Raw genomic sequence first — 142958 nt, 5'->3', positions numbered from 1 at the left:
ATTTCCCACTGGATTTCAGGTCCTCGTTCCCTCAAAGCATAAAAGAAACTTAACCAAATTAGCGTCTCATTCGGTGCACAATCGTTTAGCTAAGAAGTCAGATCTACACACAAGCACAATACAACTTTATGTACAAGCACAATACAACTCTACACACACTTGGCAACCTCCAACAATAGCACAACTATTTTCTCTTTCACTCAAGCCATCTCGTGGCATTGAGACCAAAAATAACACTCGAGCAAATACATGTTGAACCCAGTCAGTCTATGCTCAAGTTTTGACACCAATGATGTTTTATTATAAATATGTTTAACTTATTACTATAAAGTGTTTTATGAATAAAGGTTCTGCATGGTAGGTTTTTCTCCGAAAAAAATGTTTTATAAGCCATAAATACTTTTTAAGTGTTTGCGCTAAATATAGTCAAAAGCATTTTTTACTATTAAAAACGCTTCTAAACTTATCTTTGTCGGTTCGTTACACGGTCAATTTTAGCAACATATTCTGTCAACAAGAAATTTTTAGAAACATATAATTAATGGAGTGATATAATCATGTAAAATATGTTCGACCAAATAGAATCATGCAAAAGATGTTTGTCTGTCACTATAACTTATAACTTTCCAACAAAAAATTGATTTTTTATGTTAAACATATGGAGTAAAAAAAAAATGGTACTCACTTACACCTCACCTTGTAAGGATCGGAGATCCTCATCAAAATGTTCTCTAGATCTTATGATCAGTAAATAAAAATAAAAAAATGACCAGCAAATCACGATAAGTTATTTAAAAAACGTACCGACAGCATCAAGCTTGATGCGATTAGCAAATATTATATAATGAGTGTCTGTGAAAGCCCAATCGTGGATCATCAAGTGATCAGGGATGTTGAACTCTTGCTTTCCCAGCACCTTGAAATCTGAATCAAATTCTGCAGAACCAAAAAAAAAAAAAAAAATGCAAGAAAAGTAAAACTATAAATTCTTTGAAAATCCCCATCTCTAATTAAAATTCTGCAGATCGTGCATGCCTTCAATTACCATAAAATGTAAAATTACTGCAAGGTAATAGCATGTCCTCTGCATTGCATGACACCATAAGAAGCCTGTTGTTGCGAGCATCGAGCTTATAATGAGACAATAGTCGCTTCGGAGGCATCTTAAACACTCCTGTAAACATAATGTATAGAATCAGAATAAGTATTAAGTAATAACTAAAAACTAAGGAATATATAATAACTAAGGAGTCCTCCAAAAATCGCTTCTCTTTTCGACGGGACACCATAATGATATTATGACTAAGTAATGCTAGTAATTCTCTCATTTGAACTTTTTTGTTCTACCTTTTTAGTTTTTTCTCATAATACAGTGCCGTTTGATAATCAGAAACGTTTACTATCTTAGTCACCCTTTAGATATCATCTATCCACAAAATTAACTAGATTCGAATTCATGTTTTCATCTAATTCAAATGAGAATGTTGCTAACATTCTCCTAACAACTTTCCTCGTTTCCTTGGGTACGTAACAAGTTCTATTCGAAAACGACTTTCCATTTCCATTTTACCAATTCCAATCTATTCTTGTAGATCATGCTCACCATTAGTTTTCACAATACATTAATTATTCTAGTTAAAAAGGGGCAGAGTCATATCCTATTATTATTGATTAACCAAAGCTATTGTATTAGGCAGTCTGCAGTTGGTTCGAAGTTGCACCCTCCTTATACTGCATCTTCAGGATATAAGCAGTATACAATTCAGGCTATGCAATCCACATATTTATACAGGACTCTGGAATCTTACTATTTAATTATTTTTATTTTTTCAAGGATTTAACTTCGTTGCTGCTTACACCCAAGTCCAGTTCTTTTTTTTAATACATATCATGCTTTAGTTTATTCGCCAGAAGCCGATCTGAAACTGATTGAAAGCTTTCTTTCTCTTAAAAAAAAAAAAAAAATCAGTACAATATATACATATAGGGAACGGATCCTCTCCGGAGCAAATCACACAGGCTATTGGATTTTGATTCAACGGCTACAAACAGGGAGCCCATCTAAAAGTTATAATAATTGTAGTCGTTGGATTAAAATCCAACGGCCCGTGTGATTTGCTCAAGAGGCTCAACCTCCTAAGCTCAGGAGGGGATTCGATCCCCATCTACACACACACACACACAATTATGTAATCCATAACACAAAGCAATTTACTTCGTTTTGTTCACCATTAATCTTTAAAAAAATGCATAAAAAATTACCATTTCACCTCTTAGGTTTTTTACAGTAATTTAAGTGTGATATATATATATATATATATATATATATATATATATATATATAAATTATACAATTTAAATTTGATATCTATAACAATACCGACACATTAATATGAGTTAAATATATTGATATTACATTTACGAATTTAATATATTGAACTCATGGTATCACACTCAAATTTTCAGCTCACAACAAAAGAATGATTCCTATATGAGTCAATCTATATTAGTATCAAACTCACTGTTTTCCGGCTTACTGTGAAAGTTCATGGAACACGTACCGTACAGAATCGGTTTGAGCAACCTCGCAGCCACATCCCACATTCCACCACCACCACCGTCTCCACTCTCTGTCCCCGAATCACAGCCTTCCATCAAACTTACCTTCCCTACCGTATCCAACGTCTCAGATTCAATCTCATATGGGTTGCCACCTTCCCACAAGCACAACAGCTTCCGGCCCCACCTCAAGACACTAGTATTTGCCACATTCTTCATAACCTTAGTATTCCCAACTTTCTGTCCACCTTTCAACACCGAAAACGGCCCCCTATGCGTGAATCGCCACCTGTCAGTCGTAGGGTCGTGCTCTTCAACTTGAGCCTCAGTTTTCACGTACTTAGCCATGAACTTGACTTCTCCGCCAAAGCCATCAAACTGAAAAGCCCTAAGGTATCCGTGACCGTCTAATGGGTGCACCGTCGAGCCATGGTCGTCGCTGAAGAGCCCCGGCCCTGTCAAGTAGTATGTGCCAGAGGGAAAGTCCGGTGGAACCGAACCCTCCACGACTCTGAGCGTGATGGGTTCAGTTTGTTCGGAGCGTTGGGACACAAAGAGAAATTGGTAGTCCCAAAATGCAGCCACTGAGTCATCAACAACATCTACGGTTGATGAAATAATAGGAGCATGATCGGTTTCACCGGGCGTGGAGATGGATATCGCACGCGGTGGCTTGGTGGGTGGTGGTGACAGAGATCGGTGAACCGGAGGCAGCTTTATCAGTGAGGGGAATATTAGTTTGGGAATAACTTGGAAGGGGTTGGCTTGCATTTTTGGTAGTTTTAGGAGGTGGCAATGAAAGGAAATGGTAGTAGCTAGCATGATACTTATATATAACATAAGATTTAAAACTATAGGCAATGCTAGGTACACTAAATTTTTAAACCAATTTTCAAATCGAATGATGTGTTGTCAACATGAAATAAATACGTTAATCAAGACTTAAGTAATAATCAAAACATCAACAACGACCATATTATTTAGTTTACAAAATTTAGATTAAAAATTTGATCTTTTGAGCATTATTTTAAAATTGAATAGAATGTTTGTATACATGGAACTTACCATTGAGTTTTGGTTTAATTACAGATTTGCAATCCCTTCTGGCTCTGTAGCTTGGATTTGTTCTTTGTGCCCTTTCAAAGTGCATGGTGGGTCATATTTATATGATATGGAAGACATGAAGCTAGAAATAAGCAAATTAAATGGCAGACAGAATGCTTTGGTTTACTCTTCTTTATTGTTTTTTAACCTTGTGTTATGGGAAGAGTGTTTTGATTTTCAATTAAAAAATCCTTCGTTCAAGAGATATTTACCATTTTATATTACGTTTGTTTTAGTTTTCATGGTTTAATTTATTTTTATGATGTTAACGATCAATGGTTAACAATTTTTCATTTAAACCAGTGGTATTTCTTTAATTTATATTATGTATGTTTTAGTTTGTCTTGGTTTAATTTATTTATATGACATTAAGGATCAATGGTTAAAATTACCCAGTTAAGCCACTAAAAACTACGATTTAGTGATAATCATCTTCAATCATTTTTGTTTGTTTCGAGAAATATATCTATCAATTTAGATTATTTTTCGACAAGAAAAAATTCTAATTCTTTCTTTTCTATTGATTTTTTTCCAATCGTGATGTATAATGGATCCATGGGTGTATGTGTCTATATAAATCTTGTTCATGGATTAACAAAAATGTCCAAAAGCTCTATTTGCCTAAGCCTTTTCCTTTTTGCGAATGGCATCTCTAATACTGTTGGCAGCATTCACTATTTCAGAACTTAATTTGAAAATCATATTTCGACCTGGAAGTGTTCAAGATACCCGTAATAACCAACGAATGGCAAGTGTTTTTCCTTGTGTGGTTCTAATTTCAGTGGGAACTTGATGAGTCGGTCCACCTTCTCTTTATCATAAACAAATTTGTTTTCATGACCCTGCTTCACCTAAATTGTTATTTGAACAAGTAAAAATTATGTCTTGGTTCGAGTGGGGATATCATTTCTCTTCTACATGTCCCTAGTTTTGAAAAATTTAAACATATCAGAGATAGAGGGGTAGGATGACGCCATGGCTTCGCATTTGACGCTTTCATTATTTGAAGTGAGATGTCTCAAGTTTGAAATCAATTTATTCTCTTCACTCCTTAGTATAAATATACCTTTATATAAAAGAAATCCTTCAATCAAGACCTATCATGAGAAAAGGCGCAATTGAAGGACCAATGATTGTTCTTTAGGTTAAGTGTTCCCCATCCGAGACCAAATTGATCTAATATTAAGTTATTAACCAAAGTTAGATAGTATTTAGAAGAGATCGAGATGGCAATTTGGTGAATCACAAAGAAATCGATGGGGGCTTGACAGGCGGGAGTAATATTGTTTAATTTGATCCACTAATAAGATAATGATTAGAGTTTGATACCAAATTTGGGTGTTGGTATGATACTGCCAGAATAAGGACAAGAATGAGCCACATACCGATTTCCCTGCTGCCTGCTTGGGCCGTCTATAGAGGAATGATCTCATGTTCCCACTCAACCATTTTAATATTCCTTCTCCAACCAAAATATTCACTAATGCATGGATTATTAAATTAGCAATCTAATTTTTCAAGGTGAAGTGATGATCTATGCACTCTTTTGGGGTAAGGACAATACTTGGATCTCTCCGTCGGGACAATGCACATATTCTTTCTTATTTAAACCGATTCGATTATAAAAAAATGTTATATAATAAAAATACGATATTTGTAAAAAGTAGAATGTATATTTCCCATTATGTGATAGTGTTGGAATTTATTAGGTTTATTTAAGAAATTAAATAGAGATTTGATTTGATTTTGAATTAGAGTTTTTTTTTTTGTATTTACACATTAGGGTTTCTTAGGTTTATACTGCTATAAATATATAGCTTGTAATTTAGTTTTAAAATAACTTAGTCAAGATGTAGCATCTTCATTCATGTAGTCTTCTTGGCAATTCGTTTAATAAAATTTCATATTCAGTTAATTCGTTTGTTCGTGCATACTCTGATATTTAATTTATTTTACTACACTTAACTACACTTCAATATCTTTTATACTATTTTATATTTGATGGGAGTTCACCTTTGTTAAAAAAAAAAAAAAAAAAAAAAGAATATGAGTGAATTTTTAAGAAATTTGGCACGTCACATCGAAAATTTGATTACAAATTGCATCGCAAACTTTTGTCACGTACTGCGATGATGTATATGAGGGGTATGGTTTTGTCCAGTTTGCATGTGATGCGATGAGGTGTTTGATAAAATTCCAGACGCGCGTGCGTTTGTTTGTTTTTGTTCCCCCATTATTCTATGCGTAATACATGCATCTTGGTCTTAATTAGGTACCTAAGTATTGTTACTGTATATAATACTAGAGTAGTTCAATACAACCAGCCGATTCAAAAACGAAGCACGAAGTTGTCAATTACGGTGACCTTGAACATGCATATTTAACTCGTGTTAATAAACATGCAAATTATGGCATATTAATGAATCAGCTGCAACCGTGTACGCAGACGCGGTCCTTCTCTCATCTCCCTCAAATTGAACTCCGGCCAATGTCTTCGATGGCCACCATGTGGAGAAAGAATTAATAGACTTTGAGACTTGTTTTAGCAACCGGATTTGATTTTTAGAAACCGATCATTATTATTAAGTGCCATGTGTTACTATCTTGTATGTTGGATGCAATGGACAGATGATATCATTTGATGTATTGAGTTGTTAGCTTTGTTAGAAGTTTGTTAAGTTGTTAATTGTGTGTCACTTAATACTACGGTCGAGTGATATTTATCTTCACTTGTAAGTGAGAGGTCTTAGGTCTATTCTCGCCAAATGCGAAGTTGAATCACATTATTATAGCAAATCCATTATAATGCTTAACCCACTCAGCCATCCCCATAGTGTAGATACTAAGTGTGTTGGAGTTATGTATATATAGTTAGCAAAAACTATTGCCTCAGATAATATCAATCAATTCAAGAGCTTTCACCTGCCTCTTCAATATCTCTCTCTTGTTTTTCTTTCTATCATCGTCTTTTGTACCAATTTGTCATCTTTTGTAATGTAGTTAATAATATAACTGTAGACATCGAAATTTCGGTAAATAAATGTTGACCGATAAATCAAAGTTTCAACGCTCATGTATTACATAAATTTTACACGTAGCATGCAACTCAACGAAAATTGAAATGAGTTGGAAAAGTCGTCAAATAGGACACGTGTCAACACCTGGCAGAAACAACTTATTTCATCTGGAATATTATATTCAAAACTAGGCCTTGGAAAATTCTATAAATACAAGCCCATTTCATTCATTTGAGGGGGAATTCATATTACACCTTGAAGCTCTGAAGCTCTGAAACTCCGAAGCTCTCAAGCATCCAAGTTCCCGAAGAATCAAGAAAGCCTTCTTCGTTCTTCGTTCATCGTTCTTCCAAGATCAAGCCCCGACGGCCCTTGAAGAAAGTGTTATTCGTTCATCGTTCTTCCAAGATCAAGCCCCAACGGCCCTTTGGATCAACAATCATCCACCAATTCAAGATCAAGCCCCGACGGCCCTTGAAGAAAGTGTTCTTCATTCCTTGTTCATCGTTCTTCCAAGATCAAGCCCCGACGGCCCTTGGATCAACCATCCACCAATTCAAGATCAAGCCCCAAAGGCCCTTGAAAAACTTCCATCAATTCAAGATCAAGCCCTGACGGCCCTTGAAGAAAGCACCATCGTTCATCATCCGTTCATCCAAGATCAAGCCCCAACGGCCCTTTGGATCAACAACGTCGACAAATCCACACATCCAACCGTTCTTCAAGATTAAGCCCAAAAACCCTTGAAGATCCGTTCATTACCGTTATTCAAGATCAAGCCTTAACGGCCCTTGAAGAAACACTCATCCTTAACATCAAGCCCCAACGGCTCCTTGAAGATCCACTCAAATCCACCTTCAAAGATCAAGCCCGCGGCCCCTTGAAGAAACTTCCAACAGTTCATCCAAGAGCAAGCCTCAACGACCATTGGATCAACGAAACATCCACAAATCAACACCTTACGGAGATCGAATCAGAGGATCAAAATAGAGAGAGATTGTAACCCAAAATCATCAAATACAAATATTTGTTTGTGCGCGTTGTTCTTGTCTCTTTCGTTTCAGGAATTTTCCGTGTTCACAAATTGGCACGCCCAGTGGGACAATCTCTACCTCTCATCTCTTTCTCCGTTCCAAGCACACCTCAAAGTCAATGGCATCAAGCAAGGGACAAGCCGTTCTTGCAACCACTGAGGGAAGGATCCTAAGCACTTCTGCCGCAAACGGACAATCCATTGGCGCCACGACCGCTCCTCAACATGCCACTTCAAAATTGGTGCCGCTAAAAGAGCAAGGGGAGCATCCAAGGTGTGAGTCTGTCATCAACCTGACCTCGCTGGAGGCACCGAATCATGATGCTGAGGCACATAAGATGACATCCCAAAGCAGCCAACGACATTCTTCATCAGCATCCTGGATGTCTAAAGGAAAGTCACGTCTATTGGTCGCACAAGTCATGACTATCGGCGTTACCTCCGTTGAAGAACAACTGGCTCAGATGAATGAAGCAATCGCAAGGCTAACCCGAACTGTGGAAGAAAAAGACTTGCAAATCGCTGCACTCGTCAGCCGACTGGAGCCACAGGACGACGAGAACCCTAACCCAGAAGATGAGCCTCAGGTGGAGAAAAACGATGCGAAGCCGGAGCCAGACCAAGCAGCGGCACTCATGGGATCTCTTTCTATCCAGCAGCTGCAAGAGATGATCACCAACACCATCAAGGCACAGTACGAAGGGAGCTCAAATACCTCCGGGTTGTACTCAAAGCCGTATTCAAAGAAGATCGACGCCTTAAGGATGCCGAGGGGTTATCAACCACCAAAGTTCATGCAATTTGATGGAAAGGGAAACCCGAAACAGCACGTTGCCCACTTCGTTGAAACTTGCAACAACGCGGGGACGGAGGGAGACTACCTCGCCAAGCAGTTTGTGCGCTCTCTGAAAGGAAATGCCTTTGAGTGGTACACGGACCTAGAGCCCGAGTCCATCAACAGCTGGGAGCAATTAGAGCGGGAATTCCTCAACCGCTTCTATAGCACCCGCCGCACTGTGAGCATGCTAGAGCTGACGAGCACGAAGCAATGGAAGGAAGAACCAGTCATGGACTACATCAACCGATGGCGTAATCTAAGCCTCGACTGTAAGGACAGACTCTCCGAGATTTCTTCAATCGAGATGTGTATTCAAGGCATGCAATGGGGTTTGCAATACATCCTTCAAGGCATTAAACCGCGGACCTTCGAGGAATTGGCTACTCGCGCCCATGACATGGAGTTGAGCATCGCCCATCATGGGAAGAAAGAACCGATCGCCGACTACAAGAACGACAAAGTTCTTGGGACAAAGGGGGAAAAGGCTGCATGGAAACCCACCAAGGAAGCGATGGCGGTCAACACAGCTCCCGTCAAAATATCCACACGAGGCAAGGCGATTCAAACCGAAGCTTTTCGTGATCAAGAGATGCGTAGACGCACTTTGAAGGAGCTTGAGGAGAAGACTTATCCATTCCCCGACTCTGATGTGGTTGCCATGCTAGATGACCTGTTGGACAAGAAGGTGATCAGTTTGCCTGAGTGCAGACGGCCGGAAGAGATGAATCGTACCGACAGTCCAAGATACTGTAAATTCCACCGCTTCATCAGTCATCCGACAGAAAAATGTTTCGTGCTGAAAGATCTCATCATGAAGCTGGCTCAGAAAGGAATCATCGAGCTAGATCTTGACGAAGTGGCGAAGTCAAACTATACCACCTTCACTTCTGGCTCTTCCGACTCAAAGTTTTCACCTCAACCGTTGGGGGCATCCTCCAAGACAAGCAAAATTGAAGGATGGACTCAAGTCACTCCTAAGAAATTGCACAAGAAGCATACGTCTCCTCCACAAGTCCGCCAATCGGAAAGGGGGCAAAGCAGCTCTTGTCAACCTTCAAAGCAACGTGAACGTGTTGAAGATGATGAAATTGCGACACAAAAATCGTCTGTTGCCATCACGATGCGCGACTTCTTGCCCGAAGACTTCTTCAATAACGCGGTCAAAGCTCCTTGCTATGAAAATTGTGAGGAACGCCTCTCCCGGATTGCTTGACAAAATTCACAAATTCTCCTCGCCCGCACGAGTCTAAACTGCATGGCACAAAGCTCCTGGTCTGCACGAGCATAAAAGGCAACACCAACGCTCCTGGTCTGCACGAGCATAAAAGGCAACACCAACGCTCGTGGTCTGCACGAGCATAAAAGGCGACACCAACGCTCCTTGCCTGCACGAGCTAAAACTGCAACACGGCACCAACGCTCCTTGCCTGCACGAGTTAAAACTGCAAACGGCACAAAAATGAAAATACCAAGAAAAAATGTATTTGAACTACGTTACGACTTGATCTCTTCTTTGGAGGGGTACGTAGGCAGCTCGAATATTCAAAATTTGAGTTCAGTCACACCAAAATAAGGAATAAAGATTTTATTAAAAGTTTTAATGCTATTACAATATTTGTTTGTCCAAAAAAAAAAAAAAAAGGAGATGTATGTTTTATGTATTTACAAAAAAAAAAGAAAAAAAGAAAAAAGAAAAAATAACATAAAAAAAAAAAAAAAAATTGGGCCGCCCCAACCTTGTCCCCATCAAAGGGAATCACAGCCCAGGCCTCCCTTCATTTCACAGGCCCATATTGACAACAAGCCCGTAAAAGGAACATCAGAAATGGAGCTGTGAGAAAGCATCATCAACCAAAACAACTTCATGTTGGGGCTGACAAAGCAACTGCATCAAAACGAAGGTAAACAATCAAAGCCGCGTGTACCCGCCGCTGTCCATCCACGTGGTGCTGAGCTTGATCGCGCCCGAGTCAAAAGGTCCGACCCAGGACCAGCTGCTCTCGCTCTATCTGTAGCTCCGGAGTACCACCCCACCTGGGCTGAGTTCCAAGATCCGATTGCCTACATTTTCAAGATCGAGAAGGAGGCTTCCCAGTTTGGAATCTGCAAAATCGTGCCGCCGGTGCCGCCTTCCGCGAAGAAGACCGCAATTGGGAACTTCAACCGGTCTCTGGCTGCTCGGGCGGGGGTTTCGGGTTCTTTGTGCCCGACATCTGAGCCCACATTCACTACCCGGCAGCAGCAGATCGGGTTCTGCCCTCGGAGGCCACTGCCGGAGCCCTCAGCCACGCGTTATACGACGCCGTTTGGGGACATCAATGTACGGTCTCCGTCGTTGACTCCACTATCTTCACCGGAGAGAGCTGCTGACGAATACCCATCTGCATCGGACCAAAATGGAGGGTCTCCGTCGATGTCCTCGTTATCTTCGTCGCCGGAGAAAGGATTAGAGAAGAACCCACATGCATCATCGAAAGTTTCGGTGGTTTCGGGTCAGAGTTCTCCTATTTCTTCACCGGAATTAAAATTCGGAAACAACACAGATGGGTTAACAAAAGTTACGGCCTTTCCGGATCGAAATGATCAGTCCCCTTCCCCATTATCACATTGTTCATCGTCACCGGAGAGAGAATCAGACGGTTCTGATTCAAAAGCCAAGTCGTTTTCACCTTCTATGTCACCACTGAGAGGTTTGGAGAACTCAGCTACCTCGCCAAGAATTTCAAATGCTTCGGATCGAGCATCTATTCATTTGGATCCCAAAATGCAGTCTCTTTCATCATCTTCATCGTCTTCGTTGTCAAACTCGCCGGAGAGAGAGTTTAGTGTTGATTTAAAGCAGCCTCTTTCGGTTCCGCCGCCACCGCCTTCACCGCATTCCCCACCAACCAAACAGAGAGAAAGCGGTGCAGGAGAGACCAGACCAGATCGGATGGCGGACGGAACTGCGCACTCGCGGTATGTGAAGCTGACAAAGGATCAAGCGCCGGCCGAGGACATTAAGCCCGGCGAGCTCAATCAGCTCATCGAAGTTCCCCAGTTGAATGTTCACAGGTGTCATGAATGCGGACAGCCTTTACCCGAGAGCTATCAGCCCCCTGGAGATGAGCCTTGGACAACCGGAATTTTTGGCTGTGCTGAAGATAGAGAAAGTTGCTTGATAGGGTTATTTTGTCCATGTGTTCTGTTTGGGCGCAATGTTGAGAGCCTAAGAGACGATACCCCTTGGAACAGACCATGCATTTGTCATGCCGTTTGTATTGAAGGTGGTATGGCTCTGGCAGCATTAACTACAATCTTCCATGACATTGACCCAAGGACTTCATTTCTTATTTGCGAGGGTCTGTTATTTTCTTGGTGGATGTGTGGGGTATATACAGGTCTTGTCCGGCAATCCTTGCAGAAGAAGTATCATCTACAGAACTCGCCGTGTGACCCATGCTTGACACACTGCTGCTTGCACTGGTGCGCCTTGTGCCAAGAGCACAGGGAGATGAAGGGACGCCTCTCGGACAATGTTGTGATGCCAATGACCGTCGTCAACCCACCCCAAGTTCAACAGATGAAGTCTGCTGACGACAACCAGGACTCCGCTTCACCACCGACAAACACCATCCAAGCTTACCTACCGCTCTTCCGCCCTACGACACGTCGCTCAAGCGACTCGAGCACCTCGAAATCGCACCATAGCTGTCTCCCTGCGACTCCAAGCTGCTCCTTTCCTTCTATCCACCAGCACAACGGCAGCAGCAATTTGAGAGCAGCCCGGACGAGAAGCCGCAGATTCTGAACCCGCAGCTTTTCATGAGCAACCAGACTCAGCAATCCTTGTTCTCCGCCGTCATCTTCACCGGTCTTTGTGCCGCTCTCTGCTGCCTCACTCCACCAAACCTGGCCTGCTGCACATGGTGTGCACACCCAGAGCAAGTGGACCTTCACGTCAGCCCTTATCCTCCGCTCCTCCTCTGTGCAAACCTGCGTCTCCAAACTTACGACCTCGTCGTCGTTCTGAACCATGGTAGAGCAGCAGCATCAGAGATAGAACATCTTCAACGTGGCACTCATCTGCTCTCTCGTCGCCGGCATTGGAGGACAGGCTCTGTCTCCGCCACCTCTGACTCTCTCTACTTGCAACAATGACTTGGCGACTAGATCTCTAGGTGGGTCTTCTGATGGCTGCAGGTTCTCATGTTCTCCTTCCATAGATTTGCAGTCTTGTGGAGTCTGCTCAAAGCTTTTAACAGAGAGATCTTCATGGTGCAAGCGGTGGTGATGCAGTACATCATCTACATCATCTAGGCACCCTCTCCGTTGCGCAACACCTAAGCCCAGCAAAGAACCCAGCTCCAAAGCATTGGCACCGTCTGTCCACACCTACCTCCTCCGTGCACCTCCATCTCCTCCGCCTCTTGCCTCGCAGCTGCCACCAACTTCAAAGACCGCTGTCAAACGACTAGCCGGCCGAGAAGCTCTTCCTCAAACTCCAGCTCTCCGTCCGTCTTCGTCCGCTCCCTGCAAATTCCTCTACCCACCACCCAAATTTATACAAAAAAAAAAAAAAAAAAAAAAAAAAAAAAAAAAAAGGATGGTGGTGCATCTGGCACCACGTGGAAAAAGGGAATGGTGCATGGGCACCAACTAAAGAAGCAGAAAATAATACAAAAAAAAAAAAAAAAAAAAAAGGGGTATGGTGCATCAGGCACCAGAAAAAGAAAAAAAATATATATATAAAACATAAAGGAAAATTTGGGGATAGTGGACGGCAAAGAGGTGTGGTGACATGTGTACATAATATATATATAGCAAAAAAAATTTGCATTGAGAGAAATAAAGTCCATTTTTTATTTATTTTTCTGGAAATTTTGCATAAATTTGCATTATACATACCTTAAAAAAAAAAAAAAAAAAAAAAAAAATCAAATCAAATTTACAAGAGGGGATCTTCAAGGACGATCAGGTGCCGCCTCACCACTCGGCAGAGCTCCAGAAATGAGAGGCGCTGGAGGTTGACTGTTTGAAGCCTCACCACTCGGCGGAACTCCAGGAAGTAGAGGAGCCAAAGGTTGATCATTCGGAGCTTCACTACGCGGTACAACCCCAGAAGACGAAGGTAAATGTTGTTGGAACAAACCCACAAACCTCCGATGATCAAGTAAAATCTGACCATCAGATTCCTGCATCTGGTCAATTTTCCTCTTCATGTTTGTGGCATAGTTGTGTGCGAGCTTGTGCAACTGTTTATTCTCATGCTTGAGCCCCCTAATATCCTGTTTGAGACTCATCACTTCAGCCGCCAACGATTCAACTTGACGGGTTCGAGCAAACAGGCGTTGGGCCATGTTGGACACAGAACCCGCACACTGCACACTAAGAGCAAAAGACTCCTTAACAGCCAACTCATCAGACCGCCTGGAAAGTAGTCTGTTATCTTTGGGAGTGACAAGGTTCCGGGCCACCACCGCAGCAGTCATATCATTCTTCATCACCGAATCCCCAACAGTAAGAGGACCAGTAGGGGATATGAAGGATGGGCGCCATATGTTATCTGGAGAAGACGGGACTACCTCTTCATCAAGGTTCAAATCAAAACGACGGTCAGAGGGTCCAGACATTTTCAAAGGTGTTGAAGAAAGAAGAGGTCGGACAAATCAAGATCTTAGAAGTGCAAGAAGGGAGTTTTCACAAGCGAAAATTCAAGTGTGCTTTGAAACGAACAGCGTGCCTCTATAAAAAAAATCAGCACTCGATGGGATTTCAGAGATCGAAGAGGCGAGCTCAGAATTCGAAGAGGCCATTCAAAAATCGAAGAGGCAAGCTCAGAAATCGGAGAAGCATCTTGCTTTTCCAGACGCGTCGGCACCCGTCACACGCAAACTCAGCTTTGCGAAAATCACGGGCAATTTGTCGAAGCACCGATCCCAGATATCGAAGAGGCGCCAGTCTTTTTCAACCACGTCATCACCCATCACACGCAAACTCAGCTTTGCGGAAATCACGGGTAATTTGTCGAAGCGCCGATCCCAGTTATCGAAGAGGCGCAATCCTTTTTCAGCCGCGTCAACACCTGTCACATGCACACTCAGCTTGGCAAAAATCACGGGCAATTTGTCGAAGATTTTCGGTGAAGGAGAAAGCACGTGAAGTATACTGTTCAATCATCCAACGGTTGTCGACACGAGTGAAAGAATAGTACATCTACAGGTGTTAAAGAACTTCCTATAACTGTCCATCTTCACCCTCCATAGCAAGGCAGACATACAGAACCTTTCTTCATCTCTGAGAATGCCTTCCCAACGAAGCCTCTTGAGTTACCCAGTGTTCCTTATTCCTTGGGGTACCTCTGCAAGCCAATAACTCCAAAGCAAAAGTATCTCATATCACCAGGGTAGAAAGCAAGAGTATCTCATATCATGCGTTCTCCCTGTCCTTTCCTTTGTCCTTGTTCTTACCTACGAAGACAAGGATAAAGAAAACAATATGCCGGAACTTCCACTCAAACTCGGGTAAGGAACCGACTGCTTGGAACCCTTCCCTGATTGCCTACCTAGCACTGCTCTCGAGTACTCGCCTTCCACTGCTGCTGTACTTTCAAAGAAGCTGCCACATCTGCCTGAAGAACAGATAAGGCAAGTGAAAATGATACCTTGCAGCATGTGGAGACAAGGTGCAGAAGGAACAAGCAGAGAAGAATGCGGTCTCCACGGTCAACTCAGCAGAAGGAGTCCGAACTGAGGAACTCGAGAAGCTGCCATATCTGCCTGAAGAAACAAGCAGAGAAGAATGCAGCATGCACAGTCAACTCAGCAGAAAGAGTCTGAGATGAAGAACTCGAGAAGATGTCGCATCTGCCTGAGGACAGTGAACTTGTTTTGACCCTCAAATTCTTGGGTCGACTTACTAGGCATTGTGGGCTGCACGTGCCGATTCACCACCCTTAAATCAAATCCTTAAAGATCAAGTCACCAACTGGAAGAAGAACCCATCAATCTTGAAGATCATACCGTTGACCAAACTATTCAGGTGTGAATTAGAAAGATTGAACAAAGCAACAAGTCGTCACCTTCACCGCGTGCCTGCTTGCCATATGTTCGAGTCAACCTTCAAGAATCAAGCCTCAACGGCCCTTGAAGAAGCTTCCAGCCAAATTCAAAATCAAGCCTCGACGGCCCTGGAAGAAATCACAAGTCCGATTCAAGATCAAGTGTCTACCACCCTTGAATCAAAACCTAGTTCAAGAATAAGCTGTGGAAAATCAACAATTGGAGGAATTCAGAAAATCCTCCAACCCAGTTCAAGATCAAAGCTGTGGAAAGTCAACAAGCGCAACAAAATACGTGCCGATTCATCCACTACCAAAGCCAAAGATCATCTACCACATGAAGCTCCTTGTGGCCCAATTTCAACCTTCAAGATCAAGTCTCGACGGCCCTTGAAGAAATTTCAAACAAAAGTTCAAGATCAAGCCTCGACGGCCCTTGAAGAAATTTCAAACAAAGTTCAAGATCAAGCCTCAAACGGCCCTTGAAGAAATCTCCAGCCCAATTCAAGATCAAGCCTCGACGGCCCTTGGATCGACATCTACAGTAAGGGACTTCAAAACGCATCTCTTACACGTGACAAGCACATGTATACGACGCGCCTTGAAGTGGGGGCATTTGTAGACATCGAAATTTCGGTAAATAAATGTTGACCGATAAATCAAAGTTTCAACGCTCATGTATTACATAAATTTTACACGTAGCATGCAACTCAACGAAAATTGAAATGAGTTGGAAAAGTCGTCAAATAGGACACGTGTCAACACCTGGCAGAAACAACTTATTTCATCTGGAATATTATATTCAAAACTAGGCCTTGGAAAATTCTATAAATACAAGCCCATTTCATTCATTTGAGGGGGAATTCATATTACACCTTGAAGCTCTGAAGCTCTGAAACTCCGAAGCTCTCAAGCATCCAGGTTCCCGAAGAATCAAGAAAGCCTTCTTCGTTCTTCGTTCATCGTTCTTCCAAGATCAAGCCCCGACGGCCCTTGAAGAAAGTGTTATTCGTTCATCGTTCTTCCAAGATCAAGCCCCAACGGCCCTTTGGATCAACAATCATCCACCAATTCAAGATCAAGCCCCGACGGCCCTTGAAGAAAGTGTTCTTCGTTCCTCGTTCATCGTTCTTCCAAGATCAAGCCCCGACGGCCCTTGGATCAACCATCCACCAATTCAAGATCAAGCCCCAAAGGCCCTTGAAAAACTTCCATCAATTCAAGATCAAGCCCTGACGGCCCTTGAAGAAAGCACCATCGTTCATCATCCGTTCATCCAAGATCAAGCCCCAACGGCCCTTTGGATCAACAACGTCGACAAATCCACACATCCAACCGTTCTTCAAGATTAAGCCCAAAAACCCTTGAAGATCCGTTCATTACCGTTATTCAAGATCAAGCCTTAACGGCCCTTGAAGAAACACTCATCCTTAACATCAAGCCCCAACGGCTCCTTGAAGATCCACTCAAATCCACCTTCAAAGATCAAGCCCGCGGCCCCTTGAAGAAACTTCCAACAGTTCATCCAAGAGCAAGCCTCAACGACCATTGGATCAACGAAACATCCACAAATCAACACCTTACGGAGATCGAATCAGAGGATCAAAATAGAGAGAGATTGTAACCCAAAATCATCAAATACAAATATTTGTTTGTGCGCGTTGTTCTTGTCTCTTTCGTTTCAGGAATTTTCCGTGTTCACAATAACCCTTAAAGATTTGAAAATGATGTAATTATATTAGTTCAACAAACAATGTCAACCAATTGTTAATTAACTTCAGCTTTATTTGGAAGAACATACTTAACTTTTCTCTTTTGCGTACTCCGTTTTAAGTTGGTTCTAAGTATACATGTCAAAGGAGGGATTTGATAAGAACTGATTCAGAATTAATGAAAGTGAATAATGTTAGTTGTACACCCTAAAAGTGTTTGCGCAATTGGGCTGATGCATGGTTGGTCTCAAGCTACTCATGTGAGGACATTGAACTTAGTGTATAAGGACTCAATAAAAAATGAGATCATTGAACGCGATCAATCAAGAGTTTATGTATGAAGTTCAATATACATGTCAAGCAAAAAAGTCTACAGCTACAATAATGTAAGTAATCCTTAGACTTAAAAAGTATACAATTGTCCTATGAATACATCATTGACCATTTGATGATGCAACTTGATCATGCTTCTCTACCTATAGGCTTGCTCTACAATATTATTCTGGAATCTTCCACAGAATTAGTAAGACTGAGAAAGAAATATCGATTAAGCAAGACATAGTAGTGGCAGGACATGAACTATCGATACCTTATATAACATTATTAAGAATATTGAACTTGAGAATGTCTGTATTTTATTGCAATTCCAACTCAATAGGTTTTTTAACGCATTCTATATTGGCTCGGGTGACCATGTCATACAATTAGTTGCTATTCATGATTTGTGGGACCATCAAAGGCTAATCAAAATTGTCCTCAATAGAAGGGAGAATTAAATTAGAGCTCACTAAAATTATTATAGTAGTTTTATCACTCATTACCTAGCCAATTAGAACCTAATGAGTTGCATACCCGTATTATATTGAGATGAATACAGATCCAATAAAAATAATTAATTAAATTAATTAAACAAAGAGTTTAAATTAATTGAGTAATTTAATCAATTATTGACGATTAGGCATTCAATAGGGGCTTAGAAATAGTTTTGGGTTCCATGGGCCATTGTGTCCGAACACATTGGACTTGCATTAAGCCACCAAGATGACTTAAAATACAAAAGAGGCTACCTAAAAAACACAATACAAAAGAACCCAAAGGACCTAGTAATCACCCTAGGGCTGATTGGAGTGTTTTGTGTAATTCACACAAACTCCTACATATTCATTTATCCTCTCTAAACACCAACAGAAACGACCACTGGAGGAAGATTGTCCTAGTCGTCAATCTTCTTCTAGTTCCATCACTCATTTCACTATAGAACGTGTGGTGAAATAGAGATCATCTTCTTTAGTGACTAAAGAGAACAAAAAAGGTGGATGCAATAAGGAGGAGGAAGTTCCAGGAGGATGATTTGGTGGGACACTTGGTTAGGTTTACAAATTCTTTCCTTCGGTGAAAACTAAATTAATTAGGAATTCGATTATCGGTTACCCAAACACATTACCTACAATGGAAGTACACATGTTAGTAACAAAATATTCTTAAAAAAAGATCTAAGGGGTAAGCTACATAAGCAATAAATTGATTTTTTTCTCCGGCAACATGCTCGATGTGGTAGCATCGACCTTTGTAACGACCAAGACGGGTAAGACCGTCAATCCATACACAAGCAAAAACGAGCTTATAACTTCAGTAATAAAGCATTGATTTACTCTCTTGCGTTCAACTCTCGCACTAAAGCACGCTAAATAATCCGTAATGTGGATTGCAGGGGTTGTGTACCATTTTGCCAAAACCATGTACAGTTCCAATCAATCCCAATCTGTTAAGTCTGTTCATAAGCTTACATCCCTTGTAACAATTTCTTCTTAAAGAAGTTTATGTTGACCAATAAAAAAATATGTGATAGGTAATACAACTTTATTGCGTTTTGATTCTCTTACCAAACGAAAACGAAATATCATGGTTTATATTATAGTACATCTATATAAAATCTCATTACATGCATGATGACCAGAACAAAAAGGAGAAAAATAACACAGAAAAGTGCATAACAAAGCTGAAAAGGATCATAATTCTTTTATGCAGTCAATAACTTATGTGAAAAATATTAATGATTGGTCACTATATCATCACTTAATGATAGTTGCTACTAATTTTAGTTATCATTATTAGTCTTCTTTTCACTTCTTGAAGCCAATGATAATTCTTCTTTTAACTTAATGATAATTCCTAACAATAAGTTGTCATGATTGTTTTTTTGTTTTTTTTGTTTTTGGAAAGCCAATGTATGGGCCATAAATAAAAATAATGTCTATTATTGGGCTTATATATTTTTATTTACGCAAAAGTCATACGACTCTGGTTCACCAATTTCAAAGTCCACAATCGGGGCTGGGACGATCATCTCATTTAATTCTAACATGTCTGAGGGCTCGACAAGATTGTCTCCAAAGTGCGCCCTTAAATGCTTGCGCATGCATCATCCGACATTCTAATGTCACTACTGCGATCATGCTAACCGCCTTAAGACACAATTGAAGGCCACCTAACAGAAACTATAGTCACTATCAGCACCTAAATAGAGCCAAAGGCCTTCAAGCTCATGACCTTCGTCAAAATCGATCTTTACGATTAAACAAACCTTGAATGATTCTTTAATCAACCCAACTACTTTTCAGCACAAACCCAATTGCTCTTCAACAAAATTCTTTTTGCTTTTCAGCTACAATCTCAAAGTCTTCCTTCCAAGTAAACACTGCCTACGATTCCTAAGATCTAAAACTTTCACAGCTCTTACACCCAATGGTATGATTTGATTGATGTGCAATTCTAACCACCATGATTTCCTTTATGAGGCACATATTTTGTACTAAGTTCAATCTTATACCAATGATCTCAGTGGACTCCTCTAGCATTATCTTACTCTTCATGGCTTGAATCTTTCTAAAGTTTTACTGCTTTCTTTACATTTCAAGTTATGTAGCTCAACCCGTCAATCTAGATTTTACTTTTGTAAACGTTTGTAATCTTGACTCCATGAAATGATTACATTTTCTCATTTTAGCTTCTATTTCTCTTTCATTTACTTTTTAGGCTAGCATACACGAAGTTATATTATTGAACATAATCTTGACTCCGTCCGAATTTTGACACCAACAACCACTTAGTAAACTTTTCTTCTAAACAAAAGGTAAAGTTCTTCATGATTTAGTGTGAAAATTAGTGGGAGGATCATAGTTGTAGCTATGTTAGTATGCTACACCATATTACTAGCTATTTTAGTATGCTACATCATATTACTAGCTTAGTCGATCCACTTTTCACGAGTGGACTCATCCTTTCACGATAAGTAACATATTTTCTCAATAGCATGCATCAGCTATTGACAAGCTATATATAAACCTTAATAATAACTTGTATCTTTATTGTACGTTTGGTTTTCTGTATCATATTCCAACAAAATATCACAAGGAGTGGTTTAGGTTAGGCCGATTATCCTTTATTGATGACAAACAAACACACAGTTCAGAGTTGCATTTAGTCCAAATTAAATAAGGAAGGAAGAAACTAACAAATGTGAAGCTTCTTATCAAATAAACAATTGCAACATGACATGGCTGATATAATTAATTTGGACGAACAAATATTGTGCTAAAATGCCCTAGTTTCATTATAATTAAGAGGTTTCATTATAACCATGAAACCCACATACAATCAACAATCTCAAATAAAATTTCATAAAAGTCATCTTAATATAAGTTTGGATAAAGTATAGTAAAACTACTTCATATAGATATTAAATAATTTAGCTGACCTTCAAAATGATCAATCTCATAAAATACTTGACAATCTCATAAAATACTTGACAGAACTAACTAATCATACACTAACATGCAACTAAATCATTACAAACAATAGTACGTGTATACTAAGTTTGTTCTGTAGTTCGTGATGAGCTACGTACATATATATAAAAACTCCTCAGTACCATAGAATTTTTTATATATAAATTGGCTAGAAAGAGCTAAAGCATTCATGTTCAGAGGAGGTAGAGTCATCACAAGGGGAGTGGTTGTGTCTACCTTCGTAGGTTGTTATCACCATTCTACAGTCTTCTGACAGACGTTCAACCCTCTTCTTCACCCGACAGTTATTGTGAGTACACCTGTAGTAGCTTCTACATGCATATGTTCCATTCAGTATCAGTACAAGAATAAAAAATTATAATACTAGATAGTGCTGAATATTTCAGAAGCTGCATACAATTTCATGAATATTTCAGGCGTAAAAAAAACTTACGTTAGATGCTTAAGTCAAGCTCTTATAAAAGATTAATTTTTCCACATTGGATGGAGGCTAGTTTTATTACTGATTTCTTATCTCATCTAGTTCGTTCTAAACTCTGTTTATATTTGGTTTAATTTTGTTCCTCCTAGTGTAAAGAACGTCTTACACTTTAACTTTCTTTATATTAGGTTCTTACACTTTAACTTTCTTTATATTGGTTGCCCTAAGGGCTTTATTGTTTAAGTTTTTTTTAATCGAACTTAAAACCTCTTATTTACAAGTGAAGATGAATATTATTAGACCGTAGTACTAAATGGCTTATTGTTTAAGTTTTAATCTCCCAAAAAATTTTCATTAAGGAGATTAGTACTAATTAATTGCATGTACTCTAGAAGTATCTTACGATTAAAATTTGATCTAAAACTGATATTACGCTCAATGATAGCTTAGGTTCCAATCTTATTAATAACGAGTTTGCTACTAATTATTCTCCAACATCTTCAGTGTAAATATACGTTGTATCAAGAAAGAAAAAAAAACACTTACTCTAACTTGTAGATTATTAGGATGTAATTATCTCATCCACATCCATGGCTTATATCGAGCTACGCAATTCCAAATATAAGCAGATATATTTTAAATGCTATATATTATGTATATTTGTTTAATCTTTATAAGTAGCATGATAATTTATATATTCTATCCCATTGCACATCTACACGACTTTTTGATTGAGAAGGTATGTGCTCCTTTCTAGGTTCCATTTGAATTTTCTTGGCTTGCCTAGTTTTCGATTTCAAATTAACACCAAGCTTACATGTTTGTCTAACCTTATTCATTTTCTTAAACAACATTTTTTTAAATATTATGAAAAAATAAAGCAAATAAGACATTGTTAATTTTATCTTCTATATATGTATCAAAGAAATCGATAGTTTTAGTAACACTCTAGATCATCAGAATGAACATTCTATTTATTAGACACATATGAATGACTAATCAAACTCAAACTCAATTAATTTAATTTGTAGAGATTATCTTACATGGTGAAAAGATTTGATTATGTATACACTACAAATTCATTAACTACAACTAGGTGGACAAGGTGCATCCTAGTGCTACTTAACTAAATATCAGCAAAGCCTTTTAGATTTCTCTTTTGTTTACTCATCTAACTACATATCCCACTATATGAGCTATACTTAGCGTGCACTTCCTTGTCCACCCAGCTTGAATAATATAATTTTACCATAAACATTATATCATAATCAGAATTATTTATTTTTATAATTAACATTTAAATATCATCATCGCTAAAAAAAATACTTAAATTGGAGTGCCTTTAGTCATTCATATATTTTAAGTAAATGATTGGTTCGTCATAAAGATCTTTATTTTTACCAAAACTGGCAATTTATTTTATGGGTGTGCTATCCACACACCCTATTTTACTTCTCACACATCTCTTGATAAATTATGTCATTTAATATTCTTCAATTCATCAATCCGAGGGCCGAAAATTAAAAAGGTGTGTGAGAAGTAAAATGGGGTGTGTGGATATCACACCATGTTGACTACCGAACAATTTTCAATTTGATTGATTTTCTTTTTGAACAAATTAATGGTTTATGAATTGTGATTTAGAAGACGAATAGTTCCGCTTATAACATTTGTACAATAATCATTCGTCAATCATAATTAGAGTGGATGAGAGGTACCCTAGAGTGCACTTAACTACGTACTTAAGTACGTAGCTATTGTTCTTATTCTTTGTGGCAGATAATTAACCTGCCCATGAGGCACCTTGTCTACAAACGAGGGACGACCAGATTGGCTATAGGAGTATACATACGTTCTAGCTGCTTGCAGCATACCGGTGCCAATAACTCCAAATATTTTTCTTGCCCTAAGCTTGCCCTATTTGATGAAATTGAGGTTCCACCATAAAACCAATTGGCAATATGGAGAGTAGCCCAAGACCATATAAGCACATAGCAAACCTTGTCCCTCACCGATGTGGGACAACTCTCAACACGCCCCCCGCATGTGTGGTGGATTTTCAAGCCTACCCGTGGACAACAACTGGGTGACATGAAGCACGTGTGGCCATTTGGCTTCACACAAGGACAATCCGCTCTGATACTATGATGAAATTGAGGTTCCACCATAAATCCAATTGGCAATATGGGGAGTAGCTCAAGACCATATAAGCACATAGCAAACCTTATCCCTCACCGATGTGGGACAACTCTCAACAATTTGAACGAAACACACTAATGTCTGAAAGAGTGTATATGTATATTACATATCCTTATTCCCCCCTCCAAGTTTTTCAACACACCGTATGTAACTTGTACGGCACAATATCCATCCTTTTAAGCTTACCCCTCAATGTAGTATCATGATCTATCTCGTCTATTGTTTAGCTCTTAGCCAATGATCATCTATACAAAAAATTAACTAAATTTAAATGAAGTAGGCCTCTCATTATAATAAACGAGCACGTTGAATTCGATAAAAACAATAAAAAGATTAGTGATTGTAATCAAGTAACTAATTGTATGGATGAAATTAGGAAATGATGTTGTGGGATGAAGGCTCAACATGCATGGTATTAGGTAATCAAGTTGTGACATATATATTTTTGATAATTCCTCTATATATACAACATGTGTGATTAGTTTATGTAATGCAGAAACATATTGGTGGAAACCATATAATAATTCAATTTACCCATACAATCTAAATTTTATTAATTTGAAAACACATTCTTATGTGTGTTATGTATTATCATATAAGACGAAATTCATATGCAAAAAGGTACCTTGGATGAAGGCTGTTCTTGACAACTTTTTGACCATATTTCCTCCATTTGTAACCATCATCAAGCACATCCACGTCACTTCTGGTTTGGAAACAAAATCTTGGCTCTCTAAGCTTTCTCCTCACCTTCATCTTGCTTTTCTCTGAGCTTGAACTCCTCCACCTGCCAAATACTTAATTTCAACCTTCTACTTTCTTAATGTTAATTGATCTTGGGAATCCTCTGATTAGTAGCTGATCTCTTTAATGCACTCTCATACAAATAATACACAGAACAATTTCAATAATGTGTGGTATAAAAAAATGACATATATATATATATATATATATATATTTATACTTATATAAACAGATGTGTGTGTGTGTGTGTGTGTGTGTATTGTCATGGATGAATATAATTGATATCTATGTGTCAAGTACTTGATCGATACTGTCATATACCCACAAAGAAAGACTGGCGCAGGCACACACGCAGAGAGAGAGAGAGAAGAAAGAATATTAACAACATGGTGTAGTACAAAAAGAAAGCACTATTTGGAAACAGAAGCATTCTCTTGCATAAGTGGCTAAATCTTGCCAAGATTCTGGTAGAAGATCTTTTCAGAATGCATTCTTAGATGTGCGCACGCATTTATGCATGTACATATATGCATGTGTACTTTAGAGAGAGAGAGAGAGAGAGAGAGAGAGAGAGAGAGAGAGAGAGAGAGAGAGGGAGAGAAAGAGAGAGAGAGATCTAGCTAGCTGAGAGATTGAAGGACAAATTCAAACCCAAAAACTAAAAATCAGTGTGTATACCATGAGTTGCTGCAATCACTAGCATTACCAGTCCCATTTTCATCACTAACACCCTTTGGATCCAACGTTCCCACCTATATATTGTCCCATAAAAACACAAAATTGTAAGAGTACAAAAATAAAGGTACCATCAATAACTGATTAGCTTTTTGTTAGAATAATCAACTGATTTGGTCGAAAAGAAAAACACTTGACATCAAATTTATGATCCCAATTTCTTGTTTCTTAATTTCAAGATCAAACCACCTGCTCGTTATTATTATTCCAAGAAGGTCTTGTACTAAACCCCATGGTGGCGGCGTTGCTGGTGGCAGTGGCGGTGGCGGAGGAGGAGGTGCTGAGAGCAGCAGGCTGATGATGATGGTGAGAATTATTAGGGTTCAGCTGTTGTTGTACTTGTACAGGTGATGATGAGGGTGCCAAGAAGCTCAAAACCTGATTATGATGATGCTGATCTTCGAACTGCACAAACCCCATTTCGTGGATCGCTTGTTGTGGGGTGCTCGAAAACGAAATCTGAACCTCGTAATTCGGAACCCCTCTTTGATCTCCTTCCATATTATTCTTTCGAAGACTAACTAGTTAAGCTTGATGTTCTTCTTTCTTCTTTCCTCTTAATGGAGTTAGCTATATATGGACCTATGGTGCATATATGCACTTTTCCGTTCAACCTGTTGGTATGAAAAAAGTTAGTTTATCGTGCTTCACACGGTGTTTGATTTTATTTGGTCAACCCAGTCAACGTAAAATGCTGGTAAATATTCCTTACCGTCTTCTTAAGGGTTGTGTAATGGAGGCAGCTGCAGTATGTAGAAACTTAAAAATACTTTGCACAACAGCACAAGCCACCTCTCTCTCTCTCTCTCTCTCTCTCTCTCTCTCTCTCTCTCTCTCATATGAGTATGACATATATGCTACACATGCGCAGCACAATACCCACAAATTATTAAGAGGATTTACATGTGTGGTTTGTGTACTAGTACAAGGCCTGGTGGGACAAGATACTTGCCCATGGCTTAAAAATAAAATAAGAAAAAATTTAAAAAAAATCCCGCAAAATATGAAGTATATTGTAAACTTTTTTTAAGTGTACAATTGATAAAAAGTTACTGTACGTTATTCAATCATGAGGTATGCTTAAGACCATCTCCAACCGAAGGAGGGCCAAATCGTTTTAGCTTTCTGATCCTCTAAGAAATTAATATTTTAATGAGCAGTGCATGACCATATTTCTTACCATCTCCAACCGATGGCCAAAAGGCCATAGGGCCAAACATAGCCCTGTGACAAAAAACCATCTTCAACCGAGGGCCAAAGGATCATAGGGTCAAACATAATTTATTATTTAAATTTAAAAACTATAACAACTTAAATTTAAAAACTACAACTTAATTTAAAAACTACAACTTAAATTTAAAAACTACAAATTAAATTTAAAAACTACAAATTAAATTTAAAAACTACAACAACTTAATGTTATTTAATGTTGTTTAATGGCTTAGGAAGTTAAAGGGGAAAAGATAGAATTTTTAATTTTTTTTTAATTTTGTAAAAATAAAAAATTCAAATATAACAGCTAGCTAAAATATTCAAATATAACGACTAGCTGACATCAGCTAGCCGTTGCATTCAAATTTGTGGCCCGGCCCGGGGCTGGCTGGGTCGGGCTAGCCTATTGGCCATTTGGAAATTTTTTGTAAATATTAGTCGTTACGATAGGGTTTGCGCGATAAAAATAAATATTAGTCACGCAAAGTTTTTAGTTTTTTATTTTTTATTTAGTTAAATTAATTTAATATTTTGCACGACGATATTAATCTTTGCGAGACGAAATATTTTGTTGCGCAAGGTATTTTATTTTTGTTTTATTATTTTTCTTATTTTAATTTAATTATAGTAATTGTTTGCACGACAAAATATTTGGTAGCGCAAGAGTTTTCGAATTTTTACCTTTTTAATTTAATTTAATTGTATCTTTATTTTTTAAAATTACTTTAATTTAAATTGACATATTCAAAATAAAATTACATATAAAATAGAGATCAAATTATCCATAATATATATTATATTAAAAATGTACAAATAAATTAACAAAGTACAATAATAAAATCCTGATACAAGTCTAATGTGGTGGTAGTGGCGGGGGATATGGTCTGATAGCATCCTAATCCTCAATTTTCACCGTCAAAGTCTTGACGATTCCCTACAAACAAAACAAACATGGTCAAATAACCAAAAAAATAACATAAAATAATACCAAAAAATCGGCATAATCTCCCCTAAACTTGGCATACCCCAAACTCCACCCCACACCAAACCCAATTAATTAACTCCAAAAACACATATTAATGAAGAAAAAAAACATTAAATTTGGGGAGAAAATTGTGACAACCCGTCCCTAAAATTTCGTTTATTTATTTATTTTTAGTCAAGGGAATTGACAAAAATGTCTAGAGGCAAGGATTTTGATTTATGTTGACCATCGTCTAGAAGAACGTATGACTTAATCTTTTAGCGTATTTACGTAGTACTCAATGGTACGAACGCATAGGCGAAAGCCGTTTGCGAGTCCGGATTATAACGGTATAGTTACGGACGTTTGAAATTGGTTACCTACATTTCAAATTACTAAATTATTGAACTCCCACCTTGTGGGAAAGAAGCCAATTAGCTTCAAGGATAGAAAATAGGGACCAATTAAATGAGAAAAAAAATAATAATAATAACCTTTCCACCAATTAAGAGAGGAGAGAGGGAAGCTCTCAGCCTTCCCTTCCCCTTCCCGTAGCCATACATATGCAGAAAACCTGGCTTCAACCTGGGGTGGTTTTCCTGCAGTCCTCCGCCATTTTTCAAGCAGGTTTCACCCCTTCATCACCTGCAACCTCTTCCACACCCTTCCCTCTACCATCTCCATCTATATTTAAGGGTTTTTAGGTCCTAACCCGTGAGGAACTTCACCGAAGCACCAGAGGTGCTCGACGACGATTCCTCCTTTCCGGCAAGTTTCACCACCCATTACCACCCTTAATCAACTCCCCTTGGACCTAGGAACAAGACCCAACTAGTTGTAGGGACGTTGGAACGCTAAGAAAGGAGAATCGAATAACACCCATTCTAGGGTTTCCGGTGGATTTGAGTGAAATTGGAGCTCTTCACGGCCTAATTGGCCTTAGTCACAGGTATAAAAGTTGTTCCACTCAATGAGATCTTCATTTCTGTAAATTTTGGTAATTTTTTGAAATAGTTGGATTTTCCGACTAGTCGGGGCGGCCGACCGCCACCCGCGGCGGCACGTGGCCAAGGGACCGTCGATGTTATCCTTAGGCTAAATTAGATTTCTTGAGTTCATTTTTGGCAATTGTATATCGTAGGTTGATCGTTTGGACATAAACTTATTAGGATACGTTACTTGGTAAAGATATGAATCGACGATCCGACCGTTGGATCGTCACCAAACTTTTAGTATGTTATAGTATGTAATATTTTAGGACCATAGGAACTTACGGATTGGGAATCCGATATACGGATCTTCCCGAATTGGATTTGTAAGTTCATAAAATAAAATGTTGACCGCCACTTGGTTTTGGCAATTGGCGAAGATCCGACCGTTGGATCATAATGAAACTTTAGAATGTTGTTCTAAAAGTATAATGTGGATCTTTGGAAGCAATGGATCGGAAATCCGTGATGCAGATCTTCCGAATTGATTTACGTAGGGATGTGTTTTATGTCAATTATGTATTCTATCGGTAAGAACTCTGAGATGTGATTTGATAATTGTTCTAGGCGACGATGGTTCGTGACGTCTCAATCTTTGTGTTAGGGAGTCATGGCGCAGACCTTAGGTGAGTGGGTCCTTTCCTTTCTATCGTATATATATATGATTGATAATTCCATAAACGGTTATAAATTGATTATTGCATATAATTACTGTGAATGCTTTGAAGTACTAATGTGAACTACGAATGGCTTGATCCCTGTTTAGGGTACGTAGGCAGTCTAACAAGGCATTAGATGCAGCCATACAATAAATGAGACTAAATAATTGAGACAATAGCCTTGTTTAAGGAATTGAGCAATGTGAGGGACATTGGTGGAAAATGTGAGATTTAACCTAATCAATGTGTGAAGAATAAAAAATTTGAAGTAAGGAAACGTAAGTAATAATAATTAATTAAACTAGTGTCTAGTTGGGCTTATCACCGATAATTATTCCCGAAAATAAATAGTTCGGGAGTAGGGTGTTACAGCTTATGCATTTTTTTTACGCCATATTTTGTGTGTGTGTGTGTATATATATATATATATATATGTTTATGTATACAATTGAAAATGCTATAACATGTTTGAGTATCAGATTGCATCAGGGTTTATCTATATGTATATTACCTGCACATAATTATTGTGAACGCTTGAAGTGCAAAGGTGAACGCAGGACACCCAAGTAAGTTCAGGTGAGTTTATGGTATTAGTTGAAATGATGGAGTTATGGCATGACTACATGCATGTTTTAGGCAACCCCGACCTTGTCGTACATGTTGCAATGATAGGCAACTCCGACACTGTCATATGGATTGCCCATGAGTCGTACATGTTATATTGAGATGCATTGAGAGCTCATAAACTTGCACCCCAGTGTTAGTGCTCCCACCCGTGGCCAGGGCACAATCATTCACGTGATGTTCATCTCCCGCACCTTACGCTCACCTTGGATCCAAGGTAGGTGTACATACGACTTTAGGTGGTTCCGACTCATAGGTGACCCGCGATTATTCGCACAGTCTTCACGTGATTGTAGCACTTGAGCGTATTTATTTACACACAATCCTGTAGTACAAACCACTTTAGGTGGTTCCAACTCATGTGCAGGTATACTTATTAAGCTATAAATTCAGTCGTACATGTCACAAGAGGTGACTCCGACTTATGAGCTAGCCTATGTAATGAGATATAAATAAGTCGTACAAGTCATTATAGGTGACTGCGACTTATGAGTTAGCATATGTGATGAGATATGGATAAGTCGTACATGTCACTATAGGTGGCTCCAACTTATGAGCTAGCATTGATTGATGAGATATGGTTGTAGTCATACAGGTCACCATAGGTTACTCCGACTGGCGTGCTAGTATGGGTTATTAAGCACTTGATTATTTATATTGCTAATAAGATGCTGTGTGTGGTATACTTCTGGATTTAATGTTAGTATATTCTTGATTTCATGTTTATCCGTAGTATGATTTTCTGGGAGCTAAATAGGTGTTACGGTGAGGGATTATATCGTTTAGAAGGTCTTTATTAAAGCTTTATTTTCTGGCCACTCACTCTAGTTTTTATCCTTTCAGGTCTAGTAGCAGAGCTTTCGTATCGACGAGGATTTGTGGCAAGTTTTGGTATTGGAGATTTCTTTCGAGGGTATGATTCTTAATCCACTCTACTGTACTTACTTATGCTCTAACGTCACGTGTGAAATGGGTTCATTCCCGCTCACTAGTGCACTCTGGCTTTTTTTAGGCACTCTTAGGTTTGAATTTATTCACATTTTTCCACATCATCATACTTTATGGCTTCGTCACCTTCCAAGTGTCAGCCAGCACAGCTCGATTCAGAGTCCTAGTGGACATTACGGGTCGGGGTATGTCAAACATACCTTTTGGCAAGATTAAGAGTGAGTGAGAATGAGAGAAATGAGTGAGTGAGAGAGTTAGAGGAGATAGTGAGAGAGAGATGAGAGAGTGAGAGATAGAGAAGAGATAGTGAGTGAGAGTGAAAGATACAGAAGAGAGAGAGAGGGAGAGAAGAGAGATTAAGTGAGAGGAGTGAGTGTGAGAGAGAGGGTTGGATTTGGGGAGAGGGAAAGAAATGAGAGGTAAGAAATAGAGAAAGACATTGAGAAAATTGTGAATGAGTCATTTTGGTTTTAATAACTGTATCACTTTGTGGGACGAAATATTGATCGCGCAAAGTCTTAAAAAAATTTTAAAAAATAAAATTTCCCACATCCCATTTTTGGCGCCGGCTCAAATTTTTATTTGACCATGTGCGACGAAGTTTAAAATTTCATCGCACAACGTGACTATGCGCAAGGATGTGTGCTTTGTCGCGCAAGCAGTTTTTTTTACTAGAGTGATTATGCATTCTAGTGCGGGTTTAATCCCCTTCCGTCTAACAACTAATAATTTAGCATATTAACGCTATCATTTGTCAAAAAAAAAAAATGTTTTCAAAGTTTTCAAGACGTTGTGAATGCCATTGTGATGAATAATCATTCATAATGGTAGGTATTGCACAATCAGAAGAAGATAATTTTCGACTATAGATGATGTGAAATATATGTTGAGGAGAGCTCATGAAAATAACTGTATGTCCCTCAAGGGCAAATGGTGTAGCTCAATGTTTGGCTGCGTTTTCTTTGTTGGCGTGAGTCAATGTACCACAGAGATTCAATATATTTAAAATTGATCTTTCTTTAGACATCGAGCATTGTTTTTATAGAAAACTTCATTTTAATCCCTAAATAAGATTGCTTTTTCAATAATACCGTATGTAAGATTAAAAACTAAAAATAGTCCTCCATGTCAGATTATAGTATTCCATGTCACATTTAATCATTTTTTAATAAATTTATTGCATTTTTAGTTTCCCTATTTACCCTTATTACTCTTTAAAACCAATTAGAGAAACAAATATATAATTAATTTTTCAAGAATGCTTAATTAACTAGATCCATAATTAACATGTTTGTTATAACATAAATCTCCATGTGTTATTCCAATCAAAGAACCCAGAAAACTTAGAAACCATGATCAAACAAAAAAAGCCATAAAACTTACAAACCAAAAATCTTGTTGTATTTGGAAGAAAGAAGAAAAAAGGGGCTTTTAGATGCCAAATTGAAGGTGAATCCAGAGATAAATGAAAAAAAAATACAAATTGAGAAAATAGAATATGAAATCACAACTTAATTGACCGTACCAAATTAATCGGACATACACTATATAGTACCTAACCGACCATACCAAATGGATAAGACCTAATTGATAGTACCTAAATGATTAAGGTACATTCATATAGGTACCATGATTTAGGTGCATTCATATAGGTACCATGATTTAGGTGCATTCATATAGGTACCATGATTTAGGTGCATTCATATAAGTACCATGGTTTAGGTGCATTTGACTTGGTACTATGATTTATGTGCATTCGACTAGGTTATATGATTTAAGCACATTAGGACATGGTTTAAGTGTATTCGATTATGTAAAATATATGATTTGGCTATTTATATTTCCTCTATGCTTTGAATGGTGATAATGAATAATTTGAATTAGGTATTTGTTAATTCTTGTAACGTATCACTAATATTTTTTTGAATTATGTTTATCATTTTAGAAAGTCAAACAATAATCAATGCCAAAAAATATGGAGCAAATTAAAATCATATATTTAATAGGGGCATTATAGGAACCCAAAAAACGCATTAAATATTTCAAAACAAGAAAATATAAATTTTAATATTTATACTGACATGGAAATTTAGTCAAAGGACTATAATGAATATATAATCTAATATAAGGTTTTAATTGAATTTCAATCTTTATCAAGGATTAAAATGGAGAAACCCCTTGTTTTTAACGGTTCAAAGAATCGTCTGACATTATTCAAGATGTGTTTTTGCAAGATACATGTGTTGGGGACAGGTAAATCTCCCCTTGTTTTTTAGTTAATTCATGAATAAGCCTCCTTCATATTGCAGTTGTTCTTTATAAAAATAAAGTACTCTGTGTGTGTGTGTATCGTAGTGTTCTGGAAATTATATATTGCTCATAAGTACAAAATTTCAGACTTAGAAGCTTAAATTTCCTAGTTTATTGTAGTGTCTGGAAATTATATATATATACAAATTAATGTCATGCAAGTAGTGGATTGTTCTGGTGGTTAAGGTATTCTTCTTTAATCCACTATGTCACGGGTTCAAACTCTCTTCCTCATTTGAGTGTAGATTAGTATAGAATATCGATTGTATTAAATAAAGATATTGGAACCATGCATCCTCTTTCTTATTATTTGAATATCATCTACATTAAAATCACTCATTTGAAGACCATTTAGCCATCCATGTGTGCTGAACAGTTTTGGTAACAAGTAGAATCCACAATGATTATCATTCTATTTGTTTGATGCATGAAGATGAATAGGCGGTCTCCAAATTAAATGATTTTGTAATAAAAAATTATACAAATGTCATAATTAGAATTGTTCATTATCTTTTTACTATTATTTGAATATCATCTATGTAAAAAAATACAACTTAATTTGGAGACCATTTAGCCATGCGTGTCGAACGATTTTGGTAACAAGTAGCTCTGCATTATGAACCGTCTATATATGATGTATAAGATGAATAAACAATCTCCAAATTGAATAATTTTTTACAAAGATGATCTTTAAATGATAATAAAGAGAAATGAACAAATTTAACCGTGATGTTTATATATTAAAAATGTGATATTCATAAGTGGTGGACAAATAAGTTCTGTCATATGTTCTGAATCGCGGAATATTAATTTGATTGCACATGTACCAGATTTCTACAATGACTCGTTTGTACAAAAAAAAAAGGGTTTTTGAACATTAGTCCTTGCAAAAGATTAAAATTTAAAAAAAAAACCTGATGCTAGATTAAATATTCAATTTAATCCTTTGAGTGTACTTTTATCAAAATTTACATTCAATTTTTCTTATTTAATGTGTATTTTTATTTAATCTCTCCATATTAAATTTTAATTTCATTAATATGTACATATTTAATTTTTTTTAATTAGAAATGAACGTAAATGAGAAAATATTAAAAAAAATTTGTGATACAAAAATATATAGATACACAAGTGTACAGAAATGATTGTGCCAAAATATATAAAATTGACTTTTTTTGTACCAAAATATTTGTACCTACATGATTGTACCGAAATATATTACAATGAACCTAAATGTATGTACTGAAATGTATTATATTGAATTAATGTACCTAAATGTCAATACCGAAATGTATGTACCAAAATGTACGAACCTAAATGTCAATACCGAAAATGTATGTACCTAAATATCAATACCAAAATGTATGTACCTAAATATATTTACCGAAATAATAATTGAATTAATGTACCTAAAAGTCAATACTCAAATGTGTGTATCAAAGTGTACGTAACGAAATGCATTATATTAAATCAATGTAACTACATGTTTGTACCGATAGATATACCAAAATATTCAAATGTATTAATGTACCTAAATGAAGAACATACAAAATTGTTATCGGAATATATATTATAAAAAATTTAGTTGCCTAAATGTAGACATTAAAATATATTATGATGAATGAAATAAAAATTAAATGTAAATGTAATTAATACATTAAAATAAAAATAAAAAGATAAAATAAAACATCAAAATACAACTAATAAATGATATGATTAAATGTGCTAGGGACTAAAATTAGATTTTAATCTTACATATGGTTATAATCTAAAACTCATCTTTTTTAGGGATTAAAATGAAGTTTTCTAAAAAAAAATTGTTACATAAGTGTTCCTTATTTATCTCGAATGGTTAATTGTTGTGTTGCGATTGTGACAAGCATCAAAGATAAACCGAACCCAAAAATAAAGGGGAACAAGACTTAACCGATTCTAAGGTGTTTCCCATGTTAATTAGAGAACTTTCTTTATTGTCCTTTCAGTCGTCTTAACTTCCTTCTATTCTAGTTAAATGCACTGATAAAGCTCCTCTACAATTTCTGGGGAATATTTCCGTGATAAGGGAATGCATGCATGAACAATCTATGATGATGACATTATTGTTACACCGACCACCAGGTGTAAGGCTTTCTCTCGCACCCTTGTCTTCTTTAATTTGAGAAACTAACAGAAGATCAACCCTAACAATTTTGCTTGTGTAGGGAAATTTCTGGGCATAATTTCAGTTCATTTGATTTTCCTCTAGTGGAGTTTGCAATCCTCCTTTTGGTGGGAGCTCGATCGGGGCCGGGTGTAAGAAATCCACCACCAAACTTAATTATCGAGAGGTGCACTTAGGCTCAGCAGACTTTGAGCAAGCTCCTCTTCTTGTAAACCATTGATAATTGCTGATATTATTAGTATCTCTTAATCTTAAGACATGCTAGTGTAATTTTTTTGTTTGGGATTGTTTTTGGGTACTCAGTCCTATTGTGTAAGCAAAAAAGAAAAGCGCAAATGGTGAATTATCCAGGTACTTAAAAGTATTCATCTTCAATGCAGCTTTGCATGTCAAACCTTTCTCTTTTTATTGCAACTTAAAGTAATTAGTTAAAAAAAATTATAGCTTAAAGTTAGAATATTGTTTATAATATTAAAATAAAAAATTATCGCAATAAAGACAGCTAGAGGCGTCTTGATCTAAACACAAGATGTAGAATGTCACTTACAATAATAATACAGCCTTTCTCAAAATAATAATAAAATAATAATAATAGAGCATCAAAACTCGATTGTTTCACATTATATAGATGCGGATTGTGAAAGATGATATGACTCTGTTTCAATACACTAAACATCAACATAAGAGAGAGTGTGTGTGTCTTAAGGGCAATGAGTACATCAAACTTCCATCGATCCACGTCAACATGCTATGGTTGGAGAGCAATTTATTAAGTACTAAACAATATTATGTATTATAAGGCTTACAAATGTCGATATTTTAGTGAAATTTGAGTGAATTCATTTTATTTAGTGTAGATATTTTTACTATCTATCTAATAAAATAGTATCATCAACATATATGAGTCTCTTCTCTGATAAAAAAAAAAAGAATATGATACAAATATATGAATAAAAATATCATTTTTATTTTATGCAATGTGTGGCATTTAAAAGAAGGGAAAAGATATATAGCCAGTGAGATGCTGCCAAATCAAATTTCAATTATATTATATGCCGAAAATGTCCACTCAGACCACTCTTTTCTGCAAAAAGATTAGAAAGAGAGAATAACCATAATAATAATTCCGACATCGCATTCTTTGGCATCTGTCTCCTCCTTCCACTCATTTTCATCTGTTACTTCATCCACAGTACATTATATACATACTCTCTCTCTCTCTCTCTCTCTCCCCATGAAAAGACCCTCCCAACTCCCTCCACAACAACCGCAGCATCAACAAACTAGCTATAACCAGCAAGCTAGTCACTCTCCTCTCTCCTGCCTTTCTCTCTGACTTATTCATTGTTGTTGGTTAGATGTAACTAGCTTCCAATAATAATATCCTTAACTGGAATTAACTTCCTTCCCAAAAAGCTTGAACTCTCCATTGCACAGATTAGTCGAACCTTGACTTGTTTATAATTAAAGAGGTTCTACTGTATTGAACTTTTGAAACCCCTCCAAAAATAGCCTCCCTTGCATACCATAGAGAGGAAGCCAAGCTATATGAGAGCTTGGTTAATTATTACTAAATGACATATTACTTCTCTTCTCAAGGTTGAAAAGGTATCAACAAATTTCACCTTCCAAGTGATAATAATTTTTTTAATAACAAATAATGTATTACATTAGGTGGTAAAATGTATAATTTCACATAATGTACGAGAAATTTGGACAAGAACAACTTGTATGGGAATGATCATGTCATGCAGCAGTACGACTATGTTTAACTCCTTGCTATATTCTTTCGTTTGGTTCTATATTACTTCTTTATCATTTTCTAATGAAATAATTTCATAATTACGAAAACATGGCATATCCAAAACGGTCTAGCTAGAATTCGATGTTGAGAATGAATCACATATTGATGGAATGATGAACCTTGTATGGGCTTATGAGAGCATTTCCAATGGAGATCTCTATTTAGGGACTCCCACCATCACATTTGAGTACTCATTTAAGGACTTAAAGGGAATCTTTGTGCCCCTAAAGGAATATTGCCTACAATGAGAGAGTCCTTATAGTGGACTCCGTAAATTTGAGGTTTTTACGATTTTATGTGATATTTTGATTATGTGCATATTTTTTGTTTATATTAACATTTTTTTAATTCATTTAACGTTGTGTTGTCGTAAAATATTTTTGTAGGGACTTTTTAATAGGGACCATTGATTTAGAATATGTTGAAAAGAAAAAATAAATAAATAAATAAAAGTATCTGCTTACTCTAGGACCCGCGCTTGCACCTGAAGCTATGTGGGAGCTTGTATAATTGTTACTTAGTGACATTAGTTCTCTTCTCAACCTCTAAAAAGGTACCAATAAACTACACTTTTCTAGTGATAATTTTTTTTTAAATAATAACTAATATCTTATCATTAAATACTTCGGTCCAGTGATATTATTCTTCACTTGTAAGTGAGAAGTAGTAATAATAATAATAATCATAATAATGATAACGACGACGACGACGACGACGATGATGATGATGATGATGAAGGATTACATTAAGTGGTAGAATGTATCATTCACATATTGTACGAGAATCATTTGAACAAGAAAAACTTGTATGGGAATGATCATGTGATATTTTCTCTTCTCAAAGCATTACGATTGGAACCCCCAATTCTCTGGCAAATACAGCTCTTTTGATCATCTCTTCACATGTACATGCAGTAGCGTTTAAGTAATGCCCTTTGATTTCACCTATTTCAGCATGTGCTTTATAAATTGCTTTGGCACAAAATAAGAAACGGTCTATCCAACGCATAAATGGTTTGGAATTAACATTCTCATTTGAAAGGTACGCACCGATACATTTCACTTACCTAGTGATAATAATCTTTTTAATATTAAATAATGTATTACATTAAGTGGTAAAATGTATCATTTCACATAGGTTGTGCTATCCACACACTTTTTTTTTTTTACTTCTTACACACCCTTTGTTAATTTTTTTTCTTTTGATCTTTTTTAATTCAGTTATTGACAGCCGCAAATTAAGATGGTGTGTAGAAAATAAAAAAGGGTGTGTGGATAGCACACCCTTTTCACATATTGTGCAAGAATCATTTGGATGGAAAAAAAAAACTTTGTATAGGAATTGTGGAGATATAAATTAACCACGTCCAATAGGAGAAGGACATGTGGACTTTCACCTTAATATGACGGTTTAGTCATTAACGTTGTGAGCAGACCACATGGTACCTCAAATGGCCTGACATTTGTCTGCCCTATAGGTATTGTGCCCCTAGGTCAGGGTGATATATCAATCCTGCCACCATGCCATACCCGACCCAAGGTGGCAAGAAGTCAACTCTTTGAAGTCTTCTTCTTTGGGTGTCCTACGCTACGACACAGTTATCTATCAGAGACCTCTGGAACTACTCGTGAGCTATCTATGGAGATTCATCTGCATCACATTACTAGAAAATAACATTATGCCTAGTATAGCCGGCAACCTCCCTCCCAACTGCCTACGAGAGTTCACTTCTATAAATAGCCAAGTCCAACAAGAAAATTGGTAATTGCCACTTACTACTCAAAATTCTCTCTGACTTAGGCATTGGAGGCCCTTTGGCGGACATCCTCTCCCTTTTTCTCAAGTGTTAAGTTAACAGTATCTCTTATTTCGTAGGTGGAGTTTCGTCAATTCAACTTTGGACGAAATTTGTATCCACAAGCCTAATCATGTTGTGCAGCAGTACCATGCTGAATAGAGTGACACAACTTTCATTTTGCATAGCTGAGTGATACAACTAGGTACATACCCCATCTTCGAACTGGATTGTCGCCCAGCAATATCATATGGCATAAACAACGCCATACAAGTCGGCTTACTGGGGAAAAACTAGCTAGTTAATTCAGTCTTCCTCCTTGCTATACAACTTTCATTGTTGGCATTGTATAACTTCTTTATCATTCTCCAAGATAGCATTTTCTAATGAAATAATTTCAAAACTTATGAAAACATGGCATATTAAAAAAGGTCTAGAGTTTGAAACAGGTCGGTGCATCCATACATAACGTTCTTCTCTCTTTCTTTAAACCTTCCAATGGGTTACTGCGGAATTATGGTCAAAAGTAGCTGCAATGATTGAAATACACGGTAACATAGAGAAATTTGTAGAAACTCTTCCCTTAATTGTTTGCCAAGGGTTTTTTCATCTCTTAAGGTCAAGATATACGGAGAAGACAGGATGAGTGGAATTCACTCTAGGCTAGCCGAGTCACTAAAGTCAAGCTTAGAAGTTTAGTACTTGTAAGCGGAAAGTTTTAGATTCAACTATCGTGAATGGACAATTTGATGTCAAATTATTATGATAGTGTGTGGTTTAACCGAGTCTCTACCCCTTTGTGTGTGTACACATACTATTGTATTAATAAAATTGAAAGTAATAAGGTAGTGTTGATAATGTAATTAAATTGCTAAGGGGGAGCAGAAATTTTCAAAGAAGTGGATTCATGTTCTTTTAGTTCGCTGAAAAATAAAAATAATTCAGAATTTTTTCGGACTTGAAAGATGCAATTAACAAAGACTAGGGCTAGACAAATATGGCCTTTGTGTTTCTTACTAGCCATTAAAGGGAAGGAACAACATATTTGATAGCTATACACGAGAGTGCTAGAATGAAAAAACCTAAAGTTTTGTCCTATAAATAACATTTTGGACCAAGTTTGCACAGGGGTATGAGGCAGCTAACATGTAGCTCCGCCCTTGTAAATTGCACCCGGAATATGTTGAGAAATTTTGAAAAGTGGAAGCCAAAATTTGGGCGCCTTAACGTTTAATCCTTTTTTTCGACATTTAGATCCATGCAAAGGAGTTCTACATATTACTAAAAGACTGTGTTGCTAGCTTTGATTAAGAGCATCAAATTTCTGTATACTTATGTTTATTTTTATTTCGTAATTCTAATTTGATTCGTTCAACTTAAAGATCATAATTTTTTTCAGGAATTGTTATTGGCATTCCAAAAATCTCATTTTGCACTCCAAACTTTTTATAATTAGAAAGAAAAATACAATTATGAATAGTGTCGAATGTGTTTTTTGAGTGCTAATAACAGTTCTATTTTTTTTATAGAGACTTTTTTTTATTTTTTTTATTTTTTATTTTTTTTAATTTTTAATTTTTTTTTTTTGTGTAGAACAAAAGGATCTATGTAGAGCCCCTTTCTAGTAGTGCCTTTTGTCTTTCTTAAATGTATGTGTTCATATTTGGTGCTGGTGGGTTTTACATTTTAGGGATTTTGTTTTGATTTAGGGTGGCGGGTTTACATCATTTACTGTGATGGGTTTATTTTCTTCTTCACCATTTTATTCCACTTTTTTTTTTCACTTCCCGATTGATGGCTGGAAGAAGAAATGGACAAGGGTTTTTAACTTTTATTTTTTATTGCTTTTCAAGAATAACACAAGGAGATGGTAGATTTCACAATTAGGTAGAGAGATGAACTCTTGCGTTGATAAACGTTAATTTTGACTATAGCAGTACATAAACATGTCCTCTGTCATTTTTTTTTTCTTACAATTAAAATGTAAAAAATCATGTAAGTGTTGCAAAACTAATTCTGAGAGTGGGTGAGAGAGAGGGACGGCAAAAAGAGAGAGAAGGGCTCATGTGTATGAGAATTGTATGTTCACCCTCTGACTTAGCACCTTTATTTATACTAATTATGATGACCTTTCTTGTCTTACAACTAATACAAAGCTTATGAGGAATTGATCTACAAATCCTATTAGGAATTCACTTTAAGTTTGCACATTCATATTCTTAAATAAACACACTAATTACAACCCTCCCTTAAGTGTACAAATAAAGAAGTAGTTGCATAAAGTCTTCATGATTAGGATATGGAGGTTGTTGTTGTCAATTGTCCGTAGGTACAATAGTACTAACACGAGTCTCTTAGTATAGGTGCATATAAAAAAGAAATCTCACAAAACCTGGCTATGGCAAACTCAGTGGAACAAACTCATAGTCTAAGGAGAAATTGAGTTAATGCAGAATGTCGATGGTTCACATCTTTAGGATGATCATCAATGCAAACAAGGGTATGACCAGCCCATAGTAGATGCCACATCAAAACCTTGTTAGTTTAGCATAAACCCAATGAGAAAAAATGCTGCTAATCGTAGAAAAAAAGAGAGTATATTAAGGTCATGTGAGTATACTTCAAGATATTTTCCCTGAGTTCGAGAAAACTCTCCAATTCCTTAAACAACCTTCTGAAAAAGTAAACTTCGACGTGACCTCGTGAAGAGGTCAGAAAGATTGTCTTGGGATTAAATCTACTTGACTTCGATCTCCTGATGCTCTTGTTGCTATGAGTGAAGAAAATTTTCGACACAATATGCTTGGGATTGCCTCCTTTGATGTATCATTTCTTTAACTAGTTGATACATGCAACGTTGTCTTATAGTTGTTGAAACACCAACGATGGAAGAAAAACCACATGAGGTTCTAATGTGATCAATCACACCCCTCGACCAAAAGCATTCACGCGATGCTTTTGCATGACTAGAATCTCAACATGATTCAAAAATGTAGAGCAACCAACTCTTGTTTGGTTGATCTCCAAGATATTACAATATCTCCAATGGTAAAGACATAACCTGTTTGAGGACATGCCTTGTGCAGGTTAGAATAACCAACGTCAGCGTAACTAACAAGGAGAACATCATTTTGAGGATCAGGGGTTGGATCCACTTGACGATGTGTAAGGATAGAATAAGCCTATATCCATAGTACCCTTAAGGTAACATAAGATGTCTTTAATACCTATCTAGTGTTTGTATGTAGGCGCATTATTGTAACTTGCCAAAAGATTCACAGCGAATAAGATGTCTAGTCTAGTGCATTGAGTCAAGTATGGTGGAGGTTTAGTTTGGGTGCCAACCTTATCGTAGAGACGATGGTGAATTCTGCGAACTCGATGAGGGTGTGGAAAACCTTGGGTTGGTCTAAATTAGGTGTGATTCTCCAAGAATTTCTCAGAGTTTGATTATCAGAGACGATCACCATCACGAGATGACGGTGAGGCGTCATGGTGAACTGGTCTCTATGGCCCAGGGGAGTATCTAGATTTCTAGTGAATGAGATGAGGTGACTGTGACGGCTAGAGGTTAGGGACAACGTCAAACAACGTGACGTTCCAGTCGGGGCAGGTTTTGGGTGATCCGGCTCGCGGCTCGCAGCTCGAACGCAGGCGCAACTCTAAGTTACAACTTCTGCAATTTAGGGTTTTGAAATCCTTCTATTTTATTTTCTTTTCTTTTTGGATATACCCACACATATACACCAACATATAACATGCATATAGCATAGAACAATATCATAGTATTCATGACATAAAATAAATTGAAACCAAATAGATTAGGATTTAGCAAGGTTTCCTTTAGGATTATCTCCTTCTTACAGAGATACTTTGTCCTGATAATGTGTAACTAACTTTGAAAGTGGGTGAGAGAGAGGGTGATAACGAAAGAGAGAAGGGCTCAGGTGTATGAGAATTGTATATTCACCCCCTGGCCTTATACCTTATTTTATAATAATCATTATGGGCCTTCTTGCTTTACAAGTAATAAAAAGCTTATGAAGATTTGATCTCCAAATCCTATTGGGATTCTACTTTAAGTTTATACAATCACATTCCTAAATAAACACACTAATTACAACATGAAGCTTTTTTTTGTCAAGTGTTAGAGTTACTAGGTTAAATTGTTAGTTGTTACAGGTAGGAGGTTGGAGAGAGGTTGGGATTGAACATGTACCAAGGAGCATATGCATCCTTACTTTTCGCCACTGCGTTAAAACGTCATCTGCTGGAAAAAACACTAAGTTAAGTAGTAGGTAAACTCATTAGTGATGTTCAAATAAATAAATAAATAATCTAGAGTAACTTGCATGCTTGTAAGTTAAAATACCCTAACATACATATCAATGAATAAAATCTCATATATTTTGTTGGTTATTATGGAACATTTTCCGTGCAAGTGATCATGTCATGTGTAATTATCAACATCCATATTAACCACATTGCAATTTGACTCAATCTGTTTTCTTTCTTTTTAATTTTTATTTTTGAAATTCTTGCCATGTATGTGAGGGGACATGATCTGGCTAACCATATTGCAATTTGCAGTGCACCCCATTTGGAGGTCAAAGACTGAAGGTGGTGTAATTGTAGTACTACTGATACGATAGTGGAAAGGCTGGTGCTGCTTTTTCGTGGTGATGTTAATGTTACATATACAAGGAAGAATTATATTTTTTGATTTTGCAAGCAAACCATACTTCCTAGACTTGGATATGGCATGCGCCAACAACAATTTTTTTCTGTCTTAGGGAATGATTTATGCACATTTTCTATTCACTCTCTTACTAACTATCGAGAATTAGAGTACAAATGGCGTGGATTCTCGTCATTGGTTACTGATTATAGTAAATCAGAATCCAAACTTTATACAAAGTCGCCCTTGCTTGATTTTATATATATATATATATATATATATATATGGGACAATTTGGATGCGGTCCCTAACTATCAATATTCTTTAATTGAAACCTTGTTAGTTTTTAGTTTTTGATTGAGGTCCCTGACATTAATGTAATAATGTAAGTTACTATGTTTTTAAATTAAAAATTAAAAATTGAAATTTTTAATTGTTTATATTAATGAGATTTTAAATAAAACCCATAATTTATGGGATTAAAAATAATAAAATATAAATTATACTCTCTATTATATTGTGTGTGTGTGTGTACATATATGTATGGGTACATTAACCAAAATTAACAAAAAAAATTATTGTGCCAAAACATGGATACATTCTCAAATCAACGAAAAAGAATGTACCCATATAAGTTTAAACATGGATTAAAAAATTTGAATGGATTTTATATTAAAAAAGGGTACATTTTACATATAACAAATTGATATATTTGAGAATGGGTACATTTAAGATTAAAAAAATTGAAAAATTATATGAATGAGTACATTTAAGATTAAAAAAAATTGAGAATCTTTTTATATATAAAAAAAAACTAATAGGTACAAACTTATTTTAATTTAATTTTTTATTATTTTGGAAATGTTTGAATTGAAAATTAATTAGAAGTTTAATAGAGGTGTGAATATTAAACCCTAAATTAATTACTAATTTTTATATTAAAAATTATATAATAAACATGTAAATTCATTATCACATTAATGATAGGGACTTGAATCAAAATTTGAGAACTAATAAGGTCTTAGTCAATGAACAATAAGAACTAGGGACCGGATACTAATTTTTCCTATATATATATATATATATATATATATGTATGTATGTATGTATGTATGTATATATATGTATGTATGTATTTTGTTTTACTTAATTAGAATGGAGGAGAGGTTGCGTCGAACAGTTCAATAAACATTTTTTTTTACTTAAATCCAGACGAGTTACGTGACACCAGACGGAGAAAAGGGACATATAAGGTCAAGGCTACAGGTTGTGGCGGCGATAGGATAAAATGTGGAAGACCACTTATTCTTTCACTATGCCACTCAACAAGTTTTGTTTTTCTGTCAAGAAGCTATCTAACTAAGCATTTGGAGTATGGCGTGATGTTATATGTTTTTTAGGGTGTATAGTATTGATGGGTTATTGTAAAGGGGTGTGATATCCACACACCCCATTTTACTTCTCACACATCTTTTTAATTTTCGGGCGTCGGATCGGATGAATTGAAGAAGATCAACGGACATAAATTATCAAGGGGTGTGTGAGAAGTAAAATGGGGTGTGTGGAAAGCACACCCCTATTGTAAATACTTGTTTTCTTTTTTCTTAAAAAGGAGATTAGCTGGTGACGTCAGTCTATCTTTCTGGGAGCAGAGAAGACTTACAGGGACATTTTAGCCTCCCTATGGCCACCATCGTGCGATTCACCGGCGTCAAGAATCGAACCCAGAACATGCTGTAAGGAATATGGGCCTGAAATTCGTCTTCAATCACTCTTACATGTTTTTTAGATATTTCCATTGTCGATTTGAGGGAATTCCATTACAAATTTTGATTCTTTGCGTCCTAGTAAATAGAGGGGAAGCCATAGATTGATTGCATTCCCTTTTTTTCATTCTCATTATTGATAAGTAAACATGAGAGAAAATGTGCACAAGGTGATAAAGAGTGTGTAGAAATTTAAATTTATTTTCTTATATATAAACTCATCACTTTTTTTCGTTGATAAACTATAAGATAATTTAGACTGAGTGTATTTGTTACCACTTATGCTAACAGATATTTAAACTTGAGTGCAAAGAGAGACAAATAGAAAAAATGGGTTGTCACCATGAGGAGCAGCACATGACTAGGTGAGATACCAGTCCGGTTGGGAACCATCCAAAGTGAAGAAATATTGTTATTGAAATCAATTTCCATAAACTGAAGCAACCAGCACAAATGATATATACATTTGGTGAAATTGCAATGAGAAAATGATCAGCGACTTCCATTCAGTTTACCGAAAGGAAGAAAGCCGACATCTTTCATGATTTCTATATACAAGATTCAAAAGTGTAATTAGTAATCCTCCCAAAAAGATTACAGTTCGAAGCAATGAGAGAGAGAGAGAGAGGTGCAGTAAATGTGCTGAATTCCATGCAACAATCATGGCCCTTTCAATCAATTTCTAGAGTCTTTCAAATCTAATGATGATAAGATTGGATGGAGGCATCGGATATTTTGGCGGGTCCTCTTCTGTCGCCAAAGCTCGTCGTCACCCTCCTCATCCTTGTGTTTTTAATTTCTCAAAACATCGTCCCCACATCCTTCCTGCAGGTGAGACTCAACTATCCCCCACCAACTATTTGCTCCAGAAAATTTTGTGTCGTCTCCTACTTTTTCCATGAAACTATCAAATGATCTATGGATTGCATTGTGGTTGTAATATCATTTAGAAATTCAAAAGAATTATGTATATATGTGTGTATATATACATGCTCTATTTGTTGGTCACTATATATTACAAAATTTGGTAACATTTTGCTAGACTATTTGAAAAGTATGGCATAAACATTATGCTAGACTATTTGGTAAAAGAACACATATCTAAAAGGTAATGGATTAATTATGTGGGTTCCATCGAGTTTGTGTATGAAATACCTGGAAAGTAAAGTATCTCATTAACGTAGGAAGGTTGTTTATTCCATACTCAATTGCCAGTTCTTTACATCCCCATTCCTTCTAATTCCTCGTTCTTTGGTATTCCCATGCTATGTAAGTAAACATTAAATCTCCTATAGTAAGTTTAGATATCTTATGAAGCTATTAGGTGGCTTTTGGCAGAGTTTAAACTCCCATTTTGTGTCATTACCGGTGGCTTTTGACATAGTTTACTAACCCTCCATCGGAATTAGCCGACATGTGGTTCTGTTCTCGGAGTAGTTTGGTTTATTTTGGTTTAGCTTAGTTTAATTTAGTTTTCCTTAGTTTAGTTATGTTGGCTCGCCTAGCAAGTGTTGTGGCTAGGGCTGGGCACGGGCCGGGTTAGGCCCAAATTTGAAGGGACTAGGGCGGGGCAAGTATTGAAATTTCTGAAGTTGGATAACTCGGCCTGTTTGAGCCGGGTCCACGAGTCCAACAGAAAGGAACGACGTCATTCAAGACGTCTTCCTCCAACGTCACGAAACCCAGATGCCCAGCGACAAGACTGTCGACCACGGACGACGACGCCTTCAACACTGTCTTTTCTAAGTCCGATGAATAAAGGCACGTCCCTCGCGCCATCATTGTCGCCATCTTCGTTGATTTACAGCCCACTGTCTTCTCTGATCTGGAGCCATGCACCATCTTCGTCCATCTGAGTGAGATTTCGATAAAATCAAAGGAGAGACTGAGAGCAGATTATGGTCAGAAATGGAGGGATTTGAAGAAGTTTGGCGCTGTTGGAATGGTTTCTGGCTTGCAGAGAGAGAGAGAAAAAAATGAGAGACGTATGAACTTGGTAGGTTTGGGTTTGGAATCAAAGAAGGGAGAGGGCTCAGGAAGCCTGGGAAGGTTTCGAAATGAGAGAGAAAGAGGGCCGAGAGGAAGTTGCCAATTCAATTTCCTTCATTCAATTTCATTTTGTATTATTATTGTAGAAATGGCCCAATTTCATTGTATTATTATTATAGGAATAGCGCCTTCCATTTATTCAAATACGTGGGTTTCTATTTTCTTAGCAGTGCCCATCCATTGCATTATAGAAACGGGTCGGTCCCAGGCCCTGTGGGTCTAAAGATTTGAACCGGGCCCGTCCCACCCTGCCCGGCCTCGTTTATTCTAAAAAAAATTGGACCCGCCCTGTACCCGCTCCGAACTGTGATTATCCACCCTTACCCACGAGTCCTCTACCCGTTTGCCCACCCCTAGTTGTGGCCGCACTGCAACGTTGGCTGGATATGGTTTTTGCATTGAGCGATGCGTTATGTGGTCTTGTCTACCTACGATGACTTTATGTGGCCTCGCTATTCGGCAATAACCTTTTGCAGTTGCCGATACAAATATGGTATACTTGTCGTCTTATGACAGTTTTGTGTGGGTGGCGTGTGAAGTTTTCGTACATGTGGTAGCCATCTAGGGATTTACTATTGTTGTCTTGTTTGTGCAAATTCACATCCGGACATTTTCTTGGTCACTAGAGCTTTATACCCAATTGGCACGTATGTATTGTTTCAGATGACTCATGAAATACCAATCTATTTTTGCTTGTAGGAAAAAAAAAAGTTATTGGGACGTAAGGAGGAACTTGTATAAATTTTATGGTAATAACCATTAACTAATAACTAATGTATAATACTTTCCCATTTTCAGTAAGAAGGAAAGTCATCATTTCTCACTAACTTGACATCATTTTACAATACAAGCGTTATAGTTTGAATTTTTCATTCTCTTTATCTAGAAAAAACAAAAAAAACAAATTTAGTGACGAGAGAGAGAGAGAGAGAGAGAGAGAGAGAGAGAGAGAGAGAGAGAGAGGGGAGGGCTGACGAAGGTGGTGGACTTAAGTTTTGTAATAGGAGACGCACTGGTGAATGTGCTGGACTTCGAAAGTGTGAAGCTTGATTAGAGCGATAGGGCTTCTTGATCCTCTTGTTTGCTATTCAAGTAGTCGTTCTCCTTCGCAATCTTCACCTTACTTTCTACTCCTTTGTCGTTGGAAAAAGTGTCATGGATATTGTTATCATTAATATGTCACCGATATTTGATAGATTTTATTGATATGACGTCAATATTTGATATTGATACTAAATTTTGTTAATACGAGATCGATATTCAGTGCAAATTTCGTTGTTCACGTCGTTTGAATCGCTTTGATTTGTAGCGGGTCCCTTCCTTGTGTTTGAAATGAAATGCCAAACTCTTCTCACAAATAGGCCCAATGTACTTAATCGAGCCCAAATATGTCCCGCCCTTAATGAAGGCCCAACTTCTATAGTAAAAAGAAGAAACCACAATGCAAAAGAAAATACAATTTTTTTTTTTTTAAAAAAAAAAAGGAAAATTCGTTGGCGAATATTCTAGAGCAAATGGAATTAGGGTTTGCTTGTCAGCTACTGTATATATAAAGCCTCCTACCCTCAGCCCTTCGGTATCGCAGCACCTCCATACTCAGAAGTACAACTACTACTGTTCATTTGAATTTCATCATCCCAAAAATGGAGCAAACTTTCATCATGATCAAGCCTGATGGTGTCCAAAGGGGCCTGGTAAATTTCTTCTAAATGCTTATATATTTTCTTGTCTTGTTATTTAAATTTTGTAGCTTTACTGCAAACCAGTGAGAATCTGATGTGGGTTTTATTGGGTTTTCGTAAATGCATGGTTTTGTATATGAATTTCATTGAAAGTGTTACGGTTATGGTGTTTGGATGGTGGGAAAATTTGGGAAGGGAAAATATGGGGTTTCTGGTGGGGTGATTGAAGAACTAGTGAAATTGGATGAATCTGTGTTGGGGCTGCAAGTTTCTATTTACCTGCATGGATTTTATCATTTGGAGTAATTATTTCACTTCAATTTTATGAGCTTTTAATTAATTGAATTTTTTTTAAGAGGTTTATGTTTGTTCTAGGTTGGTGACATCATTAGCAGGTTTGAGAAGAAGGGCTTCTATTTGAAAGGTAATTCTCAATGATAGATTGATCTTGTAATATTTTATGAATTGTGATAAATTTAATTTGTTTCAAATGTATTCTGACGAAAGACATGGCACAAAACCGAGGTTCTATGATTCATATAGGCGACCCCACTTAGTTGATAATGCTTTTTCGTTGCTGCATTTAGCACATGCCTTTGTTTCATAATGATTATCAACTCAACAAATTACTAGCTAAATTTACCCCGGCTAGAACTTGGTTGAATTTGCCTTTACTTTTTCACTGTTTATCTTTGAACATTGGAGAAAAGATCCCAAATTTAAAGTAATATTAACAAAAGTTTGAGTCTTCTTATACTACTTGTCATTTAGATTCTATCTGGTACTCTGCTAATATGCTTGTGCAAGCCATGTGAGTCGCATTCTAGATTTGTTTAGGGTGCGTAGCTTGTAATTTATGCCAAGTTTTTTGCTGAATATGTTCAGGTATGAAGTTCATCAATGTGGATCGTCCTTTTGCTGAGAAGCACTACGAGGACTTGTCTGCAAAGCCCTTCTTCAGTGGATTGGTTGATTACATTATCTCTGGTCCCGTTGTTGCTATGATCTGGGAGGGTAAGAATGTTATTCTTACCGGCCGAAAGATCATTGGTGCCACCAACCCAGCAGAATCTGCCCCCGGAACCATCCGTGGTGATTATGCAATTGAGATTGGCAGGTAATTTGATGGTTTGAATTATGGTGAACATAAATATTCTAGTCTTTCCAGGTTTTGTGTAGTTTGATTGCATCTCATGTGATCAGTTTAAAATTTTAAGAACCCTCGATTTCTTATGCATTTGTTGTGCGATGGTAGTTTGACTCGACGAAATTTTATTGGCTGACAGGAACATCATTCATGGAAGTGACTCAGCCGAGGGTGCAAGGAAGGAGATTGCACTGTGGTTCCCCGACGGCCCTGCAAACTGGCAGAGCAGCGTTCACCACTGGATCTATGAGTAAGGGATGTCCGATTAATCCACCGGCTGCCGTCTCTCGTCGTATTTTACTTTCCGGACTAGTCTTCTAATGAACTTATTACGTTTTGACTTATATTTTGAGTGTGGCAATACCCATTTCTTCGGAACCTTGGGATGCCAGAGAGGTGTAAGGTTATTGTAGTGGTTGCTAAGAACTGCTGGGTTTACCAGTGCCCTTTCAAATCAAGCTTCATATTTGAGTGTTTATTTTGTGCGTTGGTTGAATTCTTTCTAAAGTTTTACTCGTCATAAACTTATGTGGATGGAGGGATTTATAATCTGAGTTCCCAGAAATAATAAAATTACTCTGAATGACACTACCCGTTGCCGCTTAATCTGCCACTGCTACCGCTGTGGCCACCGGCTCTGCTCCTTATCATCGTCGTCACCACCACCATTGTCAAAACCCGCTGCCGCCACCTTTATGATCGACCACCACTCCACCCCTAGCGCCAACCTCACCTTCATTGTCGTCTTACAACCTTGCCTGGGTCATCGAGGCCATTATACTTTTATATCAGGCAATGAGTGGTGATGACGTTGTAGCTCTCAATTAGACAACGTTGTAACTCAATTGCTTGACAACACCCCCAATCCCAAAATAGTTTGAAAAGCAATATAAGCAAAATTATTTTATTTGGAATTCCAAAACAAAAGAATTTCCTCTTGTCGTTCGAAAATGGTACTTTGCTACGGTTGCGAAAAATAGGTCACTGATTCTCCTCTTCCTAACAACTAATTATTTAACATTTAAAATAAAATTTATCTCGTCAAATACTAATGGTTCCCTCCAATCCAAATAGTTTGCGATTAAGGAGTTTTGCCGTGTTCATGTTTTTGGTAGTCATTTCATTTGTCAGAGGTATCGAGAATCCACTAGGGATTTGTTTGATGCGTTGTAAAAGTTTAACGTGTTGCGTGTGAGAACATCTAACCTTGGCATAAAGTAGTTTCTGATTTTTTTTAGGACACGTAGAGATTGTTGTTTTCTTTGCCAAGGTATTGGCTGCCAACGGATGATTAGTGAGGCATCACTTTCAGTTACCCAAAAATCCCCCCCTTTCTATTTTATTGGTATACGAAAGGAATAGTATTCTCCTTCGCTTAAAGGAAAGATACATTATTTCCTATATTTTATGGCGAGGTCTAATCATCATACACAGTGTAAAAGCTAAAAAAAACTCGAAATACATTATTTCTTATATCCTGTATTCTCACGTTTCTCCTCTGTCATCTCAAAGGTTAATATGCCATGAGTTGCAAAGCGGTTGGTTTCTTTTCCAAGCTTGGCAATGGACCGAGTAGTGAGGCATCTCTTTCAATTACCCATATTCTCTTCACTAATAAGGGGGAATATTTCTTGTACAATAGTGCTACTTACACTTATTTTTATCTCTAACACATCCTTGTTAATTTATTGTCATTGATCTCCTTCAATTTATTCGATCCGACGATTGAAAATTGAGAGGACATCTACAACAACAACAACAACAACAAAGCTTTTTCCCACTAAGTGGGGTCGGCTATATGAATCCTAGAACGCCATTGCGCTCGGTTTTGTGTCATGTCCTCCGTTAGATCCAAGTACTCAAGTCTTTTCTTAGGGTCTCTTCCAAAGTTTTCCTAGGTCTTCCTCTACCCCTTCGGCCCTGAACCTCTGTCCCGTAGTCACATTTTCGAACCGGAGCGTCAGTAGGCCTTCTTTGCACATGTCCAAAACCACCGGAACCGATTTTCTCTCATATTTTCTTCAATTTTGGCTACTCCTACTTTACCTCGGATATCCTCATTCCCAATCTTATCCTTTCTCGTGTGCCCATACATCCCACGAAGCATCCTCATCTCCGCTACACCCATTTTGTGTACGTGTTGATGCTTCACCGCCCAACATTCTGTGCCATACAACATCGCTGGCCTTATTGTCGTCCTATAAAATTTTCCCTTGAGCTTCAGTGGCCTACGACGGTCACACAACACGCCGGATGCACTCTTACACTTCATCCATCCAGCTTGTATTCTATGGTTGAGATCTCCATCTAATTCTCCGTTCTCTTGCAAGATAGATCCTAGGTAGCGAAAACGGTCACTTTTTGTGATCTTCGCTAGATTGCTCCGGTCATTAGTGTGGATAAGTATATAAATGGATAGAGATAGGAAAGCAAACACAAGATGTACGTGGTTCACCCAGATTGGCTACGTCCACGGAATAGAGGAGTTCTCATTAATTGTGAAGGGTTTACACAAGTACATAGGTTCAAGCTCTCCTTTAGTGAGTACAAGTGAATGATTTAGTACAAATGACATTAGGAAATATTGTGAGAGAATGATCTCGTAACCACGAAACTTCTAAGTACCGGAGTGTGGTATCGTCTTGACTTGCCTTATCTGTCTCATAGGTAGATGTGGCATCTTCTCTGGAAGTACTCTTCCTCCATCCAGGGGTGGTATCTGTAACTGGTGAAGATGCACAAAATAATGTATCAATTTCATTTCACTTAAAGCTTACTTGTAGTTTCAGGCTTGGTCAAGCGCGATACAAACCAATGTGTAGATGGTCTACCCTTTCTGTTATCCATTGACAACGAGGTCTCATCATCTTACGAGTTTGATAAAATGTCATTTCAAAGGGTCGGGAATGTTTTCTTTACGCATTAACGGTCAAGCGATAACCAGTTAACAAGGTAATACGATGCCAAGCATTCATTTTTGCATACCCCACAATGTAATCTCATTTTTCAAGTCCTTATTCAAGGCTCATTCCTCCAATAATTCGGCCAAGTTGGAAAGTTTCATAGGTTATAAGAGTGCCTGTCCATTTATACGGTCATACGTAGACATTTTCCCATTTAAATGTATTTTTCAAGGAATACCTAAAAGATAAACGCTTCGGTTCAAAGCTAGGTCCAACCATTTTCGCAAACTTCGTTTTGATGAAATAGGAACAGTTTGGACCAATCGGCAAATGAAGACTTCCTTTCGTACAAGGACATTTTCCACAGGTATTTTGGAAAACAAGACCAACTCTACATATTTCCGAACGACAACAATTCTATATCTTCAAACGGGGCTTTCAAGTCCCCCTGCAACTGATGACCATCATCAGTTATCAAACAATAATATTCCAGAAAGCAATCAAACGTTAAAAATCCAAACAGAATCCCATTCGACATCCCCAGACGCAGTACCAAACATACCTCTATCTATGTATTTAACATCCCGTCGGCCATGGGCGTACTGAGAAGGATGCTCCGGTCTTACTCCACATGTACGAGATTTATACTCTGCATTTCAAACCTGAATCACATCGCGCTTGTTCCAGCCTCTTGACTCAAGAAACTAAAAACCAAAACCCTTTCCAAGAACCATTGACAATATGCTGACTTGCTGCAAGAAAATTTCGGGAGCATCGTGTCATGTACAAACACCGTCTAGTTAGAAATAACAGTGCTGCCGATGATTATGTAACTAGTTGTGATAGACTATTACATAGACTCTATGACAAGCTTCTACACTATCGGGAAAGAAGGCCATATGAGGGCAACTCTTCCAGCCGTGTTACATCTTCAAGCAGAAGTTCTTTTTCCAACTGCCGGCGTGTGGCCTTCATCACTGTCTGTTAAGAACACAACAGAACAAGGACAAAATATTAGCACAAGAAACTAACAAACCAAACGTGTGAAACATAATAGACTTCGCCCCACCCAAAATTCTCTATCCACCTCAACATAGAAGTGTGAAACTTCTACAAGGAGCAATCTGTAACCAGAACACCGCTTTTATATACAAAATTCACCCCAAGACTCAGGACACACAATGACTGATGAGGTTTTCAGTTACCCACACGTTAATGTCTTTACTTTCACGGCATTTGGGAAACTACATTTGACTAGAAGGTTATAAAATATATAAAAGGATTGGCCACAAATGCAGATAAAGGGAGGACTTCTTGAGAAATACGTACATTGAAATCCATATAGGATGCACGCATAGAAAGCCACTGATGGTCCATTAGCTTGAATGTGATGCAATAGATAAGATCAAACGCTGATTCATGTTCTGTCAAACGAAAAGAAAAAACATTATTACATTGAACAAAATACATGAAACAGCACATTCAAGCTGAAATTACCTGCAAGAAACTTCAAGAAAGTAGCTCCCACCAGTGTTCGTGGTTTGACTGCACATAAACAACACTGTCAACTGACAAAAAAACGTATAAAATAAACACAAAAGCTATTATCTAGAAGAATATTCACTACCGCTATACTTCCTATTCCTCAAAGGTTTTGCGTTAATCAACTTACAATTACATCCATCACTAATAATTGGGGCAAACTTCACATAGCATTTAACTAAACCCTAAACCCTAATGCTTTGTTCTCAATTTAGGTATTGTTAGCATTCTAGCAAGTTCTTACAGTGACCATGTACAAACCAATACCACGAAATACATTTGAATGCTCAAAACTTTAATTGACAAGTCAGCTACAATGCACTCAAAAGAACAAGAAATCAATTTTTTTAGGGAGTATAGTGCACTGTAGCTGATTTAACAACTCAAAATGTACAGAAAATCACAATATTACAAATAATTTTTATTGTCAGGAAATGCAAATATTCCTGAAAACTATAAGAATGTAAATGAACAAGAAAGAACAAGAAGAAATACCAACCAGCTTCGAGATCGAGCATTTGAATGAGCATGAATGTGATATTCACACCGGCAACTGCAAATGGGTACTCCCACACTGACCTATCACCTTCTTGCTTTCGAAGAAGATCCTGGAAAGATTTCTACAATGAAAGTATTTACTTTCAATGAGACACAAGTAGCTTATAAGATAGACCTATTGTAGTTCCCTATTGGGCAGCAACTTTCCGATAACCAAAAAGAACTTACACCACGCATGCAAGAATAGCCAAATAGAGATGCATATTACTGCGTACTCACACCCACAGAGGAATGATGCCGGACAAAGGAAGCAAAAGATGTGGTAGCTTATAAATGGTGAGAGCATTTTTTGTCCCAAGCACAACAGAAATAAACCCAGAAGTACATAAGATAACGCAAGGGAAAAATGCACAGGAACTTAAGGCAACACTTCACAATTTATCAGCCACTGCATGTATATTGTCCATGGTATATGAAAATAAATTTGTATTTAAGTTACTTTGACTTCTGTCTCTTATGATTTCAAGACAACATACATATATGTTTTTACATATGTCAAGTATGGGATGTGTGGCAGTTCTTAATGCTGTTGATCACATTGACTTCACCAAATGGTTGGAGTGATCAATAGCATTGTGATGTTAAATCTGGCAGGTGAAACTGTATGGTGTACATAAATGTGTATACCAGAGCGAGAATGGGAGAGGGAGAGGGAGAGGGGGGGGGGGGAGAGGGAGAGGGAGAGGGAGAGGGAGAGATAGAGAGAGAGAGGTCATACAGGGAAACTCCTAGCAAAGAACAACAAATTCTCCAATGAAATAAAACCACCACCCCTGAAGAAAATTCAACTAACAGTTAGTAACGAAAGAAGTAAAAAGAGAAACGAAAAAGCTAGCAACAAATGAGGTGTCCAAATGACGATGGAGATATTAGAATTACCTAAAGTCTGTAGATGGATCTTTCCCTTGCCAACCCATTTCTTTCCATTGCTCAGATATTAGACCACAAAGTTCTTCTTCAGGAAAGGCAGCACTCCACAAGGCCCTCAAAGCTTCCTAGAGTAAACCAGAGAAGTAGATCTAAGTATGTTGCTGAACTATGTGCACAAATTCAGAATGAAAAATTCATGCAAATCCTCCCCAAACACAATTAGGTTTACTGTAACTGGAATCTGTGGACTAATATATACCTGATGCTCAGGAACTGAACTGTCGTAGGAAACATCTATACGGCTCTGTAGTCTAATCAGGCATTCCTCCTGACAAAACCAAGGCATACATAATCAACACATTCCTCCCAAGAAAAATAAACACAGAAATCTAGAGAGGTTAAAATTATAATTCAGCACTATGCATAACTAGTCCATGTGCGATAAACAAACAGGAGCATAAAAAGGAGTCAAAAATGGGAAACTGGAAGTATTGCACTCAGGAGATTTCAGTATTTAAGTAAACCACTGGAGAAAGAACAAGAATTCCCCTTGCGGAAGTGAAAACTAAGCACTTAAAGACAACACTGGCACATATAATGGACAAACACAGTTTATACAATTGCAAGCATGTTACCTGGACAGGGGTTAAATCAAAGGAAGGACGAGGATCACTCTCTCTTCTCTGTGCACACACACAAGAAAGACCTCGGCCGAGCCATGCTGCTGATCCTGCTACAACTTCCGCTGTAACAAAATAAAACTCCCAATGATTAAGAACATGGTTTTCCAAATCCTCAAAGGAAAGCTGTACGAACTGCAAAATGATTACATAAAAGCTGTATGTACTATACAAACAATGTGCAATAACCGACAATGGTTTGTAAGATTTCTCGAAGATGACAGATGTTAAGATCCGTAAGTGTTTCATTCAAGCCACCACCATAGATTTCGCATAATGGAGCAGCAAAACTCGTAGATTTCGCACAGTGGAGCAGCTAAACTGCTGCAATTATAATAAACTACGCAACCTACTTTAAAGATAGTAGAGCCCCCACATTTCATAGTAAAAGGAAGTTCAAAGAAACAAGCCCAACGACCTATAAAAGTGAAAGTGCAAAATAATAAATAGCTAATTAAAGTAAATTCAAATAAAATATGAACACAGACAATTAAAGTTCCACAGTCAAAATTGATAAAATAAACATGTAGCTCTTTTCTTCAATTTTTGCATACATTTTGCCATCACTTTCAGCTAGAAAGCTCCAAATAATCGAAAATCCAAGTCCGAATACAAATTTACACCAATTGTTCAAAATAAAGGTGAAATCAACTAAAATAAGCATTCAGAAATCGAAAATGTGACGAATCAAAGTTTCAATCGAACAAAAATTTGCATATAAAATTAGACATGAAAATCTAATTGACTCACGCACCAAAGCAATCTATAATATCGGAGAACATCAAATTATTGATAATTTAAGCAATACTACGAACTCAATCAATCTCAATAGCAGATCTAAGCTCCGAAAAATATTCTTAAAAAATGGTGAAATGCTGAAGGAGAGAGAGAGAGAGAGAGAGAGAGAGAGAGAGAGAGAAAGTTCGCTTTCTAAGAGAGAGAGAGAGAGAGAGAGAGAGAGAGAATAGGAAAGCAAACATAAATAGAAAAAAAGCGAAGAAAAATAGAAGAGAGAAAAAAAGTTGACTACCAGAAGTTGAATGGCAGGTGTTGCCGCCGCGATCGAGACCTTGAGAAATCCTCCGAACGGCGACGAATGATCCTCCTCCTCTATCGTCCATGGTACTCATCTAGTACACCATAACCTCAATCCAAAATCCGCAATCAGATCAATCACCACAGGTCCTAGGGCTTTTCCCTCTCTCGCTATCGCCAGAAAATTGAGCGAACCGGAAATGCGGCGCGAACCGGCACTGGACCGCCGAAATGGAAGAAGGAGGAGGAGTTTCTGGTTCCTCGCTGGTGAAAGACGAAGGAGCTTGATCGGAGTCGGAAGTGAAGAAGAAGAGGAGCGAAAGAGAAGGAGGCGTAGGCGTAGGCGGAGAGGAGAGAGAGAGAGAGAGAAAGAAGTGGTTCTTGGAGGAATGGGAGAGAATCTTGAGAGGAAAGCTAGGGTTTCTGGAAGATCTGGGAGTCGGATTACATCGAAAAGTCGGTTACGAAGCTTTCTCTATTCTGCTCTCTCCCACTCTCTCTCTTTCCTGTATATGGAGTTGTGAGCATATGTGGTGTGATGGCTCTGGCGTCGTTTTGTTTGTTTGGAGAGAGAAAGATAGAGGAATCGGAGGTTACAAAATGAGCATTGGAAATATTAGTTACTTCTTTTGAATTTAAAAACATAATTATGATTAATTAATTAGGTAAAGCTCTCGGTATCTCTCTCTCTGTCTCCGTCCTATATTCTTGAAATCGGAAATATTGATAAGAAAAAAGAAACGGGGGATGATATCTGAGGGCGACAGGGTGGCTAAATATTTATGGGTAATGTAGTGTTGATTAACGTTTTTTATTCGTTACGTATTATTTGATTTACAAATTTATTTTTTTAATATTATTTAATATATATTCCTACATAACAAAAGTAAATATTTGTAGGACTATGTTTTTTTTAGAACTGGAATAAGACGACGGAATATAAATACCTTAGAAATCTAATCATGGGCTCAATAGCTCTTATCAAATTTAGTTGCACACACGGACCAACGATGCCACTACCTTGTGTTTTCCATAGGTAGGTGAATTCGACCGACTTCCCTGAGATTGATCATTCTTGGTCAGATATGGAAGACCTTACAAAAGCAATGAACTTCGAAAAGCCATTTCCAACTCTGGTGAGGAGTGCGGTTGATACAGAAAGCTATATCAATAATCTCACGACAACATGGACCAAGAATCATGAACATCGATTCTGTAATTTTCGCTTTTTGGTTTGTTGGGAACTCTTTGAGGAGAACATTCATCGTTGTGGTCACTCTTTTTTTTAGGATGAGGCCTCGATACAATTAGAAGTGAACTGTCTAATTTTTAAACCTTAGATTATTGTATCTTCTGATGTTTAACTACTCTTCAAATCATTCTTGACTTCTATAAAACCAACTTACGCGAGCAAGTTAGTAGTTCTAGGCTTGTCATTCAATTTTCATTTAGATATAGCTTTCTTCAAGTTTATCATTGTGTTTATGTTTGAATTATTTTAGTTTTTCGTCCCTTTTTTTTTATCATTGCTTTCGTTATTCCAAGCTTTTTATCTAATTTTCTTGGTGAGTACTTGTTTTCTAGCTTTTTCAGATCCTCACTGTAGTAAATTTTTAAGGCTAACAAATGAACAACATAAATTGAGTAACGTGAAACATGTGTAATTGTTTAGCTTCACACATGACAATTTGGCTATGATACCATGAAAGAAGTTAGGCTTATTAAAAAGTGAGGAAATATCACATGGGGTGTAGCCAAGCATGGTACCACGGCATGATGGATCGAATTCATTTCTGAAGAGTCCCTACCAGCCTAACATCATTTGGTACATTGATTATCAAATCTAAAGGTCCACAGGCATCGCATGGGTCTCCAACAAGTTTATGTGCTACTTTATGTAGTGGGTGGTGCGTTAACAAGTAGCGTGTTTGAAAGTGTGTTTAAAATTATTGAAATTTTTTTTTATGAAAATATTTTTAGAATTAATTAATTCTAGTAAAAAAATATTTGAAGTGCTTTCTACAAGATAGTTCTTTTAAAATGTACTTCAAGTGTTTTTGGTACTTAAAAACATTTTTTTTTTGGTCAAATGATAGATTTTGTTAGATTAATGTTCGAACCCACGTCGTAATGCAAATGATCAACTGATTTCCATCACTGTGGTAAAGGACTAAAAATATTTTCAATCATTTTAAAAGCACTTCCGAACGAATTCATATAACTATTATATTGTTAAGTTTTATATTTATTGACATGTGCTTTCTGAAAAAGACTAATTACATGACGAAGAACGCAAAACTAATTATTAAACTAAATCTACACTACCGTTTCAACTAAATTTTTTTATTAGATGGTGTGCGTGCACTGCGTGGTGAGAAAACAAAACTAATCTGAATCATATACATAGAAAACTGAACGAGATATTTGAAGACATCAATCAAGATTCTAACAATAACATTTGAAAAATAATTAATATATGGGATTTGCTTAATTAAAAATTAATATATTTTAATTTACACTTGGGAAAGGAATATGATTAACCTTGAAAGCTGTGGATTAAAAGAGGAATACCGTAACCATTAGAGCAATTTACCATTTGCTCATTAGTCCGCAAGTGGTGGGTTACATGATAGATAGGGTCTTCTTCTTCTACTTATTGCTTTTCGAGTTTAACATTGCACTGATACTATATTGCTTGTAATAGAAAAACATTTACCTCTCTCAGTGGTTGGGGACGAATTCCACACTCGTATTTCACACGGCGTGTCCTGAGTTTGATTCATATGGTGAATCACATGATGATGGTCAGGAGAAGGCTGAAATGTCTCTGTATTCTTCCTGACCTCCGGAAAGGTAAACTGTCGTGGCGAAGACATAAACTGGGATTAAAAAAAAAAACAAACAAACACACCACATGCACATGTTTTTTGTTTGATCACATGCATATTTTGTAGATATTATACTCTAAAATATAGTCTCACCGTTCACAAATATTACAACACATCGATTATAATATTACATGATGATATATGCAAATATCATCGTAAAATCTTTTTCAAGTATTCGGCTTCTGATAATATGCAATATCATCGTGGGTTGCTTCTTCTTGAGAATAAAGGTGGAAGAGATAAAGAAAGTGGGTGCAATCCTTTGTGCGTGCACGCGTCCCTGTATGCATTCCCACTCCATCACACTAAAGATAAAAGGTATGAAAAAGTTTTATACTTTTTTCTCCACTTTCTTCCATTGGATACTTGGAGTATAAGTAAATTCTCTATAGTGTTCAAACATTGCATTCCTTCGTTAGATTACATGACACTTGGCGCACAATGATCGTACGTGTAGTGCAATGCAAAGCTGGATTCTCATAGATTTTTCCATATACTCGAGCACGAGCCAGTACAATACATACAATAATATAACTAGAGAGAAGTTTCTCTTTTTTACATATGTTCCTCCATTTATATTATTTTTGAAGTAAAAAAATAATTCAAAAAATCATGGAGCTGACACATAGATTATTTTCTAAGAAAGACAATACTGTTCCTATTAAATAAGGGGGCGAGCAGCTTCATTCACCACGCGCTGCTGAAGTAAAGCAGACAGAGATCAATGACTGCTCAAGACATTCATGCCTTTAGGAAAAGTCAAAGATATTTATGATAAAATAATTCTTTATTCTTATCATAAATACATTCCTAATAAAAAAAAAACATCTTTCAAGTAAGTTATCATAATTCTATTTATTTAGAATATTTAACTAATTACTTTATAATATTTATTTACACAAATATCTTGAAATATTCTCATCTAAAATAACACATAGGGCCCGCTACCTCTAAATCCTAGAGGCCGGCCCATCTCTTCCATCTCTCCAATAAATAAACCATTTATCTTCAAAATTCAGTAAGCTTTAGCTACCTCTAAAGTGGATTTTTGCTACCCACAAACACTCAAAAACATTCTTTTCAAAATTCTAACTTTGGCATCGGAAATTCTTCGAACAAAGCTCCCCATTTATCGTGGGCACATGAGATTTTTGACCTTAACCTTAAGTGTTATTATTTTGCAAGTACAGATTCATCAATCAAAATAAGGCGGAAATTTGCATTCACATTATGATATTGTGATGTACCACTGCACCGGTCCGTGTTTGAATACATTGAAAAAATTCTAATGTACTCTCTCCACAATCCACATCACTTTGCTGAAAACAAGAATCCTATGAAATTTGCCATCCGATCGTGTGAGCTCTGACGATTATGATGATTTTTAATGGAAATTGACATTGACTTTTCAATTAACAAAGGCATATATGGAGCTTTGGTTTTATTGATCAGTCGTGTTATGCCCGCCATTACCTGTAGGGAAAAGTAGGTCTTTTGAATTAAAGGCCTTTTAGGGTTTTAGCATTGTCGGCCACAAGGAAGGGTGGTAGGGATTTCGGGTTGAAAACTTTCAGGCCTCGTGAGAATCTCTGATTCATGTTTCATCCATTTGCTAACTACCACCGTGGCGGTTTAAATAAGAAGATATTGAAATAAAGAAAGACTTGGAGGGAAGATATTCTATATGTTTTTTTTATTATTTTAACAAATGATATATCTACGGTGAGAGAAAAGGGGTTGAGGGTTGATGGTTGTGCTTAGCTTCATAATGAATTAGCAATAATGTGGTTCAAATTCTTTTGACAAGAATTAAACCTAAAACATCTCATTTATAATTAAAAAAAAAATACCACTAGAACATAATAATACTAACTGACAAAAGATCCTATATGTTATTTTCGAAAGCTAGAGCAGCTGCCATGCCAAGACCGCGTAAGAACCTCACCAACTTGGACCGTCATATCTGAGGTTGGGGAAAGGAGGAGAGATTGACCAATATTACTAATTTATTAGTGTTGCAAGAAAATGGGAGTGGATGACGAAATGTGAGTAGGATGGACAATGGTTATCGCAGACGGGTAATCGCGGTTATTTACCCATAACCGTTTATATTCATACTCGCATAACCGTTTACCTGTTGGGTAATTGCATAAACGGTTATACTCATACCCATAACCATTTATAAACGGTTAACCATACCCGTAACCGTGTACCCATTTAATCATAACTATTTACCCATTTAACCATAACCATTTACCCGTTTACCCATTTATCCTTTTTTTACCCATCCATTTTTTTCACCCATCTACATGTTTTTTTTTAACAACTTGAAAATTACAAAAGAAAAATTTGTCATAATTTTCGTTTTCTGACAATTAAACACCGTTATAGGTACATTTTAGCATGCATTTCCCTATTGTAATCATTTAAGTCCTTATACAATTCCAATAATTGAAATAATAATTTACAAACGATATTTTTTTGCCACACCCTATCAAATCTTTAATTATAATCCATATGATTACAAAGTAAAACTTCTAAAAACAAAAAGTAGTCATTATCTTGAATACTAGATGATTCAAAGCTACAAAATAACGTCAATTAACCTTGTCAGTTGTAACTTTATGGTAAAAGCTTCTTTCTTAACTTGAACATAACCAAATTCCAAAAGTACAGAATATCAATTGGTTCACAATCTTCCACATTTTTCAAATATTCCACAAGCACTTTTTGTCCATCGACATTTTCTCTTCCAAATAATCAAAACCAACAAAAATTGATCTCAGGTTCTTTCAATTCCAACTTCATGGCAGCAAAAAATTGACGTTAATTCTAATTTGACTTTTCATTTACGGTTTTTAAATTTTTTTTTTAATTTTACATATATTAAATTAAATGGGTAAATGGATACCCGTTATAACCATGGGTAATACCCATAACCGATGGATACCCGTTATAACCGCGGGTAATACCCATAACCTCCCATTTAAATTTTACGGATAAATGGTTATACCCATAACCGTTTATTCATCTAAACGGTTACCCATAACCGTAACCATGAACTTTAAATAGGCGGGTAACCGTGGTTACCCAAACCCATGGGTATTTTGCCCATCCCTAAATGTGAAACATATTTTTGGGATAATATTACGTATTTGATTTAAAGAGTAGAATATAAATTTATGGTCAAAGATTGATGCCATGACTTACTTCATGCGAAATGAATTCCCAGCAAACTTATGTTAAATATTGTCCGATGCATGTATCCATGAAGACTTAGTGTTCCGATTATAATCAACATGACCAACGAGTTAGATAATATAAGCAGTAAGAGCGTCTTAAAAAGAAAAATGTAAAATGCATGACATTGTGTATTGTATATTTTTAGTTGATCGGAAAACCCTCTAATATAATGTCATGTATCACTAAATTTTAATGTTGACCCTGTAAAATTCATAAAAGGGAAAAACGAGCTCATGTCCATTTGATTTTTTTAGGGGCGAGAAGACTTGTAGAAAACAGTATATTTTTTCAGAGGACGGGGCCGGAAAGACTCATTGCAGTGCATATAAACATTCATAAAACTTAAGTTAGGGTACAACTGCGCACCATGAAAGACATAATATAATACCACTGTTAATGTTATGCGTGTAAAGCCCTGCATGCATATCACAAGAAATTTTTAAATATGACAGGAATACTAGTGGTATACCATGTTTTTATATAGTGGTATACCATGTTTTTATATAAGTGGTGAAAAATTTATTTTTTCAGTTATTAATTTTTTAACACATAAATCTCATCATTTGTATAGTAATACGCGATGTATCACGTCAAGCTGAAAAATCATATCATGCCATTTGGTAGAAACCCGAAGAAAAGTGACCGGCTTTCCAGAAAGAAAAAAGCTACATATTTCTTTTTCAAGTCAAAGAAAACCCCACCTATGCAAAGTCTTTTTCTACTTTTTCTATTTAAAAAGGAAGGATGTGATATCCACATACCTTTTTTACTTTTTTCATATTCTTTTAATTTTTAGCCTTTGGATCGGATGAATTGAAGAAAATCAAATGACAAAAATTAATAAGGGGTGTGGGAGAAGTTAAAAATGATGTATGGATAGCACATCTTAAAAAGAAATAATGATTTGACAAGTGTTTTTTTTTAAATATTCAATCAACTACCGCTTTTGACCTAATGCGACTTGGTAAAAGGATGAAGAATCTTTTCGGATCGTTATCTTATTCGTTTATCGTATATCCTGTAATTAACTCTTGTTAAAATTTTGTTTATGTTTAATTTTAAACAAAAAAATTCAAAATGATTTCTGGCCGAAAATGAATGGGATCCAAATTACCAAGGCCAGCTCATGAAAAAGAAGGGCATCGTTACCAAATTTAGTAAGACTAGTCTTCATGCACGCGTTCACGCGTGTGCATAAAATATTTTTTGAATCATGGGGTGCTACGCACAACTTACGTTTTAAATCATGAATTGACAAAAAGAAACTTAAATATTCGAAGTAAATGAATAATTTTATATCATGTTAGAAAAAACTCCTCACAAACCAATCAAAGTAGTTGAATTCACACAATAAATTTGATCTTTCAATTTCCATCTACATTCTATTGAATTTACATTAAGAATAAAGAAAATAATATTTAATAAACAACTGATTGAATCACATTATTACTAACCCACTAACCCATTATAAGGCTAAGCCCATTCTTGTAAATAATATCGTTTATTAAAAAAAAAAAATCATTTGACAACTAATTTAATCACATTATTATACGCTTGCGAAAGACCTTTTTTTATAACCGGCATTATACGCCTCTTAAAATGTTTTGAATGTGTTTAAAAATAAAGAAAATAATATTTAATGAATAATTGATTGAATCATATTATTGCTAGCCTACTAATTAAAAAAAAAACTATAAAAAATCAATTAATTATTAAAAAAAACTCTATTAAAATGATGAAAATACCCCTACATTATTTAGTGCATTATTTTGAGTTGCTTTTGAATTTTTTTTATTTTGGGGGCATTTTTGTCCAAAACTTTTTGGTGAAACTTGTGACCCCAAAAGAGGTTGTTAGTGTCACATCCTGGCCTAGAGTCCACCACATCCCTGGCCTGCTCCACCACCGTAGCACGATATTGTCCGCTTTGGGCCCTGACTACGCCTTCACGGTTTTGTTTCTGGGAACTCACACGAGAACTTCCCAGTGGGTCACCCATCATGGGATTGCTCTCGCGCGCTACTCGCTTAACTTCAGAGTTCCTACAAAATTTGAAGCCAGTGAGCTCCCAAAAAGACTCGTGCTAGATAAGGATGATAATATACATATAAGGATCACTCCCCTCGACGATGTGGGATCTTACAGTTAGCTTTATATATAAAGATAAAAGTTTTCGTATGCCAAAGAACACGATTCTAAGAAATCACTTAGCCATTCTTATTAGAGCAACTCCAGCATTGCTGGTTGCTCGGGGGACAGGCAAGGAGAAAGGGCCCGACGGTCGGGGGATAGGGCTCCAGCGTTGCTGGTTGCTCGGGGGACAGGTGAGGAGAAAGGGCCCGAGCGACAGGCCCGACGGGGATTGCCAGCCCGAGAGCTTGAGGGTTGTGTGACGTATGGTTGATGTGCGGCATCGGTGCATGCGCTCGGTGTTCTCTGCGTCCTCCTTCCTCCTTCCTCCTCGTCCTCATTCCCCTCCTCATCCTCCTTCCTCCTCGGTGTTCCATGGCTGCTGTTGTGTGTGAGAGAGAGAGAGAGAGAGAGGACCGGTCCTCCTTCCTTCTTCCTCTTTCCTCCTCGGTGTTCCATGGCTGCTGCTGTGTGAGAGAGAGAGAGAGATGACCAGTCAAAATTAGGAAAAAATAATAATATTTTATGGATTGGGTGAGAAAAAAAATATTAATATTTTATTACTAATTGTCAGGGAAAAGGGTTCCAAGGATGGAGATGCAAATGACAATTACTATTTATTAAGGGCAGTTACTGTTCACTAGGTGGATTGAATAGTGGATTGCCAGGGGGAGGGCTTTAAGGGTGGAGTTGCTCTTACAAATAATATTGGCTTTAATTTGCTTAAAAAAGGAGCTTTATTTAAGAGATTGGATCACGCGATCATGATTAAACTAGTAAGAGCAAGAGCATCTTCTACGATATTTGGGTGAATTTATTTAATGAATATGGCACAAAAATTCCAACTATTCATTGGACCCTTTCTTTTTTCAACTCACATCACATTGCTTGTGGAAACTTTTATTCAACCACTTATTGAGATATATTTAATCAACGTATGAAATTGGCATTTGGTTGCAAAGCTTCTAATATCCAACAAAGTGGAACGCACGTTTGTCGACGCAATCATGTGATATAGTTAGTCAAAAACCAAGATAAGAAGATGTGGTTCTCATGTTGCTTCAATCATAACAATATCGTTTTCTATTGTTTGCCATCTGAAAACTACGTGGAATGTTTATTTGATCAAGACCTTTGCCTCATCATATTTTTCTTCAACATAAAGCAACTGTTGTTAGAGAACAAGATTCCACATTACTCATTGATAAAATAATATGTAATTAATATATAGAAGTTAACGTCTCCTTAAGACTTTTTGTAATAAAATTTAATATGTAATAATAGATGATTAAATTAAGGAGTAATTAGGTTTTCATCCTTATTTTTACTACTCTATTGATTAAAACCTTATTACTTTTCAATTTTTGATCAAGGTCCTTTGTATTAATAATATCATTAATTATTTCAATAATAAAATATTTTTTATTTCTAAATATATTCATTTAATATTAAAAATGTTACAATTAGTATATTTATATTTATGGCTAAATTTTTTATCATATATTTTTATTTTTAGTTTGTACCTATTTTTAATTTGCAACCCTTTTTTAATTTGTACCAATTTTCCTTTCAATTTTAATTTGTACCCATATATTAATTTCTTTTTGTGCCCATATTTTTTAAAGTTTTATTTGTATTGTACCCATATTTTTTTATTTATTTGTACCCATTTTTATTTTTGCTAAATGTACCCATTTTGAAGAATGTACCCATGTTTTGATACAATAATTTTTTGGTTATTTTTTATGAATGTACCCATGTTTACACACACACACACACAATAGTAAATTTATATTTTAATATTTTTAATCCCACAAATTATGGTTTTTTATTTAAAATCTCATTACTATAAACAACTATAAATTTTAATTTTTAATTTAAAAAATATAGTAACGTACATAGAAATAAATTATCAATTAATTTTAGGGACTTGGATCAAAAATTGAAAAACAACAAGGTTTCAGTCAAAGATTGTTCATAACTAGGGACCGCATCTAAAGTCTCCCTTAAATTAAAATAGTATTGATGATATGGTGAACCTGCTTGGGCTAATAAAGTTTAACAACTGCAACGTTGAAGAAGCAGAGACAGGTTTACATGCATCTATATCGTTTCCAAAATCAGAAACTTCATATTCTATGTTGGTAAAAAACTAGGACATTCTAAAGTTTGTATTAACCGTTTTAAGTATATAACTTAAGATTTAGGGTGTTTATTTTATGAAATATGATGATTCTTTAGTTCTCTGCATTTATTAAATGTGATACGATAATTATTTTACTGGTTAACTTTTTTATGGGTTTACTAGCATATGAAATATAAAAATAAAATAAAAAGTGTGAGTTCTCTTAAAATCTGTAATCAAATACCTATAAATCAAGAATAGATCAACTAGGAGTGTTAGTCGATCCAATTTCCTTTCTTTACTTCTCATGTTTTTAAATTCTCCGATTCCTTCATTCTTCCATTTTTTGAGAAGCAAACAGGCCTTAGGGCTAGTTTGGTATTGCTGTGCTTTGAAAAAAAGCTGCTGTGAGAATAAGCAGCTGTACTGTGAGAATAAGCGGATGTGAAATAAATCAGCAGAGTGTTTGGTAAATTTTTTTGTAAAAGTGCTTTTGGAAAAAAAAAAGCAGTCTGATAGTGGGTCTTTCCATTAAAGGAGCATTGTAGTTCCGTGTGCTTTGAGAAAAAGGCAGTTTTCCAAAGCTGCAAATAGCAGCTTCAGCTTTTTCCTTTGATTTCAGCTTATTCTCACAGCAGCTTCCAAAATAAGCCCCTTTTTTTTAGTTTACCAAACACCTAAAACCCTCACAGCTTTTTTTCATGGGTGCTTTTTTTTTAAGCACCTCACTCCCAAACCACCCCTTAAACTGAGAAAGATATTATGTAAAAGAAATGTATTTTGGTTCCTCCAGATCCTGACTTCAAGGGGAGTTCCGAGATGAAGTTCAGACTTTTGATTATTACTTCGCAACTGGAAGTGAGATGCATGAACAACATCCACCACCCTTGCAACCCACGACATTTGGGGGAGAGCAACAGACCACTGAACAACAGCGTAGCATGACCCATTTGTTTCAAGAGGAAGAACAACCCACAAATTTTGGGCCTGAGACTCCACGGAGTGAGTTGCGGCCCATGGTTTTTAGTGAAACCAAGCAGCAGCTAGTGCAGGATTATCTCCATATGGTGTACCGATTCAGAGTATGGACTCATTTGCTATTAATACTCAGGGGTGCAAGAGGCCTTAGTAGATTCTCGCTGGAAAAAAGCAATGAATGAGGAATTGAGATTGTTGGAGAAGAATGTTACCTAGGAAATAACAGATTTTGTTAAGTACTAGGTTTATTGTTTAGCTTCCCTTGTCAAAAAATTGTAAATGTTATTACACATGCTCATAATTTAGAATTAGGGTACAATGCTAATCTTGGATTTCTGCTGGAATTAAATCGTCAAAGCACCAGCTATATTCACCACAAAAGGTTTGAATCATACATTTGCATATGCATGTCAAGCTTATTTTTCCATAATCCTTTGTTTAGTGTAGTTGTCTAGTCAGAATTTTAGTCTGTTTTTCCAGCTGTCTAGGCATGCAAAATGAGACAGCCTACATGGGCCATCTGACACCCTTTTCTGTGTGTGGATCTCTCACCCTTGATCTGGGAAGATCTTTTTGGCTCGTGACACGCGTCTCCTTATTCCCCTTGTCTGAAACATTCGTCTTCTCCATTATAAGGGTTTTCCAGGTTTCATTCGTTCCTTGGTTAGGTTTTTCACATTTTCAAGAAAATAGTGCATTTAGCCAAAAGCTACCTCTTAAGCTTCTAAACCGAAACTCTAGCCACAAAATCATCTCATGCAATCAATCATTGCATATTAGGGTTGCATTGTATTCATGGTTTTCCACTAAGTTATTAGTCTAATCTTTAAAGTTTCATATCTTTCTTAGACCAAGCATTTGGATTCGTGTTAGGCTCTTCTTCAACTGTTTGACTAGAGAACCTGACTAGTCGTTGAATCCTCATTTCATGAGCACATTATAACATCATATCATTTCATTAATCGTGTTGATATCGGTGCCACAAGGTGAATAGCTCAAGAGAAGTTGCCACTTCGTGAAGACCGAAGGAGTTCATCTTGTGTAAGGTAAGGTTGCACAAAGGTAAAACTGCTCCATAGATACGGGTCTAGGAATTGTGTAACATCCCACATTGACCAACGAAAAGGAGGTGATGTGCTTTATATGTATATGCCCATCTCCATATAGCACGATGCTTTTTGAGAACTAACTGGCTTCGGATTCCGTATGAACTCCGAAGTTAAACGAGTTTAGGCGAGAGTAATCCTAGGATGGGTGACCCACTGGGAAGTTGCTTGTGAGTTTCCAGAAACAAAATCATGAGGGCGTGGTTGTGGCCCAAAGCGGACAATATCGTGTTATGACAGAGCCGGTCTGGGATGTGATATAATGGTATCAGAGCCACTCTGTCGTGTGGTGCGAGTGTGCCGACGAGGACATCGAGCCCCTAAGGGAGGTGGATTGTAACATCTCATATCGACTAATGGATAGGGGGTGATGTGCCTTATATGTAAATGCCCACCTCCATATAACACAAGGTCTTTTGGGAATTCACTGGTTTCAGATTCTATAGGAACTCCGAAGTTAAGCGAGTTCGAGTGAGAGCAATCCCAAGATAGGTGACCCACTTGGAAATTGCTCATGAGTTCTTAGAAACAAAACCGTGAGGGTGTAGTAGAGGCCCAAAGCAGACAATATCGTGCTACGGGGTAGCCGGTCCGGGATGTGACAAATTGAGCTTGTGTAGTCTTTGTATGAACCTTGTTTACACTAGTGGATTGGACTCAGTGGAGAGTCGTCGGTTTTTTAACCTAAATGTGAGTTTTTTTCCGGTTAAAATTTCCTTATTAATACTTTGCAAAGTTACCTTTATGTCCAAATAATCAATGTTAGAGATACTTTGTAAGGTGCACTAGTATTGACACTTTGTTAACTAAGTAAACTTAACTCAAGAACAAAGGCTAAAACAATAACTAAAGATCATTTGTTTTGCTTTAGCAGTATCAGTTTACTTGGTTTATATGCTTGTGGCTATCTAACAACTTGTACTTAGTTGACTAGTTCATCTGACTAGTTAGTACAATTACTTCTAAGTTTTTATTGTAGGGTAGTCCACCTGGTACCAATTTCAATTGGTATAAGTCTGGATTTCACTGTTATAATCTACGTATTTGTATTATTGAGATTTTATATTATTTTTTGAGGATCCAACTATTTGCCATGACGTGCACTGTTTGGCCCAATCTTCAGGTGCTACAAGCTTCTTGGCATAATTGATGGCACTGAAGTCTATCCATCACCATTCTTGCCTGATCGTAGCATCAATCCTACTTTTGAGGAATGGTATGAGAAAGATCAAAATTTTTTGATCTGGCTAAATTCAACACTTTCTGAAGAGATTATCCATTTCACGGTTGGAGTTTCATCCTCTCAAGAGCTTTGGGTGAAACTTGAATAGCGATTCGGTGGAATTTCAGAGGCTCATGTTCATCAATTGCGATCGCGCCTTCAATTGGTTCAGAAAGGTTTTCATTCCATCTCTGAATATCTTTAAGAAATCAAGGAAATTGTAGATTCCTTGCAAGCTACCGGTGTTTCTAGAGATCATATCGCAGCCATACTACACGGCTTGATTGATGAATTTGAGTCCTTCATAGACTCTATCATGCTTCGATTGTCCTCTACCTTGATGAACTTCATGGTCTCCTACTTACAAAAGAATTGTCTATGGCCAGACGCAAAAATGTCAGTTCATCCCCTAACACTGAACCCTTCCAGGCTGTCTCGGTGTAAACTCAGCCTCTTCTACTCCCTACTCCATCTGCATTTGCTGCCCAGAATCAACCTCTTCATTTTGCATCTCGGTTCAACTCCAATCGTGGCAGGAACATTAGGGGACATTTCTTTTCTAATCGAGGTAATCGAGGAAATCATGGTTCATTCAGTAACAATCGTGGCAATCGAGGTTATCAAGGCTCTCACACCAATCAAGGCTCCTCTCACTTCAAAGTTTCTTGTCAAATCTGTGGTTCTACCAGTCATGAGGCAATTGACTGTTTTGATCGTATGAATCCGGACATCTGTGGTTGTATTCCTCCAGCTAAACTCGCTGCCATGTGTGCACAACATTCTACAAAATCATCTCAGCCTTGGTTAATTGATTCAGGTGCAACCTCTCATATCACCAATGATGTTGCCAACATTACCTCTCCTACTCCCTACCTCGGCGAGGATAAAGTGTATATTGGAGATGGTAAAGGTTTGCCCATTCTTCATGTTGGTTTATCTTCTCTTAACACTCCTCATGTGTCTTTTCAATTGAGAAATGTTTTACATGTTCCTCACATGAAGCATAATCTCTTATCTGCTTATCAGTTCCTTAAGGATAATACATTAACACTTGACCCTTATGGATCCACTGTCAAGGATCGTATTTCGGGGAAGATGCTTTTATGGGGACCGATTAGAGATGACTTCTATCCTCTTGAAAGTTCCAGCAACTCTTATCTGCTTACTCTGTATTAAAGCTCATGTTAAAATTTGACACAAGCGCTTAGGTCATCATTCCTCCTCTATTTTTTGAAGGGTAATATCAACTAATAATCTTGCCTTACAAGGTAAGTCTACTGTGGATTTCTTTTGTTCAGACTGTGCACTTGCAAAGAATCATAAGCTTTCGTTTAAAGCAGCTTCTTCCTCAACAACTCAAAGTCTTCAACTATTGCACTGTGATCTGTGGGGACCTGCCTTAGTCAAATCCAATAGTGGTCTTCTATATTACTTGCTGATTGTTGATGACTTTAGCAAATATAGTTGGTTCTTTCCTTTGAAATCAAAGTCGGATGTATTCTCTACATTTCTTGTCTTCAAGTGTTATAGAAAATTTACTTGGGAATAAAATCAAAGTTTTGCGTTCAGATTCAGGGGGTGAATTCACTAGTAATTCTTTTGCATCATATCTGAATAAACATGGCATTCTCCATCATTTCAGCTGTCCCCATACTCCTGAACAAAACGGTTGTGCAGAGAGAAAGCATAGGCATCTTGTTGAGACAGCTCGAACTTTGCTAGTTGCCTCCCATGTCCCTCATATCTTTTGGGTAAAAGCATTCTCCATTGCCATATACCTTATCAATCGACTTCCCATCTCTAGAATTTCACAATCACCTTGGGAATTGCTATTTCATCATCATCCTGACTACTCTAAACTTAAAGTGTTTGGCTGCCAATGCTTTCCTTGGCTCAAACCTTGTATTCGTAGCAAATTAGATCCCAAGAGCAAAAGTTGTGCCTTTTTGGGATATAGTCTTCAACACAAAGGCTATAGGTGTCTTGATCCTATTACCAATCAAATTTACATCTCCCGCCATGTTGTATTTGATGAAAGTACTTATCCATTTCAGTCTTTCCCTCTTCAGAAACCACCATGTTTAGATAATAGTCATTCATCTTCATCAACACCATGTTCATCCTCTCTAGATCTCCAATTTAGTAAACATATTTCCACTACTTCTAATCCTTCATCTTCATCACCATCTTGTGCTTATGTGCCTATTCCCATTACTCAACCTTCCTCCTCCATTGAAACCATTTTAGTAGACAATTCGTCCAGTTCTGTTCACACTTCAGAACATTCCTCTTTGTTATCAACTCAACCAAGTCATCCTCTTATTCCAGTTAATTCCTATCCTATGATTACAAGATCTAAGGCTGACATATATAATTAAAAGCATATTCAGCAACAAAGCACCCACTTCCAATTGATATTGACTATGTTCCTACTACATATTTGCAAGCTTCCAAGCATGCTCACTGGAAAAAGGCCATGCAAAATGAATAAAATGCCTTGTTGTCCACTGGTACTTGGTTCCTAGTTCCCTCTCATCCTTCTCAAAACATACTAGGCTGCAAGCGGGTTTTCAGAATTAAGAAAAATCTCGATGGCACTGTTGATCGATATAAAGCCCGACTTGTAACAAAGGGCTTCTATCAACATGAAGGTATTGATTTTCAAGAAACTTATAGTCCGATTGCCAAACCGGTTACAATTCGGATACTTCTTACCCTAGTTATTCAATATAATTGGTTTCTTAACCAATTGGACATTAGTAATGCCTTCCTTCATGGAGATTTAAAAGATGATGTCTACATGCAACAATCCCCTGGTTTTGTTGATCCTCTATATCCTAATTATGTCTGTTAACTGAGAAAATCTTTGTATGGCCTCAAACAGGCTCCTCAAGCTTGGTTTGATAAGTTGTATCAAGCTTTTCAATCTCTTGGGTTCAAACAATCCTCCTCTTATGCTTCTTTGTTTGTTCTCAATGGTCATCAATTGGTAATTGTCCTTGTCTATGTTGACAATATTATTGTCACTGGACCCAATTCTCAACTTTGTTCAACAACTCAGTGCCAAATTTCCAGTGAAAGACCTTGGTCCTCTACACTATTTCCTGGGATTAAAGGTACACATATCTTCACAGGGCATATTTCTCCACCAAACCAAGTACTTACTGGATCTTCTCAAGAAAACAAACATCGAGGGTGCAAAACCTTGTTGCACTCCCTTTGGATCCAAGAAATTAGATCACAATGGGCCTTTCTTGTCCAATCCTACCGAATATCGTTCAATTGTTGGTGGTTTACAATATCTAACTTGGTCTAGGCCATATCTTTCTTTTGCTGTGAATCAGATATGTCAATTCATGCATGCTCCCAGGGAACAACATCTTCAGGCAGCTAAAAGAGTTCTTAGGTATCTTAAAGGCTCTATTTCTCATGGTTTGTGGTTCACAAAGGGTCATGTTCATCTTTCAACATATTCTGATATTGATTAGGCTGGCTGAACATTTGATCGGCAACCAGTGGCTATTACATGTTCCTAGGCTCTAATCTAATTAGCTAGAGTGCCAAGAAACAAAGCACTGTTGCTCGGTCATCTACATAAGCTGAATATTGCTCCTTAGCTCACACAGCTGCAGAAATGACTTGGGTTTGCAAGATTCTCAAAGATCTTCACTTCTCTCTATCTACACTGCCTACACTTTGGTGTGACAACATCTCACCTATATCCTTAACATCCAATCCAATTTTTTCATGCTAGAACAAAGCATGTTGAGATTGACTATCCCTACATTTGAGAATTGGTTCTGGCAAATCTTCTCAAAGTGCAGTTTATTTGTAGTGAAGACCAATTAGTTGACCTTCACACCAAGGCCCTATCTAAAAACATATTCAACTATCTATGTTCCAAGCTTCCAATTGGAATCATGTCTGATTCCCCTTCTTGCTTGAGGGGGGTGTATTAGGGAGAATGACAAGTCATCCATTCCAGTTAATGTTAAAACTAAATGTAATTAGTTGTGGTTACTGTTGTAATTAGTTAGGGCAGTTAGGGGGTATCTATGTAAATAGTCAAAAAGCTATATATACCAACACACTGTGTAATTCATCATTCAGTTAATGCAATAAGAAAACTTACAAAGGAAGTTTTCTATTTCTTTAACAATTATATAATTAATTATTGTAATGTTCTAATTACTTACAAGCCTGCGTTACTAGTTTTTAAGAAAAATCAATCATTGAATTATAAAAATCCGACAATTATATAATATAAAAAATAATTCACTTGACACACTTTTTCACTAAGGTGATAGTTCAGGGACTAAATTTTTAATGAATTTGGAGACTTATTTTATCGAAAAGATAATTCAAGGACCTAATTTTCACTAAGGTGATAGTTCAGGGACTAAATTGGTACTTCACCCTATTATATAATATAAAAAAGGTGTCTGTCAGAAATAAAAAAACAATTTATCATCATTGACCCATGTCTTCTCAGGCCACTCTATAACTGTGAAGATATTTCAGTGTGTTAGGAAAACGGTCCGGTACATCAAGTGTAATAATACAATTGATTAGAAACTTAAAAAAAAATCTAACCAATTATATTATGACACTTGATGTACTAAGCCGTATTCTGACACACTCAAATATATCTCCTACCACCGCATGCAATAAGATAATTTCCTTCATGTATTGGCCATTGTTATTGTGGTGGAGTTTGAATCGAGGACACTGACCATACTTCCTCAGAAACCAGACCAATCTATGTTTACACATTAAACCAAAAGGGCCAAAAGCCCCTTTGGGCATAAAAGCATGATTGGAGAAGAATGAATATAATTTTATAATTACATCATGAAATGTATAAGAATTTATATGGCATAAGTATATTGTTACAGTAACGTTCTTTACTAATAATACATGAATACGTGTTATTCTTTCTCCATATATCTTTATAAAATTAATACGGAACGTTATCGCCACGGTGTATGTGTGCAATACAAGTTGTTCTCCAAAAAATGGGCTTCATAATCTCTCTATATATGATATATGTTGGGAAATAATAAAGGATTATTTTAAAGATAGAGAATATCCTTCTGGAAGAGAGCAAAAGCATAAAAAGGTGTTTCCCTTTTCAGGTACCACCCAATATAATTCAATCATAGATATGTATGTATCGCCCATTTCTTTCAGAATTGTTCCACTATTTCTATTTACTGGCCAAACCATCTTTATAGGTCACGACTCATTAATGGACAAAGAGCTTTATGAGTTGTCAATTATGACATTTCTTTTGTTCCTGAGGTGCCTTCAAAGGCGGAGTAGGATTCTCTCCCCTCTTATTCACATCCTCTTCCTTCCCCTCTTCTCACACTTTGTTTTTTGTCTTATTGTCTTTATAAAAAAAATCAATATAAGATGTTGACGTGGCTTAACCGTAACTATTCAAGTAGGAGGGAAGGGAAGGGGAGAGAGATTAGGAGGGGAGAGAATCATCCTCCCTCAAGGGCTCAAATGTTCCTCCACAGTAATTTGTAGACATTCAATTAATGTTATTATTCTACACAAATTATAGCATGTGTATTTATTTTTATTATGTATTCTAAAAATTGATGTATGATAGGGGTCCCAACGGATATTCTTTGGAGGATTTTATAAAAAAAAAATTGAGTACGAGTAACATATATCCAAGTTATAAAGGATATGTATGATGAAGTAAGGACTACTGTAAGAACTCATGAAGGACAAACTGAAAACTTTCCCATAATTGTAGGGTTACATTAATGCTTTCCCATATATCCTTTTGCATTGGTAATGGATGAGTTAATGTGACATATCCAAGATGATATTTCTTGGAGTATGATTTTCGCAGACGATATAGTATTGATAGATGAAACTTAGGAGGGAGTAAATGCAAAGCTTAACCTTTGAAGGGGGGGAGAGTGTTGGAATCTAAAGGACTTTGCCTAAGTAGGTCAAAGACAGAGTATACAAAGTGCAAGTTCAGTGGGAGCAGAGGTGCAAATGAGTTAGGGGTGAGATTGGAGATCAAGAAGTGCCAAAGAGCGAACACTTTCGCTATCTTGGATCTATCTTGCAAAAGGACGGAGAATTGGATGGAGACCTCAATCACATAATACAAGATAGATGGATGAAGTGGAAGAGTGCATCGGGTGTGTTGTGCAACCGTCGTATGCCACTAAAGCTTAAGGGAAAATTTTATAGGACGGCAATAAGGTTAATAATGCTTTATGGCATAGAATGTTGGGCGGTGAAGCATTAACAAGTACACCAAATGAGTGTAGCATAGATGAGAATGCTTCGTTGGATGTGTGGGCACACAAGAAAGAACAAGATTAGAAATGAGGATATTTTCCTAATCAGATAAGACTTCTTTCAAGTAAGTAGTCCTAATTCCATTTATTTAGGATATTTACCTAATTACTCCAAGATATTATTTACACAAATATCTTGGAATATTCCCACTTAAACACAACCCTAGGGCCGGCCCTTACTCCTCTTCTCTCTTATAAATACCCATTTTATCTCCAAAATTCGTGAAGCTTTAGCTACCCTAGAAAAAGCCTTTCACCATATAGAAAAAGCCAAACACTCATTCTCTCAAAGTTTATGACTTAAGCATTAGAGGTCCTTTGCCCAAACCCCCTCTCATCGTGGGCGTGTGAGGCTTTTGGTCTTTGATCAAGGTGTTGATTGTTTTGCAGGTGTAGATTCGCCAATCAAAAGAAGGCGGAAATTTGCATCCACAATTACGAGAAGAGGCTCGGGGTTAAAGGGGTAGGGAAAGACTTAGGATGACTTGGAAAGAGACTCTAAGAAAAGACTTGGACTGCTTAGATCTAACAGAAGAAATGGCATAAAACCGAGCGCAATGGTATTCTAGGATACATCTAGCTGATCCCATTGAGTGAGATAAGGCTTTGTTGTTGTTGTATTCTAAAAATTGACGTATCAATCATATCGTCTACATATATTAGCATGTAAATTGATAACACTATAACACTATGTGATAATATAGTTTATTTATACAAAAATTTCTTGTTGAATGGTGTGAACACAAGGTAGCAAAATTAATTTCTTTCATAATTGCTTTACCTGTCACACCGTCTTGTAATAAACAATTCTTTGATTGAGTATCATGCAAGTTAAAATAACAAATATGACATCTTCTTTAAAATTAATTACCTTATTTAGGGCATATAATAAATGACATATAACCAAAGATCATCCATCACCATGCACAACACATTGTGGAGCCACACTATGTTAAAAAGGTGGAGTGGTCTATAAAGAACCAAATTAAAGCATGGATTTGTTTATCTATAAATTTAATTTACCACCTTGATAGCAACAAACCCATCTAATCTAATTCTAATCTCTAAATTCCACTAATTGCAATTATAAATTCTTTTTTTATGCACATGATATGACTGGATTTGGTTTAGTTAGTGAACAAGTACCTTTATCTAATCCTGGATGTGCTGAAAGAGAGAGAGACCTATGCTTTTTATGGAACTATAGACTCAGCTATATGGTTTGAAAATCCAACCCTTTGCTTACTTCTAAAAGAAAAAACTTTATAGCCTCTAGTATTACCGTGTAATGGTAATTTTTTTATGCATGTAAGTTGGAGGTTGTCTTAGAAAACTTTTAAGGTGTCATTTTGATAGTTCATTTGTCTCGTGTCTTTGTAGTGTATGCTTGAGTAGTTTGTTGATTGTGTTTTGCAGGTCATTTTTAACATTGAGTTTACAACTTTAAAAGTCCATCATCCAAACAGGATTAAAGCATTCACGGCTGATTTGATATCATAGTTTGAAAATTTACTTGTACTTTTAGCCTTTTTGTTTTGGGTTACATTTAGGATCTTGCAACTCTTAAGATTTCGTCTTTTTTTTTTTTTTAATAATAAAAATGAAGGAATACTGCTTGGCTTCTCATGTGTAAGGTCTTTCTTTACTATCGACAAGTCATAGTCTTACGCAAAATTCATCTTTATCTCTATATATAAAGGGTGAAACATTCAAATGCCAAAAATTACAATTGTGAATTATTAAGGGCTAAAGTAGTAAATCAAGACATTTTGAATTAACTAAAACAATCATTCTTGGATTAAACTACCAGTTACATCATAATGAAAAATGTATGAGTTGTTTTCAGGGAGATTATATTTACACGTCCTAAATTATTTCGTCCGCACCCTTTTAACTTTTTAATATTTTTCTATTAATTGTTAGTGGTGCGTAAAATATAAAAAAAATATTAAAAATATTAAAAATAATAAAAAGGTCTGGGAGAAGTAATTTGTGATGTGAATATAATATCTCTTTATAAAACGTTATACACGGGCCCTTAAGTTTTGGCATCTTTGATTCGGTATCCCTGTTGGGCTCAGTGCTTATGATCCGGAAGAAAACTTGATCAGGCCCAATCCAGTCCAACCCAAATTCATGCGTTTCCCTATTTTCCCCTGCTCCCTCGCTCGCTCCCACTATTTTCGCCTTCCTCTCTCTGAAACAAAACGTAAATCCCCAAAATGCCCTCACCGTCGCTCCGCCTGTCCACCACCACTCACCACCACTTGGGGTTCAACCACACACTCTCTTCGGCGGCGGCCCAAAACCTCTTCACCTCTCTTTCCTTCCCGCCCTCCACTTTCCCAAAATACCCTCGGAAGGTCGCTGCCCAGTGCCAAAAGAAACCAGTATCCAACAGCAGAGGCAGAGCCAGGGACGGGGGCTTGCTCAATGTGAAGGGAAAATCGGAAAATGTCTGGAGCGTTGACAACGAGCTCGCTGCGAAGGATAAGGGGAGAGGGGGAAGCCCGAGGAGAAGAGACAAAAGGAGCGATGGCGGGAAAAGTGTGTTGGTCTCTGGTGCTATGTTAATGGAGGTCGAGACCGTTCTTCAAACTCAGGTATTTTCAAATATTTATTGTTTATTTGTTTGCTTAATTGTATTTTATTTTTGGGGTATTGAGTTTGGTTTTTTTTTTTTTTTTTGTTTGGTTGCTGAGAAAATGTCTGGAAAATAATAGAGAAAATTGAGTGTTTAGAGTTGGAAATTGGCTACATGGTAATGAGGACAGTTGGGAATTGGGCACTTGGTAGAAAAAATACCTCATGCTCTGGTAGTGGCTTCTATATTTTCCATTACAGCATTTGGTCATGAATTTTTATATGTTGTGTTCGAATTCGGAGATAATTGAAAGAAGTAGAATTAAGAAGTAGCTAAAACATTAGTTTACTACTTCTTGTTGGTTATCAAGTAAAACGAAGGATTTTTATTCGACGATAATTGGCACTCTTGAGAGTGCTCGAGACTCATGCTGCTTCAAATTTTCTAGGAGTAACTATATTTGAAGTTCTGCCTTCACATCTTGGGAAATTTGCACAACTTATTGCCGTCAATCAGAACATTTGTGAAATTTTTCTGAATAAACAAAATGGAAATTATTTGTGCAAATTTTGTGAGAATATGGGTATTCATGTAGGTGGTTGCTATACAGAAATTTGAGGCAGCGGTTTTGGTGTCTTAAAGTTAACCTAACTCAATGGTGGTTTTTCCTGTCAGGAACCTGTAATAAGACCAGCATGGAATACATTTGCTAGTAGCGTCAGTGGGATATGGAAGGGGGTTGGAGCTGTCTTTTCACCCATCACTGCTGAAATGGAACCTATTGAAGTCGGAAGCAGGAATGAGCACCTATATGATTGCTATACTGTTTCCCGCATTGAGGATGTTCCATCTTCGTCTGGAGGGCCAACATCTCAAATCCAGAGGAAGATTAATTGGGTGACTCTAAACCCTTATGGTGAAATACCACAGCATAAAGTTGGAGATGCAGCTTTACCCAAAAGTTATGCTGACAGAAGTGGGAAAAATCGTGTTTTGCCTCAATTTGGGTCTTTTAACTTTGAAAGAAGTGATGTGATGGAAGAAGATCTCATGGGCAAGGAACCTGGTCTTGTTTTCTTTGAGGTATGCTTGATCCTTGTCCTACGTCAGTGACTTTTCATAATGCATGCTAAGCTAGTGCTACGGTACCAAGAACAAGCGATGACATTTTTAGTTTTCAGATTAAGACTTTTGGACTTTCTTGCTGTTTGCATTTCTATATTATCATTTCTTGCTATTGAGAGAATGCTTAAGCAGTTATAAATGTATTTTAGGTTTGAAGTGACTACTTGCTTCTTTTTTATTGGGTTATAATTCCATTTTTACAGTAGTCCCATGGACCTCAGGTTGAATTTTAGAAAATGTATGATTCATCAATTTTTGGCCTATAAGATAAAGTACGTATTCAACTTTTGCAACAAATACACTATGACTAAGAACTTATTTAGTATTGAGTCTGATAAATGTGAATCTTGTTTAACATCGAGGTAGCTTTTTGAGAGTTTTCAACAGTGTATTCCTTTATTACTTGGAAACACCCTTGCCTTTAAACAATGAGTTCATGAAAGAGAAATAAGGGGTCTTTCTTTTTCTGTTTTACCAATGAACACTAATGGCAACTATTTAATGTTCTGATTGATAATGTGCAGGATGGATCTTATTCAAGGGGCCCTGTTGATATCCCGGTTGGTGAAGTTGATGATTCTCAATATTACCTTTCACCAACTTTCAAATTTGAACAGGTAAGTTTTACATGGTATGCATGGTTGATTTTCAGCGTCACGCGTAAATCTATTTTGGTAAATTCATGTTTTCATTCATTCATGCCAATGAGCAGGGGGTGATTGTTTTGTTTTTGTGGACTTGCAATTTCAATGTCCGTATAAAATATAAAAAAGCCAATATTGCACATCATTAACTTGTGCATAGAGTAAAGATCTCCCGCTGATTAGTTAGTTGAATTGTGGAATTGATTAATATACCTTTTCTTTTACTAAAGTGGTTGGTATAAATGGTCTTGCAAACTAAAGCTGAGAAAAATGGAACATTTCTTGTTTAACTTAAAAACTAAGTTTCTTGCTCTTTTTTTGTCTAGTGCTTGGTTAAAGGTTGCCATAAGAGACTTCGTATTGTTCATACTATAGAATTCAGCAACGGTGGTTCAAACATACAGATAATGAGAGTAGCTGTTTATGAAGAGCAGTGGGATAGCCCTGCCAATCTTCATGACCAAAGGTATCATAAGCTGCAGTTTACTTCACATTGAAGTTTGTGACATTTGTTATAAATTGTATACATTGGTACTATTTAATTGGAACGTGAATTCGCTTTATGTTATTAAAAGTCTGTTTGGGCAACTCTAACCGCCATAAAGCTTTTGCATATTGTGACCTTCAATTGGAATTGAAATCTCTATTCTATTGTTACTTCAGCATTTGTTGAAAGTCCATTTTTCTAGTTGTCACTTCTGTATTGTTTAGGTTTTTCTACAGTTTGAATTTCTTCTAGTAAGTAATTTGTGTCGTCAATTTTGTCACTGGAGAACTCATTTGATGCCTATTGCACCATAAACAGTGACCAGGAGTTGGATTTAAAACCCTTTTCTCAGCGCAAACGAACCCAGCCATCGGAGCTGGCTGGATCCTGGAAGGTATTTGAGGTCAGTGCCACTCCAATATTTGGTGAGGAGATCGATGAGATGTCTATGGCTCAAAACGATAGCACTCCATATGTCTATCTTTGCACAGAAACTCTAAAAAAGAGAAGCTTGCCTGGGAATCCAGTTTACTTCGGAGAAGAAGAGATGGTAGACATGCAAGATGTGACTATGCTTTGGCTGCCGGGTGGTGTCACTGCCTATGTTGATGTAAATAAGGATGGCATCCTTTGCATTGGAGTCGGATGGTACTCTGATGAAGGGATCAACCTTGTTATGGAGAGGGATTATGGAGTAGATGGGAAACTCAAGGAGGTCCGATCAAAGTCAGAGGTAAAAAGACGGTGGTCTGATCCGCTACCTGCGTAAACTTTTCTTGAAACAGTTTTGATCTGTTTCTTCGTTCTCAATTGTTTTTCCCCGGTTTTATAGTAATTGGCTGTACATTATCTCCATAGTCTAGATTAAGAAAGAAACAACACTGAATGCTCGAAAATTTACATATTGATGGTATTCAAAAGGGAATTGTTATTAGCACTCCAACATAATCGTGCAGCACAACTTTCCTTTAAAATTTGATGTTTTGACATTTTTACTCATTCTGGGTGCTCATAACCTCACGCCTGAACATTCTCTGCTTCATCAGGCTCTCATGGCACGGGGCAAAGAACTCATGCTGCAGAGCTTCCTCTGCGCTGATCCTCTGCCTTGGGTTTACCGTCAGGCACTTGTCCACAAGATCGAATAGCGATCTCGGAATTTGCCTGAAAAACTGACCTCTTTTTGTCCGAGCCTTGCACCAACTTTGCAGCTTCATTGACGGCAAGGATTTGATATCCAGCAACTCCTGGGAAAATCGGAAACAACTTGATTTCCAATGTAGCAGAAACTTAAACAATGGGAAGGCAACCATACAACAAGGAAACGCAGTGTTGAACATGTATACGAAATCAACGAAAAACTTCGTTGTAAATCGTTATTGATTTCGAATCTTTCGGAGGTGTTTGTTGTATCGGTTCTCAGTGTTTAGTGTATTTCTGTTCCGAAAACAAGAAGCAAAAAAAAAAAAAAAAATCGAATCAAAAGAGATACCACTGGAAATGAGGATTCCCGGTCGTGCAGCTTGGCCACTTCCCATAGATCTTCACTGCCCCGTAACGTTGCAATGTCTTTTATACTCCTGCCATGGTTGGGATATCGTCAGTGAGTAAGGACATGAGCATAAAAGGAAACGTAACGACCTATTTTTGTAATAAGCCTAAGGATTTACTGTTCCGGTTCTCCGGTAAAAGGAGTTCTTCCCATGATCAGGTAAAGGAGGGTGACTCCGGCTGACCAGACGTCAACCTTCGGGCCTTGATGCAAAGATCTCAACAACACCTGAAAAATGGAGAAGTCAAATATTAGACTCGCAAAGACAGGACACAAGGAGATATTCTGTGTGCAAGACATCCTCAAAAACAGGACGCACTGTGAAAACCTCACTTTGACTCAATTTCGTTCAACTTTGATCCCATTTATTAACAGCGTTAGCAGAAAAGCATCTAAAAATAAGGGCAAAGGGGAAACCTCACCTCTGGAGCACGGAATCCCTTGGTTCCGACGCATGAACCTTCTTTCTTTTGTCTCCCATTACCTAAAGACAACTGAAGCGGTTAGCAGCCACATTACTAGTATCCTTATTTGAAAAAATTCCATCCATTTACACACCTTTGCTTTTCAATAACTTGGCAGCGGATACAGAGCCACCAGTAAAATGCAGAGACATTGGACTTGTATAGATGATTTTATTGTCAATCTTGCCTGGAGGGGCGGCAATCCTTTTCCTTTGGGAAGCAGGAGTGTTTTTTGCATCATGGTTTGGACCGAGAACCGCATCCTGCACCAGGCTGATCAACTCTTTTCTACCTAGGCACGGCAGAGGTTCCCTTGCCCTTTCTGTAGATGGGGTTCTGGTGCTTATCACATCCTTCGCAGAGGTCATACCTGAGCCCTCGGCACCTTGGATTTTATATCTATTACCACCGCCCATATCAGGATAGATTTTCAAGGGACCATCATTATCCCGCTTCCTTACATCCTTACGAGGCTCATGAGTTCGCTTAGAATCTGTTGTTTGCCCTAATTTGGTATCTGTAAGATCACCTGTTACAAACTTTTTTTCTCCGTTCAGTAGAGCAGATTTAGATTGAGGGAGAGGGACATGACTAAAGGACACGTGAGGACTTGATTTTGATTTACCTGAGAGACGTAGAGATCCATCAGTTGATCAGATGAATGTGAGATGAATTTCATAACATAATGCATGTACTACACCAAAAAAAGGCACGATAAAGACAACAGAATGCAGATGATGAGTGATTTGGGAAGGAAGCACGTCGAGACATCTGCTTTAGTGTTTGCACTTCCCAGAGTAATGGCTATTGCAATAAGATATGACGCAGGCAACACCTTGTAAAATAGCTTAAAAGACCAACTTACTTCCAATTGTGTACTTTTGCGGTAAATGCTGTGAAACAAGAAAATAGAGACTGCAAACAATCAGATTTGTTCACTGAAAATGAAAGCATAAAGAAATAAAGTTGCACGAGCAGGGCAGCACTAGCAATACAAGATCCTAACCTTAGCAAGGTTGAAATCAATGAGGTAACCTTTGTTTAGCCTACGAGAGAAGAGGAAATTTCCAGGCTTAACATCTCTGTGCACCACATCCTGTAACCGTAAAATGAAGTTTAGAAATCCTTGAGGTTATTTGGTATCCTTCATTCATCATTTTTTAAAACGAAAAATTGGATCCATGAAGAATATTAAACAGATGTGCGATAATCGTAGTAATCTTACCTGCTGATGTAAGCAATTAAGGGCTCTAAACATGCAATAGCCATACCACTGGAGCTGGTATAGATCTATTTCTTTCTTCAACACCTACCAGTTAAGATGAAACTAGAATAAGGCTTTGAAAAAGATAGTTCTTCCAAACACTTCACTTTTGCTAAAAGAGGTTTTAATTTGATCACAACTTATCAATCTGGGGTTGCAACGTAAACCTGATACAAAAATCTGAACTGAAGCATTTCATGAGTACCTCAGGTCTGTCATGCTCAACATGTTCCAAAATAAAGCACTCACTATCACCACTTCTGAAGGAACCTTCATATTTTATAATGAAGTTCCTACCCCTGCATCATTTGGTTTCAATAGAAAATTTTAGTTTACAATTTTGCATATGGTATTTCTTTTTGAAATGAAATCTTATTACTTACCCAAAACGCTCAAGCATTTTTCGCTCAGTATCAAAATGGTGTTTATGAGCTTTGACATGGGGATCTGAGGAGTAAGCAAAAAATATAGCATCAATAATGGCAACTTTATTCTCATGTATTTAGTGACTTCAGTGCTTATTGTCAAAACAAAAATGAAATTCACAAGCTTTCAAACAGTCATGCAAGTAATTTTGGTTTTCTTGTAAGCTACAATGCTCACAAGACTTCTCTCATAATTTCTAATTGTTTTCCATCTTACAAGCTGTAAATTTCTCATCATTCAGCATCATAGAAAACATCTGTTTAAGAAACTCTAACAGTCAAGAACAGAATGCAAGTGGGAGATGTGTTTCGCTTACATTTAATAGCAAATATTTTTCCATCATTCTTTCGCTTAGCCCGGTAAACAGTGCCATAACCACCTGGATGATTGAGCGTGATAAATGGCAGAAAAACAACAAAAATTGTCTGAACGTTTAATTCATCTATAAACAGGACATACAACTAAATTCTGCATACCTGAACCTTCTTCTTCCTCTATGATAAAATTGTCTAACTGAGGTAGTTGTATTTTCTCCAGCTGGTCCAACAAAAAACCCAATACACATCATGTAGATCCTTCCATTTAACTACCCATCCCAAAAAAGCACAAGGAGCAGTTCAATAATACTACTTACCTGTGGAGATAAAGAGGTAGTATCCACCATGTTTTCTTTTGCATGTATGTTCTTTTTCTTGCTACTCTTCAAGTTAGGTTCTATAGAGCGAGATTTCTGATAAGTTTTACACTGGTTCTCCTGTTTGGGAATGTTAACAAGTTCATTATATTCTAATGACTCCATGAGAACTTGTTCTTGGCAAGGAAAATTCTTGAACAAGCCCTTCAATTTGCCCGACGATTTTCCCAACTGCTTCTTAGGGGAAGGGCATTCAGCTAATATGGGGTCGGGCATAGACTCTGCCTTTTTCATACTCTGGTCTTTGTCCAAGGTTATGTTCACAGCATTTCTAGAGTCCAAGCAACTTGCTAGTGCTTCCCCAAGCTTCACTGATAGAACAAAATTTTCAGCTTCTGCTTCTGCCCCAAATTCAAGAAAACCTTCCTCTACATTATTTTCCGCCGGAGTTTGTGCATCTTCTATTAATTGATCCGTTGAAGCTTTGCACGAATGAGTATCATGAATGCCAGCATCAATATTGCTTTGCTTGTCATCCTCTAAGCAAAATGTGGGAGTATAATCAGTTTCATTTTCTAATTTTCTGTTGCCAGCCACAGCTTCCTGGCATGGTTTCCGATCATAACTACTACTTTGTGGAGGCAATTTCACATCTAGGAAGCATGCTGTACCTCTATCAACTTCAACTGGCTTCAGGCTGCAAGAATCTGTCCCAATTGTGAGAAGACTATGGTGTACGTCGGGTGGGCTTTCTTCATGCATTAAAGTGCTCGACTGAACACCAGCATTGCCCTCCCGATGTTCCAAATGTGTCATGCAAAAACTTGAAGACTCGGGAGGATTAAAATCAAGAGGTAAGGGAACCAAAGCTCTCTCGTTATTTGAATTACCCTGCTCGAAATTTCATGACAGTTAAAGTAACAAAAGTCAACAAACACAGATACAAGTCCAAGTTGAAATTACAACAGGGCATAATAAAATGGTAACATATAACAACTTCTAGTGCACGTCGGTTAGGTCAGTTGACTAAGACATCGCGCCTGCCCCTTGCACCCAAATTCAAACTTCCCTCCCCCGTGAAATACAGTAGTTTAGAATATCGTCTTGACAAAAAGATTAACGATTTCGAGGAATTTAAAAGTAGACATGAGACTACCTCAAGAAAATCGCAGTTAGAAGCATTTGGCAAACATCCCAACTTTCCATCTGCTTCACCTGATATATCATTTCAATTTTCAATTAATAAGTTGCAATAAAAGCAACGAAAATTCAAAATTTGAAACACACAAAATTTCATACCATTCTCTGTTGGTAAATGCAATCCCCTTTTCGCCGCCGTCGGCACCCTCGCATTGTTCGAAACCTGCCTTTTCCGTTTCCTAGAGTATGCCTTCACATTACCATTCCGCATTGTATCGGGCACGAACTCCCCTGAAGCCGAAACCGCCGCGGCTGACACTAGTCCCTTATCCGCCACATAAATTGGAGAGTTAGGGATCGAGCACAGCCTCGGAACACTGTCTGCAGTCGCATCGGATGATCGGCATCGCGAAGCAAGTTCTTCCGGACTAGCGGGGTGGCCAATGGTCGACAGAACGGAGCAATTGTGCCCTGTCTTTTCTCTCTCCACCGCGCTTCTTGTAAACCGTCGCGGTGGTTGTTGTTGCCGCTGCTCTGAGCTCGTGAGGTGGTGCTCTGGCATGGCGGGCTTTGATTAAACGATTTCCGGTTTGAATTGGAGAGCTGAGAGCTAACATTTCAAGTTTGTGGTGGACTCTGGCGTTTGGAGCAGCTCAAGCGGAGCTGATTTTCTGTCTCATTTTCTCCGCAACCAAACAGGATTAGAAATTTTGTAATGACAAAATTAAAAATAAAATAAAATAAGAAGTGTAAATTTTATTTTAATTTTTGGGTTAAAAAAGAGTAGAGAATTTTAATGGAAGTGATGAAGAGAAGCGGGAAATTGGAATTATTTTAGGCTTTCGCGCTCTTTTGACTTGACCTCGGGAGGAAACCGCCACAAAGTTGGAATGAAATTGCACTAATGTACCCGGACTTGGATTGTCTGCCCTCTTAGTTATGATCCCCTTCCATGCCCTCCTATTTTGTGCGGTCACGATTAAGCCACGTCAATATTTTATATTAATTTTTTAATAAGATAATAAGATAAAAAATAATAAAAATATAAAATATTGACGTGACTTAACCGTGACCGCACAAAATAGGAGGGCATGGAAGGGCACCACAACTAGGAGGGCAGACAATCCAAGTCCAATGTACCCCTCCCGCCTCGGCTAAGGTCATTTCCAACAAAATGGTCTAGAGGGTCGAAAATAGTTTAAAAATCGTCTTCAATTGAGAGTTAGGTCAAAAGGTTCGTGGAATCTGAGAGGGCCCCACGGAATTTGAAAAGGTTAAAGGGCTGGAAGGCTGGCTGCATGCACCCAACCAACTAGCTGGGGACTGGCCAGAAAAAACATTAATCATGTCGGTTATAACTGATAGGAATGCTTAAAAAGAAATTTGAATCTAACGGCTAACTGATGTCAACTAGTCGTTGCTAGCTGGTGCTAGTTACCTTTGGATTCAAATTTTTTTTTTAGGTTTTTTGGGCCTTTTTTTTTTAATTCTCAAAAATTCTATTTTTTTCCCTATATATACCTAAATATTCATTCACCATTCCTCACAAAAGTTTCACCATTTCAATTCTCATATTTTCTTTCCTCTTTCAAAAATCTATCCTTCAATTTTTTCAATAATTTTCAAATGGCATCGTATGCAATGAAAAGTAGGGCTTGGACCTGAAAAAAAAGATGAAGCTCTTTGCAAGGCTTATAGATTGGTGTCGGAAGATAGTGTAGGGGGAATTGTCAAACAAATGACGGTGTTTGGACTCGTGTGTCCAAAAAATACTTAGAGTTCTATTAAGGCACAACTTCAGTGAATATTTGAAACCACGAGAATTTTTCTTCAAGATGGAAGAAACATCTTCAACCAAGTTTGAACAAATGGCATCAAGCATTGTTAGCAGCTGCAAGTAGACATGAAAACGGCGTTAATTACTACGACAAAGTAAGTGTTTTCATAATTTATTTTAAATATTTAATTATATTACATTTAATTTCATAAATTAATTTCCTTTAATTTTTTTCTAGGTACGCCAAGCAGAGGAATTGTATATGGATAGCAGTTTGAAACCTTTTCAATTTCACAATTGTTGGGAAATTTGTAAAAGGTGGGTGTTATTTGAAGATCCACCACATAGAGCTCATACGCTGCTGTTCGGAATTGCATCCTCAGCTGCAGATATGGATGAAGATGGATCTCCAACCATTCAACAAATAAGGGTAGAAAATTCGTCTTCGGGTGAAGGTTTCATACCTAGGGCTATAGGACGAAACAAGGCACGAAGGTTGAAGGAAAATGGCAAGGCAAATGATGATTACGCCGCTCAACATGAAATGGCGGCCTCATTGCAATTAACAGCAGAGCAAAATGCCCTTGAGGCAAAAGAAAGGAAAAGTAGGCATGAAGAACGGGTCACACAAATACAAGAAGAGATGGATGATAAGAATATGGAAATGAACACTTCGAATTACACTCCAATGAGTAATGCCTATTTTGATAGGAAAAAAAAACAAAAATTATGACCTGGCGGCAGTTGTTTACCTCTGACTGTACTCCTACAATGGCGGATGATGTTGATTATGGATATTAAATTTAAGTTGTTATAGTTTTTAAATTCAAGTTAATGTTGTTTTTAAATTTAATTTGTAGTTTTTAAATTTAATTTGTAGTTTTTAAATTTAATTCGTTGTTTTTAAATTTAAGTTGTAATTTTTAAATATAAGTTGTAGTTTTTAAATTTAAGTTGTTGTTGGATTTGAATTTAAGTTGTTGTAGTTTTTAAATTTAAATAATAAATTATGTTTGGCCCTTGGCCCTCGATTGAAGACGGTTTTTTGTGACAGGGCTAAAACAAGCCCTATGACCCTCAGTTGGAAACGGAGGCAAATATGGTCATGTACTGTTCATTAAAATATTAATATCTTGGAGGGCCAGATGGCTAAAACGAGCCATCTGGCCAGCCCTCGGTTGGAGATGGCCTAAGGTGGGCATCAACCCAATCGAACCGATTATACTGCACTGAAAAGTGTGGAAGTTCGGCTAAGACACACAATGAGCTACCTAATTTAGTATCGAATTATCATTTTACGAGATTCGAACCTAAGATCTTTCACTTACAAGTAAAGAGGAATATCACCATACCGTATTACTGAGTGACGGTTTAGTTTAGTTTTGGCTAAAGAAAAGTCAACAAACAAAATTAAATCGTAATGAATTAGTTTGGTTATAGTTTTTTAGCATTTGTAAACTAACCTAACTCGAATCGGACCAGTTGCTTTGGTATTGATATTTATATGATTTTATTTTGGAAATTTTTATTTGAACTCATATAATATAACCTCTCTTTACACTTATCTTACTCTTTACACCCATATTATTTTTAATTAAATTATTAATATCTCTTTAAACCCAAATTCATTACTTAAACTGTCCTCACAAACCCAATTCAGTTTATCTTTTACACCCATTTAAAAAAATAAAAATCCAAAATCAAAGCATTCTCTCCTCTAACGTTATCTCCTTCCAACAATTTCTTTTAATGGAGTCTCCATTACCCTCTACATTGTTGCTCTCGATAAATCCTATGTTGCTTTGTGTAACCATGTCAAACAAGTCATCCTCTTTAAACTACCCTCTTTCATTTATTTATTTTGGCTTATCCAGCACACTCGCTGGTGTGTATATATCAGCATATGTTTGCACCTAGGTCACAGTTCGAAGGAAGATAGAAGAAAAGTTAGTTGAGAGCAACTCCATTTGGTGAGAAATTTTTTTGTTCATTTGTACCGGGTGCTGTCAATTTTTTTGTAAGAGACAGAAGCATGAACATAAACATAAAAACTCTATTGCTGATGAATTTTTTAATAACATGATTTGTATTGAGTGTCATTTTTTGTTAGGTTATATTATTGGGTGTGGGTTTAAAAATAAATTTTATTTTACTGTTAATTTTATCTAGTACTTGATGGTGATTATGCAATAGGGTAATACATACATTTCACATTTAAAGTTTAAATTGGATGTAGAGAAAAGTTATATGAGTTTAAATGAAATTTTCCTTTTATTTTATTCATGTAGTTTCCTTTATGGTTACCAACTAGGTTAAGATGTTGAATTTGAAGGTTTAGCGAACATTGAAGTTATTAATCTATGAGTTGTGACTATATCAATTATTAAGTTTGATGACATGTTGGATTTTAGGATGATATGATGTACTAGAAAATGAAATCATGTAGCAAATTATGGATGGGCACAAAAAAATGTAGCAAATTATGGAAATTTGTTAGGAATTAGCTTGTTCCTCAATGGATGAGAAGGAGTGACACACCCCGATCCTAGAATCAAGGCGTGCTGGCCGTCACGTGAGCGTGACGTAACCAAAAGTGCAATGCGGAAGCAAAAGATAAAGGAAATACGAATAAATAAAAACCAACTACTAGCAATAATATCCAACTAACATGCTAGAGTGGGTTTAAGTGTGAAACACATATATTCAGAGCGTAAGTACTAGGTGCAGTCAAGTAGGACTATAACTAAAATTACAACACCCGCAGGTGAGTCCTACATTTAAGGAGTCTATCAGAACGCCGTGGGAATCCTCGTGGGCCACCAACGTTGCTAACTAGAACCTGGAGGAGTGCAAAACAAAATTGAGTGGGTTAGTAAAACAAAACTTTTCGAAAACATTTCATTTAATAACATTTCTAACCCCTCGCTGTAAAACTTGTATACTTTCCCAGAAAATAACATAACATGCATATAAACCTTCATATATCTCAAATCACAAATCTTTATCAAAAACCAGAAAGTATGCCATGGTATAAGTGTCAATAACAAATTAAGGATGCATCAATATAACAGGTGAAATAATGAATCAACTGGAGACCTTGCAACTAGTCTTGTACGGTTAATTCTATAGCTCAATATCCAACCAACCGGAGTCACCATAGTGACTTGTACGGCGTTACTTTGCACATAAATCGAAACTACCTGAAGTAGTCCGTACGATAAGAAAGGTGTAAGAATACGCTCTAGTGCTTCTCTCATCAACAACTGTATAATAATCTAAAATCACCTACAAGTCGGAACCACCTCTAATGGTCTGTACGACATGTCGGAACCCTCTAATGGTCTGTACGACATGCACCTACTTGGATCCAAAGTGAGCGTGTGGTGCGGGTGAATAATATAAGCATTAACACCAGGGGTGCAGGTTATGAGCTCTCAACACAATTCACATCATCAATAATTCACCTGAATAACATAAAATTCACCTGATACTCACCTGTACGTCCACAACACCATTTCATATATATATATGCATCCATGACGAACTCAGATATTTCATAATATGCATGCATGGCATTTTAAAACATACTTTCATTTAAATTCAATTTTGGGGAAAAATCAATAGTATATAGGTAAATACAAAAAATAACTGCCCACTCACTGGTAAGTCGAAGGGCCGTAACCCCCGTGACGCCCTTGAATACGCTCGTCCTCGGGATAGGTATCACCTATATACGAAACAACTATAAAAACGTTATTTTAAAGCATACAATCAACAATACGTAATAACTTCTCATACGATGCTCAAATTGTGTATATGAATATACTACAGTGACCTACTCGACGTCACAGACGTCGAGGTATTTTTAGAAAAAAATTTCGATGCTGCACGCGCCTCCACGCACCGGGAGGGGCACGGACCCACGCGCCCCCACGCGCGTCATCTTCTTCCTCTAGTCGCCGGACTGGTTTCGCCGGCGCCGGAAAACTGGGGATTTTTCAATCTCCTTGTTCTCCGTCAATTCTCAACCATTTCTTACGCATTTTATATCAAAATGAAGCCCTAAGCATGTAGAATCACGCTATACTACTTTAAGGCTAAAAAACATACGAAATCTCACCGAAGAAAATCCAAGAAAATCGGCCAACTTCGAACCCTACGATCCCGACGTCCAAAACCTTCAAACTAAGTACTCTCCCAGTAAGCTTAGAATTCCCTGAAAATCAACATTTCACGTGTGCATGAACAGTGACATCAAACTGGGGTTCGGATTTCACGTGATTTTGAGGGTTTCCAGTTCTAAAAATGGTACCATTCAACTCAGGAGGTTGCAAGGATGAAGAAACTCACCTTTTTGACGTCGATCCGTGAAGATTTGAGGGTTTGGTGCCTTGTCTGTACAGTTTCGAGAGGAAGAGAGAGAGAGAAACTGAGAGGGAAGAGAGAGAGAGCACGGGGAGGTGCTTGTCCCGTGTGTGTGTGGTCCACCCAACACAAACTCACAATTTCTTAAATCCCTAACCACACAAAAATGCATACCATTTTAATCTACTTAATTAAATTTTCCAAGAACTTAGGAGAGTATACATTTATACGAATAACATGTCACACGTACCTTAATAGCCTTTAAGGGCAATTCCATCATTTCACATCCACAATAAATAAATTTCGGGACAGGCTGTGACAAGGAGTTTCTCCTCAATTTATTATGTGGCCGATTACGGAACTTCATGCTTATGATAAAAAAAAAAAACTTTATAAAATGAATACAATATGAGATCGTTTAGTCTTCATATTGTATAAAAACGTTTGGACGGATTAGATAAAAGTAGTAAGAACCACATCTATCTATTTTGTTATAATTGATTGACTAAACAACCTTTATTTTTAGGGAACTTTAACAAAAAGCACCCGGTACTGTTCACTTTAACGAAAAACCACATTTTCACACTAAAAAGTCAATCCTGGTACTATTCACTTTACCTTTTATTTTGTCCTTATCATTAAACCTCAAAGTTTTCAAGTTAGTTTTCCTTTATTTTTATTGAATCTTTGTAGAGATGTTCTTTACAGAGATTTATAATATGGTTGAGATGTTCATTACATAGAAATTTATTGTAGAACCTCTAATTATAAACATGAAATTTATTGTAGAACCTCCATTTATAAACATGAAATTCTATGAATCAGCCACAAGTAAACATAAAATATACTATAGATTGGTAGCCGATATCTGTCAATCACTATCATGATAAAGCTTATGTAAAAATAATGATTGGAAGATGTCATGAAACCTAATTTTCGCACAAACATATTTTTCCACACTATCTTAAAGTGGATCTTTCATCTTCTAACTGAATGAGTGTCGCAAAACGTGGATGTAGCCGCATTGGTTAGATTAGACCTGATATCCCCTATGTACTCAAATTCGATTAATTTCAGTAGAATATCGCTTATATAAAAGAAAAGGTGAATGAGTGTCTAACCTTAAAGATAACTAGCCTCTACAAAAGATAAAATGAACGACACCACCCTGGATACAAGGGGGTGGGCTTGGGCATGGTGCCCTAGTCGGATTGGCTTTTACTCAAGTCTATGTAGAAGAAATATATAGTTTACTCACAATTGGCGCTAATTATGTTTCTAAAAGTGTGCTCCGTTCCAAGATGGATAGTTACCAATAGATCAAGCTCATATCATTCTAGAATGACCTCTCCAGGATGCGTATAAAAATGCCCTTCAAATTACTTGTTTGATTCAAAGCTAGCCCAAGTCCGGGTAGTCGTACTTGCTTGTCTCTCCAGGGAATAATGCTAGAGAGAAATAATCCAATCATCAGTATCCACATCATTTAATTTACGAGATTTGATTTAGAAATTTAGTCTCTCTAGGCTCTGACCTTTTGGGGAGTGAGTAAGAATATTGAAAGAGAGAATTGCAATGCACTTGAAGCAATACAGTGAGTTGCGAAACGACAATGATCATGTTAATATCATAAATTCCACCTAAATCAGTTGGCATACTTTCTGCTTTCTTTGGCAGTTGCACGTAAGAAAGCGCACACGGTACAATGAACCGCTGCCGCCTGCAGCCCCGAAACACACAGAGTAGGAGGTGCAGAGTCGACACCAAGAAACTGGAGACTTCGCAACAGATTGTAGAATTCCATTTGGCCTATATTCCGAAATCCACTTGTAACCATCCAAATAACAGAAGTTACAAAATGATTGTCAAATGATTAGGCCTTCATATTAAAAATGTAAACTGTATCGAAAGGCATACAAAACCCAGGAGTGCAACTTGTCAAGCAAACACTGATACATCTTATATCGGCTTGATCTTGAAGTGAAGGGAGATGAGAGAGAACACAAAGCACTTCAGATCCTGCGATCAAATAAAAACGTCATTAAGAAACAGTCATGGGCAGAAAACTCATGCTGAGTCACTCATGAAAGAACTCGTATACGAGGCTAAAAATGGACACAATATACAACATGTGAGGAAACTAAGGTGTTTCATTGCATAAATAGAAAAACCAGCATAGACCCACCACCCATGCAAAATTGGGCAGAGATACCATCTTATCATTCTTCCATAAGATAAGCCATTCAACACCAAACGGTTTGAACATCCGTGGAAAAAGCACTGCCCTGTTAAGCACCTGATTCTCAAAAACTCACATATGCACATAATAGCATGTTCTCTCCATCTACGACATAACATACAAGAATGCATTGAATACTAGAAGTGTATTCCACAGAACAAGCTCAAGCTCATACCATGCAGCAATTATACACGGTGAAATCTCGCTTATGGGAGGACATAATTACAGCAGTGACATGTATGAGCTATCAGCATTATGCAATGAGAATCCAGGAAAGGAAAGCATCTCCTAATACTAAATGAAAGTGCAAATTAACTAACCTGAACGAGATAATAAAAGATACGAAGACCTTCAGGATCCTTACTGCTCTGGACATCAACAAGCGATCCGATCTTTGAAGTAGTGAAGGAGATATGCTCATTCCCCATTACAATTTCAAGCTCCTGCCGCCCAACACGGTCAGGTTCTGGCCAGTTCACGTCATCTTCCTTCATGATCTGAATTGAAGCAAACATGCAACCAATTAAGGAAATCAGGACAGCAGAATTCCAATACTCAAATTCCGGGAAGAATACAGTTCCCAAGATCAATCAGTTTGACAAGTACTTTCACTGTTCAGTTAAGATAAAACGAATGTTTGTTTTCCATCCTTTAATAAAACATGAGCTAATTCCACCCAATATCAACGTTTCCTTTAACCTTATTAGATGGCAATCTGAAACAAGTGTTATTAATTAATGGAAAAATAGAACTTCATGTTTTAGAGGTGATTTCCTTGCTCTTGATTCCCCAATTTGAACTTAATGTTAACTGAAATATTAGAAGAAAATTCAGATTGCTATCAATACCTGAGAATCCAAAAATACACTCCAATAATGTTACTATTAAATACTAGTCATCAATGACTTTAGGCAACCAAAAGCTCACAGTTTCTAACTTAATACACTTATTTTATCTAATATTTGCCTCACTGGACAGGCACAATTTCCTTGTCATTTCCCCAATCTCGAATTTTCCATGCTCTCAGCCTCCAAGCAGGAAACCCAAAAACTTTAACCAAAAGGTGGTAGTATATTGCTGAAACCATACATTAAATCACCTCTAAAACCAGCCACATTAAATCACATGTAAAACCAACCACATTAAATCACAATTGCTTAGATCCTACGAGAACCAAACACATATATACTTTACTTTTTCTCAATCCCCTGACTGCTTGAGGATGAGATAGAAAAGCCTAAACCATCAATCAGATGACCATAAACCTATGTTTTGGATGAGGGGCTTTCAAAGTACCAAGGAACTTTACACTTAATTGGTATAAATGCACCAGAAGGATATCAGCAATGAGCTACTCAAACACTACAAATACATTAAACAAAGTACTTTCAAAATAGAACCTTGAAAGGTGTCATTTGAAAGTTTTGCCAAATGTATTGGACCAAGTCATTTTGTAGGGCACGCCTAACAAATTTAGCCTAAGTTACAGGAAGTTTAAATTTCCTAATCCAAATATAGGGTAATAGTCATAAGCTGAAATGCATTCACGTTCCTAACACAAGACATGAAACCTCTTTTAAACTCAATACCACCTTATTTTCTTCGACCTCAACTTTCACAGAACCCAAACGAAAATCCAAGGCTAAAGCGGAAACAAATAATCAACATAACGTAAATAATTAAATTAATAGACAGTTAGACACTAACAAGTGACAATCCAAACAATCCAGCCCCCGTAAAATATCCTCAATCATGCACGAAAGATCCACCTTGTTTCCCTTCCCCCAATCTGAGAAACCAAACAGAGAATATCCCATTTACGCTAAATTCCACTTAACCCATCAAATTTCCCACAACAAACACAAACCCACATAACAAAACACCCTTAAATAAATAAAAATAGCAGAAATCCCTCAAAATTTCCTAAAACAAACCCTAAACTGCATAATATAATTCCAATACAGCACCCAATAACTCATATAAAACACCAAAATATCGTACTTCTTTTTGCAATGTAGGCAATTGTAGCATTACACTGACCCCAACAACAGACGAACCGTAAAACCCTAATCACCAGATCAAAAAAAAAAAAAAGAACCCTTAAACCCTGAAACCCAAAACAAAACAAATAGAGAGATTACAAGTGACAGAAACAAAAGGGTTTACAATTGAAGACGAACCTCACTCTCCGAGATGATACGACGGCACTCCCTGACGACGGCGGGAGTGACGTAGACCTCCTTGCGGATGATAGTGTCGTTCTTGTAGTTGGAATTGTTGGCGTAGCGGAGCTTGCCGTCGGGTCGAAACTCGAACTCCAGGAACTCGTGGCCGAACTTGCCCTTGTGGCCGACGTAGTACCTAAGGTAGAACTCACTGTTCTCTTCCTCTCCGGCCATCTCCGTCTCTCTCGCTTGCTTTTTGTCCTTTGAAATCAGATGGAGTGGAAGGAAGGAGGAGGAGGGGGTTTAGATTTGAGGGCTTCAGGCGAAGGTAAAAGGGGTTGAATTTTGTGGGTCGCGCGACTCTCGTGCTGGGCTTAATTGTAAATTAATATTTTAGAGGGCCGGATCTGTGTTTTCGAACAATGAATTCATTTAGATGTACTTTTAAAATAACTAAAAAGGTTTTTGAAATAAATATTTTGAATTTCAAAAGCACTTAAAAAGTTTTCTGCTTCTTCTAGGAAGCATTTAAGTGATTTTTCAGGATTTACTTGTATTTTTACGAAGAATTGGTTTTAAAATCAATTTCACCAAAAATGTTTTTAGTTATTTTAAAAGCATATTCAAACGAGTGATATGTGTGCGGCCAAATCTAAATGGCTGACAACAAATCAGTCAAACCAAGCTTAAGGTGAAACTAGGTTATAAATGACCCGTTAATAACCGAGCTTAAGATGAAATTGGGTTATAAATGACCCGTTAATTATTGCCCAACAGAATTGGACAATATTTACAAAAATTGAATTGTAACTTCCCCGTGCATTAAAATATTTTCATTGAGTTTCACAGACCGTCTCCGGCAGCGTCTTCCACACGACGAATTCGAAACGAACCAGAGCTTTCGACTTCAAATATTGTTGAAGGAAAAATGCAGGGCAGTGTATTAGTAGGGGTAAAATACAAGGTTTATCAGACAAAGGGTATTTGATAAGAGATTCCGAAAGTTTACGAACCAATTGTTCATTCATAATAAACATAAGATCTACATTATCATCTCTTAACACCACCCAAATTCAGCAAAATACAAGAAGATTTGGTCAATTATTAAACTAGAAAAAGAAAAAGAAAAAAAAACAAAGATCAATAGCATTGCCTCCTCCCTAGCCCATGAATGCAACCAAGGTTGCCAACACAAGTGGAAACCCAAGCATATTCATGTCAAGAGTATTTGCTGCTCCCTTAGGAGGCGGTGGTGGTGGCGGTGGTGAAACAATGCTTCCAGGAGTGGTGGGTGTAGATGGGGTGGTTGACGGAGTACCACTTGGGGTGCCAGCTGCTACAACATTGACCGAAAGCTTCATGCCATTACCACAGTGACCTGCAGAAGGGCATATGAAGTAGGCTGGACCAGGTTGGGAGAGGGTGATTGTTGTGGCGCCATCATCATAGGTTTTTAGGGAATTGCTTGAACTGCAACTGGCGAAGTCAGCTTGGTTTACAATATCCACTTTGTGGGAACTACCATAGTTGAACACTGGTAAGATCAAATTTTAGGTCAAGAGGTGTTAGAGAAACATGTTCAAGTGCCTATGAGCTCCCTATTTTATAGCGTAGAAAGAGCAATCATGGGTTATGAAGAGCATGTGATTACCAAGAGTGTCACCAACAGTGAAGGCGTTACTTGCAGCCCAAGAGTCATAATCTACCGATGTGCTCCAACCAGAGGCGTCACCGACAATGTGCTGCACTCCATACACTGTTGGGGCTGCCAGCAGGAGGACCAGCAGAGCTGTTGCAATGGCCATGTTTGAAGTCTTCTCTGTGTAGTTTAGAGAGAGAGAGAGAGAGAGAGAGAGAGAGAGAGAGAGAGAGAGAGAGAGAGTGCTGAGGACCCTTGAGCATGTAATATGTCATATATAGGGAGGCAGCTAGCTGAAAGTATAATGAGTTGTTAGTAATATACAAATAGGAATGAGAGAGAATCATTCACCTACCAACAACACCTTTATTTGGTTTGGGTGCTACTATTTTCCTACTACTAAAACAATTATTCTTATGTATAGCTTTAGTTGTTAAGGACTTGGTGGAGATGATGCACATTATTACTCAATTCTTTGTTAAAATAGAGAAGGAAAACTAGAGCAGCTTTTCGTCAACTTTCGTGTGCTAGGCAAAAGTATATGCAAAAGGTTAGCTTAGTCATTATGTCCTCGTACATTAACACAGAAACCCTAGCAAAAGTTAAGCTAACCTAATGAAGTAGAAGGTCAATATATCTGTCAATTTTCCCTTTCGATTTTAATTTTAGTTAATTATCTCCTGAAATTTTATAATTACTAATTTTCCTCCTGAACTTTAATTTTATCCGATTACTCCTAAACTTTTTAATTGGCTAATTTCCCCCTGGCATTAGATTTTGGAGTTTTTTTAACCAATTTTCCATTCATCTTGGTCACGTGCACGGCACATTCCAACCATTTGAGGGCAAAATGGTAATTTTATTCTTAATGTGGACAACATATTGTTTTCTTCTTCTTCTCTTCCGCTAGTTCAATCTCAAGACCCAAATTCAAATAAGAAAACTAATTACTCATCTCAACAAATTTGTTACTATAAACTGGCCAATTATAAACGTTCATGAATAATCGGCTAAAATTAAAGTTTAAGGGGGGAAATTCCCCAATTACGAAAGTTCAGGAGTTAATCAGCTAAAATTAAAGTTTGGGGGGGGGGGAATTGGCCAATTATAAAAGTTTAGGGGGGTAATCGGCTAAAATTAAAATTCTAGAGAAAATTGGCAGTTCCTTACGAGTTTGGGGAAAAATGCGTAAATACCTCTACATTCTATACGTGTGTGTATATATATGCATGATTTCATCATTTATATCAATGTATTTATTTTTGCTCTATCATTGCCACCTAACATGAGATAAGGAACATCAAAATGTAGAGATTAGGTACCCTTTGAACCCACACCTTTTGTTCTCTCATGCATCTTCAAATATTGGAAAATGTATTTGTTAGCCTTGGGAAAATGATTGTTGACTGTGTAACACCAAGAAACCGGTGGAGTTGTTAAAGCATTCCTTATTTTATTCATGAGCCATACATGTTCAAACTTCTTCCTCTCATATATGACATAATTTTGAAGTAAAAAGCGATGCCATTTCGATCGTTATCGCCACACCTAAACCAAAAACTAGTATAGAATAGGCACCACACAAGACCAGAGGTGAAGTCAAAGGATATGGCCAATGCGATTGAGAGTCGCTTGTTCGACCTTTGTAGAGAGTCTCACTCACTTTACGATTACAGAGGAAATTGTAGCAATAGTTCCTCAACTTGAACTCAATTGAAGCAATGGTTCCTCAACTAAAAATCCATGACGAATGGTCTCTTAACTCCTCAAAACGTGCAACTATGATCATTTTCGTCAACTCCGTCAGAATTTTAATCGTGTTGAAAGAACCATTGCTACAATTGGGTTAAAGTTGAGGGACCATCGCTCCAATTGGGTTTAAGTCGAGAGACCATTCCTCCAATTGGGTTAAAGTCGAAGGACCATTTCTACATTTTTTTTCATTTAGTTTCCCATATTTTCCCCTTCATTATGACCTCACATACGTGGCACATGACTCATTTTAATGGAAGTTTAACGGAATTGACGAAAAATACTATAGCTATATATTTTGATGAATCAAAGGACCAATAATCATGGATTTTTAATTGAGGACCATTACTCTATTTGGATAAAGTTAAAATACACTTGGTACAATTTTCTCTACAATTACATACAAGAAGCCATATGCTATTCTCTTATTCAAACAAATTAAATATTTCAAAAACGATTGAAAACATGGAGATAAGTCGTTTGGAGATGACGTTTTAAAGCAATTTCGGCAAGCACCAGCTGATGCACTACTTTTCTTCAACGCAATTTTTTGGTGTACTTGAAACACCGTCACATGACTTTACTATTCCACTCAAATTGTAACACATGCATCGTTATAACCTAAAAGTGAGACATCTCAACTATGAATGATTGGCAGTATGTGATCAAAATGACAAACAACGAAATATAATAATATGTTAAAGATTGGCATTATTGTGTGTGATGGAATATAATTATAAATGGTCATAACCAAATTATATCTAGGGTCAACAAATAATAAAATTAACGTAAAAGGGTTTGGTTTGGCTTAAGCTGTTTTCGAATAGGTCCACCGAACAAACTAAACTAATCAAAGATTCCTTTAATTCAGTTTAATACAGTCTTTGAAACCGAACCAAACCACTTTGATTAATAACAAATGCACATTGTTTGACGATTTGCCATTGTGGCTTGCACAATAACAAATGGAATCTGATTAATTGTTACACGATTCGGAAAGAAGTAGTATATATTGGACGGAACAACATCAATCAGAAACCAAAACAAATACATACCTTTCGCTCAAACCCAATTTGATTTCCAACGATGAACCCTAACACCCAACTGCGTGAGATTCATTGTTTCATCGTTCCACTCTCTAATTTCAGTCGAAGAATTCTGTTTGCGCATTCGGATTCGACTTCAACTCGCAATTTCTACTTCAGAATGGCTAGCGATTGTGAATGAGAGTTCTAGTTATGAATGATGAACGGAAGGGATGTGATGACCATCTCAGCCTCACACATGAGGCTCATGTGCAGGCTATTAATAAGAGAATAACAGAAAGTTTAATTTTGAGAATATATCTTAATAAACTTCACCATATGAGTTTAAATCGTAATTTTTTACCATATAAATTATCTTCCGAATACTAATGATCATAAGGACCGTTTATCCGATGAGGCCAACAAAAAAATGGTGCGTCTACTAGTGCTTTAAACTTTAATCCAAAAAGTTGTGCTTTGGAATCTCAAATTTTGAATTAAACCAACCCTCGTTGGCAAACTTGTGAATTAAATTTGCAATTTGTGTTAATTTATTTGTAGAGTTTTCTGTTGTTATGTATGATGTGATTGAGTTGGGAGTTGGTGGGTTTCGTTTCTCAAATTTTGAATTAAACCAACCCTTTTTGGTGAACTTGTGAATTAAATATGTTGTTAATTTACTCCTGGTGTAAGGACAACACTTATTTCCATTATTGTGGTAGAGAGCCACTTGCTCTGTTGTTATATGATGTGATTGAGTTGGGAATTGAAGGGTTTCTTTTCTCACTATTTGCATTTTGCCATGCCACGGCCGGCTGAGATGGGTGTCTAACTTTTATTGCAAAAATTATGGGTGATTGGGAATCTTCAATTGGATTTCTTTTTATTTTTTGGTATCAAAGTGTTTGGGAAAGAATCAATAATAATTAAATATTTTAGACTTTAGTCCATGTTTGATGCCATTATATGAGAAAATTATTCAGCAGGAACTGAAACTTTTCCCCATGGGATGTTCCTTTTTTATAGTAGGGTAGATGAACAACTCTACATTTGTTTTTTTGTTTTTTTAGGAAAACTAATGAAAATGGCTTGAAAATTTTGAGTTTTAATAATAAGGACAAAATAAAGGGTAAAATGAATAGTATCAGGATTGACTTTTTAGTGTAAAAATATGGTTTTTCGTTAAAGTGAACAGTACCAGGAGTTTTTCGTTAAAATTCTTTTTTAAAATTTTTTTTTTATACATATGGTTTATGTTTTTTTTTAACAAACGATATTATTTACGCTACAGAGTTTGGAAAGTGGGCTAAGTTTCACAATAATATGATTCAAATTCGCTTATGGCGAGAATCGAATATAAGACCTCTCACTTACAAGTGAAAAATGATATCACTAAACCGTAATAGTAAGTGACTAATGATTTATGCTTTTAAGCAAATCAAAAGAATTGATAATGGATTAAAGTGTAATCCATCCAATAATATTTGTGAGGTATCCATAGACTTGAAAAATGAGCACGAGTAGCATATATCCAAACAATAAAAGATATGTATGATGGAGTAAGGATACGAGTAAGAACTCTTGAAAGACAAACTAAAAATTTCTCATAATCATAGGGTTACACTAAATTTCAATTTTAAGTTCTTACCATTTTGCTTTGGTAATAGATAAGTTAACGGCACATATTCAAGATGATATTCTTTGGTGTATGATTTTTGCAAATGGTATAGTGTTGATAGATGAAGCAAGAGAGAGTAAATGTGAAGCCTTAACCTTTGGCGGGAAGTGTTGAAATCTAAAAGTCTTCGTTTATGTAGGTCAAAGATAGAATACATGTAGTGCAAGTTCAGTGGGAATGGGGGTCCAAACGAGATAGGGGTAAGGATTGGAGATTAGGGAGTACCAAAGAGTGAACGCTTTCGTTATCTTGGATCTATCTTGCAAAAGAACGCATAATTGGATGAAGATCTCAATCATATACAAGTTAGATGGATAAGGTGGAAAAGCACATCGAGTGTGTTGTACGACGTTGTATGCACTAAAGCTCAAGGAAAAAATTTATAGGACAACAATAAGGCTATCAATGCTTTATTGCACAGAATGTTGAAGTTATCAAGCATCAACACGTGCAAAAAATGAGTGTAGCAAAGATGAGAATGCTTCGTTGGATGTGTGGATAAACGAGAAAGGACATGATTAAGAACGAGAATATCTTAGGTAAAGTAGGAGTGGTCGCAATTGAAGATAAGATGAGAAAAAAATCAATTTAGATAGTTTGGACATGTGAAACAATAACCTAAAAATACTCCAATTTGAAAATACGATACTGTATAGATTCTACCTGTCTTCCACTGAATAAAACCCAACCATACTCTATAGATTTCGCATTTGTAATTCAATACTTTTTCAAAAAGTTAAAAGTGTTCCTGTATTTCAAAACAGCAATTCAAATACTTTTTCAAAAAGCACTTGCATTTCTATAAAAAAAAATTGAAACGCTTCTAATAGAAGCACTGGAAGCGCTTTTAGCATTAGTGTCCCAAATATGTATTTCCTAAACCGGTGGAAGAAAGCAAACATTGTCCGGGTTTGTTGAATACTAACAAAACTTCAAATGTCATGGAATTAAGATGATAGATTTGATCCTCCCGACCGAGTTAAGATATCAGTATGTTCTTTCTGAAACCCAAAACCTAAATCAAGCAATACAAAACCCTAAATCTACATCACATGTAAATTAAGCATATAACATCCGACAGCAGCATTTTCCACCAACACATCTTACTGATAAGTACATGCCATCTACAACAAACAAACTTAGCATGCAAGCTTAGTGTAATGGTCCGTGACAGTGCTCATCTCCCGAGCACTGTTGCGGACCATACAGATTAAAATATCTCATCACCACTACAAAAATAGAACGGAATAACGCAAAACACAACTCCTGGGTTACCAAGTAGGAAAAATAATAGCCAATTCCAGAGACGATAAGTCAATACAATCTATTCGAAAGCAAAACTGGTCAAGGATGTTCACAAGCCCCAAAGTCATAAAACCAAGTCACATTGCATAACAATTCAAAAAGAAAAAGACAAAAAAAAACTACTGGGGACATATGAAATTGAAATTTACAGTTTTAAGTCATAAAATTTCTTTTTAAAAAAAAATTAATACAGGAAACCCAATTATTCTAGCTAATTTCCTGCTTCAGATGAACGGAAAGAACCCAAAAATCGAATGCCACTGAGAATGCAGGCAGGGTTCTTATGAAACTCACTTGCCACCCAAGGTAGGGAACTGCCCAGGATCTTCAATGGATGGGGCTGCCGCACTGCTATGCGAGTAATTGCTGCTAAACCCTCCTCCTCTGGAACCACGACCACGGCCACGGCCACGACCACCTGGGTTGTAGGATCTCTCCCCTTCAGCAGGCTTTAAGAACTCATTGATGCTGACAGACTAGGGCCACAAGAACAAGATAACCGCATTTCAGTGTGATCCATGGAGGAGAGCATGAACAAAGTAAATCAATTGAAAGAGTAACACACGTGTCACGTAACAAACATGCATGTTCTCGTAATGACCAGAGAGAACACCACCTAGGGCATGTCAATGGAAAAACAATTTCATGCAGAACAAATGTATCAGGAAATTTGGAGACTACATCACCAAAATAATTCTTTGAGCCATACCAGTTAACATATCAAATCAATTTTAGACATCATGGTGGTCTGTCCACCCCATATAGTTCAACGGGATCAAACATGTTATGGCACATTTCAAGAGCTCTGGTGCAATGATTGCTAAATGGACTAAGGAATTGCCAGGAATAATTCATTAACTAGTTAGTTATTCTGGTGAACAGACAGTGAAGGATGGGAGAGGAATAGAGTTGCCCCCATGTTCCCTTCAACTACAAATGCAAAAAAGAACATTCTCCAACACGGGATAAGTGATCTCGTCAAAATCAACTGATCAGTAGGTCAGGATACACATCCTGCAACTAAACCATAACACGCACCCAACATAACTACACAGAAATAGGAGGAGGACTGGGTTCTATTTTAAAGGGGGGGGGGGGGGGGGGGGAAGCAGCAGTGCATTGAGGGGGAAAATCCAATAGCATCATACCTGGGCAGGAATTTGGTACACCTTAGACATTCAAAGGCCACAAAATCCCAATGAGTGTAATAGAAATACAGATACAGAAAAGTGGGGAAGAAAACTAGTCTTCCTAGAAGCCAGAGGGCATAGAAGGCAACCAGGATTGAGAATAAAATTAATAAATAGAGAGAGCCTCCCATGAAAGGTAAAGGCAGTAGTACCTTTTTGGATTTTTCTTCCTTCTCAGCGTCTTTCTTCTTATCCTTGTCCGAGCCCTATGAAGAAGAAAAGGTCAAGTGGAATGGACTGCGTGATGCTAAGTTCCACAAGACGAACGGGGACTTAGATACTCCTACAAAGGACTAGAGGATCTCACCAATTTAATGAAGATTTCATCATTGGCCTTCTTGTTTGATAGCTGTTGGAATGATTCAAATTCCTTAGCATCAACCTTTCTTTCCTCAGTAGTCTTAAGTGCCTGAAGGGCCTTCCTCTTCTCCTCGAGCACCTTCTCATACTCTTCAAGTGTCATTTCCTATTCAAGAACCATAAAAAAGAATCACCAACCGCAGATAAACACAAAGCTGAAAGGCTAGAGTAGCATACTAAGTTATTGACTGAATAAAAGGCAAGACAAAGATCTAATACCAAATTTTTATGTTCATCAAACTAATCATCAACCATAGCTGGTTTCACATAAAAGACTGCATTTAATAAAAATCTGCAGCTAACTACAGGGACAAAAGATTGTTCAATAAAATAATTGACGCAACAAAGTAATTGTTCCTCACAAAGGAAACAAGGAGAGTTTTCACAGTTCAACATAGAAACAAATTAAACTAATCAGACATTTTCTTTAGCAAGACAGAAAAAAACACTTATTTGGGTTCCTATTATGAAATTCTCATATAACACCAATTTTTGCAGCATTTACATTAAAGATTACAACAGCCAATAGTTGTTACTTTGCACTAATGTTAGACGCCTACGGAAAATAAATAAACCCGCAGCGAGACATTTCAGATAGCCTTGATTCTGGAGGGAAACAAAGGCAGAACTATTGAGAGATGCTGCAACAAAAATGAAAATAAAAAAGAAGACACTCACCTTATCCTCAGGTTCTTTTTCTCCAGGTTCTTTAGAAGGGGTATCCTTGTTGCCATCTGCTGCATCTCCCTCTTCCACAAGCTTCTCATCACCTAAATTCTTTTCAGTTACATTAGCAACTTCTTCGGTCACCCTATGTACAAAAAAAAATGTTAGACATCAAGGTCACCAGCATAATTAAAATGTATTTCAACCAAATAAAACTAGGTATTAAAATGGATTTTAGTGTGATAATGCAATTGGATTGCAAGAGAGGTGCATTTACTCAGAAAGTTCATCAGCTTGTGCTCCCCAGTTGCCACGACCAGAACCTTCGCGTTTGACTTCACTTCTGCAAACAAAACAAAAAATTAAAATACATTAAGCCTCAGAAATTTATGAATATATAATGTACTAGAAAGGAAAGCTAAAAGTAACATTTACCCGCGTCCAGTCCCACTACGGCGTTCATATACCCTGCGGCGTTCTCCATCACCAACTTCCCCATTTCCAAAACCACCGCGGCGACCACCACGGTAAGGACCACGAGGTCCACCATAGCCACGCCTATCCTTCTCATCACCATCTTCATGAGCACCTTGACCAGCAGGAGATCCACTGTTGCTGAATGTGTTCTCATAGTTGGCTGATTCGCGATTGTAACCCCCACCACCACCACCACCACCACCACCACCACCACCACCACCACGCCCACGGGTATAACCATATCCACGTCCACCTCCACGACCTCCCCCGCGACCAGCTTCATTCTTTGCATCCCTCACTGCTCAAGAAGAAACAACTACTTAAGACAAACAGTAAGAGAAAGCAATTTCACAAAAAAGTATCACTGAAAGTCTGAAACTTGGTTCCCACGAAAAAGTAAATGATACAACCAAATTTAAATTGTCATAATAGGCACAGAAAAGGTTTCATCTTGTATATTTATACATAAATCAATAAATCGCAACAATGTGAAATAAAACTTTCCACATTATTATTTCCCACAACTTCCAAGCTTCAGGGAAGAGAACAAAAGAAAATAAAACAAAAAGTTCCCTGATTCAAATGGTGTTTTTAAATGCAAACACAATAAAATACTCCTAAACATAGTCACGACAAAAACACGAGTACCATTCTGAGTAAGAAAATCAAAAGTCGAAGTAGCCCACTGTTAATTTATGCATGTACATACATACAAAAGTATCATTCTGAGTGCTGTGTTTTGTGCATTTTTCTGAGAAAAACATGCATCCCTAAATGAAAGTACATTATGCATTTAATGAAATATACATGGGTGTATTTTATCAACACACGTATACAAAAGTGCGCAAACATGCACAATTACATACATTTGAGTAGGTGTGAATGTATAAAATCTTATGACTATAAACGTATGTACCAAGTAACAATACAATCCATAGTTAACAGAATCCACAAAAATCCAACATTCAAAATTCATGGAACATTCAAAGCCGTAAACGAAACCGGAAACTTAAATCTCAATGAAGAAAAAGGAAAGAATCCAAGATTACCCAAAACCAACAGAAACAGAAGGCAAACCATTTCCAATCATAACTTCACCATTGCAACCACTTCCAGTTGATAAACAAAATGCCAAGAAACCTCACAAAAACCAAACAAACAAGAACACAACGCATTTTCTAAAGAACTAGATATAAAGCGACAATCAGAAGCTCACCAGCCTGAGCAGGAGGTGCAGGCTTGGAAGGCAGCTTGGCCGGCTTGGTCTCTTGACCCTGAACCCCTGCCTTGGCCGGCTGAGCCGGGACCGCCTTCTTGGGCGCCGCAGCCAGTTTCTGCTGCTGAGCTGCGATCAGCTGCGACGGGTCCTCGGCATCATCGTCACCCAACAAATCAAACGGGTTCATGGTCGCCATTTCTTCAATAAACCCACCACAAAAACCCAAAAATCCGCGAGATGCTTGCTGTCAGAGGCGACAAAGAGACCCTACCTTACCAATATCTCCATGGATGTACTGAGACGAGGATAATATCGAGACTAAGGGGAGAGAGAGAGATCTGAAAGATTGAGGCTTTAGGGGTCAGAGAGGGAGAAACGGGGAGAGAGAAAGAGAGAAGGAGAGAGAAAAACCCTAGCCGCAACCAGCGAAAGAGCAAAGAACAGAGGGATAGAGTGAGAGTATGCGTGTCTCTGGGAACCTAATCTGAAATGCTCAATTTATTATTATTTAGTCTCGTTTCTATGCACATGCCTAATATAGCCAACCAATAGACACATTTCATTTTCAATTTTTGTTAACAAACATCAATGATATTCACTAAAACAAAATCCTAGACGCGTACAAGATACGAATTTTAACATTGACTAAAAAATCTACAATAACAAAATATAACATGGTACGTCACTTAAGCTCGAAGTTTAGTAGCATTCGTGAAAGGTCTTACTGTTGTATTAAAAACTCATACCTAACATTGAAACAACCAAATCTTAATTAAATCTAAATCATAACAATTTGTTTATCACCACAAATTGAAGTTGCACCACCACATTAAATTATGCGGCATCTAGCTAAGAAGGACATGTAGAACAATGGACAGATCTGGAGAAGAATCAATCTTCAACAATCCAATTGGGCAAAAGAAGAGTCGATTGTATAGTAGCGACCAAGATTCATCATCTAATAAAGAAAGTAAAAATAGCATGGACAAATTGGAATGAAATCATTCATTGTCAATTAATTCGTCTAACTTTTTTTTTTCGAACAATTAATTTGTCTAACTTTTGATTTTCTCTTTTCTCTTGGAGTTACAAATGTAAGTTGAAATAAATAATATAATAGAAACTTAATCTTTCGTCCCTCACAAAAAAGGTAAAAAAAACTAACTGAATTACAAATTATTTGCAACATGGAAACTCTTTAAATGCACATGACCTGTAAAAACGAAAGTCTCCAAAACGTCAAGTTTCACGCGTTGTTTTAGCTTGTGTTATTGGAAGCATGTAGGGCTTATTATATCCACAATGCTCGGTAGCAACAACGTGGCATCATCAGGGCCGTTGATGTCGTCGGGATAAGGCATTCGGTGGGCTCCACTCAATCAACAAGTGAATGGTGTCGTTGTCTCTCTGTATTTTTAGAAAAAATGGATAAGAATGAGATATGTCGTTTTCTTGCCTGCCTCCAATTAATAATAGGAAAACTAATGAAAAGGGTTTGAAAACTTTGAGTTTTAATGATAAAGACAAAATAAAGGGTAAAGTGAATAGTACCAGGATTGACTTTTTAGTGTAAAAATGTGATTTTTCGTTAAAGTGAACAGTACCAGGTGCTTTTCGTTAAAGTTCCCATTAATAATTTGCATAATGTTCATATTAATAGTTTGAGAATTACTTTATTTTAATTATTATTTTTAAAATTAAAAGCTCGTTTAGGAAAAAACTTTTCAATTTTTAAAAATTGAAAACTGAACTCAAGACAGTGGTAATATATATCATATTAGTGATCTTCGTCTCTCCTTTTAATTTTCCCTACATCTCTAAGAAAAAATATATAATTATAATAAAAACGGTTATCAAACATCATCGAAAGAAAAACCAAATATATAGCGCGGATTAAATTAAACACGTTCATAATGTCCAGAACGATGACAGCTGCTCAAAACATTGATTTATATTTTTATGGTTTTGACTTGTGAAACTATTTTCTCTTCTTTACAATGAATTTCCTACTCATCCAATTTACACACAAAAAAAAAAAATGTAATTAACATGCCTTGATATCTGATAACTATAACATTATATGCAAATCAACATACAAATTGGAAGACAAATACAACCTTGAGACTCTTCTCTTTCCCTCGTATTTTTCACTTCAGCGAAAAAATGACGTCCCTTCGCTATTAAATGACAAGAAGAAAGACAGACAACTCAAAATCCAGGCAAAATTGACAGGTCGGCTACTCCTCTTGGAAGGTCGGAAACTTTCTTCAGCAAAGCAAGCCTGTTCTTCCGAATTCTTTCTTCTTCCTGTGTACACGTAAATGTCAAAAAGACAAATTGAGTTTTGTTTTCTTGTCTCAACTCGATTGACGATACAAATGAACTAGGACTTAAGAATTATCAAAATGCAGTTTTAAATGACGTAGCTGCCTCAAGGAGTCTAATATTCAATTCCCTGATCTAACGACTCTTAAGAGTCGGACTGTAAGTTTTGGAAGTTCTAAGGTTTTTGTTAGAATGTATTAAACCTCAAGGGGGATACTAATTTACACACGCATACAAGTAAACACACGTTCAAGGTACAAGGTACGAGCTGTGAAGATGCAAGTGGTACAAGCAAATGGTAAGGGAGGATTCATACCACCATTACAAACACATGATTAAAGAAATCCTCGAGGGGTTGTAGTAGCTGTGACGATACTGCAACAAACTCATCAACCTCAATACCTATGAGCCACGAGGAAGGAGTTCAAGGTTACTTAATATGCTAACAAAGTTATTCAACTCTAAAACAGATTGGAAATCTTTTGGAGAAAGATAGAAATACCATGACATATTTTGTTTTGAACGGACAAGAAAGAATTCCATAATGCTTTCTCTTCGTCTGTCTCAAAGGCTGCCTCGTCCACCTAAGAAGTTTATTACATGCGTTGTGAGGATATAAGCTAAGAGTAAGATAGGCAATAATAGTGTACGGAAATCATAATAGCCATTCAACCAGACAATTTCAGGTCCTAAAGACAGAAATTAATCTTCACTACAGAGAAAGAGTACCTCAATATGAGGATCCACATCCTTCCCTCGAACTATTCTTGTAGGACGAGAATATGCTTCAACAACCTTTTGGAAAAGCTCGCCTTTTGACAAGGCTTCCATCTACAATTAATCATATAAACCATAAAGAATTGACATGATTCAAGACGTAAAAGAAGTGAGGAAAAAAAAAGACTAGAAAACATGAAAAGGAATAAAAATATATCCTTTTTTTTAGTACCAGAAAATAATTCATCTTTTTTGGTCAAAATGTTCTGCCCAAAGAAAACACAAGTAATATGGGTTTACGATTTAGGCATCCAGATGTCATGATATTACAAGCATCATCAAATTCAAGGTAGTACAAACAGTAAATATTTCTCATAGAAATCTAACGGCCTTGTCAACATATTCACAGAACACTATGCAGCAGGATCAGCAGTAACAATCAAGTAACTTACTTTACAGGCAGATCTTGCTGCAAGGCAAGGTGAATTTGCACGCTCTGCAAGTACAGAACGAACCACTTCTGAACTTATTCCCTTATCAACCTGTAAACATAATGTAACCAAAGTGTATAAAATCAAGAATAAGACAAGTAACACAGCAAAAATATACCATGAGAAGAAAAGATAATAAGGTTAAACTATAATAGGTGAATTATACAAAATCTAATATTGGAACATAAACGAAGAAAATAAAGAACTAATATACTGACAGACTAGCATATGAACGTGCAAACTTGGAGAGTCTAGCATATGAACATGCAAACTCAGAGAGTCTAGCATATGAACGTGAGAAAACCAAAATACAAGACCTTTTTAGGGGCTGTTTCCATATTTTCTACTCTACAATATTACAGAACAGGATTCAGATGGATGCAGGAGATGTATACGTACCAGATATTGTTCTAATCTCCGTGTAACAAATTGATGTGCCTGAGTGGAGAGACAAAGAAAAAAGATGCAATCAACATCACTTGATGCCCATACTGACTCAAACAAGATAACAAGAGCATTAATATAATTAAATATTCCCAAAGGAACCTTTAGATGGTAGGTTACATCATGACTCATGATAACCCTCTCTGCATCATTACCCTTCCTTTTCAGAACTTCATGTCGACATTATATTTTAATTTGTAAATGCTGATTATGGCCAAAAAGAAAATCTAGTTTCCAACCATAACTAAGAAGTTTAGTTCATACATCATTTATAGTACTTGCATCTACTTCAATGGGTTGGACATCTGCAGCAAGTTCCAATGCTTGTTGTAAGTCCAGATGCTTATCTTTCTCCACTAACACCTGGACCTAGAGGAAACAAATTTTAACTTGTTTAATCTTAGTTAGCTGAGCCTCAAAACATCAGAATGACCAATGAACTTACAAGACCATAAGAGATTCGTCTCAGGCCAAACGCATCATTAGCAGAACTGGGCTGACAACCAGCAGCAAATAAGCCGACAAGACTATCTAATCTGCAAAAGACATATCAAGTCAAGAGATTTGCAATTAGAGTTCCACTATGAAAGATAGACATGCAATCAACAACTTAGCCTGAAAGGATATGGTGGGGCATACCCATACCATTTGCAAAAATGATTATTCCATGCATAGATGAGAGAGGTCAAACCAAAACAACCCGAACTTCTTTGGGGTTTTTCATTTTGATAATTTTCTTCTGGAAGCAGCATGATGGAAAATGACATTGCATATTAAAAACGTGAACTGTCTTCACATAGAATTATCCCCAATAAAAGCAAATAAACATGCATTATACACCCCCTTCGTACTATATATTCGTGTGTGTACTGTTGACTATTTGACAAACTGCGATGCTTCAATGCAAACTAAAATGGACCTACTAAGTTCTCAGCATTACCTGTCAGCGACAGATAGAACTATGCCTGCATCAGTTTTAGGAAGCGTATCTCCAGAAAACCTCGGAAGTGTGATCTCAAACAAAGCTTCTGCAACCTGAAACATATCAACAAAAAGGTGGGGTAAGGAGCAGTTACTTCTGAGCAAGAAGTGAGAGTACTATCATTGTCAATTCCCACAAGAAGCTCGAGTGCACAAATACACAGGAAAAATATAACCAGCACCAAGACAAACCTGCTCTGAATAGCCATCTCTAAGAGCATAATGACGAGCCATTACTCCTGAAAGGGAAGTAAACTCTGTGACAACCGCTGTAGCCAGATCTGCCATAGCGAGTGATGCAGCATCCTGGACAACTTTGTTCGTATTTTCATCCATTCCAAGAGCCAAGCTTAGCTTGTTAACCGTATTCTGTATGCGCAGCACCTTGTCCAGCATTGTTCCTAACTTCTCCTATTAATATGGTCAAAATAAAGGAGCTATTATCAGGAATCCTTTATAAAATAAAATATTAAAACTGTCTAATTGTTCTTTATTGCGCTAACATTAAGTTTTGATAACCATCTCATTCTTTTTTTCTTATCAATATGAAAAGGTAAGATACTCTCTTCTTACATAAGACAAAATAAAAGGCTTACATGGAAAAGAATCCCTTTCAGTTGACTTCTAAATTCTGAAAACCTTTTCCGTGTATCCATTTCATAGAAGAACTTAGCATCTTCATAGCGAGCTCTGCATAGACAGTGAAATGCTCAGACACTTTTCAAGATTAATAAAAGTCAGAGAACTTGAATTGAAGAAGAGAATCTGCCAGCATGTAATCCAGAGAGCAGCCCCATCAGAAAAAAGTGTTCGAGGAACAAGATTTTATGCAAATCTACCCTCCTGCACTATTTGATATTTGGTAACAGTGGCCACTGAATATCAGAAGTGGGAAAAAGGAAAGAGTACATAACTGGAAACAAACATATATAGACACAGGTTCAGTGTCGTGTTACGCCAATTAGCTCATGAACTTTTCTCCTAAGCTTGAAATTCCATATCACCCATTATATGAAAATTAATCTTGGGAGCATAATGGCTTTACAACAACAGGCTATCTATCCTATGAGATTTTTCTTTGGCTTAAAACTTATTATTTTCTTTTCAACAACAACAACAAAGCCTTTTCCGACTAAGTGGGGTCGGCTATATGAATACTAGAACGCCATTGCACTCGGTTATGTGTCATGTCTTCCGTTAGATCCAAGTACTCTAAGTCTTTTCTTAGAGTCTCTTCCAAACTCTTCCTAGTTCTTCCTCTACCCCTTCGGCCCTGAACCTCTGTCCAGTAATCGCATCTTCTGGTCGGAGCGTTAGTAGGCCTTCGTTTCACATGTCCAAACCACCGTAACCGATTTTCTCTCATCTTTCCTTCAATTTCGGCTACTCCTACTTTACCTCGGATATCCTCATTCCTAATCTTATCCTTTCTTGTGTGCCCACACATCCAACAAAGCATTCTCATCTCCGCTACACCCATTATTTTCTTTTCAAAGGAGAAAAATGTGACACATGTGCAAAACCATGTATGAAAGCGCTAGCATATGTACAACGAAACACACTACAGAGATTTTTAAAACCATTTCACTGAACAAATATCTCATGGTTTCTTTACTTGTCCACCAAAATAGCAATTAGAAAATGCAAATCCAGCAGATCATGAACTTTCCAGTGCACAAGGAATACAAAAGAATTAGCAAGATGCATGCTTACCTCAGTACAGCCTCATTTCCTTTTTTTACCACAATCTCATCAATTGCTCCATTTGCCACCTATAAAAAGGGTCTCACGTCAACAAAACAAACTATGAATATATTAACTGCCACCATAAAGTAAAATATTAGGTCAAGAGTCATATATGACTGGAAAGCATGTCTCACAGCAATGAAATATGGCAGCAGCCTTCCATTTTCATCTTTCACAGCAAAATACTTCTGATGCTTCTGCATAACCTGCAGGGATCACTCATAATATAGTAAATAAAAACAAACAATTCTAAAAAAAATGACAGAAAAATCTTCCATCATCCCTGCCATTTAGATATTGGAAAACTAACCATTAGAAAGAACAAAACAACAATAGATTCTATCCAATTCTGAAAGAATTGCATCAGAACTGGGACAAATTTTCACAACCGAGTATCTAATTGACCCAGATGCCATTCCTATTTTCTAGGCAATTCCACCTTACTTGGAATAGCCTTCCCAATGGGAAGCATCCCAACCATACCTAGTTTACCTTTTCAAAATATAGTTAAGCTTCACAAGGACTTCATGATAGTCTACAAAGATTAAACAACTTACCATAGTCAGAAGATCACTAGGAAGCTCTAAGAAGGACCTTTTAAACTCCCCAAGGAGTGGAACAGGTGCCTCAACAAGATTTACAACCTATCATAATTTGTTGGAAAATGATTAAAAACATGTTTATCGTTGGCACTGCCAACCACAGACAACAATTTACCAACCTCATTAAGTAAGCCCTCCTGAATAAACGCTTGTCCGTTTACACTTCTGGCTAATGCATTAGACCCCTCCAATACTGTTTTCTTACGTTCCTGCGAGTAGAGTACTTGTTTAAGTAAGCAGTCACTATTAATAAGGTCTAATCATTCCATGTGAAAGAGCTATTCCTAAGAAGAAAGTTATCAAATTGCAATATGATATTGATACCTCAATTTCAATATTGATCCCAACCTTCCTCATTACACCAGCATAAGATTCAGCACTATCAACCTGTGACAATACTTGTGCAGCTTAGCATCGTCAGAAGATCACTAGGAAGCTCTAAAAAGGACCTTTATGCTCTCTCATTTTATATCTATATTTACATATAGAGAGAGCGCATGAGAGAGGGAGACAACACATACCACGACAGTAGATGCAGGCGTGTTACGGAGACCATGTGACAGGTTTCCACTGCAAAAAAAAAAATTAAAAGAGTAATAGAACAACCAAATAATTAAGTTCACGGTTATATCAACAACAAATAACAATGGTACGACAATGCACAATGTAAATTTGGGATTATTAATTATTTTTTCAGTAAGATGCACAAATTCAAAGGAAAAGAAAATGAGTACTGGCTGACATCAAACAGGACTTATCAAAATAGCATATATGAGAGACAATGACAAAACTTGGTAGATATGTATATGCCAACATAAAGAATAATTTTCAACACTACCACACGAATCTTCCAAAACAACCTTATCAAGACCATATCTTGACACCTGTAAATATACTCACCTGGCGAACATATTATTAGCTAGAAACTGGATAGAAAATCAATTAAAAACATAACTGGTGGTAAAAAACAAAACCTTCGGTGACTGGATCAATGTCATTGTGAATTGATATAGCACATAATAAATAATTGTTTCATCATTGTGAGCATTGACATGCAGTACCATTTAACTCCCAAATTCCCAATTGAGACCTAAGTTGTACAACCAAATAAAAGCTTGAGGCGGGTATAATATGCCACCAAGTGCAATGTATTAATCTGAGAACTGAAACACATTTAGTGAATTATTCTCTAAACAATAAAAAGGAGAATGGTCATGCATTTTGGGTTAGAAAGATGAGTTGTTGATCACGCCAATGATGTGGCCACTAACTTGGGTTAGTGAGTAGCAACAGAGATAATTTTAAGGGATAAATGACCCCAAATGAGTTGAGGACTTCCACTCAAGAGCTATGGGATCATTCTCCCTCATGTAACCCAAAACAAGTCCAGCTTAGCAAGCCATGTAAATTATAACTCAACTACACAATCAGATTTCAGAGATATGCACATAACCCTTATTACCTCAAAACTTCAGCAAAAGCAAAGGGCACTACTACATCTCCATGGAGCGCCAAAATCCAACGAATAGGTCTGCTAAACATAACCTAGATACAATGCAAGAAACACAAAAATAACATATTAGCTAAACGATACTCTTACAAGTACTCTGAGGATATTAGCTTGCTCCTCTTCGTGGCAATAATAAAAAGAAACAAGGTAAGCAAAAGTCAGGAGTTTTAGGCTAGTGTGTTCAAGTGGGATAATGGAGCACTGTACAATTTCTGAAATTATATGAAAAGACATAATGTCCTGATATAATAACGTTTCTTCAGGCACAGAAGGGGCTTTCTATAATAGTCTAGATGAATAAATGAAAACACAAGTACAGGTATTTTCACGCACTACAACATGAAAGTACACTTATACTGATGGCAACGAGGCAGGGTGGGTAGGGCTAGTTCTCCATCTCAGCCACAGTCCAGTATGTGTCCACACATAGATATAACATAAAATTAAAATACAATATACCTGAGAGTTCCAGCGCATTGACTTTGGAAATGAAAGTCTAGCAATCACATTGGGAAAATCCTCAGACAAAACCTAATAAAGAGAATTAAAAAAACATTTTTATTGCAATGAAACTGTATAGACAACTTTTTTCATTAGGAAACAGAGTGAACCAGAGGTCCACCCACAGTGCAATTAATCCAGCAGCCAAAGTAACTAGCCATCAAGTCCATAGAAAGGGAAACCACAGAACAAGTTTTCAGTTCATATTAATTTTCTCAAACAATTGGGTTCATATGTACTTACAGAGGCATTTGCAATCATATTCATTCACGGACAACAGTTTAATTCATAAGAATAACAATCATAAATAGCATTCAACTAGTTGGGTTCACAAATTTTTTGCTCATATTAACTTGCATACCAACATACAGGATGACATACAAGACAAAGATATCCAAACATGCTTTAGAGTTATTTATGTTATCTGTCTAAATGAAAATATATTAACAATAACAATAACAACAATAATAATAGTAATAATAAGACGAAGAATGATGATACTAACAAAACAACAATAATAATATTGCAACGATCCCATCCAATTCAAATAAAAAACCAAAGATGTTCTCCTACCCTTGAGGTTTTTCTTATTCCTTTTGTCATCATATGCAAATAGTTGACTGAACAAACTTACCAAGGATATACTAGCTAATAAATTTGAAAAGGTTAACACTTTCAGTTTTATGACTTCAATAAGCACACAGAACAGCAACATAAGCATTTTAAAAGGGCATCAGCTTCTACTGAAGTACAGATGAAATTTCCACAGGAAATAAATAAATAAAGATGAGAAATTTGAAATTCAATTCTTCTAGCAAACAGGAAAAGATAAGAGCTTGAACCTCGACAGCAAGTCGGGCAGACTCTGTTACTCGAGCATAGACATACTCTGTTTTCCCTGAAAAGTGAGAAACAAGCTCCTAATGAGTGTTTGCAACTAGAACAAAGCAGCAACAAAATCTAAATCATGAAATAAGAGGTTCAAAACACATCTAAAGTGTGAATCAGCCCAGGTCTCACCATCAGACTTTCTAAATAACGAGTTCAATGGTGCAGAGTATCTCCGGCAGAAACCCTCGGCAGCCTGACATGAAATAGCAGGTTCAACACTAAATACCTTTGTATATCCATTATAATATAACAATTAATGACATGGGCAATCCTTATACTACGTTAATATGAAAATGTAATGACATCAATAAGCATGATAAACCAAATAGGTATAATGGAGAAGGCCCACAAGCCTTCAAGGAGAGGCCAAATAGGAAAGAAAGGAAATGGAAACTCAGGTATCACCTTTGTAGGATTTCCCTGATCATCATAAGCTTTTGAAACGGGAGGTCCTCGAACCTCAACCTCATTCTCAATTTGTCTAGTGCAGAGATTCTCGACAGAAACCTAGAATGCAAAAGTAAATATTCAAAGCAAGATCATAAGACTATGTCCACAAATTCTCTAATCCCAACGTACTTCATTTAAGTTCCAAGTCGTGCATAAATATGTCGTAATTATATAAAACAGTGCATCTAAGGTAGGCAACATGACAAGTCAAAACATCTGCAATCTCAATGAAATAAAATAAAGGCTTGAATTGGAAATTTCATAAAGGAAAAGGATGAAAGAGAACCATCATAACTGATATCGAAGAAAAACTGAAAAAGAGAAACTTAAATTATGTAACTGAAGTTCAACACATACAAAATGATAAACAAAAATAGCCACTAAAACTATCTAAAACTCAAAAAGAAAATGAGATATAATAGAAGAAATGGACATCCTGAGAACTAGAAATTTCAACCCAGCAAAAAGGAAGAAAGGGGGGGCCAGACATCCAACCATAAAACTGTGGAAGTATCTCAAAGAAAGAGAAGCCTGAATTATGAAATGGAGGTTCAACACAACAAAAGGGTGAACTGAATATGGCTACTAAAAATATCTTAACACTTTAAAACGAAAAAGGAAGAAACAGAATAGAAGAAATGGATATCTTGATCAGCCAATTATGGTGATAAACCTAATGGAATAAGAAAAATTCATCTTCGAAATTAAAATGTTTGAGAAGAAGTATAAATCTATAAATTGCCAATGCATACACAGACAAAATTTCTAATCTTACCACCAGTCTGCGAGGTGTGCCGAAAGCTTGTATCTCACCATGGCTCAATCTTTGCTTTGCTAGTAACTGAGCAGTTAAATCTTTCAGCTGCAATGATCAGCTGAACACAATCAGAGAACAAACTCATGGAAAAGCACATAACTTTCAAAATGCTCATGGAATTTCAAAAAGGACAAAATGCATGTAAAAAAAATGATATTGCATCATATGAAATTAATTGTACTTGCTGGCTGGCATCAACAACATCTTGTGGTGGCATCTCTTCAGTTCCAATTTCAAGAACAAATAACCTTGAATCATCATGCACCTGGGACATAAGTCAACAAACAAAAAAGCACACTAAATAATAAGAAATAATCATATGTATAAAAAATTGACATATACCTAAACATCTGAAATGGTGAACACATAGCAATTCTGAAAACCTCAATTCAACCAAATTTTTGTATTTCTTTCTTGGTCAAAACCAATTTTGTTCTTAAAGAAACAGAATTTAATTGAAAACAAAACAAAGTAAAACCATTCCGGATAAGCTTCCAAATATACAAAAGCTGACCTTTTTAACCGCTGCCTCCACAAGCTCTTGAGGACATACAAGACTAACAGTTTCAGAAATTGCGCCTAACGGATATCCAAGGGACTCCCTGGTCTTTAACCAAAGTTGTGCACACTGACGAGCTAAACTGATAAAAGCATTTTTAAGAAACAAAGAGAAGTAATAAGCATAGACACAAAATTGGGGAATAGAGTCACAAAATTAGGTATTTTATAACTAACTTTTTCAACATTTGTAAACATTAGCTCTATTTCTCACAAAAAAAAGCTCAACATTTTTAAGGTGCCCCCTCTTAGTTAATTTCTGGCTTCGCCCCTGCGCATATGGAGCCTTTATCTTGGCCGTTCAAATAGATCAAATTGTAATGAATGGTGCCAAGTCATTTAATGAGGATGATTATGATTTTATTGTATGTTTATCCCTTCATCTTTCACCGTCCAAGTGCCCAGCAAAAAAAATAAAAACTGCCCCGCAGAACTTTCATGGCTGCCAGAGTCCCAAGGGCCCTCCTTCGTCTTAACCTACACCCATATGACAAAGCCCCCAATATATTCTCCTAATTGATGTTGGCATAATACTCATTTTTTTGTCAAACCAGATCATTTTTATTAGAATTTCTTGATATTCATTGACTGATTGTGTTTACAATATATAGCAGCCACTAGGTAATTACAATAACAATGCTTTGTACTCTACTAAATTTCACCAGTGACCTATAATATTTTCTACAACTTTTCTACATTAATCCAAAAAACAATTTAGGCTCAACAAAACTGGGTGTGTACTCACTACTCTCACATAAATGTACCGAGATGTATATTACTGAACAAAGAAAAAATGGCTCAGCTTTGTTCTTTTCTAACTATACTCTCCCATACTATTCCACAGCAGAGAAAAGTTATTATTGAACAAAGAAAAAATGGCTCAGCTTTGTTCTCTTCTAACTATACTCCCCAATACTATTCCACAGCAGAGAAAAGTTTCCAGCGTTGATTTTGACTACACAAATTGTTCTACAAGTTTTCAAGCAAATTTCTTTGCTATCAGGAAAGAAACCTTACCTACGCATCCGACCAAAGTAACGAGCACGCTCTGTTACCCCAACAAAGCCTCTAGAGTCTAAGATATTGAAAGAATGTGATGTTTTCAGAAGCTGATCATACCTAGAAAGTAATAGGGGAAATGTAAAGAAATGTGAACCAAAAACTCGTTAGTTGCAATTCCAAAAATAAGACAAAGTAACAAAGCATGTCATACGCAGGAATTGCGAGGCCTTTAGCAAGCAATGAACGAGCTTCCTCCTCGAAAAGATCAAAGTGTTTCTGAAGATGATGCACCCCAGCATTCTCTAGATAATATGCACTCATTTCCTTCCTGAAGAGAAATATAACGTATATTATTTTACATTCTTACTAGAAAATGAGAAATAAGATGAACAAAGAAGAAGAATAGTATCATATTCATAACATTACTGAATCTCCAACTCAAAATATTGTGCAGTACAAATATAAATTCTTTGGATCCTTATCAATCTAACACACTCTTCCACAGGGTAAAAGAATATATGTATATGTCAACAGAAGAGATCGTAATCAGTAGTTCAAGTAGTTCATTACTCATTCTCCAAGAATAGCTCTCCGTATGTAATTCCATCAGCATACTGAATTTTCTTAAAATGATCAACTCCCTGCAAATTAGTCAAGGAAAACTTAAGTGGACAGAAGAACAAAGAAAGAAGCAGAATATCAGATGTATAAATTGACCTGAAGCAGCATCAGGATACGCTCTAGACCATAAGTGATTTCAACCGATACTGGTGATACGGGAAGACTTCCAGCCTGTAGAGAGAGAGAGAGAGAGAGATAGTAAAAAAAACTGAATCTACATTCTGTGTATGATATTTCAATTTGACGTAAAATAAGAAACCTGCTGAAAGTAGGTGAACTGTGTAATCTCCATTCCATCCATCCAGATTTCCCAACCCAAACCCCAAGCTCCTAGCACCTAAAAGCATTAATGATCAGTAAGTATATAGCATATCAGCCAATTGAAAGGAAATCTAACCAACGTATTAAATTGCATCTCACCCAGAGGCTCAATTAAAAACTGCATAAAATTAACAGGAAAAACTGATTGAGCACCAATTAACAGAATACTACCGGACTCTCCCAGTTGTCCTCCACAAATCGTATATCATGTGCACCGACATCAATCCCTACAAAGCATACAAACATAAAATGATAATGGCAAAGTTAAATGGTTGAAGTTACAGGAACAAGTGCTATAAATTTTGTTATATGGATGAAATCTTTATATTCTTTGCTTTTTTCTCTAAGTAAGATCTGCACATCTTAACAATGAATTACACACACCGCCCAATAATTCTTTATCTTCCAGTTTCCTTTGGAAATGGAAAATTTACTTGAACCCCATGACCTGATGAGTAGCATACCAAACAACGTGAGAGTCCTCTTTCTTATTTTGATCCATGATAAAGATCAGTTCCAATTCTTTATCGGATCTAAGACTAGTATTTTCTCATTTTGTTTACCTTTTCTTTGAAAGTAAAAACATTAATAAAAGGTTCTAGGGTGCACAAGCCAAGTTAAAGGCGTGTATGCAATGGGCAGCCTAAAATAATATATATGAACTATGTGTATAAGCATATTAAATAATTTGTTGACTATCCACCCGGAATTGAAGCTTGAATTGTACGGTAAGAGATATGAACACGCATACAATGTATTCAGGTAGATATGTGTGAAAACACTGAAGTGATGCACACACACAATTAGCAAGGCCACTTTCTATTACTTGAACAGAGTCACAATACACATACACGTTTATGGTTTGTTTGAATGGTTCAAAGAAAAAGATGTTTATTGACTACCTAAAGCTGATAAGCTGCGGATGAAAAGGTCTTGTGAGTTTCCAGGATCAGGCTTCAATATAACCTGAGATAGATACATGAAAAGGAACTGTCCATGACAACAGGTAATATGAAAGAATTGTACCAAAAAAGAGTAGAACCAAGTGTCATCCAAAATTGCATTAACTTGCTTGGGAAAGAAAAAAAAAAGCAAACTTAACCTGAAATTGAGTGTGTCTCTGGAGCCTGTTCGGATTTTCCCCATAACGACTATCATCTGGTCGGATGCTAGGCTCCACATACCTATTATCAAGAAGTCCACATTGGCAGTTAAACGAAAAACTTGAAGGACCAGCTGCTCTATGTGGTAATAATTACAAAAATGAAAAAAAAAAAGAACAAATGTCATAAAGAAGAATTCCACATCAGATAGGAAGTGGATTTCGTTGGTGTAAAAGGCTGGCTCAATATAAGCCAAGATGGATGTGAAGAGAATCCCACATCGGAGAAGGGTGTTCCACTTCTAATAGCACAGACACCTTTTGAGATAAAACCCCACACCTGAGGTCCATTGGGCTTGATAACACCCAGGGGATTGGGCCTAGGTGGTTAAGTGGGCACAATTTCGGTGCATGGTGGCCTTAGTCATGGACACTCATGGAGTCTAGCCCTTGACACAACAGATTTGATATAGGATTCATAAGGGTGGATAGACACCTATCACTTTGGTTCGTACTTTAGTTAGTACAGTAAGCTCACAACCTGTGATATTAAGATCATGACAGGACTAGTTCCTTATCCAATATCGCACGAATCGTCTATACAGAGGGTCCACATAGATAACTGATCCCCTGCCGATGGGGTGGGTAGGCAGGCGCTCCAACCACAATGAGGGCATAAAGTGTTTGAGTTGGGGAGAAGGTTAAGAACAAGAATCCCGCATAAGAACTGATAGGGTTTATATGGGTGGGTAGGTAACACTCTATAAGGCCAAGTTGGTAAAGGAAACTTACGGCAATGTAATAAATATGACTATGATCAGATAACCCCACACATCAGGGAAATCGATACCGTAGTCCTCTGAATATATGTTACTGTAGTAATTTACAAACTTACGCATACTTACGCAACATTCCACGGTTCTGGACCAAGAACCCTTAAGAATGTCAAGGGATTCATAGTCCCAGCTCCAACCTGATCAATAACCAAAGCCACAGTAAGAAAAATATGTAACTAGGCATAAATTTGGGATAGCCAGACAAAAACTAAGATGCTTAGTGCCTCAAACCACCTAAACAACTATAAGAGAATTATGTGCTTATTTTGCCCATTGAGTTTTGCAGCATTCCCCGTCCACCTGGCGAACCTTTCTTCTTCTTAATCACAAGTTTTTAACTTATCAAAACAACAAAAGGGCAAAATGACTTTTCAGTCCAATTTGATAAAGAACAACATGCAAAACACAATTTTGAACATACAGTAGGGCGAAAGGTGCACTATGCGGATCAGAGGTTATAATTCAACACAGAAAAACACATTTCTCCAAATCAAGCAACAACTAAAAGGGAAAGAATTAAACAAAGCATAACTTTATAAGTAAACCCAAGTGAAAAAGTTAAGCACTAATCATTACCTCTGTGTTGCTGCATTGCATTATGGCACATCCAACTGAAGCCCAATATTCCTACAAAGCAGAAAACGACAATGCAATCAATGGAATATCAAAGCATGAAAAACTGAGATTACCCAACAAAATTAATCAAGCAATTGGCAACACAGAGTGAAAAGGAAACGACTTTGGACTGAAGAGTGAGACCTGAAGCCGCTGAATGGCTTGCTGGAAAGTAAGGACGGAGGCTTTCCGGGGCTCATCGTTGGGGTTTGTGGACGAGTCGTGCTGTGGAACCGCGGAGGTACTAACTGCGGAGACGGTGGTTTTGGTGAAGCGGCGGCAGTGGAGGTGGCAGAGTGGGTTGTAGAGACAGGTAGGATTATTGGGGTTACCGGGGCGGAGGAGGCGGAGGCGGGAAGCGTGGGGCTTGAGAAAGGAGATGACTAGTGGGAGAGCGAGGATGGCCATGGCCGGCTTCGCTCTCTGAGTTTGAGGCTTGTATCACAGCCTTACCCACTTGGGTTTATCAGCTACTGAATCCGAACAAGGGTTTTACTTTTCGAGTATTTATCAAATATAACCAAAAATTAACTTCTAATTTCAAAAAAGTCATTTTTTTATAAAATCTTTCAAATATATCTAAAATTTCACCTAAATAAACACAAATACCCTCATATTTAACAATCAAATAAATTAAAAAAAATTTAGCCAAAATGATTCGTGACATTGACATAACTCATTTATTTGGTCCTTAACAATTAATGATAATCCATAATAGTGTTCTTGAATTTGTTCATCGTTAATCATTTTAGTCTTTCTTTGAATTTGTCCATCATGATTATTTTAGTTTTTTCGTGAAAAATCTGTCAATTGCTATGTTAGTGTGATGATTGGGCGCCAAGTGGGTCTCACAAATACAATCATATAACGACATGTGAATTAACTTTAAAATTTATATTTAAAACTAAAAATGATATTAGTAAGAAAAAAGGCGTTGAAGGCATGATTGAAATTTTGCTGCTCCCACTTGTGGTATTCGCGGCAACGCTCAATGTCGGTAATGAGGGGGTCGAAGGGGATAGGATTGTGGTGGTGGAGTGTAGAAGCGAAGGTGAAGTTGGACCAAAGATTGAGGCGACAGGAGCTAAAAAGCTTTTAATTTATTTAATTGTTAAACTTAAGGGTATTTGTGTCTATTTAAGTGAAATTTTATATATATTTGAAAGTTTTTATAAAAAAATGACATTTTTGAAATTAAAAATTAAATTTTAGCTATATTTGATAAATAGTGTTACTTTTATTCCCTTTCCTTTGAAAATGTCTTTTTTCCCCTTAATAAATTGGGAATGGGCCCACCAACCAAAAAGGAAGAAACCACAAAACAAAGAGGATCTAAATGTAGTGAGGACGTTAAGGGCGATTGTTTGGCATCGTTAAGTTTTATTGGACTGAATTGAGTTAGATATTAGTGTAAGCATGTGTTTGTTATAAGCAGAACTAAGTTTAATGGGATAAAGAAGGACTTGCCTCGACTAAGTCCCTTGGTATGAGGTATTAACGAGACCCACCCCGCCCCCCAATAACAACGAGATTGTTAGTCCCGTCTCCCTCGTTTGCAAGCAACGACCTAGTCTACATGAGTAGCAACTGCAGTCACCTTCTCCAGTGACCAAATCAGACACAACTCTCACCGATCTTCACTGTCCCTCAAACCCAGCCCCTATTTGGGGTTTTTCGCCATCTATGTTGACCCAAACATGCCAAAGATGGGTCCTTTGCTATCTCAGATCACACATACACATCGCTGTTTCAACCTCACAAACGCCCTAAATTTTCTCCCTTGCCAAACACCCGTTTCCGCTGATTCTCCCACTAGTTGTGTTCCGTCGCAAAAATTTAGCGAACTATGATCTCAATCTATGCGACAGATAAGGTGAGTAGTTAGTAGGAATTGGGAATTTTCAAAGGTGTTTAGTTGGTGAAAAAGTTAAGAGACAGAACGAAAGAAAATGGAATGGCATTAGTAGGAATTGGGGATTTTGAAATGTGATTTTTTGCCAATGGGAATTCCATGAAAGCATGGTCCATGAAGGAAAACATATTTGTGTGTCTGAATTGGAGAGCCTTCAAAAACATGGTTGATGAAGGGAAAAAAATTATGTGTCTGAATTAAAGAGCTTTCAAAAGCATGGTTAATGTTGGTAGAGAGGATTGATATTTCTCGAGAGAAAGAGGAAGGTGCACAAACAAAAGAAAAAAAATAGAACTAATAATAAATTTTTTGTTGTGAAATTGACTGTGGGTGCAGTGGAATAAATGAAACAAGACACAAAATTTACGAGGTTCCTCTACAGTCAGTGTGACTGGAGTATGTCCTCAGGGCAGCAGAGGTGCTTTCATTATAATTTGAAATAATAGGAGTACAAAGATAACTCTCTCTATTATCTCCTCTCATCTTCCTCTATTTTCTCTCTTCCTCTTCCTTCCTTCCTCTCTTTCTTTCTTTCTTTTCATTCTTATCTTTCTCGTGAACTCCACCACCAATTATGAAACTCTCCTCTTTTGTTGTGTTCCATAGTGTTGTTTTTATAGAAGTAAATCACATGCTAAATAGTGGAAGGGCAACTTGCCCATTATTTGAGTGGACATCCATTTCTACAACACTCCCCCTTGGATGGCCACAAGTCTTCGATTGACTCGTTAAAATCTTGATCTGTTTTGGATGCTCCCCTGATGAGTATCTCCCCCTGATTTCAAATCATTTAGGTTGATCGTTGATCATTCTGCTTTAGTCTCTTAGTAAGAAGAGTTGCTGAAATAGTTGCTTTACTTGTTGTTAACTTTCCACAGGCTTGTTCTTGAGTTGGGTTGGAGGGCCTTCTGCTAGACGTGCACCAAAGGTCTGAATTTACTTCTTTATCTGGAGCGGAATTTGATTCAAGGATGGTGGACATTTGATCTTGAATCGGACTTGTGATTTCTTCAAGGACTTCGAGGCTTGATCTTGAATGAAGTTGTACCGTGAAGAGCTTCACTTGACAAGTGATCTTCGGCTTTCTCGGGGATGAATCAGCACATGTTTGTTGCGCTTGTCTCCACATGCTTCAATGTATCATTTTCACTTGCCTTACTTGCTCCCCTTGCTTAAGTAGTATTTTCCTTGGTTTTCTCCTATGCATGTGTGGCATCTTCTCCTGCAGTATTTGCCTTCTGATGCAGGAGTGGAATGCAACCCTTGCTTTTGGATGGTTCGTCACTTCTTGGTGACTGGAGACCCAGCTCCAACCGTTGAAGATGACTACTCGAGAGCAATACTAGGTAAGCAATCAGAAAAGGTTCCAGGCAGTCGGTTCCTTACTGGGAGTTTGAGTGGAGGTTCCGACATATTGATTTCTTTATCCTTGTCTTTGCAGGCAAGAACAAGGACAAAGGAAAGGACAGGGAGATTGCATGATATGAGATAATCTTGCTCTGGTCCCTGAAGATATGTGATAATCTTGCTCTGGTGTGACATGTTTGAAGAGGTATTCTCGGAGAGGAAGAAGACTGAGTATTTCGAGATGCTATGTTGAAGATGCATTCTCGGAGATGAGGAAGAGTTAGGTATTCTTGCAGTGTTGCGAGTCTGCCTTGTTATGGAGAACAGATGTTGACATATATATAGAGATTTCTCAATAGCAAGTGGTGGTGCTGTGCTTTTACTCTTGTCAGCAACTGTGGTGTAAATAGAACAGTAAGATTTACGCGTTTTCAACTTTGTCAGAGATCTTTGACAAAGTTGCACGCGATATCTGAAAAGCTGAGATTACGTCTGAAAAATGCCAACGAATTTTATTCAGGAAAATCTGGCTTTTGAAATTCGGAGAGTGGTGCATCTTCGATCTCTGAATGAGTGGCTCTGTTGCCTCTTCTTTTATAAAGACATCAATTGTGTTCAAGAGTATGCTCAGAAAGTTGCTGCCTGTAGAAATTTCCCCTATCTTGCACCTTTGAAATTTTATTTGACCTCTGTTTTTCCTTCATCATTTCTGAAAAATGACTTGCCCATCTAACATTTGCTTAGATTTGAGTCTTAGGAGTGATACAGACGAGCAGCGTCAGGATAATATATGGCGCCCGTCCTTCTTATCTTCTAATGGTCCTCTTACGGTTGGGGACTCTGTGATGAAGAATAACATAACCGCTACTGTGGTAGCTAGGAATCTTCTTACTCCAAGGGATAACAAGATCCTTTCAGAACGGTCTGAAAAGTCGACCGTTCAAGACTCATTGGCTCTCAGTGTTCAGTGTGCTGGCTCTGTGTCCAATATGGGCCAACGCCTACTTGCTCAAACTCGCCAAGTTGAATCATTGATGGCGGAGGTGGCAAGTCTTAAACAAGAGATCAGAGGGCTCAAGCACGAGAATCGGGTGTTACACGTGCTTGCAAATAATTACTCTACGAGCATGAAAAGAAAGCTCGTCCAACTGCAGGAATCTGAAAGTCGGATTCAAAGTGATCACCAGAGGTTCGTTGCTAGATTCCGAAAGCAACTGATGCCTTCCCCTTCTGGTGTTTTGCTAAGTACTGGGGTGCCACATGATCAATCTCCAGTGCCTCCCCCTTCTGGGGTACTTCCGAGTACTGAGGCTTCACATGAGCAACCTTTGTGAAGGCTACATCCTGTTTGTTTGTTTTAACTCATGTGTATGTATATATCTGTAATTTCTTGGAGATATAAATAAGCTTTATTTCATTCAATGTATTGTGCCAAATACAATAAAGCATATACTTCACTAAGATGTGGTACTTCTGGACCAAATATTAATTTATCTTTACCCTCACGAAGATAAATGATTATTCTTAGTGTCTTCATCATATGAGTATTCAACTCATAATCTTCAATCCATATGGTTCTTTTAATATCATAAATATCATGGATAAGATTCGTGTTGGTAGATTGTTCGATCTGCAGCTCGAGACAATAATTCCTTCAACACTTTATAATTTTTCTAGACTCTTCAGGAGTCCCAATTTAATATCATCAACTCTTCAAGAGTTCTAATTTAATGTCATTGACTCTTGCAAGAGATTTTAGTATGTTGCAACAATATCATAATGATAGTACTCACTAAGGCAATTTATATCATCCATTGGTATTGAGTACATATTTTATGTTTTACCCTTCAGAGGCTTACTTCAAGCAATTTGAATCCTTTAAGGGTTTTCTACACTTCATGACACATTTTCCTTGGAATTTATACAGAGCAACTTGCTCCCATGTATAATTGAGGGATTTGCTTATGGAGATATGATGTGGGTGGCTCACAACCCTTCGTATATAATTCTCCATTCATATGAACTCGTTTACAACCTTGTGTCATATCATGTGAGTGTATTTCACTGTATTACAAATGCCCAATGTAACCTTCTTGGTTCAACATCTTTTGGCTATTTGTATTACATTCAAATATATAGGTCCATTTTCCCACGTTCTTACAAAATTGTAATGGAATTGCCTTTCTCCATCTTTGTTTTTTGTTGAAAAGAACGAGACTCAATATCAACACAGCTCATTGATGATTTTAGTAGCTACTTGTAAAAACCAAAATTACCATTGGTTATCATCAATCTATGATCCCAAATTCTCATGTGCATGCACATGCATAAAAGCTTTTTATTTCTTTGGATATCCATTGCCTCTTCAAGGGCATTACATTATCTCTTCCAGGATAGTCGTAATTTAGAGAATGCGGATCATAACCTCTTCCTGAGCGTTATAGAGCTTGGATCTTAATCTCCACTTCCGAGAGTTGAGTCATTGGAACCTATACGTCTATCATTCTTCATGCATGAGACATCAACATTCCCATGTCCACAGATTGTCCTTTCTGGGATGTGTATCCATGTGGCAATTGTCATGCTTCTGGCATGCAACAGTTATGCTTCGAGAATGCAATAGTTCAGTAATGCGATATTCTTCTTCTTTTGAAGGATTGAACCTTTTTTTTTTAGTCTAAGGGTTTGTCACACTTCAGGCGTGCAACAGATAACTCATTTACTGCCTCATTATTTTGTCCAAACAGAGACATCAATTTTTGTAGGCACATTTGCAACAAGTATATGTGATTTCATCACTTTTGTTGCATCATTAAATGCATTTGGCATTTGATTCACACATCATTGCATCATTTAATTATTCTTACTTCATTTGATTACTTCATGAATCAAAATAAAATAAATTCTCTTCGTTCTTCTGGAACGATCCTTTCTCGTCATTCTTCTGGAATGATATTTTCTCATTGTTCTTTTGGAACGATATTTTCTCCCCCTAACAGCGGAAAAAATGTCTTATCAAAATGACAGTCCGTAAACCAAGCGGTAAATATATCCCCAGTCAAGGGTTCTAAATATTGAATGATAGATGATGTTCAACATCAATGCCCATTTCAGTACGTTGTGGCAGTGCAATAGGCACATAGATAACACAACCAAAAACTCGTAAATGTATAATGTTTGGCTAGTTCCCAAACACGAGTTGTACTGAGCAATATGGATGGTTGGAAACTGGTCTCATCCGAACTTAATAATGCGTCATGTAAAATGACATGTCCCCATGTAGAAAACTGGTAATTTCGTTTTCATGAGCAGAGCGCGGGTAATCAATTTCATCCGCTTAATAAATGCTTCTGCTAAACCATTTTAAGTATGGACATAAGGAACTTCTGGTCCTTATTAAATAGTCTATGGACTGAGACTTTTATGACCTTTATTATAACTAAGTTGAGGCACTGTGGCACTTCAAACTTAAGGTACTTATCAAGAAACTTCATGTCCGATCTTGAGGATCTAGGGACTTCATGTTTGATCTTTTTGCATGATGGAACTTCGGGTCCTATCATTTTATGTGATGAGGATCAAGAAACTGCAGGTTCTGATCTAATCAAGGAACTCTGGTCCTTGTTATACTCATCGTAACAAAAGATAAGTACAATAAATAAATTAAAGCAATAGGCAGTAATTCCAGCCATAGTAAATAAATTGAACAATAAATAAATTAAAGCTTATGACAAGGGCTTTAATTCAGCACCATTCACATAAATCAAAACTTAAAGCAGTAGGCGGTAAAACCGTCCATGATAAATAAATTGCTGTAAAGTAAATAAAGCTTGTGACAAGGGCTTTAATTCAGCACCATTCACATAAATATCAAAGCTTTAAAGCAAAGGGTAATAATTCTACCCACTGTAAATAAATTACTTTAAATAAATAGAACTTGTGAAAGTGTTTTAAGCCAACACCATTCATATAAATAAATATATACATATTTTCTCCTTTCTTTTCAGATGGTGTAACACCATCCAAAAACCTTTACCTTTATTTTATTTTTATTATTTTCTTATTCAACCACATTCTACACCATTCCAAAAAACATTGCCTTTTTCTTTCATTTTTTACATGGTGCAACGCACCTTTCCAAATCATTGGCCCCATTTCCTTTTTAATTTTATTTATTTATTTCTTGCTTTTTCAAATGGTATCATACATTATTTCCTTTTTCAGATTGTGCCATGCATATTCCATAATCTTCCCCCTTTTCTTTGTCTGTCTCTACCAGTCTCGAAACCCAGTATCAGCTGGGTTGTTGTGGAGGTCACACAAAACCAATTCAATCCAAAAAGGCTACCAGATACTGACGTTGTTCTCGCATGGCCCAAAGAACATGGCATCGCAAAGCAAGAATCTCTCCACAGAGACATAGATGACAGTGAGGTTGACGGAGGCACAAGAGAGGGAGGCCTGTGTGGAGTCAGTCATGCCATCACCATCTCAGACAACTGAGGATTCATGGAGGTCCTCGAGATCCATTGAGAACGACACGATCTGGGTTTCCAAGTCTAATGAGATTCTTCTGGATCTCTGGAAACCAGTTGTCAGGTACGAGTTTTCTTATCTCGTGACGACTTCAGGTCGTTGGAAATTTCAATTCGCACCGGAATTCGGTGGGGCGTTTCTGGCGCGGTGGGAGAAATGAAAAATGGACATACCTTTGCTTGTTTTGCTGCACCTTTGTTTGTCTGTAAGATCTCTCCATCTTTCTTGTCCACGAGAGAAAAATAGATTGCAGGTCTAGCAGGGATAAAGATTAGCACATCAATAGTTAGAGTGATAAAAGAAAAGTGATAAAAGAAAGGTTGATGGAATTTTGACAAGATGATCTTCCCTGTTTGACATGTCTGGCTTGCCGTCTCTACTCTGTGAGATTTTAGCTGACCGAGGTGAGAGGTAGATAATGCTTCACCGGATTTATGGTGTTGTGCTTTCCATTGACATGAGAGATTTTCGTGCTGATAACGTGTTGTGAAATTGACTGTGGATGCAGTGGAATAAATGAAACAAGACACAAAATTTACGAGGTTCCTCTACAGTCAGTGTGACTGGAGTACGTCCTCGGGGCAGCAGAGGTGCTTTCATTATAATTTGAAATAATAGGAGTACAAAGATAACTCTCTCTATTATCTCCTCTCATCTTCCTCTATTTTCTCTCTTCCTCTTCCTTCTCTCTCTTCCTCTTCCTTCCTTCCTCTCTTTCTTTCTTTCTTTTCATTCCTATCTTTCCCGTGAACTCCACCACCAATTATGAAACTCTCCTCTTTTGTTGTGTTCCATAGTGTTGTTTTTATAGAAGTAAATCACATGCTAAATAGTGGAAGGGCAACTTGCCCATTATTTGAGTGGACATCCATTTCTACAACATTTTTATAGATATGGATTAAATAATAAATATAATTTTAAGTTTCTTGATAATCTTGTTTTTAGTCCGATGTTACACCAAATGCTTCACTAAATCAATCCAGTTTAGTCTATTCTAAGTCAGTCCAGCTTAGTCTCTGAAGCTAGTTCGATTAGAGATAGTCTGTTACACAAACGCACCCTAGAAGGGTGTTTGTTGGTTTCATTAGGATTCACTGGACTAGACTGGTAAGCCAATCCGTGTTTGGTGCGAAAAGGGATTGAGTTTAATGAGACTAAGTCGGACTCATGCCGACTAAGTCCTTCGCTAGCTGATCTTAGCTAAGCCCCCCAAAAACTACGGGATTGTTAATCTCGTCCCTAGCACCAACGTCCCGCGAACCCAGTCACCAAAATCCAGCCTTTTTGCCAATCTCCATCGTCCTGTGAACCTAACCCCCTATTTGCTTCTCGACAAACCCATTACCCAGATATACCGACGAACCCACAACCCAGATTTCCCGACGAACCGACAAAAGAACACTTGATCGATATGCAGAAATGGGTTCTCCATTTTAGTCGATTAAATTGGAATTAGACCCAAAAACAGAGATAACAGACTCTACCTAAAGAACTTAGGATCCAAGAACTATGTTCGCAATTTGAGATTCCTCCGCTACCCCGTAGCTCCATGTTCTATGCCAAGCGTTTCCTTTGAGGTGAAACAAAATGATTACAAAGGGGGAGAGTGGAGGGGACAATGGAACATATGTGAAATGGCAAAAAAAGGGAAGGGAAGGAGGAAACAGTGGGTGGAGTACAAAAGGGAGGAAAAAGGGAGAATGGAGGGAGACAATGGGCTGAGTAAAAAATGAGAAAAAAAAAAATTAGAGGTATAGAGATTAAAGAAGAAGATGACTCTAAAACAAATTGGAAAATGATAAAGAAATAATAAAATACTAATTGATATTGATTAAATTAAAATAAAATTTAATAGATATAGATTAAATAATATAATATTATAGTTCAGTTTCTTAGTCCGACACCGCACCAAACGTTTCACTAAATCAGTCCAGCTTAGTCTATTCTAAGCTAGTCCAGCTTAGTCTATTCTAAGCTAGTCCAGCTTAGTCTTTAAAGTTAGTCCAATCCAAGATAGTCCAGTGCAACAAACACACCATAGAGGTATTGTGGAAGATCACATCACCAACCTTTTTACTATTAAAGGGCCTCGGGACTGGGGAGTAATTTTTGAATGCATTGAGCTGTCTGGTAGAACTGAGATGAACTATATTCTCCTATGCTAGATTACAGGTCAAGAGATTAAGGAGACAATCTTTCAAATGGGAGGCTTAAAGGCACCATGGTTAGATGGTTTTCAATAAATGTTTTATCAATCTTATTGGGTTATTATTTCTAAGGAAGTTTGAGGAATGACTTAGGAGTTTATAAACGGAGCGTCCAACCCCAAGAAAGTTAATTCCACTCATAGTATTGGTACCAGAAATTTATAATCCAGAAGAGGTTGATCAGTTCAGGCAAATCAGTCGTTGCAACTACTCATACAAGGTGTTATCTAAAGTTCTTGCCAATTGACTTAGGCCTTTGTTACATGATTTGATTTCTCTAATGGAAATTGCTTTTGTAACTGGACAACAAATTTAGGATAATATTCTCATCGCTCACAAAGTTTTCCATTTTCTCAAATTAAGGAAAACAAGAAGAAAATTGGACTTGGGGATCAAATTGGATATGAGTAAGGCGTATAATTGAATCGAGTGAGATTTTTTTAAAGGTTGTGGTTGTAAGGATGGGTTTTCACATATTTTGAATTAATTTGTTGGTGAAATGTGTTAGATTAGTGGACTTTGTTGTTATTATTATTGGGCAGTCGAGTCACAAATTTCAACCATCTCGGGAGTTGCGTAAGGGGATCCACTGTCAACCGTATCTCGTCTTATTTGTTAGTGAAGTTTTATCTTTGTTGATTCACAAAACCATTGAGATGGATTATGTCCAAGGAATTCGAATCAACTCTCATGGGCCAAGTCTTTATCCCTTGCTTTTTATAGATGACACTTTCATTTTCTTACAAGCTACTCAATAGAACTACAAGAATTTTATCAAGTTGCTATATGCATATTGTTCAGTATCGGGACAGAAGGTGAATTTACAGAAATCCAGCGTTTATTTCAATGCAAACAATTCTAATGACCTTGGTGAAGAATTATGTGAAGTTTTGGGGATGCCAAGGGTTGAAGACTCAGGGAACTATCTCGATATGCCGACAATTTGGGGGAGGTCAAAGCGAGAAGCTTTGACATATGTTAAAGAAAATTTAATGAGGAAATTTCAGGGTTACGAAATTTGCTTTCATAAGCGGGCATATAAGTTTTTATCAAAGCGGTGGCTCAGGCAGTACCAGGTCAAATTCCTATTGTCGATTTGTAGAGATTTTGATTCCATGTTAGCAAAACTTTTTTGGGGTTAAAGAAATGAGGAAAGGAGAATGCATTGGTGAGTTAGGAATACCTGGGATTGCCAAAACAGTAAGATGGGTTGGGTTTTAGAAGCTTACAGGAGTTTAATCTAGCTTTAATTGCGAAGCCATGTTGGTGTCTCATTCATAAACCAGACTGCTTATAGGCCATAGTCCTTAAATATAGAAATTTTCCTAACACCTCATTCTTGGAAGCAAAGAAAGGAAGTAGGGCATTGTGGGCTTAGGCGACACACCACAACTTGATGTATAGTAGGCACCAAAATCAAGGTGTGCTGGCCATCACTCAGATGGGTGATAAAGCCATAATAGGCATGAAGTCATAACTAAAAATATCAACTAATATAATTTACCGAAAATTCGGCAAAACTTCCCATAAAATAGGGATAAACCCAAATTAAAACACATGCAAGTAATCATATTTATATCCACATACCCAGAAGGGCCACATTTAATGGTTATCTGACCTTCTATTACATGCCTCGTAATATGTTCAGAGCATAATTGTCAAAACACGAGTTTTACTAGTAAAGCTAAGTAGATAACATAGAAAGAATGTATTAGAGACTCAGAGCTTTGGGAAGAGGCTTCAACGCCAAATATGAGGACTGCTACGTCTACTGAATCATGTATGCACTAAGAGATGATATATACATATATAGAGAACTGATACTCACCAGTGGATGGCATACAATATTATCAACTAACTGTAAATAGCGGAAGCTGGATAATATAATCATGTCATTGCCGAGTAATCTTTAGGCAATGACAAATTGAGAATATAATTGTGTAATTATATCATTATCGCCTAATCTCGAGGTAATGTCAAATGAGAATATCATTATATAACCATGTCATTACGAAGTAATATCGACGTAATTGTGGATGCAAATTTCTTCCTCCTCGATCTTGGACGATTTTGCACCTACAAAACAATTAACACCTTAGGTTAAGGCCAAGAGCCTCACGCGTCCACGATGAATGGGGGGGCTTTGGCCGAAGAACCTCCGATGCCAAAGTTAGAATTTAGAGAGAAATAGTGTTTAGAGAATTTTGGGATTTTTGCTAAAGTGTTGGAATTAGCTTTTTGGTGAGAATGGGAGTATATTTATAGGGATAGGAGGTGGCTAGGGTTTTTAGGTTTAATTTAGGTTTAATTAGCCAATTTATTTGGCTATTAAACATAAGATGAATGTTTTGGTGGTTTTTGAATTTATTGGGTAATAAAAAGGAAGAAATGGTGAAAAAGGTAGAAAAAAGTGATGGATTAGGTTTTGAAATGGGGATAGCCGGCCATGTGGTGTTTTAGGGTTGAATTGGATGTATTTTGTAGTTATTTGGATATAATGGATGGTTTAATTGACAATTAATGGGTTAATTAGGCAATAAACCCATTAATTAGCCAATTAACATAATTTAAAAGGAATGTGTTTGGGAATTACCTTGTAGAAAGGATTTGATGAGATGGACTTTGAATTGTTACCTATTTTGGGCACTTCTGTCTTGGTTGAAAGAGGGTTGCCCGCTGCTTGCGCGTAGGAACCTCGTTGTACTGCAAGGGTATTTTTGTCATTTTTGTCCAAAAATCCACGTGTCGCCCTGTGAATATTTTTTGCTCCACAAATGCCCTCACACCTGTTGGGCTGCTCGCAGAAAAGGGCAGCAGGTGTAGAGATCTTCTTGCTTTAGGAAACTTAGGACTGCTTCCTATTTTGATGTAGATTCTCTCTTTAATAGGAAATTAGATCCTTCTAGGAAAGGGAAATAAATTTCTCTCAAAGCCTATTTAAATCCACCTTAAGTGGGTTATTAAATCAACTTTGGAGAGCGATTTATTCTACCCTACAAGAGAGAGATAGCTTAGAGGATATTTGTTCCCCCTCCTCTAGCAATCTTCTACATCTTGCCCGTGCAAAGGACCCTCTTTCGTTGCTTTCTTCGTCTTCTTCGTGCCGCACCAATGTAAGAAAAATTTAATTTTTCTTGCCTTATTCTTGGATAGTGCTATTGCGGGGTAGCCGTCGGGGTGGTGCGGCACGTCGGCTGGCAGGGGCCAGGAGCTGGCTCGGCATGAGCTGAGGAGATGTCGTGGCAGGGACCACTGCTTGGGCAGCTTGGCTTGGCTTGAGCCAAGGGCAGCTTGTGCAGCTGGGGTCGAGGATTGTGGCGCTAGGGCACAGTGTTAGGCGAGCCGCATGGCTCATATCCTTTGGGCTCTTGGACCTGACTCGGGCCAGGCTGGCGATTGAGAGAAATAAGGAGATTGCGGGTCTCATGGGCTGCTGGAATGTTGGGCATGCAGGCCTTCTGCCTGCTGGAATGCTGGGTTGAGCTCCCCTGCTGAGTACCATGAATGTCGTTGGCTGCTTAGTCTTCTTTGCTGAAAGAAAGGTGGGCTGCTCCATAAAGATGAGGTAAAGAGGATCAAGGCGGATGCATTGGCTCGTCTGATCGCTGTCGTGGAGTGTACTATGAATGAAGATGGAAAGAAGAGATCTTCCCCGCCTGCTCATGAGATGCCTAGTTAAGAAAAAACTGAAGACTTCTTCTGCTGCTCATGAGGGTCCGCTTGCTACCGAGAGGTATATGATTGACATGACTTCTTCTAATGGGAAGAAAAATAAGGCTGCTAGATCTGAGCATGTGGCGTCTTCCATGTTGAGAATGGCTAGTACAATTGTGGATAAGATTGCTCAGCGTAAAGGTTTTATCATGCCCTCAGTGCCGAAGTCTGTACCAGGACGTTCTTTGGGAGCCAAGTCCGGTTCACCTTTGTGGAGACTTGCTATTATGAAGAGTGGTAAGGTGGACTCTGCTGCTAAAGTGGCGCCAAAGCCTGCTCCCTTTGCTGCTGAGATTGATTCGCCTCAGATTCAAGATCTTAAGCTTGCAATTTCTGAGCTTCGTTTCGCTGCTTATGCTAAGAAGGGAGTGGATGAGCTGCAGCGCGTCTGTGTTAGTCTGCTTAAGAAGAATGAACAGCTGAAGGGTGAGAATGATGGGCTTGAGGTTTTAAGACCTTTTCTATTTCTCCAAAAGACTTGCTTGCTTTTACTTTTAAGGCTTCCATTGGTGAAGTAGTTGGAGAAGTTAGTGCCCAGACTGGGGCAGCCGGGGGTGAAACGCCGGATGATGCCGTTGCTAAGAGCATTACGATTGTTGAAGGTGTGGCGACCAAGTAGTTGTGGGATGTCCAAGCTGCTGTAGTGTAGTATTTTAGGTAGCCTTTAGGATTTTCTTTATTTTTCCTTGTAGCTCTTGTATTGCTTGAACTCCTTCGGCCTTTGCTAGTTGTTTATAAACATGTTTTCCTTCGTTTTTCTTCATCTTCACTTCTTTTGTTCATGCCCTAACCTTTAGACTTGATAGACCAGTGGCAGGCATGCTACTTTTTTTATAAGCAGACAAGCTCGCGTAGCCTATGCAACCGTAGGTGTTGGTGTAGAACTTTGCAAAGTTGTTAGCCATAGGGTTGGCAGCCGGATGCCTTACTTACAGAAGCAGACAAGTCCGCGTAACCACTAGGTTGTTAACCTTGACTTTCTTCAATTTCGTAGGTTGCGTAGCAAGTATCACAACACTTTAGGACTTGGTGTAGGTTGTTCAGCGCTTGGGAGAGGTGAAGCTTATCGACTACGTAGCATGTCGGCAGTGGATAAAACTTCGTATATGCGCGCTAGCTTGTTTAACCTTTCACAAGAATGTGCGGTTGCATAAGTCTAGCGCGGCTTTACTGCTCGAAGGGCAAGCCGTAGGCAGTCTTTCGGAATCCGTAGGCTACCTTAGTGCACTCGGTAGCAGCTTTAGGATTCCAGGGCAGCCGTCCATCGGATGTACTGCGTAATGTGCCCTCTCCGTCTTTAAGGCCCGGTTCCCCACGGATTAGGCCAAGAGACCCAAAATCCTTCAGTTAGCTAAGCCTTGAAAAAGACCATTGCGGCTACTTCTAGGAATCCCGGCGCAAGCCATCGTGCATCTAGTTATACTAGGGCAGCCAGGCTCATCCACGTCTGGATATTCGGAGTGTAAAGTTTATCCTCCCGTATTGGAGAGCTGACCCATATGGGTGTCGGAGAATTGGTTTACCCTCTCGCACTGGAGAGCATGGTTGGTCCCTCGGGGGGCGCAATTCCTGCAATGAGTCCCTAAGAAGGGCGCAGTCTTCTTTTGAAGTGCAGGAGTGATTAGTTGTTGTAAGCATGCAGCCAAGCCAAGTTGTGATTACTTCTAAATTCCTCATTGAAAAACGAGTGAAACGAACGAGAACTTTAGCTGTAAGGTAGGAACTGCATAACAACTGGATAGTCCTCAGCTTGTGAGGTGGTGCCCGTCGAGCTTATTGAGTCTTCAGGTTTTGATGTAGTGGGAGGTCACACATGGTACTTCTTCAGATTATAGGCCATCCATTTCTTTTCAATCTTTTTACCGCTTCATGGTGGTGAGGGTGTAATTACTCTTGCCCCCTACTCTGCTGATCTTGTACAGACCTTCCCAGATGGGATCCATCTTTTTGGAGCCTTCTCTGTCGGCAGTGATGAAGGCTTTTCTGCGTCGTCGACATGCGAATGCCAGAAGTCTCCATCGGGTGGAGTAGGCGCAGCTAGAGTGTGCTCGGCTACTTCTGAGGCATCGTTGGGCCGCTCTGTTGCGTCACCTAGGCTCGGCGTGAAGACGCAGTAAGGAGCTGTGGAGATGGGGCCATGTCATACGCAACAGGAGATGCTCAACTGCCGGTATTGGGCCACTCTAGAGTTGAATCATTGAGCAAGGGTCGGCTAGGGCCATGTGATGCGCAGCAAGAAATGGTACTCAACTGCCGGTACATGTTGCTCATATGTAGAATCTTTTAGGGTGACGAGGACAAAACTTGCTTTCGAGTATGTCCTTCCAGTGTTGCGTTCGTCATAAAACTTTACATCCGCCAGGGTCTACGCCTTTATCGTCGCGCGTCTGGATTGGGCAGAATAGTACGTCATTAGGATGATTGCATGCGTTTGAAAGTAAAACTTATGCTTCTGGGTTGCAACAACTATCGCCAAAGTTAGCTTTTGAATTTTTAATAACATCGAGGAGAGCTTTTGAACTGTAGAATACAGGTAACTGTGGAATACAGGTAGTTGGGCCCCCATCTCTTCTCACATGATGGTAGAGCTTATTGCTACTTTAGATACCGTCAAACATGTGAATAAGTCCTCCGCTGCTTCTAGGGAGGTGATGTCGGGTACTTCTTCAAGTCATATTGGCGAGCCTCATCCCAAAGTGCATACTTTTCTGCCAAAGCAAAAGAGTTTGCCAGAGTTAGATCTTCTTTCATGATCAATTTTCCGAATAGCGGGTGGTCTGCTGGAAGTCCTTTTTGGAAGGCTGCTCTAGCTATCGAGTCGTTGCATCCGACTATTTTTGCCTTCTCTACTTTGAACCTCCTCACATAGTCGCGAAGTGACTCTTTTGGGTTCTTCTTGACGTTGAACAAATGATCAGATTTCTT

General features: G+C 37.4%; 11 protein-coding genes and 1 long non-coding RNA gene across 18 annotated transcripts in view; 3 read left to right on the top strand and 9 right to left on the bottom strand.

Annotated features, from left to right (window-relative positions):
- Positions 1-3360, bottom strand: part of LOC103426898 (carotenoid cleavage dioxygenase 7, chloroplastic) — a 6465-nt gene extending 3105 nt beyond the window's left edge. For both annotated transcript variants that reach the window (XM_029105605.2, XM_029105606.2), the window contains exons 1-3: positions 2562-3360; positions 1046-1174; positions 805-936 (exon numbers count right to left, since the gene is read on the bottom strand). In XM_029105605.2, the coding sequence (XP_028961438.2) occupies positions 805-936; positions 1046-1174; positions 2562-3330 (1030 nt within the window). In that variant the 5' untranslated portion in view covers positions 3331-3360. The remainder of the gene's footprint in view (positions 1-804; positions 937-1045; positions 1175-2561) is intronic.
- A 6768-nt stretch (positions 3361-10128) lies between these two features.
- Positions 10129-13115, top strand: LOC114821829 (uncharacterized). The gene has a single exon (XM_070824679.1). It carries the CDS (start codon positions 10416-10418, stop codon positions 12339-12341), a length of 1926 nt encoding a protein of 641 aa, XP_070680780.1. The 5' UTR covers positions 10129-10415; the 3' UTR covers positions 12342-13115.
- Positions 13116-21017: 7902 nt separating this feature from the next.
- LOC103407475 (probable WRKY transcription factor 12) lies at positions 21018-26084 on the bottom strand. 2 transcript variants are annotated; one of them, XM_029105603.2, is made up of 5 exons: positions 25923-26084; positions 25400-25824; positions 25154-25227; positions 24357-24518; positions 21018-21422 (listed from the first exon to the last, which is right to left on the bottom strand). In XM_029105603.2, exons 2-5 carry the CDS (start codon positions 25709-25711, stop codon positions 21260-21262), a joined length of 711 nt encoding a protein of 236 aa, XP_028961436.1. In that variant the 5' UTR covers positions 25712-25824; positions 25923-26084; the 3' UTR covers positions 21018-21259. The 2 variants fall into 2 exon arrangements, with proteins under 2 accessions (XP_028961436.1, XP_028961437.1); XM_029105604.2 differs by having other exon boundaries at positions 21018-21419; positions 25923-26071.
- Positions 26085-48563: 22479 nt separating this feature from the next.
- Positions 48564-50476, top strand: LOC103439015 (nucleoside diphosphate kinase 1). The gene is made up of 4 exons (XM_008377561.4): positions 48564-48863; positions 49227-49275; positions 49737-49968; positions 50138-50476. The coding sequence occupies exons 1-4, from the start codon at positions 48813-48815 to the stop codon at positions 50250-50252; spliced, it is 447 nt and encodes a 148-aa protein (XP_008375783.1). The 5' UTR covers positions 48564-48812; the 3' UTR covers positions 50253-50476.
- Positions 50477-53299: 2823 nt separating this feature from the next.
- Positions 53300-58277, bottom strand: LOC103439014 (uncharacterized). 2 transcript variants are annotated; one of them, XM_008377558.4, is made up of 10 exons: positions 57582-58277; positions 56507-56616; positions 56131-56199; positions 55881-55996; positions 55720-55774; positions 54943-55063; positions 54399-54446; positions 54231-54325; positions 53756-53882; positions 53300-53653 (listed from the first exon to the last, which is right to left on the bottom strand). In XM_008377558.4, exons 1-9 carry the CDS (start codon positions 57679-57681, stop codon positions 53781-53783), a joined length of 816 nt encoding a protein of 271 aa, XP_008375780.3. In that variant the 5' UTR covers positions 57682-58277; the 3' UTR covers positions 53300-53653; positions 53756-53780. The 2 variants fall into 2 exon arrangements, with proteins under 2 accessions (XP_008375780.3, XP_070681322.1); XM_070825221.1 differs by lacking the exon at positions 57582-58277 and adding an exon at positions 57306-57513.
- Positions 58278-79773: 21496 nt separating this feature from the next.
- Positions 79774-83398, top strand: LOC103439012 (uncharacterized). The gene is made up of 5 exons (XM_008377556.4): positions 79774-80213; positions 80870-81277; positions 81844-81936; positions 82290-82429; positions 82769-83398. Exons 1-5 carry the CDS (start codon positions 79833-79835, stop codon positions 83217-83219), a joined length of 1473 nt encoding a protein of 490 aa, XP_008375778.3. The 5' UTR covers positions 79774-79832; the 3' UTR covers positions 83220-83398.
- LOC103439011 (uncharacterized) lies at positions 83337-88693 on the bottom strand. Of its 2 annotated transcripts, none has more exons than XM_008377555.4 (15): positions 88090-88693; positions 87947-88005; positions 86791-87681; positions 86633-86693; positions 86473-86535; positions 86114-86177; positions 85936-86029; positions 85692-85775; positions 85473-85562; positions 85332-85359; positions 84561-85091; positions 84425-84486; positions 84121-84230; positions 83943-84030; positions 83337-83697 (listed from the first exon to the last, which is right to left on the bottom strand). In XM_008377555.4, the coding sequence occupies exons 1-15, from the start codon at positions 88490-88492 to the stop codon at positions 83443-83445; spliced, it is 2883 nt and encodes a 960-aa protein (XP_008375777.3). In that variant the 5' UTR covers positions 88493-88693; the 3' UTR covers positions 83337-83442. The 2 variants fall into 2 exon arrangements, with proteins under 2 accessions (XP_008375777.3, XP_070681321.1); XM_070825220.1 differs by having other exon boundaries at positions 84561-84995; positions 88090-88687.
- A 7158-nt stretch (positions 88694-95851) lies between these two features.
- LOC139197376 (protein mago nashi homolog) lies at positions 95852-99059 on the bottom strand. Its single transcript, XM_070824678.1, has 3 exons — positions 98492-99059; positions 96632-96808; positions 95852-96091 (listed from the first exon to the last, which is right to left on the bottom strand). The coding sequence occupies exons 1-3, from the start codon at positions 98708-98710 to the stop codon at positions 96032-96034; spliced, it is 456 nt and encodes a 151-aa protein (XP_070680779.1). The 5' UTR covers positions 98711-99059; the 3' UTR covers positions 95852-96031.
- Positions 99060-99480: 421 nt separating this feature from the next.
- Positions 99481-100401, bottom strand: LOC103439008 (uclacyanin-3). Its single transcript, XM_008377550.4, has 2 exons — positions 100128-100401; positions 99481-100010 (listed from the first exon to the last, which is right to left on the bottom strand). The coding sequence occupies exons 1-2, from the start codon at positions 100279-100281 to the stop codon at positions 99637-99639; spliced, it is 528 nt and encodes a 175-aa protein (XP_008375772.3). The 5' UTR covers positions 100282-100401; the 3' UTR covers positions 99481-99636.
- A 5440-nt stretch (positions 100402-105841) lies between these two features.
- LOC103439009 (RGG repeats nuclear RNA binding protein A-like) lies at positions 105842-110297 on the bottom strand. 2 transcript variants are annotated; one of them, XM_070825219.1, is made up of 8 exons: positions 109785-110297; positions 108792-108866; positions 108527-108761; positions 108369-108434; positions 108104-108236; positions 107373-107531; positions 107218-107271; positions 105842-106351 (listed from the first exon to the last, which is right to left on the bottom strand). In XM_070825219.1, the coding sequence occupies exons 1-8, from the start codon at positions 109981-109983 to the stop codon at positions 106166-106168; spliced, it is 1107 nt and encodes a 368-aa protein (XP_070681320.1). In that variant the 5' UTR covers positions 109984-110297; the 3' UTR covers positions 105842-106165. The 2 variants fall into 2 exon arrangements, with proteins under 2 accessions (XP_070681320.1, XP_008375773.4); XM_008377551.4 differs by having other exon boundaries at positions 108527-108866.
- A 1416-nt stretch (positions 110298-111713) lies between these two features.
- LOC103439010 (glycine--tRNA ligase, chloroplastic/mitochondrial 2) lies at positions 111714-126873 on the bottom strand. 2 transcript variants are annotated; one of them, XM_029105601.2, is made up of 36 exons: positions 126462-126873; positions 126279-126329; positions 125772-125839; positions 124867-124948; positions 124667-124730; positions 123936-123991; positions 123703-123780; positions 123540-123614; positions 123393-123463; positions 123034-123150; positions 122838-122939; positions 121777-121903; positions 121444-121527; positions 121221-121307; positions 120401-120502; positions 120125-120188; positions 119947-120002; positions 119063-119134; positions 118556-118638; positions 117615-117663; positions 117418-117480; positions 117213-117302; positions 117049-117135; positions 116626-116697; positions 116459-116517; positions 115342-115435; positions 114938-115156; positions 114705-114799; positions 114210-114300; positions 114029-114133; positions 113720-113758; positions 113282-113371; positions 112842-112943; positions 112615-112696; positions 112429-112514; positions 111714-112094 (listed from the first exon to the last, which is right to left on the bottom strand). In XM_029105601.2, the coding sequence occupies exons 1-36, from the start codon at positions 126723-126725 to the stop codon at positions 111996-111998; spliced, it is 3225 nt and encodes a 1074-aa protein (XP_028961434.2). In that variant the 5' UTR covers positions 126726-126873; the 3' UTR covers positions 111714-111995. The 2 variants fall into 2 exon arrangements, with proteins under 2 accessions (XP_028961434.2, XP_008375774.3); XM_008377552.4 differs by having other exon boundaries at positions 125762-125839; positions 126462-126798.
- Positions 126874-133377: 6504 nt separating this feature from the next.
- LOC114827527 (uncharacterized) lies at positions 133378-134837 on the bottom strand. The gene is made up of 2 exons (XR_003776604.2): positions 134286-134837; positions 133378-134157 (listed from the first exon to the last, which is right to left on the bottom strand). It is a non-coding gene; the product is annotated as an uncharacterized lncRNA (long non-coding RNA).
- Between the last annotated feature and the right edge of the window lie 8121 nt (positions 134838-142958).

The sequence above is a fragment of the Malus domestica genome, chromosome 07, assembly GCF_042453785.1.
Source record: "Malus domestica chromosome 07, GDT2T_hap1".
In the NCBI taxonomy this organism is placed as follows: domain Eukaryota; kingdom Viridiplantae; phylum Streptophyta; class Magnoliopsida; order Rosales; family Rosaceae; genus Malus; species Malus domestica.
The sequence above is the reverse complement of the archived record's forward strand: the minus strand, read 5'-3'. Positions and strand labels throughout refer to the sequence as shown.

What these genes read in the sequence shown, in the direction of transcription:
- LOC114821829 (XM_070824679.1), top strand. Translation starts at nt 10,416, where the DNA reads ATGTTGGGGCTGACAAAGCAACTGCATCAAAACGAAGGTAAACAATCA.
- LOC103407475 (XM_029105603.2), bottom strand. Translation starts at nt 25,711, where the DNA reads ATGGAAGGAGATCAAAGAGGGGTTCCGAATTACGAGGTTCAGATTTCG. An exon ending in GGAATAATAATAACGAGCAG is followed by an intron (nt 25,228 to 25,399) that starts GTGGTTTGATCT and finishes GACAATATATAG; the next exon opens with GTGGGAACGTTGGATCCAAA. An exon ending in AGTGATTGCAGCAACTCATG is followed by an intron (nt 24,519 to 25,153) that starts GTATACACACTG and finishes AGTATTTGGCAG; the next exon opens with GTGGAGGAGTTCAAGCTCAG.
- LOC103439015 (XM_008377561.4), top strand. Translation starts at nt 48,813, where the DNA reads ATGGAGCAAACTTTCATCATGATCAAGCCTGATGGTGTCCAAAGGGGC. An exon ending in GAAGGGCTTCTATTTGAAAG is followed by an intron (nt 49,276 to 49,736) that starts GTAATTCTCAAT and finishes GAATATGTTCAG; the next exon opens with GTATGAAGTTCATCAATGTG. An exon ending in TATGCAATTGAGATTGGCAG is followed by an intron (nt 49,969 to 50,137) that starts GTAATTTGATGG and finishes ATTGGCTGACAG; the next exon opens with GAACATCATTCATGGAAGTG.
- LOC103439014 (XM_008377558.4), bottom strand. Translation starts at nt 57,681, where the DNA reads ATGAGTACCATGGACGATAGAGGAGGAGGATCATTCGTCGCCGTTCGG. An exon ending in CACCTGCCATTCAACTTCTG is followed by an intron (nt 56,617 to 57,581) that starts GTAGTCAACTTT and finishes ATTTTGTTACAG; the next exon opens with CGGAAGTTGTAGCAGGATCA. An exon ending in TTGATTTAACCCCTGTCCAG is followed by an intron (nt 56,200 to 56,506) that starts GTAACATGCTTG and finishes TGGTTTTGTCAG; the next exon opens with GAGGAATGCCTGATTAGACT.
- LOC103439012 (XM_008377556.4), top strand. Translation starts at nt 79,833, where the DNA reads ATGCCCTCACCGTCGCTCCGCCTGTCCACCACCACTCACCACCACTTG. An exon ending in AGACCGTTCTTCAAACTCAG is followed by an intron (nt 80,214 to 80,869) that starts GTATTTTCAAAT and finishes TTTTCCTGTCAG; the next exon opens with GAACCTGTAATAAGACCAGC. An exon ending in CAACTTTCAAATTTGAACAG is followed by an intron (nt 81,937 to 82,289) that starts GTAAGTTTTACA and finishes TTTTTTGTCTAG; the next exon opens with TGCTTGGTTAAAGGTTGCCA.
- LOC103439011 (XM_008377555.4), bottom strand. Translation starts at nt 88,492, where the DNA reads ATGCCAGAGCACCACCTCACGAGCTCAGAGCAGCGGCAACAACAACCA. An exon ending in TTAATTGCTTACATCAGCAG is followed by an intron (nt 85,563 to 85,691) that starts GTAAGATTACTA and finishes TTACGGTTACAG; the next exon opens with GATGTGGTGCACAGAGATGT. An exon ending in TTGATTTCAACCTTGCTAAG is followed by an intron (nt 85,360 to 85,472) that starts GTTAGGATCTTG and finishes CTTGTTTCACAG; the next exon opens with CATTTACCGCAAAAGTACAC.
- LOC139197376 (XM_070824678.1), bottom strand. Translation starts at nt 98,710, where the DNA reads ATGGCCGGAGAGGAAGAGAACAGTGAGTTCTACCTTAGGTACTACGTC. An exon ending in GTATCATCTCGGAGAGTGAG is followed by an intron (nt 96,809 to 98,491) that starts GTTCGTCTTCAA and finishes GCTTCAATTCAG; the next exon opens with ATCATGAAGGAAGATGACGT. An exon ending in TCTTTTATTATCTCGTTCAG is followed by an intron (nt 96,092 to 96,631) that starts GTTAGTTAATTT and finishes ATTTGATCGCAG; the next exon opens with GATCTGAAGTGCTTTGTGTT.
- LOC103439008 (XM_008377550.4), bottom strand. Translation starts at nt 100,281, where the DNA reads ATGGCCATTGCAACAGCTCTGCTGGTCCTCCTGCTGGCAGCCCCAACA. An exon ending in CACTGTTGGTGACACTCTTG is followed by an intron (nt 100,011 to 100,127) that starts GTAATCACATGC and finishes TGATCTTACCAG; the next exon opens with TGTTCAACTATGGTAGTTCC.
- LOC103439009 (XM_008377551.4), bottom strand. Translation starts at nt 109,983, where the DNA reads ATGGCGACCATGAACCCGTTTGATTTGTTGGGTGACGATGATGCCGAG. An exon ending in TGCACCTCCTGCTCAGGCTG is followed by an intron (nt 108,867 to 109,784) that starts GTGAGCTTCTGA and finishes CTTCTTGAGCAG; the next exon opens with TGAGGGATGCAAAGAATGAA. An exon ending in CGTAGTGGGACTGGACGCGG is followed by an intron (nt 108,435 to 108,526) that starts GTAAATGTTACT and finishes TTTTGTTTGCAG; the next exon opens with AAGTGAAGTCAAACGCGAAG.
- LOC103439010 (XM_029105601.2), bottom strand. Translation starts at nt 126,725, where the DNA reads ATGGCCATCCTCGCTCTCCCACTAGTCATCTCCTTTCTCAAGCCCCAC. An exon ending in GCACACCTCGCAGACTGGTG is followed by an intron (nt 120,503 to 121,220) that starts GTAAGATTAGAA and finishes TTTGCATTCTAG; the next exon opens with GTTTCTGTCGAGAATCTCTG. An exon ending in CTAGTGATCTTCTGACTATG is followed by an intron (nt 116,698 to 117,048) that starts GTAAGTTGTTTA and finishes TGATCCCTGCAG; the next exon opens with GTTATGCAGAAGCATCAGAA.